The sequence below is a fragment of the Lissotriton helveticus genome, chromosome 4_1 (genome assembly GCF_964261635.1).
Source record: "Lissotriton helveticus chromosome 4_1, aLisHel1.1, whole genome shotgun sequence".
Lineage (NCBI taxonomy): Eukaryota > Metazoa > Chordata > Amphibia > Caudata > Salamandridae > Lissotriton > Lissotriton helveticus.
The window spans coordinates 1,383,207,743-1,383,351,921 of record NC_136063.1 but is presented as its reverse complement, the minus strand read 5'-3'; the positions used below and the strand labels follow the sequence as shown (position 1 = coordinate 1,383,351,921).

Sequence of the window (144,179 nt, the reverse complement as noted above, 5' to 3'; positions counted from 1 at the left end):
TGTTACATCGCAGTACATTACAATGCAAGAAGTTACATCGACTTGCTGTAGGGGGTGTGCTAACATGAGGAATAGTATAATTTACTATTCCAACACCTTACCTAATGTTGCGCACACTGGAGTTGGAATAGTAAATTATACTATTCCTAAATTAAGTTTGCCCCCTACAGCAAGTCGATGTAGCGACTTGCGTTGTAATGTACTGCGATGTAACAATTCGGTCGTTGTAATGACCACGTTGTAATCGCATGCGTTGTAAACGCATGCGATGTAAAGTGTCCTAGTCAAGGGCGATCCTCCTCCGTCGAATCAGATACCAGGCTGATATCCTTCACGGCCAAAACTGGGTCTATATTGGATGAAATCGAGGAAGATGTTTTTGAAGTGTTCCATAAGGAAAGAGCCAAAGATTAGATAAATTAGAGAACAAAGATTTTTCCACTAGTTTGAGAGCTCAAATAGTATCGAGAAAGATATGAGAAGAATGAGGTGATGCCAGAGAGCTCATTGTTAAAGCCACAAGCAAAGAGTTTGGAGACATGTGGCGGTGCTCTATCAAGAGACAAAGGACCACTATGGATGTTGAGGTATCAAGCCAACCCACTCCACGTGCTACAAGAAAAGCTGTTTGATAATAAAACCAATTTGGCAGGTCACATCCTCTCATTGAATGCAGTAGTCTAAGTGTTTCAAGATTCATTCTAGGCTTTTTATTTGACCCCAAAAAATGTGGTGCTAATTTATTTACAGTAGAGTTGAAATTTGGAGATAGCTCTGCAGCGAGCATCATGGCCAAGAAGTTCACAAGGGGCATAATCATCATTTTTTATCTTTCAAATCTCCTACACCATGATATAAATTTAGGGGACCAGGAAGATAACTGGTCTTTGATTTGATCTAAGATTTTCTGCTCATTAATGGCTATGGACTCTCTTAGGTCCCTAAAGAAGCATATGCTAAGATATTTTAACATTTTATGCTGCCAATGAAGGCCTGATTGACCAATACAGGAGGAATGACAGAGGACATTGAAGGGCATAGACTCCATCTTATCCCTTTATAAAGATTAACACAAACATTCTGCAAAGGATTGGATTAGAGAAAGAAATTTGGGAATAGTATTATCAGGTTCTCAGAAAAAATAAGGATATCATTTGCATAGGAGGTCTAGTAGTAATTGAAGTTCCTGAAGTTGCGGGCACTCTCATAAATTCTTAGGACCGTCAGACTTGGATGTTAAAGGATAATGGGCTTAGGGTTAGCTGGAGAAGAGCCCATATCCATTCTGTGCTGTCTACCTTCCTGAAATCTACCCATGGGCTGATTTTAGACTGTCTATTGGCAGAAATGTCCCCCCCATATGAACCTTTCCTAGCAATTGGGAAAAAAGACAAAATCTGTTAGGGCTCTGATTAAGGGTTGCCACAGGTTGACAGCTCTTGTTGAGCCACAATTAAAAGGTTACACATTGCACTGAGTTGTAACATAAAAAATAAGGTAATGGTGGCAGCTCCTAGGTTGGAATATAAAGCATCTATAAGGAATAGGAAATCAGAGATCAAGGAAAAAATTTGGGAAATTTTGGCAGGCATGCAAAGTGAAGGACTCTAGGAGATTTGGTGATATTGTAAATAAAGGGAACTTTAGTGCTATAACCACAGAGGGGCTATGATCTAATATTACCCCACAATGCTGGTAAGATCACTTTAGGCAAATGTATTCTTACGGAGATAGCCTGGGGAAGGTTAAGATGGTTGCTACTCATTATTTTCCTTCAAATATTGGATTTCTGCTCAAACAAGTGTTAGCGGCTATTAAGGATAGTCCGTTCAATAAGGATCCGGGCCCTGATGGGGTACCGCTGGACCACTATAAAGAGAATATTCCCTTGTCGGCACCCATTATCATTAATGTTCTTATTGCTGCTGTTCACCGGAAAATACCTTTCCCTGTGGAAAGAGCTTGCATAGTGCCTGTTTTTAAGAAAGATAAGAAACAGGAAGGATACCCAATGCTATAGGCCGATTTGTTTGTTCGATTCTTTGGTCAAGATAGTAGGGCATATTATTCTACATAGAATTGAGTGTTGAGCTCAAGAGAGCAATGTCCTCAGCTTTTTGCAATATGGCTTTTATGAAGGGCTAGGAACACAAGAGCGGTGTCTAAATCTACATCTCTTGATAGGAAAATATACAATTGCTAAAAAGGGTTCCTTGTACCTAGCTTTAAAGTATCTTAGCAGTGCCTATGATAAGGTACATTTTTATAAGCTCTGGGGTATTTTAAATAATGTTTGCCCCAACCATTAGTTACATTTTTACATGCCTTACATGAGGGGGGTGAGTGCATCAGTTAGGTATATTATGGTATGGAGGAGCAGTGTACAGAATCTTTTAATATTTTTAGGGGTCATCATCAGGAATGTGTTGTAGCCCCAATTTTATTTCTCCTATATATTAACGGGCATTATCCTTTTTTGGTTTCACAAGGGAAGGATCTTTTGGAAGTAAAAGCGAAGTATGTGCCAGCTCCGCTTTATGAATGCTTTCACGAGCACCAATGGTTTACGTAGTCTCATTGGCGCCATTGTCAAATACAGGGGTGACCTTGACTTAAAAGTCAATATATCTAAAACAAATTATATGGTGTGTGGCAAACTGCAGAGTAAAGCTGGGCACATGATGATAAAGGGCCAAATTATCAGATGGGTCAATGAGTTTTCTGATTTGGGGATATCCTTTTACTCAGGGGGCTGCTGGATGCCATGCTTTCAAACTGTTGCTCATAGTTTAATATCTCGGTGGGGCTTTTTGTAGATTGGCATCTAGAGACAAAAACGAATTTTGTTGCGCGCGCTGCATCACATTTAGCGATGCAGCACGCGCAACGAAATTCGTTTTATTTATTTTTCCTGTACTTACCTGAAATCGTCGTTTCCCGCATTTTACAACCACCCACCCTGCCTCTCCCCCGCCCTCGTCACCGCCCAGTGGCACGCCCGTCATGGGCCGTGCCTGCATTTATTGTTGTTTTGCTATTCATTACATACTGCCTATAAGAAATATTCTTCACCGAGTGTCCAAAGAGTAGATACTAAACTTGAATTTCTCTCCTTCAGGAGTTTCGTTGTTTTACATTTTCAGACCCGATATCCTGGGGGTTTACTGGGTTGCCATATTGTGCTCAGCCTTACTCTAATCACAGATGGTGTCACTAGTAGCTCTTTAGTCCCGAGAAGGTGCACACCAGGTACTCATAGGCAGATAGAAAATTAAATATATTAATGAAATATCAAAGGTAGTACTAAAATAGTCTTTTTATGAGCACAGAATCACTCATTGAATTCACAGAAACAGGTTTTTATTTGGTATGTGTAGGGGAAGGTTTTTTTCATGGGAGATATATATTTCACCATGGAGAAGAAAGGAAACCAAGTAAGTGTGTACAAGTGCACGATTTCTGCATGGACGTCGTTTAGGGGTTGCTGTGACCCCTGATAATCAGTTTGGGACCCTTTGCATGATTCCTGCACCCCCAGTATTTATGATGGCAAACCAAACATTATGGTTTAACAGACAGGAATGTTGGAACAGCTTGGGGACTCGGGTACCATTTTTTTAGGTCTCGCTTAGGCAGCGCATGTGCTGTCTCTCCGAGACATCAAGTAATCTGTATATTAGGTGAAACTCCGCCTACTGCTGGGTAATTTCTCCTGCCACATTTAATTTGTTTAACGTTGGCATAGCTCCTGTTAGTTGGCTTTTTACTGGCTATTAATTGGATACTGACTTCCGTTTAGTCCGGAAGCAGCAACGCCTAACTACTGATTTGTTGGCTTTTCCTTTATTATGTGTGTTTGACGGGAACTTTCTTTCACATACTCTCTTCTATACATAAGGAGTACGGAGCTCGTCACCAGTGCCCTTCGATTCACTGCATCATTTGTTTAAGTTTATTGCAAATGCTTGTTGTGCCTTTTTGGCTGATGGTGGCCAGGGATGAAAAAAAAAGACCAAGTCAGCAGCTCTGTTAATTGAGCCATATCTCTTACTCAAGTTTCTATTGTTGCAGTGAAGGGCGCATGTTCCATGCACCCTCCCCTTGCCCCCACTTTTGTTTTTGAGCTCATTGGAGACATGAGGATTTATGAAGCCTGTCACACAGCGGCGCTTCACTCTCACAGCACTCCTGGGCACCAAATGGGCTTTTGATGCAGCAGACGTGAGATCTTGAATCCATTACTGGACGGAAAGCATACACGCCGGACATCTGACCTAAGTATTAATCTAGAAACAGAAGCATATTGTTTGGCAAGAAAGAACAGGTGCTGCTAATGGACACGTCTCACCTCTGTCTTCACGCAAAACTAGAGGGTCCGGAATGCAATGGGAGGCATCACAGGCGGGGCACACAGCACTGGTCTGTGGGGGCGGGGATGGCTGATACATGGGTTCACAGGCAGAGGGCAGCAAGGGCTGCTTTCACCTGAGTGCGGGGGAGGTGCTGGAAGTGACCCCCCAGAGGTGAAAACTCTTATTGTTTTTCATTACAACCGAGGGGTCTCCTGCCCCTGCCCTTGAATAAATCTTTCACACCCTGCTCTGCTCCTTGTTGTGTGTGTCAGTTGTATGTAGCGCCAACTCGCCCGTAAGGCGTTGAAGCGATTTACCCGTTTACCGGTCACATTACACAAGGGCATATTCATTTTCAGTCATGGCATTAAGTCATGTGCCCAGAATCACTGGCTGCAGTGCCGAAGCCGAGACTCTGATCTGGCGCTCCAAAGTTTCCCGCTCTGGCCGGGCACCAAAGGGCTCTTGATGTAGCAGACTTGAAATCGTTAATCCATTACTGGATGGAAAGCATACACGCCAGACAGCTGAAGTAAATATTAATCTAGAAACAGAAGCATATTATTTGACAAGAAAGACCAGGCACGCAACGTCATCATCCTTCTCCTCTTATGTTTTCCATCCACACATTCTAAAAGAAACGTCAGTCTGCCTTGATAAGGATTGTCTCTATAGCTCTCTAGCTTCGAGAAAGAGCGGCTCTCAATTGTTCCTGTTTCATGTAGCCTTGAACAGTATTTTAAGTCTTGAATGATTTCTGAAAAAATATATATCTCCACTGATTTTCTTATGCAGGAACCACCTAAAAGCATATCGCAATTTATCTTAATGTAACTTGGCAGCTAATAAGATGCTGTATCAAAGTGAAACACAGCATTGGCAAAGCCAATATGACTGGCTTCAGTCCATGCATCCACTCATCCTTCCGTCCACACACCCAACCATTTTTCATCTATTCATCTTGTCGCTCAAATTGCACTGCTGCATCTATTTATCCACTCCTTTCTTGAATTTGTCCACTCGCCAATCTACAATACCACAAATGTACTAATCAAAATGAAAAGACTCAGGTGTGGCATGACAAGATGGATGTTTAGAAGTGCCCTGCATAAGCTCCCGCTTTTGAAACCAAATCCTCCTGAATCCTGCACTCCTACTTAAAACAACGGTCCCTAGTGGACTGAAATTTATAAGCAGCGATCCTGACTGAGCTCTAAATTGTTAGACGGCTGATGCGAGGTCTGGACAAAAGAAACAAGCATTTGCAATGCAACAGGTCTCACATGTACGCAAGTTTGAGCTATTGGCATTGTAAATGACAATGCCTTTTATTTATGTTACGGTTTTGGAAACATAAATGAAAGGCATTGCCATTTACAATGCCAATTGTTTAAAGTGGCGTAAATGCGAAACCTTTTGCATTTCAAATGATTGTTTATTTTGCGGTTAGCTAATTTTCTATCAAATATCTATCCAAATTCAAGGGAGGAGTCAGAAGCGCAAGCACTGACTGCTCATCACACATATTTATTTATGTGTATTTTTATAGCGTATACTTTATCTGAAGATGTCAGAGCACTTTACAATAGAACCAGTTACATTACATAAGGACTCCAGAGTACATGAAGTACATAGCAGATGCAAAATATATACATGCGTCTAAACACAAAAATAAAATGCTACCAAGGTGTGTACAAGAGATGTGCATTTTGAATTTACATCGTAGATATAATCAGCCAATATTGGTGGGAACTGAGCACAAAGAATATACAAATAGCATAATGGTATTATATAGCACAGCATTATGATATCAACAATAATATAATAAGACAGAGGACCGGGTAATACTGTGTCATGATTGTTAACTGCATTTCCCTTTTTGTTACCGTGTTCTTGCTGCTTCATTGCTGTAGGCCAGCCCCATGCACGGCAGGACTCCGTTCCCACTCAGCCCCAAAATGGCCGCCTCAGCCCTTGCATCCCCTGCCGTGGCAGGTCACAGGCATCTTGGTGACTGTTTACGTCAAAGCGTGAGTAATGTACAGCTCTTGCATTCGCACTGGCTTTGTCAAATTGAAGGCAGATAAAGAGAGTCATAGGGCACGCTGACACCTTTCATCGGATTCCTCATTTTCAGAGTACAGCCAAGTCAAAAGAAGCCTTGGTTCACATGTTTTTCCGCACTTGGTCTGCCAGTCTGCTGTGTAAATAGTAACACGAGGAAGAGCGGCAGGGACAGCAGCACAGGAATAAAACATGTATGAACAAACCGGCATACTTTAAATGTAAATTTGGGGCCTACCCAGGAGGGCAGGGGGGGGAAGCAACGACCACAGACAAGTGATACTGTGTGACAAAGGCCGCTTTATTTGAAGCAGGTGCATCCTAAATGAACTAACCTGGCCTGTGCTGAACAAAACTACACCTCACTAAATAAGAACTGCCTAACTAACCCCCCCACCCGCACCCCTAAATAATTTTCCTCATTTCAACATAACACAACACCCACCACATATCCACAGCATTCCACCTGAAACATGCCTCATTAACAAATAGGACATTCCTTGACCTCAGCGATCCCCACCCCTTATCAATCAAGCCCAGGACCCCTACCCTTAACACCCTTTTTACTCTAGGGAAAAAGCGCCACAAATCTTGTATTTGCACAGCAGCACCTGTTCCAGCGACACGATAACCACCACAATCTGAAACCTGATGCACCATGCCCCCAAGAAAACTCCTCTATTAAACAGGCCCCCCCCCGATCATAACAGACTGACACCCCTGGGCAAAAAACACGACAGACCAATGCGAAAACAGGGAGGGGGGGGGAAACTCGCTACCAGGGTCCACCCTCCGGCTGCTGGGTCACTGCCACTAAAATGGTGGTCAGTGACCCAAGATGGCTGTTCTTAAAACACCCCCAGCCCAAACAGCCCAAAGATAGCCCATGAAGAGCCCAATCCTCCCGACACCACCCCCACCAGCCCAAAAGGCTCAGACACCCCGTGGTCTTCTAATCTCTCCCCCCCCCTTCCCTCCAGGCCCCAAAGCCCCCCGGGGGTGGCAGGCCTCCCGGTGGCCGGCCGCCCCCCCCCCAAAACCCCATTGGGGCCTACCCAGGAGGGCAGGGGGGGAAGCAACGACCACAGACAAGTGATACTGTGTGACAAAGGCCGCTTTATTGAAAGCAGGTGCATCCTAAATGAACAAACCTGGCCTGTGCCGAACAAAACTACACCTCACTAAATAAGAACTGCCTAACCAACCCCCCACCCCCACCCCTAAATGATTTTCCCCATTTCAACATAACACAACACCCACCACATATCCACAGCATTCCACCTGAAACATGCCTCATTAACAAATAGGACATTCCTTGACCTCAGCGATCCCCACCCCTTATCAAACAAGCCCAGGATTCCTACCCTTAAACCCCTTTTTACTCTAGGGAAAAAGCGCCACTCGAAAGGCACTTAGTGACTTTCGACCCCCCATAGGAATACCCCCGATACCTACGCACCCCCAAAGCCAAATCCAGGGCCTCCTTCATCTGAACTATATACAGCTCCATCCCGTAACGAGATAAGTGGACCGCGTCCTCCCTGAAAAAATACACCGCCCGTACTTCAGCTCCGGGTGATCCATACGCCCTATCCCTTCTCTCGCACAAAAGTCTCTCATGTCCCTGTTGAATTTTCTCCGTGACTCATCTATAGCCCCTGGGCGCTCCGCTCCCCCCCAGACCCTCCTGGGGATGAGCTCCGACCAAATCACAGGACATCCCCCACTGCTTTTTAATCTCCAGGAGATCCCTTTTCATTTCTTTCACTAAGGCCAGTCCTTTGCTCACCACCAAGTCATTTTCCCCCACGTGGACCAATACCACATCCGGACACACACCCCCCGCACCACATTGTTCAACACCGGCATCAATTCGTGCCAACGCATCCCCCCTTTGCCCTGCCAATGACATCTAAACAATCTGTCGTCCAGCTCCAGATTCAGGTTCCGATGCCTGTCCCACTCAGCCCTCTCTGCTCTCTTAACAAATGAATGCCCCACAATGTAAATCTGCAGCGTCGCAGCAGCCGGTCCCGCCACAGCACCTGCAAAGACACACATGTAAAAGGGCGGAAAAACGTCCCTGTTACAGCGTCCCGCCTACCCCCCGCAACCGGACATACGACTTGTAACAATACGACTTCCATCTCCCCAGACGTTTAATGTCCTCCGCCCCCTATCCCTGACGCGCCGCCTCCGTTGCCGGCCCTATCCGAAAGGAATGCGTCCCGAACGCCTTGGGGTCCTCGCCCATGAACCGAAGGGCGTGCCGCAGAACCCACAACGCCTGACCCGCCGTCACCCGACCGTCCGTTCCGCGGCCAGAAACCTCCCCCCCCGACGTCCTCCGCCCAGCCGCCAAATGCTCACCCCTCGCCGCCGGGCACACCCCGTCCAGCCTCCCCAGCCCCATCACCACCCAGGTCCCCACCCTCGCTGATCCGTCTTGGAGCGCCGCAAATGTACCGCAACCTCCTTCGCCTCCACCTCAACATCTTCCCAGAGCACCCCCGTCCTCCTTTCAGGCCCACCAATTCTGAAATTCGAAAAGCCCCAAAGAACAGCCAGGACATGAGCGTAGCAAACAACACCGTCTCCCCCACATCGCGACACACCGACGGCAACGCCCGCAGGAGGCCCCCCAGCATCTCCTCTGTAATGGGCCTCCTCTGACTCACCTGAGCAGCTCTCTCACGCGCCCACCCCTCCAACAATCTCGCCCCCAACTCTCCTGCCGACGGAGGATACCCCCACCACAGCTTCCCCATCAACGCCACCGCCGACAACTTCCCCGCAATAGTCACCTTCGACAAACCCTTATCCATCATGGCCAGAATGAAACACACCACCTGCTCCTCCCACCGCCATCGGTCCCCCTGCCTTACCGCTCCAGACTGCTGAAATTCCTACCAGGCCTGAACATACGCCTTCCAAGTGGACGCCGCCACCGACACCCTCACCAATTGAACGACCCTGCATCTCCCACCGACCTCAGCTCCCCCGGCACCGGCGTCTTGGTCTCCTCTGCCTCCGTGGCTAGCCCATGGAATCTCTGCCACTGTGAACGAGACAAAGCATCTGCAATGTCATTGTCCACCCCCATCACATGTCGTGCCTGAAACAATATGTCATGCTCAAGACAGCGCAGAACAAACACCCTCAACAGCTTCAGCACCTGCGGGTCCCGCGCCGACTGCCTGTTGACCACCTGCACCACCGACATGCTGTCCACCCGGAACAGCACCTGCTTATGGGCCAGTTCCCGGGACCACACAGAAACCGCCACCACCAATGGGAACAATTCCAAAAAGGCAATGCTGCGGCCCTCCGCCTGCCACTGGGGCGGCCACTGTTCCGCGCACCAGCGGCCCGCCCAGTACAAACCGAAACCACCAACCCCCACTGCATCTGAATACATTCTGACGTCCCACTCCCAGTCCTCCGGGGGCACCATGGGCACCCCATTGAACCGCCGCAAAAAAGCCAGTCACATTCACAAGTCCTCCTTTGTCCCCGCCGACAGCCTCACGTGATGATGCGGCAATGCAAGTCCGGACAACGCCAAACCCAACCGCCGACAAAACGTCTGCCCTGCGCGCACCACCCGACACGCAAAATTCAGGTGACCCAACAAAACCTGCAACTCCCGCACCGTCACCTTCCGCCTGTCCAACATGCCGCTCACCAATGCCAACATCACCGCCCTTTTGTCATCCGGTAGGCGTGCTTCCATTGCTGCGGAGTCGAGTTCTATGCCTAGAAATGACAGCACCATACTCGGACCGTGCGTCTTCTCTGGCACCAGGGGAACCCCCAGGTAACCCATTAAGTCCTGAAAATTGTGCAGCAGGCGCTGACAATCCGTCGACCTGGGCCGTCCCACCAAAAAGAAATCATCCAAATAGTGCATCACCATCTCAGAGCCTGTGCGCCAGGAAAAAGCCCACTGCACGAAAGAGCTGAACCTTTCAAACAATGCACTTGAAATCGAGCACCCCATCGGCAGCGCATTGTCTACGAAGATGCTGCCGTCAAATTGGATTCCCAACAACTGGTAATCCTCGGGGTGCACCGGAAGCAACCTGAACGCCGATTTGACGTCACACTTCGCCATCAACGGCCCCGGTCCCACCGCCGCCACAATCTTCCGAGCCACATCCACCGACGAGTACGTGACCAACGCGAGATCTGCCGAAATGAAGTCGTTCACCGACGCACCCTCCGGCCACGACAAATGCTGTATCAGCCGAAACTGCCCCGGCTATTTCTTAGGGACCATCCCAATTGGGGAGATAATCAGATTCAGCATCGGCGGCTCCGCGAAAGGCTCGACCATCCGGCCCTCTCTCACCTCCTCGAACAGCTTCTCCCGCACCACACCTTTTTGCCAGTGCACCGACTTCAAATTCTCCGCTCAGCGCGCAATCTGAGGTCCCTCGTACCCCAACCGGAAACCCTCCCCGAAACCCCGTCACAGCACGGCCGCATCGTCCGCCCGCGGGTACGCTGCCAACAGCGGCTCGAGCCTGTCCAGTCTAACCGGGGTATGAGCCTTTTCCCACAGCCCCTGATCCCCCTACCTCCCCCCTTCCCCCTGCTTGGTTGCCCGCCGCTGCGTGCTGCTGTCCCGCTGCCGCATGTTGCTGTCCCGACAAGCCTCCAACTCCCCAGCAGCGCACCACCGGGTGCCGTTGTCCGCACTTAGAGCATTCGTGCCGAAAGCGGCACACTTGCCGGCCACATGCCCCCTTGTTGAAATCCCAACAAGCCCCGACTGAACTCTGCCCAGCGCTCTCCCCCTGCCCCACCCCTCCGGGTGGGGCGAGCCGAAAAGGGGGTCGGCACCAGAGGCAGACCGCTCGCCGTATATACCGTGCGGCGGAACTTCACCGCTCCCATCGTCTGCTGATACAAGTCGGAGTCGAGCTCTCCCTATTTCGCCTCCGGGTCCGCCGCCATACGCGCTCGGAACTCCTCACCATAGTGTGACCAAGCGTAACCGCCATAAGTCACCTGTGCCCTCCGGACCACGTCCATATATTTGAACAATGCTACGGACCTGTCTGGATACTTTTGGCAGTATACGCTAGCGTATATAAGGAACGCCACCGACCAACTGTCAATCATCAGCGGCACCCTAGGGCGCCTGGCCAACTCCTGCTCCTCGTCCTTAGACCCCTCCTTGGCCGTTAGCTCGCTGTGCAGGAGCTTCAACAACTCCACGTACTCCCCTTTCCATATCTTCTCCTTCGTCGCCACGGAGAGATGTGCCCCCAGCGGCTTGGTCACCCCATGTATGGGAGCTTACGCACCGTCACCACGCAACTCTCCTTCCCCCCGGCGTCCGCGCCCGTAGCCGCACTACCCGCCGTAGTGCTCCCCTTTCCACTCACTCCGGCGGCCGCCGACTCCGCTTCCGCCAATGGTGTTGCCCCGTCCGCGCCTACCCCCGCATCCGTCACATAGCGCCCTTACACCAACCGCACAGGGTCCTCCCCCCACGCCTCTGTCCCCACCGAGACCTGCGTGCTGCGCTTCCTGCCCAAACCACTCTCCGCTCCGTCTCCCATCTTACCTGGCGTCAAGGTTGGCATCCTCACCGGATCCGGCCGCCTAACCAGTGGATCTGAGGGGGCCGCCACCCTGGGCGCATCCAGCCGCGGTCGAACCTGCAACACACTGTCAACATCATTACTACCCCAGTCCCTAATCTCCCCCTCCTCCTCCGAATCTCCCCCTCCTTCACCACACCATTCCTGCTCACTCTCCGGGATCTCCACTCGACTCAACCCTCACCAGTTCGCCACGTGCACCCCGCCCCCCGGCGGCCATGGCGACCCTTCGGGGGTGGGCTGGCGGGGATCTCTCCCCCTGCCTCCTGCCGCGTTCTCCTGCCGGGTCCCACGTTGGAGCACGACCGCCCGTACAAGGCAGAGCCGGCCCATCCTCTCGGTGGACCGGAGCTGCAAGCTGCTCACCCGAGCACCTCTCCCATTGCTCCTGCCAAGGAAAGAACGTGGAGTCCAGCATGCCGGGGAAAAAGCACCCCCGCTGGCCCCCAACTTCTCCCCCTTCGCCCCTTCCCCTCCGCGGCCCCCTCCCCCAACCTGCCGAATGTCCTCCTCGCGTTGCCGGCCGGTCCTGCCACACCCCCCCAGGCCCCACCATCCTCCACCTTCCCCACTCCCCCCAGGGCGCCTGCCGTGGATCCCCTACCGCCCCCCACCCGGACCCTCCCAACTCGGCCCACCACCCCATGTCCCCCACCCCCACCGTGACTCGCTCCGGCCACTCAAAACCCCACCCTCTCCCCACCCCTCCCCCAGGCTACCTCCCACGCCCACCCCCGTCTCTCCTGGCCTCCCTACAACACCCCTCCCCCTCACGGACCTCCCCCCACCCCCCTCCTCTTCACTCCTCGCTCCCCCAACGGGGACGGCGGCCTGCTGGGGCCCACCATGTCCCCGTCCTCGCCGGAGGAAGACCCCCAGTCCAAAGCCGTGTCATCCCCGCCCTGCCCCCTTCCCCCTCCCCCTCCTCCTCTGATTCCTCAATCAGCCCAGGCGAAAAGCCATCCCCCTCGCCCCCTTGCACCCCACTCCCCTTCCCTGCCCTCCCCACTGCTCCTTGTCCTACTAGGCCTGGCCCCTCCCCCTGCCCCTGTCGCGCCACTTCCTTAGCCGCCTCTCCCCCTTGCCGCACCACCACCACCGCCTCCCCACCCGGTCCCCCTCCCTGCCCTCCCGCCTCCTCCACGAAGTCTGGGGCAGCCTTCCCCTTCCCGGCAGACCGTGCCTTCTCCGCAGTCCTTCCCCCGCCCCCCTCCTCCTCCCGCTCCGTCCCTGCCGCTCCCGGCCCCGCCGCCTGCCCTCCGCAATGCTCCCGCCCGTCCCACCAACCCCGCAAGCCCTCCGCGGCCGAGACCGCGGGGGCTCGCATGCCACAACAGCTGCCGCGGCGCCGTTGGCAGCGCGCCGCGGCGACCTTACCTGAACTTCCGGGCGCAGGCGGTCCAGCCGCCCCGCATCGCCGCGCAGCCTCACCGCGTCCAGCACTCGGGGGTCCTGCAATCTCGCCATACTGGCCTCCACAAACCGGTAAGCGACGGAACCGCTGCCCAAGCCTACGCGACGCACAAACCCAGACTCGTCAACGCTCCACAAATAAACTCGCGACCAGAGTCACAAAACTCGCTACCAGGGTCAAAAAACTCGCTACCAGGGTCCACCCTCCGGCTGCTGAGTCACTGCCACTAAAATGGTGGTCAGTGACCCAAGATGGCAGTTCTTAAAACCCCCCCAGCCCAAACAGCCCAAAGATAGCCCATGAAGAGCCCAATCCTCCCGACACCAGCCCAACCAGCCCAAAAGGCCCAGAAACCCCGTGGTCTCCTAATCTCCCCCTCTCTTCAGGCCCCAAAGCCCCCCGGGGGTGGCAGACCTCCCGGTGGTCGGCCGCCCCCCCAAAACCCCATTCCGAACTGTCTTTGAAATGGTTAGTGGGGTTGCAGGTGAGACGTGGGATGGCAAAGTGGTGGTGTGTGCAGCCTGCAAGAAATGCGTGCATGTCTTGGTATGTCTGAACCACACCAGTTTTAAGGGCTGCACTTTTAAAGCTGCCCGTGACTTCTGCTAACAAATAGCTATGGAAAAACTCATGCTGTTGAATTTGTATTTTGCATGCACTCTTCCGAAACTGAATGCACTCGGCTGGGTATAGATAGTTCAGACAGTGGCCATATGTATCCCCTGACAGTATTTGGGAAACTCACTGGTTTATTGACTTTAGGTTGAGCCTGGACAGATCATGCACTGCTCTGCGAGGCAATGCTGTATTCAGGTAGGAACTTGAAGGTCTGCCCACTCTTCACCCATATTTTTCATTGGCGTGTGTCATTGTCCACTGTAAACTGAGGCTGTTCATTGGTCAATAACCTCAGTAGTCCCTCCTTACTACCGCCTTGTTTCATTTTGTAACCTCCCATGGCAACACCCCTTGTTACGTGTGTTGTTGCTCTGTAGGTTTTTTAATTGCAGCCTCGGAGCACTATTTTCTCAAGTAGCTTTGTCCTGCCTGCTGTTGCAGGCAGGACACACTCTCTACTAACCCTTTTTAAAAAAGTTTATAGCACGGACGTCGAACGCATTTGCAATGCAATAGGTCTCGCATTTGCGAGAGTTTAAGCTATTGGCATTGTAAATGACAATGCCTTTTATTTATCTGTTATAGTAACAACACGTAAATAAAACGCATTGCCATTTACAATGCCAATAGCTCAAACTCTTGTAAATGTGAGACCTATTGCTTTGCAAATGTTTATTATACACTTGTATTAAAGCTGCTTTTTAATTCAAATAAAGATGAGATTGAGAAGGGTGAATATGTGAAAAAATGTGTAAGCAGACACTTTCATGAATTACATGCCAGTGCTCATGCATAAGGGATGGTTGCTGTTCCCATGGTCTAACATAATGCTAAGTTCTGCTTTGATCTTGTTTCTGAATGCAGTCACTTCATAAAATGAAGCAGAATTCGGTCTCACTCTAACCATTTCTGAAATTAAACAGAGCTCCTTGAACAGCAATAAGGCACTTTTTTGTTGCTTTAAATCCCATCAGGCCTTTCCATTTACATGCAATGCTGAAGTGGTATGTCCATCGTAATTAAATTAGCAGATTTATGCGGTTTGCTGTATTTCTGCTCTACCTAACGAATAGTTCCAGTGTTGATAGTGGGGCACTGTGTATTGTCCATTCAAATAGCTAAATAAAGTATTGCACAGAGAACATCTTCTAACCTGTCTGAGCATACAGGTACAGGCATCATTGTAGGATTTTGCAATTCCTAAATTGCGAAAATTAAGGAATCGCAATTTAGGAATTGCAAAATCCTATGCATCAAGAAATCGCAAAGATGTTTGCGATTTCTTAATATTCTTTATATGCGATTCCTTAATTGCGAATCGCAATTAAGGAATTGCATTACATTGATTCCTATGGGCCTAGAGGCCCATAGGAATCAATGGGAAGGCATTCTCATTTTGCGAATTCGCAATTAAGGAATCGCAAAATGAGAATGCAATTTCAAGGGTGCAGGGGGGGGTCCAAGGACCCACCCTGCACCCCTGAAATGTCATGTAAGTACATTTTACTCACACACATGTCCCAAGGGCAGGTGTGTGTGTAAAATATCAGTTTCAAAAATGCATTTATTTGCACTTTTGAAACATTTCGCAAATTACCATGAAGGTTTACTTCATGGTAATTTTTTCCTTATAAATTGCGAATTCGGAACAACATTGCTGCCTTCTAAGAACTCTGTGACAACCTATCCAACGTGTTCCAAAGCTAAATCGCAAACACCTACCGCAACTTTACACACCAACCCAACCCCAGAGAACCCATCGCTAAACTACCCAGCACCAATCAAGATAGCCATCTGACCCTCAGCTGAAACAACATACCAGCAATCATGAGGATCCTCCATTCAGGTGCCCCAACAGATCCATTCCCCCACCACATCTACAATCTGAGAACATCACCAATCAGTATCACCCTGACCCATATCATCAACACCTCCATCACATCCGCCACTTTGCTGGATGAATGGAAACTTGCAGAAATCAACGCTCTTCTCAAGAAGCCCATAGCCAACCTGAATCAAATGAGCAACTTCCAACCCATCTCCCTGCTCCCCTATCCTGTTAAAGTGATTGAGATTGATTAACAAGCAACTTGCAACCTACCTCGAATTTTACCATCTTCTGGATAACATATAATCAGGATTCCAAAAGAACCACCGCAGCGAAACAGGACTCATCCGGGCCACCGACAACATTGAAACATCCTGGACCAAAAAAACAGCAGCCCTCATCCTGCTCAACTTCTCTGCAGTCTACAACACAGTCTCCCACAACACCCTCATCAGAAGATTCCACAAGGTTGGTATACAAGGATCCAGTCTCAAATGGAACTGTTCCTTCCTCATGGGAAGAGCCCAAAAGCTCAGTCTGCCACCCTTCACATCGGAGACCAAGACGCTGATATGAGGTGTGCCACAACGGTCGTTGCTCAGCTCCACTCTTTTTGTCATATACATGATACCGCTAGTCAACATCATACGATCACAAGACATGACTGTCATCTCCAACGCAGATGACAGCCAACTCATCCTTTCACTGAGGGACAAGACAAACACCTCCAAAATCCACTTCACCAACTGCATGACCATGGTAGCAGATTGGATGCGAAGCAACTGCCTGAATCTCAACTACAACAAGATGGAAGTACTGGTCTTTAGGAACAAGACCTCTCCCATGGAATTCCACCTGGTCGGTGCTAGAAACAACACCCACAGACCATGCAAGAAATCTAGGGATCATCCTGGATGACAAGCTCAACATTGAGAGAAACAAGGACCCCCTGGACACTTATGACAGTGAACATCTTTTTCGCTGCTGTGACAGTGCGGCGGCCTTGCACGCTGCTGTTTTGGACTTTTGAAAGCACCACCCTGCTATCATTCGGTTCTTAAGCTCGCCATCATAAGAAATCTCCCAGGATAAGATATTGCCAAATACTTGGGAGTTATTTACAATTTGCAACCATTGAGTTGGATTGTACTAGCAGCTACATCGCTGAAAGAATCTCATCCTTGAAAATTCCGTTTCGTCATTGTTGACACTTCACAACATATAGTGGCAGATTTATGAAGGCCCTGTGCCGCCGGTGCGTCACTTTTTCCCATGTTAAAAGTGACGCACCGGCGGCGCAAGGGCTTCATAAATCTGCCCCATAGTGTATAGCAGTATGTGGGCCACAGACACAACAGGAAAACAACTGTTTGTGGCAATATAGATATAATTGGAATGCCCAGGAACTGATCGTTTGCGTCTGACATAAGTCAAACCTCTGAAGCAATAATATCGCTAATTCTTGTGACTCCTGAAAAAGGCGTTTTTACGCCGAAACGCGCGCTGAGTCTTACTCCGCATTTTTGTACTAATTAGTGACATGAATTTATAAATTGTATATCCTGAATATAATTGTATGATATTCATGCTTTTTAAGTCTCTGTTGTTTTGTATAATGATGGTTACACCATTTAGATGTAAGAGTTTTTAATTTGTTTTCATTAAAAATATGATCATTTTTAGCATTTTCCTTTTTCCATTGTAATTTTTTGCTTTCATTTTATAATACTTGTTTGCCATTTATGTTGACTGCCTAGGGTGTTTGCTCACACATGACAAGCTCAACATCACAGCTCAAGTCAACACAGTGTGCACCTCCTACTACCAAATCCTTCGAATGTTGCGAAAGATCTTTAAATGAACACCAGATGGACCATCACTCAAGCACTCATCACCAGCAGGTTGGACTACGGCAGCATTATTTATGGCAGAATCTCCAAACTACTACTACACAGACTCAGGACCATCCAGAATGCAGCCAAAAGACTCATACTCAACCTCTCAAGGCATACCAACATCACTTCACACCTCAGGATGCTTCACTGGCTCCCTAGTCACAAGTGCAGCCAATTTAAACTTCTCACAAACGTACAGAAAGCTCTACACAACACAGGGCCAGAATGCATTTTCACTAACCCACCAGACACCTATGACCTACCTCACTCTTACTCACACACACTTACCACATCAGTAAAAGCAAAACTGGAGGACGCTCATTCTCCTACATTGCACTCAAAACATGGAACAACGTCCCTCAATAGCTGAGAGCCTCCTCTTCACTTTTGAGTTCCACAAGAAGCTGAAGACCTGGCTCTTCATTTAAGCATCTCGGGGTACCTTGCCAAAATGCTTGGATACCCTTTTGCGTGATTAGTGCACTATACAAATCAACATAACAGAACACTGGATGGGGAACATTGAGGATATTTCTAAATCCCATTTTTTTCGTATGTCTGTGTTGAAACTGGCCCTTCTTGCAGGGTCATCCTCAAACTTTTTGCTTCTTCCCCCCTTATTTTTCCTGACCCGTGGCTGTTGGCAATAGGACTCTGCACACTTTACCACTGCTGATCAGTGCTAAAGTGCACATGCTCTCTATGTAAATTGTTATTCTGATTGGATATACATGTTTGGCATATTTGTATCACCATGAAGTCCCTAGTAAAGTGCACTGGGTGTGCCAGGGCTGGTGATGACAAATGCTACTAGTGGGCCTGCAGCACTGATTGTGCCACCCACATGAGTAGCCCTAAAATGGTGTCTCAGGCCTGCCACTGCAGTGCCTGTGTGCAGTTTAGAACTGCCATGTCCTCCTGGTCAGTGTCCCCACTGACCAGGCCTAACCCTTCCCTTTTTGTGCACATCAGCCACCCCTATGGAAGGCCCAAGGTACCCCCCTGGGCAGGGTGCAGTGTATGTGAAAGGTAGAGTATGTACTGGTGCAGGTAACATGTTCTGGTAGTGAATTACAGCCATTTTCGTTTTTCACTATTGTAAGGTTATCTTGCTCCATAGATTAACATGGGGGATGCTGGCTACAGTGGTTAACAGCATTTCTTCCCATAGGAACAAGATAGGACATAAGTATCTAGTATCCCTGAACTCAGAATTTAATAACACATCTTTTAGGAAAGGTTGTTTTTAAATCCTGGGTTTGAGAACAGCACTTTTAGGAAGTTGCTGTTCTCTTGTCTGACCCTTCTGTGTGCCTGGGCCTGTTTGTGTATTGACTGTCTGGTTTGTGAGTGACAGGGGCTGGGGAATTCCCCAGCAGGATGGATGAGTCAGCACTAGGCTGAATGACTGCATTTGCAACTGGAGTGGTGGGAGGAGTTAGCACCTGGGCTGAATAGGGCTGTGCCTGCCTTCCACAATGCTGGCTCCACCCCCCTGCTGGGCGGCTGAGGACCCTGCCCCTCACTCTGAAAGGAAATATGCAGCCAGCAAAACAAAGTGCTCAGGATCCACCCAGAACTGGTTCAGACCGGGCTCAGGGCCCACATGCACCAAGAGAACAAAGACTTTAGGGGTATAAGTACAGGACCCCTGACAACAGAAAATTAGATCATCCTGGAAATCAAGAAGGAACCTCTGCCAAGGAGAAAGCTGAAACTGAAGAAGGAAGATTGTCCTGCTGTTGCTCTGCTGGACTGACCTGCTGCTTTGCTGCCAAGGAGAGGGGAAGGACTTTGCTGTGTGCTGTGTCCCCTGTCTTGAAGGAATCTCCAAGGGCCTGAGAAGAGCTGGCTCCCTGTTTTGAAGTCCCAGGAACAAAAGGACTTCACCCCCAGCTTCCCTGAACTCTGCTGAGAGAGTTCTGTCCCTCCTAGAGTGCTTGATCCAGTTGTGGGACCTCTGGAGGTTGTACCTGTGCTGGGAAGCTTGAAACTAAGCTTGAGAGACTTTTTGAATCTGAAAAGTGTCGCATCGCTCGCTTGCGGAGCGCATCCCCGACAGTGCGAGAAGTTTCCCGCCGCTACGAAGGTCTAGATCGTCGCAGTGCCTGATGCCGCTGCCAGAGCCGTCGCATCCTTCGTTTGCGGGTCGCACCAGACCGGTGCGGGAGAATTGAACATCGCTGCAAGTATCGTCGCAGAGCCTGTCATCGCTGGGTGAAATCGCCGCACCACTTGCTTGCGGGTCGCATCACGTCGCTGCGAGTGTCGTCGCAGAATCAACGCATCGAGGAGCTGCGAGAGAGAGGATCCCCGCTGGACCGCGCATCGTCGCCCCGGAGATCGTCGCAGCCCCTACGAGATCGTCGCATCGTGCCTTTGCGAGAACAGACTTCCTACGGAACCTACGCACCGGAATCCATACAAGTGGCCTTCCTCCTCTTACAGACCGGATTCGTCGCAACACGCCCGCTGCTGCAGCGGGGCTGTCGGATCGCCTCCCCAGGGTCTCAGGAGCAACGCATCGCTTGTTTTCCACCGCACCAGCTTCTGCTTTTGGAACTTTGTTGCAACTAAAGGTACTGTGAGTAAACGTGACGCACTGTGAACTTTTCACGCATCTGTGGTTTATTTTACCGCAACTTGAAGAACTTTAACGCAACCTTAAGAACTCTTTTTGAAACCATATTCTTGAACTGTGTATGTTGGATTTTTGTCGTTTTGGTCTTGTGTAGTTTAGATTAAAAATACCTTTATTTTTCTAAACTGTTGTGGAGTCAGTTTGTGGTGTTTTCACTGTGTTACTGTGAGTGTTGGTACAAATACTTTACGCATTGCCTCTGGTTAGCCTAGACTGCTCGTGCCAAGCTACCTAGAGGGTGAGCAGGGGTTATCTCAGAGGGTTATCTCCTTGCCCTGACTAGAAGCAAGGGTCCCTATTTGGACAGTGGTACCTACCTCTGCCAACTAGAGACCCCCAGTTCTAACAGTCTGACTTTCAAGAGTGTTCAATAAACATACGTAGAGAGAAGGGTTCATATTTCTCTTTCCCTTAAAAGTAATTAAACTTTCTTAAAGTAGTCTCTTTTTAGCAGCCACTCAAAGTAAGTCAAATATAAACTTTTGAAAAATGACTTCGTCATCCTCGGACTGAAGCCTAGGGATGCCTCTAGTGAGGGCTTCATGAAGTGCAATGGCCGCTGATCAATGAAGGCCTTCAGTACCTGGCTCAATTCACAGAACCCTCATCAGCATCATCCCTCAATATTTACAATAAAAGCTCAAACTCTGCACATTAATTCAACCCCTGTGATTCACAGATGACATCACACTCTTGATGGCTTGTTTCTTTTGTAACTGACGAACCTTTATGAAACAAGGTCAAGTGCAGTGCTTAATTTGTAGAAGAAAATAAATAAATAAGTGCAGGGGGCCATCATTTTGTTTAGGAGCCAACCATTGGTGTTACAGAGTGCTGGAGTTGTAAATACAAATACTGGCTAGTCTTGAATGCAGCCCAAGCCTCTTTCTTCCACCGTCCTACACTACCCACTGTTTTATCTCACTTTGAGGGTTAATTTGGGTCCCTCCTTTTTCATTTTATCTCTGATTTCCATTGCAGCAGTTGGCTCACGTTATAGGACGATTAAAAAAAATATTATGTTGAAAGTGATACAAACCCTTGCCGCTAAAAGGCTTAATGAGTAGGGATGAATGCCATACTACAAGAACCCCAGAGAGTTTGGGGTTTGTGAGCAACTGGTTGTATACGATAGCAGGGCAAAGGAACAGATGTATAACATTTTGGATAGCGTTGCCTTTAGCTATATAAATCCTGTGCATGGCCGCCCTATCACTTTTATGGTGATCACTTACAACAGCAGCCCCCAGGATTATAACAATCCTTTTAATGATAGTTCCCCAAGTAACATTTTGAGAATTAAAAATCACTCATTTGCTAGACATTATTCTTGGGTTTTTAACCAGATTCCCTGAGCAGTGGTACATGATATTCAATTATTATTAGGCCACAAAGTCATCGATTTACTTTCTGGTTGTCACGTGTTTTGAAGACTCCGAAAACTGAAAATTGTATTCTGCATGAATAAACTACATGTACTGAGTTTTCCCACGTGAATCTATGTCCAAATACATTGGCAAATACGGCAAAATAAATCAACAACCATGCTTTCCTCCAGAGCTATATGTCCTGCTGTTCTCCATCTTACGTCTGAGATCATGAATCATTTGCACCTTCCACATTTGAGAATCTCTGACTCGGAGCTGCAATCCATTAATCACTTGATTACAACACAAAAATAGGTCACTGCAGTGGCTAATTGGCTTTGCGTATTATGTTCTTCGGGACCTTTGGTTAATCATTTGGATTTAAGGGGGGATGTTGATTTATCGAATACTCAGTTGTTTTGCCTATTAACATCAAACTGTGAATGAGACTAAATGGTCGATAAAATTGCTGTTTAGACATAATATAGATTTTTTTGCCCACTATCTAGGTCTCCAGCAGTCTTTAAAGGCTCCCTACCTAAGTGCAGTTCAGAACTATAACAAGGGACCTGGCTTTTAACAACCGTTATAAACCAAAGCAAAATGACTACCAATTTATTAGAACATTTCACCTATTTAGGGTAGAGTATTCTCAATTTAATAAGTAAAAAAAACAGTGAGAAGCAATGGAATGTTGAGGCAGAAGGTCTATATCAGACATTATTGTCCCTCAGCCACTCTAAAGTCTTCAATGTACCTCCCAACATTCTAGTGTTCTAATATAGCCCGCTGCCGAGGGCTATACCAGTTGTTGCAGGCCCTGAACCCAAGTTGTAGGCCTGAGCCACAGACAAGGGCCTATATTGAGGGAGAGGGGCTTTAACAACCGGTATAGCCTGAGGCAGAAGGGCTATAAGGCTGTTATAACATTCCACCCACTGATGGTAGAATGTTCTAAATTAAAAAGTGAAAAACATGAAGACAAACAGTGGAATGTTGGAGCCACAGGTTTACATCTTCCATCAAAAACCCAGAGCTCCTCATTGGCTTCAATGGCGCTACCAACATTCCAATGTTCTAACACTTGTTGGTGATCTGTAATGCAATGCATAGCTGGCACTGCTTTCAATTCAAGATAGCTTTTGCACACAAAAGTTGATCGACATTGCGTTGTGCACTGCTTTCCATCATAAAATAGTGCACATGGTTGCATGCACCCTGGCTCAAAATGTTAGCAAATCTGGGGGCATATTACCAACGATTGGCGATATTTATCGCTAATGAGGCTTAGCAACACATTTTTTAACGCTAAGCATCGCTGGAAATTATCGCAGAGATAACTTGCTATTAGCAAGGTTTATCTCAGAAGTGATAAAAATCCTCGCGCTAACTGCCAAATGAGAGATTATCGCTGGAAAACCAACGATAATCTCTCGAAGTTTGGCGTTAGCTTGATGATAGGGGCTCACAAACTTAGCCATGATATCCACCTTCCATAGGATACCATGGCTAAGTCAGGAAAATACCAGGTGTAAAAAAAGCAGCGCTAACTGCGGTTAGCGCTGCTTTTTTTATCACTAACAGGGTTAGCGAAATCCTTGATAATAGGAGAAATGTCGCTTAACAACATTTCTCCTATTATTTTTCTCTGGAACGCCCCCTTTGCATCTCATTAGAGATGCAAGGGGAAGCGTAGAGAAAAGGGTGCTAACATGCGAATTTGCGTGTTAGCACCCTGTTGCTGATAGGGAGATAATTTTATCTCCGCTTTCTTGTTTTTTAAAGCCAAAAAAGCGGAGATAAATCCCTTGATAATATGCCCCCTGGTCTTCTGTTTTCTTGTACCCATAGTGGAGATTTTATAGGTAGTAAGCGGTCTAAGAAGCTGTTTCCTATCACAATAGTTCCTATTCTAATCAACAATTCGAGAAAATACCAAAACATTTTGGTTTGGTTCCAGAGTCAAGGTTGAGCTGCAGATAAAACACCTTTGCAATGGCATTAAGAGAACTAGAATTACCTATTAGGCATTCTGTATCCTGGTTATAAGTAGCTTCATATTCATGGACATTTTACTGTATCCTCTGACTGCCCTTCAGTCAGTTTGTTCCATAAATGTATTCAGATCTCGCCACTTACACTGGTGATGAGAGCATGCACTGGGTTACACACATTCTAAATCACATAAACTGCTTCACAGTAAAACCACAGACAAATGCAATTTATGGCAATATTTTTATTCATCATGCTGCAAGAGTAGGCGTTGGATGACTGGCATTTAACAGCGCGTCAGAGAATATCCGCAGGCTTTTCTGCCCGTCACTCGAGCACAGGAATTGAAACATTGAAAACAGTTCTATGGAGTTGCATCCTTGCTATCAAAAGAATAAAAGCACTGTTGACCCAGATAAAAGTAAGCATTTTTCTATCACAGTGGCAAGGAATGCGTCTCTTCTTGAATAAAAAATGGCAATGTGACAAAATGCGCCTTCCATCAGCGATAGCGTTTCAGTGAATGATTGACAACCAGGGAGAAGGCTCAGCAGTTGCTGCCATGCATCAACGTACACTTCAAGAGTTTCAGGTAGTTGTCAATCTTGTGGGAATCTCTGCGAAGACAGTGCAAAAGATGGTAGAAGGCATAGAGGCGGGAATTTTCATCAGCCATCTGAAGCTCTGTTGGCCCTGTCCACCGCGAGTAGACTTCATTGCCCAGGTCGCCAGGATGAAACTAAGGCATATAAAGAGACAAAGCAATTGAGACAACATAGCAGGACCCACAGCACTTGACTTTAAGACCAAGTGGGATGCATTTAGGTCATGCAACACCACCTGATCTTTTCATAATACTAGTAAATATACGTGAAAAGCACAGATTTCTCCTTCATATCAGTTTGAGGATCCTCCCTCTGAACACCCTAGTGATAGGGCCCTTATTTAAGGAGATTAGGCGTAGGGCAGGTCAACAAGTCATCTTGCTGCACTGCCGTACGCCAAAGTGAAAGGCAGGATTGCACCATATTCCAGCAATACGGTGCATTCCTGTCCTTTCTCCCTGCGCTGGCACAGCTTCGGCTGCCTAGCACTTATGCAGGCACCCTTGCACTAAAGTGAGAGAGTGCCTGTATTGTGGCCAGGATTGCTTTTTAGCAGGAAGGGTCAACTTCCTGCACAGAAACAATCCTAAGATGTGTTTTCCTCTTTCTATGTGTGCTGCTGAATGCAGCATGCAGAGAAGAAGGAAATAACGAGGAGAATTAAAGAGATTTCTCCTCATTATGCCTTGCCTAGGGAGGCGAAAGGATTTTGCACTTCTCCAGGTTTACATGCTCATATAAATCTGAGGCAGTTTCAAACTCCATTGGTGTTGCATGAGAAAACCCACCTCAATGCCCATGGGACGCCTCCAGACCGTAGAGTAAGGAAAGACTGCGAATTGCGCTGCATTGCCTAACTCCATATCTATGAGACCATTCAAAGCCACGCATAATAGGTTTGTGTGGCCTCATAGATATAATTTTGTAATGTGCGCTGCCGGAGTGTCACAAAAAGTGATGCTCCGGTGGCGCAATGGGCTCATAAATAAGCCCCCTAGTGTATTTCTTGGGACACTGAAATTATCAAAGCTTTGACATTAGAGTTGATTCAAAAGTTTATCTGCACATTCATAACAGTGCCATAAAAGCGGGTCCATTATTCTTTCGGCAGGGCTTTTATCACCCAGAGAAATAAGTGATCGTATTTTTTTCTGCAAAATAAAACGCTTTGTTGATAGTTGTAGTACAAACTGAATTAAGATGTCTAGAGATTTTTTTTTCTGTACTTGACAAATCACAGCGATGTCTATTTCTGAGTATAATGTGACCTGTGCAGGGAACTTATTACTGAGTAAGGCGGATCTCATGCAGGATTCTAATGGGGGCAAAGGCTGAGGTGTTAAGAAGAGACTGTATGCAGTCATTTTGTTTCTTAATCTGTTGGGAAATACTGGGTGCAAGTGCTGAAAGAGAGCACTGACAAGTGTCTTCTGAAGGTTGTTGGAGGCTAATATGGCTCTTGGATTTAGCTGTGACCTCATTTGTGAAATGGATGTGGTTGCTTGTGCAGGCAGTATAGCCCTTGTTTCCAAAAGTAGGATACCGGGTCTAAAAGTGTCCTATATTTTAATTCCTCAAGTCATTTTATGAACTCATAGTTTTGTACTCCATGAAATATATAAAAAAAAATATCCTGCAAAAAAACTATTTACATGTTGTTTCGCAAAATAAGTGAAAAAATCCCAAGGTTACTTTTCTTGAAAAAGAGAAACTAGATAATTAGCAATTATCCTGCAAGACATTTTCTCGCCTCTTGATACTTGTACGAAAGTCTTTGCAAGCCCATTCAGTTTGTAAAGTTATTTCCATAATTTCTTGAAAGAGGCAAAATGTGTGCTATGCAAATGAACATAACATAACTATCAACATAACAAAACATAACATAGCATATCATAGCTTAACATAACATAAAATAGTTTAGTGAAATTTTGCACTTGCGTAGCCAGGTCAACCAGTACATGGACTCAGTCATCACACTGTTCGAATATTCAGCCAGTATGTATCACCTGAAAGTTTAATTTTATATGCGAAAGAAATAGAAATATGCAGTAGGTTCACCTTGATGTAGGACAATCCTAGAGTTCTCAGTTAACTTAGATTTTTTGCGAGATGGTCATTTGCCCAAAAATGTCAGATGGCCCATTTAGCAACCCCGTGGTTCCCTAATCCCATTTAGAAGTGGTGGAGCTGCTGCTTTTTTTATAGACGGAAATCCATGGCAAGTCTACCACTGGGTGTCCAGGTTAGAGACAGTGACTTTTGCCTGACCCTCATTGCGACACAACTTTTGACTTCCTAAAAATGATTCAATATAATATGATGTCAATTTTCGTAGTGTTTACAGCTTTAATAGTGTTGTAAATTTCTAATGCCTCATTTATGAGGCCTTGCGTCAGTTTTGCACTTCCGATGCGTCACTTTTTGTGACGCATCGGTGGCGTAAAACATGCCTCCTGTTGCGCTATATCTACAAAGTGACGCATCTAAGCAGAGGCGTCACTTTGTAAACCCCTGCGCTACATTATACCTGCGTCAGGTATAATGTATGCAGGGGGGGGCATTTCCCCGCAACAAGCTTCGTAGAAGTGACGCAGTGAAATCTATGAGATTTCATTGCGTCACTTCTAGGACGCCGTTGCGTCAAAATCTTGCGCCTGCCTCACAGCAGGCGAAAGACTGACGTAGGCCCTTTGACATGGGGCTTGCCCCATGTGAAAGGACGCATTGCTGGAGTTGCGTCACTTTTGTGACACACTCCAGCAATGCGTCACTTTTGCGCTTACAGATACGTCAGAAATACTGACGTATCTGTAACTCCTTGCGACATGATGCGTCATACATTAAATATGACGCATCAGGTATGTCGCACTGAGAAGTGACGCATCGCTGTTTTCACCCAGCGATGCGTCACTTCTCATAAATGAGGCCCCTAGTGTCTACAGCTTTAATAGTGGTGTAAATTTCACGTAAGTGCACACTTGTGGCATAAAGATGCCCGAACTTCCCTAAACCCACAACAATAAAGAAACATGCCTTACTGCTTCTGGTACTGTTACCTGCCTGACAGGTACCATAGCCAGATAAGTTGAGGGGGTGCCTCAATCAAAACTTGTCTGTTCCTTCCACACATAATTATCAAGTTGTGCCAAGCAATACGTAGCAAAGAGCCACAAAGAGTATACTAGGTTTAGTTTAGATACTGCTTCTACATAATGCTTGTAAAAAGGTATCAACCATTCATGTCATGAAAAAAAATGAGAAAACTGAAAGCAAACCACGAGGGCGGCTGCAGAAAACGATGTACGAGGGGTAAAAGATATAGACATGGGCTGAGAAGTACTCCATAGCCAGGAGACCTGGGGCCTGATTCACAAAGTGCCACAGCACTCGAGGCGAAGGCCCCGCAGTATTGGGGAAGTCTCCTTACTCGGGGGGAATCTCAGCAGTGAACATTCTCATTGTGGAGATTCAACCCAGAGTGCAAAGACTTTCCCAGGGCTGCAGGGCCTCCACAACAAGTGCAAAGGCCATTTGTGAATCAGGCACATGGAGGAGAACTCTGAATCAGAAACAGAAAGTGAGAGTGTCACAGCATCACTTTGGGCACGATTATGATATTGGGTGGAACGCCACTAACAGGCCATCAGTGGTGGTCCGTCTGACATCTCAGGCTGAGGTCTGACCGCTGCATGATGATGTGGTTAGTCAGAGTGCAGCATGTCGAGGGAAGGACCGACGTCTCTGACAGGCTCAAGGAATCCATCGGATCGTTGGTCGGAGCATAATCCCTACAATGGGGGCAGTGCCTGCAGAGGCACCACAGTAGGGATTACAATGACCCTCTTCCCTCTCTGCCTTTACTTGGTAGTCCGACCGCCATGTGAAGGCAAACGGGATGGGACTTTGGTAGCCATAGCAGGGCCCCCGCTATTGGCCCGGGGGGCACATGTGATGTCCCCCCAAACATCCATGCACCATGTGCCAGGCATCACTGGGTGCCTGCCACACGGTGCATGAATGTTTGAAAACTGCCCTTTTCAACTGAGCCCTTTTCTAGGGCCACAACACAAGCCGCAGGAAAAGAGCAGTTTTCTGACCACCTGCATGGCAGTTACATTGGAATCAGTGATATGGTTAAATACCTGCAATGGCTTTGTTTTATTACCATGGTACAGTGATTGATCTCTTTCAGAAAGAGAGTGGTTCAACAATGTTTCTAAATATTTTGTATCATTGACTGTCGACCCTATTTTATTTTTTAGATTGAGTGGTATTTTGGATGCTATTTTTATTTGTTTTGAAATGTGCTCCTTTGAATGCATTGTTGAACTTGAAACCCTATAAGAAGAGCATTACTCAGAATCCCCTCAAAAGGCATTTTACAGGAGTGCTGATTTCCAATCCATTCTGCTTCCAAGCAAGAACGTTTTCAGCGGGGAGACAGTGACAAGAGTTCATCGGTGTCCCTTGCAGCCCCGCTTTTATCTCTCACTGATATCATTTCAAAATGTACTGTGGTTGCGCTTATTTCATAAGCACCAGCACTTTTTTATTGAACCACTGTATGCCTGCAGGGCTTGAATCACTCCCAAGCAACTGAATGAAGAACAGTATAACATTGTTCTATTCAATCATTTAAACAACCATATAAGTCAGAGGTCACAGTATCCAGATGTTGTGAAGAGTGGTGTAACATATGCCACCGCAGTCCCGAGGTGCGAGTGCACCGAGCTTTCAGGTGGCCCGCTCAGCACAGAATCTTGGCATGAGAGCTCCTGACTGACTCTGGAATGGGGTCCCTCAATGTACTTTGCAGGGGACCCCTCTCAAGTTTCATTACGCCACTGTGAAGGTCCTAATTCTGAGTTGTACGGTACAGGGAATATTTTGACTGGATTTACTGTTTCCATTTGGCAAATTATTACTGGCCACTTTTGCGTATGTTTAGTCCTCGTTGTGGCCGTGATTCTTTGCAGCAGTGCTTAATTTGTAAAGAAAAAAATGTCAGACTCTCGTTAGGAGGCGACTGCAGCATGCTCAACACATTGCCCCTCCCAGTGCTGCCAATGAAAGTAACAACACAACTACTAATCATCTCACTCCTACAAGCATGACAATTCAGACTATTTCAGGCCCCCAAACCTATAAGAAAGGCTTCGGCGGCAGGAAGTAGTAATTTTTGTATGTAGATTGAATTATTAATTAACTTTTGTTGTGGTCATCTCTAAATTAGTCAGACAGTGCCACCTGGTGGCTGACTGTTAAGCGCCAGTGTTGACATTAAGTGCCGGTGCGGAGCATCGGAAACCACTGGCTCAAATTAAGCACTGATCTACACAGATGTTGCCTGCTTTTAGCAGGAGGAATTTGTTCACAGAAACATAGGGAGAGACACTGCGCCTATTTTGAGCCAGTGGTTGCAGGTGGGTCGTACAGCACTCAGTTTTGGACACCGGCACTTAACTTTCTTCATAAGAGTGAACCAGAACAAGAGAAAGGAAAACACAAAAAGAGGAATTACGGACAAAGAGGAAAACGGAAAACAGTGTGAAAGAGAGTAAGCAGAGAAGAAACAGAACCAGCATGAGTGAAATATAAGGGGCAGAGAGTGTGCTGTAGTGAAAGCAAGAGGCATGAGGTGGAATCAAGGCCAAACAGTATTGGTATTTGGCACCCCACCTTAACCTTTCATAGCACCAGTCACAGGTCTCTGAGATAAACTCAGGCCACCTGCACTCATTATTGTACAAATTAAGCCCTGGCTGCACCTGGTGAACAAGGCTGCTCTTTATCTCCCATGGACCCTTAGAGGTGAAAATTCAGGTCCCACAACTTTTTCTGTTTTGCCACAGGACTCAGTATGAGAGGTTGGGACAGTTGCTGCTCACTGGCATAATGAAAAGTGAGGGGGCCTCCCTGCACGGTAGGTAGAGGGGCCCCCTCCGAGCTCAATCAGGAGCTCTCCGGCCAGAGTGCAGTGCAGTGGGGGCCCCTTGGAGCTTGAGGCCCCCCGCACCGCGGGGGCTGCAGGGGCCTGTGTTACGCCCTGTTGCTACTGCTATATGTATCAACGACCTAGCTAGGAGTAAGGGGGAGGAGGAATGAGTCAAAGGTCTTATCATGTCGAATATAGGAAGCCAGTGGTTTTACGGCACAGAGACAAATCTTTCAGGGAACGGATGGACAGGGAAAATGAGAGCCAACCTTTTGCTTAGCTTATGCTGATAACCAGCTCTAACACTGTAGCAGTGTGAACCACACATAATGCCCCAATCCTCAGAAATATAATTATTTCTTGCACTAAAGCTGTAAATGTCATGGTGAGAGCGAAGGTGACCTGAGGATGTCTTAAACTGGAATAGCATAGCAAGGGTTTCTGGGATCAAAGGTGTTTTTGACTTGTAAGAAGATTAAAGAAAATGAATGAGCACATCTACTAATTGTGGTTGTGAGGCCACTGACCTGTCGCTCATTTCATGCAGCACACTGGTTTAGATATGGTACCATTCTAGCTGAGAAATGGTAGTACCATAGTTTGTGTAGACCCAGCTGGACATCATCATCCTCTGGGAGTCTTCTGGACCATGAGAGGGGCTTCTGTGACATAATATTGATGTCAAAAATATCACACTATACCAATATCACAGCATAAATATCATAGTGCTAAATATCGAGTTTACATGCTTAAAATGTACGCCGCAAAAATATTGTCTGCAAACTATTGTGGTACTAAATACCAACATTGTATAGGTATAAATATATATTTACCAGTACTTAATTTAAAAATAAATAAGTAACATAATATAAATTGAAAAATAAAAATGCTGTTTTGAAAAAATACTACCATATTTTAAAATTAATAAAAATAAATTAATGCATAATACACAATATATAAATATACATACTAATGTTTAAAACAAATTAAACACATATTATTAATAACTAAAAACACTATATATAATATACACATATAATAACAATTAGAAATACATATAAAACATAATTAGTCAATAATTTAAACTGCATTCTAAAACATATTATTAAAATCCATTTTAATCACAAATGACTAAACACAATCACAATTTATAAAAAGCCTAGAATTAAAAACTACAACAATTGATAAAAATAAATATGTCTGTAACAAAAAAGCAAGTATTTTAAAATCTAAATCCAAAGTAATAAACATAATACATTTAAAATAAATATCAAAACAATTAAACTCCATTAAAATAAACATTAAACTAAAAACATAAATAAAATAAAAATAGCATTCCAAATTAAACTAAAAAATTTAACTATTAATTCAATTTGAAGGAACAGAATTTACCACCCCCACTTGAACTAAAAAAGTGAAGGGAGCATGTTCCTCTTAAAAGCATATCATTTACTATTCACTCTCCAACGTAAGCTACAGAACAGAAAGTGTTAAACTTTGGAGGTGTCCGATTTACTATTCCAATTCAAACCTGACTAACAGTAGGGAAAATATTGGTTACTGGCGGGAGTTAGAATTAATATTCCTTCTCCAACCTAAGCAACAGTGATTAAAGTATTGGACTTTTGAGGCGTGAAATTTACTATTGCCACTTCAGCCAAAACAACAGCAGGGACAGCGCTGGACTATGAAGAGGTGACTTTCTCTATTCCCTCTCAAACCTAAGCAACAGTAGGGAGAGTGTTGAACATTAAGAGGTCAGATTTACCACTCTCACTTCATTGTAGGAAACAATGGGGAATCATTTAACTTTTGAAGGGCCAATTCTACTATTCCCTCACCAATCTAAGCAATATCGATGAATGTTTTGGACTTGGAAGGGGTCAGATTTACTATTTCCACTCCAACCTAAGCAACAGAGGGGAAAGCGTTGGACTTTGAAAGGGTCATATTTAATATTTCCACTCATGTGAGAAAAAGTAGTTAAAACATTGGATTTCTAAGGGATTACATTTACTATTCTACCCAAACCTAGCCAACAAATGGTGAAGCGTTGGACTTTGGAGAGGTCAGATTTACTTTTCCCACTTAGACATAATCAAAATTTGTGAAAGTATTGGAATTTGGGTGGTCAGATTTACTATTACCACTTACTATTCCCACTACAACATAATCAACACTGGTGAATATATTAGACTTTGGGAGTTCAGATTTACTATTCCTACTCCAAACTAAGGGCCGTATTTAGAGTTTTAAGGAAAGGCAAACGCAATAGTGATGTAGTACCCTCTCCGCCAAACCCTCTGTCCACCTGCCTGCATTATAGGCAGACGGACTTCAAGTATGTCAGACACAGAGCCAACTCTGGCTCTGTGACTGACATACTCCTCCGATAGCTTGACATAGTACGAGCCATCGGAGATTTACATAAAACACTGTTCGCTCAATTTAGAGTGGATGGTGTTAACCTGTGGTTAGGGACAGTAAAAAAAAAAGACCCCCTCCACACCATATGAAAGAACTGCTGCGGTTTGGGGCTCATTATTTTTTGCTTTTTTAAAGACAAAACACTGCTTTGGGATTTTGTTTTTATAAAAGCAAAAAGGTGAAAAAAAAATTGATGAGCGGCCATCATGTTTGACAGCGCCATCCAGCAAACTTTTAACATATTAACAGGAACCTCTGTAATGGCGGTTCCTGACCATGACTATAGATGTCCACAGGGCTGGCAGACATCTCTAAATGTTGAGTATTGAATCAAGGAGATAGAGTATTTTACTACATCGACCTGATTAGTGCAAACTGTGCTCCACAGTTTAAATCAATCCCTAGGCAACAGTAGGGAAAGCATTGTTGTATGGGTCATATTTATTATTACCATTAGAAACTAAGCAACCCTATGTTAAATATTGGACTTCAGAGGAATCAGATTTTCTATTCCCACTCAACCTCTGCAACAGTAGGGAAAACATTGGATTTTGGAGTGTGAGATTTATTATTCCTGCTTCAACCTTAGCAACAGTAGTATATTAGTAGCTTGAGGGGAATGTTCCCAGAGGTATAGGAAAGGGAGAAGAAAGCATTCAGCAAGAGCCAAGTTCAGATTTATTTTGAAGGTTGTCAGTATTGTTAGTTCCTCTGGTTCTGGTGTAGTGAATTAATAGTTTTGGACCCATGAGTGAGATGATTTTGCCTCCTTACATTATCTAGTTCTATTTTCTAGTGTAATCAAGTTACCTCTACTAGAGCTCAGATTCCCGTCATGAATGTTCTTCAGATTTATGAAGTCCTTAAAGTTAGTCTGCAAGAAAGATTTATTAAGAAATGTTTCCCGCCGTATTCGTTAGCAGTAACTGATTGAAAGTAGCTGTGGTGTTATCTAGCATCATTGGGCACTCAATGATTTTTAAATCCAGACAATCCATACTTAATATAATAAAGAGAGAGCCCAAACCTTTGAGGCGGGTAATCTCAAGAACCACAGCACCAATCACAACACCCAATACAGCGTTGGAAAGGGCAGTTGCAGCAGAAGGACATAGGCTATGCAGACGCCCACCATATACATTTAAAAGGTAAAAGAACCGTGCCAGCAAAGTAGTCCCTTGTGGGCGTGTCTGCATTGTGCTGTGGGCATGTGCTGGGGGCATGACAAAGGCTGGGGGCGTGTGGTACGTTCCGCCCTTCATGCCATGTCTCATATCATGTTCTGTGGGCGTGTGCTGGGGGCGTGGGCGTGTGTGGGGCGCGGGGTTACGGAAAAAAAAAGCGAGCGTTGTGCCCAATATTTCATTGTTTTTTTCTTCCCAGGTTCTGCACATTCCAGCTCCGGGTATCCACCCTGCTCCCTTTAAATACCCCTGCACCCCATAATCATAACCCACCCTTACTCCTTAAAATACCCCAACACCCTTAAACACTAACCCATCTTAACCCTATAAATATACCCTGTACCCCAAAACCCAAACCTATCCCTAAACCCTAAAAATACCCCTGTACCCCAAAACCCAAATTTAACCCTGAACCCTATAAATACCCCTGTACCCCAAAACCCAAACCTACCCCTGAACCCTAAAATACCCCTGTACCCCAAAACCCAAACCTAGCCCTGAAACCTTAAAATACCCCTGTACTCCAAAACCCAAACCTTCCCCTGAACCCTAAAAATACCCCTGTACCCCAAAACCCAAACTTAGCCCTGAACCATAAAAATAACCCTGTACCCCAAAACCCAAACCTACCCCTGAACCCTAAAATACCCCTGTACCCCAAAACCCAAACCCAGTCCTGAACCCTAAAAATACCCCTGTACCCCAAAACCCAAACCTAGCCCTGAACCCTTAAAATACCCCTGTACCCCAAAACCCAAACCTACCCCTGAACCCTAAAAATACCCCTATACCCCAAAACCCAAACCTAGCCCTGTACCGTAAAAATACCCCTGTACCCCAAAACCCATACCTATCCCTAAACCCTAAAACTACCCCTGTACCCCATAACCCAAAACTATATCTGATCCTGTAAAATACCCAAACACCCCAAAACATATACCTCAGTACCCCAAAACATACACCCCTATACCCATACTTACCGCATCCAAACATTTTTTTAAAAAACATGCTTTTACAATACATGCATTTACAACGAATTTCGTTGTAAATGTATGCGTGGTAAAAGTATATAAGATGTAATGCCATGCGTTATAATGGCATTGCGGAGTCATGGTACTTTCGTAATGAAAGTATGCGGAGTGATGGTATGCGGAGAGAAAGTTGCGAAATAATGGGTGTTTACCCTCCCCCGGTAAGTACATTGGTGGCACGGCGGCCCACATTTCCAGCAACATACTCATATTTTTTCACCACCGATTTGAAAAATGCACAGGTCTCTCTCATTGATGGCCAGCACCGACATACACTTTTAGACACACCTCCGGCCACAAGATCTAGAATTGCGAACTTTAGAGCTGGGGAGCTACGTTCGAATGTCGACATCAGCTCAACATCCTGTGATTCCAGGCAAATCGCGTTGTCTTCCCGTGCCTACCACAAATGAATGTGTTCTTCTGTAATGTAAATTGTGCTCATGCCATGTTGTCGAGTTCACGCTATATAATATTGCAAGGAAAAATAAAGTCGGGAAACTCGAGTTCACACACTACTGAACGCGCACTCTTAAGTGCATCAGCAGTGCACTGTGAATCGGAGCGTTTCACAGGCCTGTCACAGATAAAAAATGCTATCAAAACGAAATCCTACAAAACAATATATTACTAGCCGGCAGCAATTCATACCCGGACAACGTCGGGACAGGCTGCTAGTTATGTCATAAAGAGTAAGGTTGGTCTTGAATGTGGGCATGTGCCTTTTTTCAGCTGAAATCACGCTGCCTCCCTAGAATGAATGTGTGCCTCAATGAGTGAAGGAATACAAAAAAGGCACTAATCAATTCATTTTTTGATCTTTTCAGTTGTACTCTGCATTTCATGTACAAAAATGTTCCAACTAAGATGATTAATATTCTGTCAAATGTCATAACTCACGTGCACAGAAATGTAACTCAAGCAAATATTAATACAATGCATGCTGTGCTTACAGAAATAATTCTGGATTGTCTGCATAAAATGTATAAAACAGCATACAGATTGAAACGGTGAAAAGAGAAGAAGGGGTTTGATTTTGGTTCCATGTACACAGTGGGAGAGTGGTGTTGTGCCAGGAAGAAGTTTTCCCAAACATGATGTGTATCTTAAAATATGTGATGTGGGCAAGTGAAAGGATGGTGACATCAGTAACTGTGGACTCAAAGTTTATATATCTTGAAGATTTGTGGACTCGGAAGAAAATTAAGTGTGAGTGAGGTGTACAACAAAAGGCAAATTGTAGATAGCAAAGACCACTTATCATAGCAACAAATCCAGTTCTGTGACGGTTTTTTCATTTTTGTATATTTAGTGGAATATGTGGGAGCTGCCCAGACCAAGTCTGGACAACTATACATATTTGCAAACATTTTGCAGGGCCATTCTCAGTCCAGATTCACTAGTTAAGTTACTTGTAAAAGAGGTTGAAGTACATGAGGTTTCAGGGTAGGACTGGGAAAGAAACAGCCCCATATATGACATGAGAATGTGTGGGGAAAGGGGTTTCCCCAGAGGTAAACATGGTGTAAAAATGCTACTTTTACAACTACACCTTTCCTCCTGATTCTTTAATGTGGAAATGTAATTTAGTGCATGAGTAAATATTGACAAATGGATGAACTTCCATAAATGTACTGTTGTAGATTTCACAAATGACTCCTAGAGATGTTTGTGAATCTCAAACAATCGGAAACATATTCTACATATAGGAATAATCCAAAGAAAGAAGATGTAAAGAATTTAAAAGCAGGACATTGTGAAGTGGGCCCTTGAGATAGGGGTCAGGTCAGCCATTTATGATCTGCGTATCTAGTAGATAGTACTCCCTCTGAGATCTGTAAACTAAACCACATTGATTGACTGCAGGTAGTGGCATTCTATAATACAGAGGGATAAAGGTTGAAATCAAGGCTAATGGCAATATGGCGATCTGAAGATGAATGCCTTAATCTGTAATTGATGGAACGCTTGAATTCGTTCTCAGCCACTGAAACATTACTCAGGGCAGAATTTCGGTCTATATGCAAATCATCCTTGGGACTGCTGCAGTAGAACAGTCCAGCCTGAACTGACACGTCACATCTGGTCTGACTGCAAGTAACCTTAGACCATGTTTGGCCTTGTGGGGGCCGAGTGTTGTACATACCTGTTTCACTTAGGGTATTTCTAAGCGAAAACATATAAGTGTTGTATGAAAGTTCCTCAGGTCATCTTAGCCACTGATACTTACTTTAAGCTGCCATGAAGTCCATCTTTTTTTGTACAATGTGACAATGCAGAGAGGTACCTAACCCTATGTAAATCAGCCTTAGCCTGCTAGATAAGGAATATTGCAGCCTGTACTGCTTGAGCATGTCAACTCTAAATGTGAACATAAGAAACCTATGACTGGGCCTTGTTAGTGTGGCACATCTTTATTCTAAGGAAATAGCGAGCTATGCAGCCAACATCTGGGCTTGCCCATCATATGTGGAGCATCTTCTGGGAAAAACAAAAAGTGATGGGTGGAACACAAATTAATTTCAGCCACGGGTAATTCCTTCGACCTTCTTTTTAGTCCATCATTTTTCGCTTACTGAGTTCATGCAGATAGGGACAAGCATTATGCAAATCAGACTTAGTCCTTATGTAATGGAAATATTGTAGCCCAACTATCTGAAAAGTTCCCTCTCAATGGGTACAGACTTGCTTTTGCCTACTTGGGTTTTATCTGTGTAGTAGTTCAGATAGAACACTATGCCACAGTGAGCTACATATGTGTATACCGATAACACTGGGGGCCTCTCATTGAGAAAAGCAAAAATTGATCGATGAATCTCTTGAACTAGTCTTGTGCTATAATAATTACTCTAGCAGCATTCCAGTCCACCACTTTGTTTTTACTCAGTAAGGCACACAGAACAGGGGCGAGCCATATACATAGTCCATCGAGAACTGGAACAGAAGAATTCCAAGCCCAGTTTTTGGCTGTATTGGGTCTCATAAAAAATGTACAGCTTGTATCCTATGGTGAGATAGGGAACCTAAATCTGAGTATTTCTATCACACATATGGCTTTAAAATGAGAACAAAAAGTGATGGAAAAAATTATTATATAGTCTCTGCCACGTATAGTTACTCTGGGTCCGGTTCTAGAAATCTTTTTTTTACTGTGGCACTACAGACAGGGATGAGCTGTTTGAAACTCAGCCTTCACCCTGATCCGAAAACATATAGTCCTGCCTGATGTTAATGGCCAAGGCACAGCTGAACAGGAACACTTGTTACCCCAGACCAGTTTTCTCCTTAGTCTGCAATTGTACAGACTAGCGAAGAAACAAAGGACTGATATTCGGGCCAAGGTGGTAGGTAAGATTATTTCAAGCATTCTATCACTTTTTGTGGTTGGCAGGCTTCAGTCCACTGCCTACTGGTCCTAGGTACAGTAATATAACTTCTAGGTGCATAATGGTAGAGCTGGGCTTTTTCAAACAAATATTTGCCATAAATCCTTATACTATTGATTATTTCCAGAACATAGATTTCAAATGCTCAACTCACATTGTGACAACTGCAAGAAACTTTGCATTTTTCGCTTGGTGTGCGCTTATTTATGTCTTAAAATACTTTTCTACCTTTGTCCTGTGTCATTGATGTTTTAAACTAAGATTGGGCTATGTCTAAGAGCATTCAACTATAGAAATCAAATAGAAACAATCCAGAGTGAACATCATTTTCATGGGACAAAGCATCCAGTGCCCTCTGATCCCAATTGTCATGTCAGTGCCCATGATGCAATTTGGACTACTTGTCTCGTATTTTGGAATGTGTTGTCACTCCTTTGCTGCATCAGGAGTGATACAAAGGAAGATACAGACAAAGGTTTGGATTAAATGCTCTATATTGTCAAAATATTGTAGGCAAATTAGTAATTGGTACAGTGTGCTTCACATCATACAGATCCTATGCTAACTATCTCAAGAAAGCCCTAGTAATTCCTGTTCACTTCCTTTCCTGCAGGAGGGAGGCGGTGGCCATTAGTGCCCTCACCTGGTTACGTCAATTGGGCCCTAGAGTCACACTGCTACCCAACACCTCTATGCTTTTAAATAAGCAAGAAGGAAAAAGCCCCAGCTGCCCTAGTCCTCCTTTTTCTTGAAGAGATATTTCATCTCAACATCCTTATTGAGGAACCAGAACCCTATACGTTTTAGAAAACCTTGGAGGCATTGGGTTTTCTGACATATTCACTGGGTAATACGTTACGATCTTCATTTCAGGGAGTATATCAAACAGGACCATTTTATCTCTTGAATGCCAGTACATTTCATATGGTGATGTTCTCACCTGGTCATAAGACTGTGATCCTGCTCCTTTTTACAGCACTTTCTTTGAGATGTACATTTTAAATGGAATGTTAGATGTTTTCCTGCACTCTCTGCATACAAGCGCCCCCTATTGTGTTTTGCTGTTACTCCCCTTAGTTTCTCATAGTTTCTTAGTGTGCCTTTAGATTGGTTGTTTGGATTATCAGTCATGATTTATAGAAGTGTAGAATGTATAAAGTGATTCTTGGAAAGTGCACCCCTTGATGGCAAGTAATGGAGCAATGAACAATAGGGGAGATCCCAGAGTTTAGCCCCTTCGCCGCGGGGCTAATTCCCCCGCGGCACTGGGGGGAGGGGGGCCATGCTCAGCGCCACGGTGCTTGTGACGAGCTTGGCTCGTCACGCTGCACTGTGGCGCTGTGCTCATGACGAGCTGAGCTCGTCATGACCACGCCCGTTTCCACAGAACGTTCAGCACAGCAGGGGAATTATCCCTGTGTGTGAGCGCCATTGCGGTCATGACGAGCTCAGCTTGTCATGAGAACAGCACCCCCGTGCCTAATGACGAGCTGAGCTCGTCATGAGCACGCAAGGTGTTAATTCAAATCATCCACAATAAGGCAGAAAACAACTAAGTTCTACTATGTGTGGGTGGAGTAATGCGCCTTAACGTGATTTTTTTTGTTTCCTTTGTAATTGCAGAATGAATGAATTGTTTCTGATATCCACTGTGATATTGTCCTGACTTGGGGACACATCTAGAAAAATACTGCTTTCTGGGGTTATTTGTCTTGTACATCTTTTCTGTCTGTCAATATCCTGAGTCTTGTTGTGGCTCCGCCTGCCTGGGTCATTAGTTTCCTAGCAAAGTATGTTGAAGTATCCATTTCTGATGCCACTCCAGATGGTGTATCTTGTCCTGAAGACGATATGATACTAGAGGGGAAAACAATTCTCTTGAAGAGTGTATTGTCTCCATCCAGCTAGGAGAATACCATGGCTTGCGCTGTTGTTCTGAACTTGGCTTCTGGAAAAAAAAGGGTTTTACTTTCTTCAGGCAGGCAAACTTGCACCACTCTGTTTCACTTTCCTTGGTGGTGTGATGTTTGATATTGAGATCTGTGTTAATGGTGAAAGCAAGAGATATTACATTGTCTTTTAGCAGGGGTTATGTCATCTAGGTTTATGTCAGAGAGGTAGGATGGGTTTGTGGCTCTTTGGAGCTGTTAACAAAAGAGGAATTCAATATCCATCTGGTTGAGCTTCAAGTAGGTGCCTGATATGCAATTATTGATTAGCTTGAACCAGGGTTTGAACAACTAAGTGGCATTGGTTGAGGAGCTTTTGTTTTGCGGAATATATGGAACTTGATGCTGATGTCAGTGAGTAGGATCCGGGGAGGTCCATGTAGAGGAGGAAGATGGTGGGGAGAAGGATGGAACCCTGGATTACATTACAGGTGACAAGGAGTTTCTGGGATCTGTTAGTTCCTATTTGTGTGAGTAGGTGGTTGTTGACAAGCTATGGTTGATGGTCAGCTTTGTTGAAGGCTGTATGGAAGATTAGGAGACAGAGGTCATTTGGATAATTTATGAGGGGAGTAGCATTAACTACTTTTAGAGTAGCTGTCTCTCTCTTGACCCAACTGCCCCTGCATGTTTTCATTTTTGCACGCATATCAGGTGATTTAAAAATGGTAGTTACATCAGTTTCAGTCTCACTAGAGTTCAATAATAATCCGCCACAGCTGGTTGAGTATCCTCTATTTTTGGCAGGTGGCTGGTGAGCTAAGTAGTCCAATGAGTCTTTGCCCACTCTTTGTACTGTGGCATAACTAAACTCTTTCATGTAAATTATTCCCCTCCGAATTCTTGGTGGTATCTTTGCGTTTGAATTTTTTATATTTTAAGCAAGGCTTAGGTATTAGTGACTACAGTTATGCCTTTGCCAAATTGAAAGAGGTGGTGGTGTTGGCATTCCCCCAGGCACACCTTCTTCGGCAGTTAGTAGTCATACATCTTATCTGCCAGGTTTTGCATGGCATATGACTCAAAGTGGCACAATAAGCCCATTCCAATATGTGATTGAGCAAATAAGGACAGTGGGCTTGTATCTATGTTGATTCAATGACTAGGTGAGGGAACAAAATAAGCCAGATGACCCACATATGAGACTTCTCCTTTAATGGTATTAAACGCCTTCTCACAATCATACAACATCGGTACAGCTTTTTGAGGTCAAGTTTAAAAAAAAACGAAAGCTCCTTTGAGCTGTTCTTTTGTGTTATTTCTATATGGTCTAGGTTGTAACTTTTGGCCTACTAGCATTTGGGCTGCTATGTTTATGTATACAAATATCCCAGCATTTCCCTTCTGTCTTAGGGTAGGACCTCGCAACTGATGTGCAGCGCAAGTAATATTTTTTATCTTTACCTCGAATGCACCATGAAGTGATGTGGTTGAGCCATGGTTGGACTGCAAAATTGATGTACAACTTGACATGGAAATTATTCACTTTTTCTGGTTTGGTTTTGATAAAGGGCCTGCCCATGGAGCTGGCAGTTACCGCAGGCACCTACATGTATGAATCCGATTATATATTTGTTGGTCTGTTGTTTTTATTATGTTATCCTTTCATGAAGCAAATTAACAACCTCTATCAATGTTGCAGGAATTCAGAAGCTTATATTTGTTAATGAGCACATCATGTTATGCTGTACCATTTGGTAATGGTTTATGTGGAAGATTTGCTCATTATAAAACATGCCCACCACTCAAGGATAACCCTTATTCCAGTGTGATCCCGGATCCCAGCCATCTCCAGGATGCATGCCTAAGTGGTCTCATGGAGGTTATCACGTGGAGGCATTGTTTTGCATTTGTTTGGGAAATGTTTGAATGTTAGAACCGGGAGTCTCTAGTTGGCAGAGGTAAGTACCTTAGCCCAAGTAGAGACCCTCACCTCCAGTCAGGGTGACGGAATAACCCTCTGAGATAACCCCTGCTCACCCTCTAGGTAACATGGCGCGAGCAGTCTAGGCTAAACTCGGAGGCAATGTGGATAACCTTTGCACTTAACACAACAATAATCTCCAATCCACCACAAACTGAGACCACACAGGTAAGTATATTTTATAAAAAATATAACTTTATCTAGTTTCAGCAAGTAATTAAAGCAGTTGCATGATAAACACTTCTTTAGAAAGCTGTTGCATTTTTATCTTTACGGGCGGCACTTTAATCTTAATAATAGTGCTTGTACATAGGAAGTTCTTATGCAAAAAAAAATGTATAGTCTCAAGTTCCTTAAATCAGTAGTTAAAAGAAATATGGCCACTGATTCCTAATCAAGCGCTCTCCCAAGAGCAGGGTAAACAATGCCAGCGGTGAGCAAAAAGGGCCCCTACAACGAGCCCCTGGGGTCAGGGACTCTAAGCGCTTCCTGCGCGTCTCACCCGGATGCTGGGGGAAGGGGGACTCCTTTTCTGGCGTTCGGGGCTGCCACGTGCGCCGGATGGTATCAGGCGCTTTGCGCCCCGTAGAGCACACTCGCTCCCTGCCCCGGCCGGTCCCCTCGTGCTCTCCCGGCCGCTCTCGATAATCCAACGAGCGGCGGGGATGCAGCACACCTCAGGGGACGCCAGGCCCGGGGTAGGGAACACACGCGTACTCACTCCCTCGGCGAGGACGGGTCAGGCCGCTGCTCCGGCTGTCGGCTCCTCGCTGGGGGGGGTCACCGGCTCAAGGCTCCTTCGGCGGCTTGAAGGCTGCTCCACGCTTGGACCAATCAGGTCGCGGCCCTTCAGACGAGCCCCTTCAGTACCCGGGAGTCAGCCAATGGCAGAGCGGCTGCCGGGACTCGGCTCTGACGATGCGGGGCCGTCAACCAATCACGGCCCACCACCACTGATGACGCTGCGCCGCACGGGCCAATCCCGTCGCGGCGTTAGTGAGGGGGCTCGGCTCCCTCCACCAATGGGAGCGCGGCGCCTTCGTTCTTTGGCACCTCGGCTTCCCAAACGATCGGCGATCTTGGGGGGGTATTCCTGGACCCCGGGCCGCGGTGGTGATACAGCTCACAGTGGTGTTCAGTGCGCCTTGCACTGGGAAGGCCCACAAGTCTCCGGGCGGGCCCCACACACACGCGTGTCGATGAACACGCCGATCTTGGCCCCTCAGCAGGCTTGGTCAGCGCGGCGCTCTCGAGCAGATGAGAGAGAGCAGCCCACGCGCTAAGCAGGCAAACTGCAGGGTTTCACAATCTCCTCGCCACACAGCAGCTCCAGGGGGGGGCACAGCAGGATCTTGTAGTCCTCGGGCAACCTTTATGTCCCTGGGTTGCAGACAGGGGGCCAGCTCTTCTCAGGCCCTTGGAGATTCAAGATTGTAGACACAGCACACAGCAGAGTCTTGCAGTTTCAAGCAGGCAGGGTCACAGCACACAGCAAAGTCCCTTTCTCCTCCTCAGCTTCCAGGTAGACAGTAGAACAGGTCAGCCCTTAGAGCACACAGCAAGGCAATCTTCCTTTGGTTCTCTAGCCGTCCTCCTTCCAGCCGAGGTTCCTTCTTGGTTGCAGAATTTCAGAATCTAAACTTCTGTAGTCAGGGGTCCTTTCCTTATACCCCTCAATGTCTTTGAAGTCCTTTGAAGTCTTTGTGCATGGAGGCCCTTGGTCCAGTCTAAACCAGTTCTGGGGGTTGCGGAGCACTGAGGTGTCTCTGGTTTTCTTCTTCCTGTCAGCTTCAGGGCCAGAGGTGTCAGTTGACCACCAGGAGGGAGCTAACTTGGGGGAGGTAGGCCTTGGCACAGCCCAGTACTTATCAGGCATTCCTTCCTCCCACCTCCCAGGCAGGCAGATGTGCCCTTTCATCCCCGGGATGGCTCCGACCCTCTCCTCTGGGGCTCTGCAGCCCCCCCTGTCACATCCAGACCAGGCAGGCATTCCACAAACCCAGGCACACAGAAAGGTTTAGACAAGAGAACAACGACTTTCTAAAAGTGCTATTCTCCAACACAGGATTTAAAAACACCCTTCACTAAAAGATGTGTCATTAAGTTCTGAGTTCAGGGATATCTTTCACTTATGTCCCATCTTGTTCCTATGGGAAGATAGGCTGGTATCACATGGGCCCAGCCTCCTCCATGTTAATCTATGGAGCAAGATAGCCTTTCAGCAGTGAGCACATAAAATGGCTGCGGCCCACTACCAGAGCATATTACCTGCACTAGTACATGCTCTACCTTATCCATACACTGCACCCTGCCCAGGGGGGTACCTTGAGCCTTCCATAGGGGTGACTGGTGTGCACAGACAGGGAAGGGTTAGGCCTAGCCAGTGGGGACACTGGCCAGGCTGACATGGCAGTCACTGACTGCACACTGGCTCTGCGCTGGCAGGCCTGAGTCACCATTTTAAAGCTCTCATGTGGGTGGCGCAATCTGCGCTACAGGCCCACTAGTAGCATTTGTCATCACCAGCCCTGGCACACACAGTGCACTTTACTAGGGACTTCGTGGTGATACAAATATGCCAATCAACATCACAATTTACAGAGGGAGCACTTACACTCTGACACTGATCAGCAGTGGCAGAGTGCCCAAAGCATCTCAATCAGCAAAAACGAAATCCAGCACAGCATCAAAACACATGAGTCAGAGGCAAAACGATGGGGGAAGAACCACGCCAAAAGGTGTCAGGTCTAACACGTGTCCCCTCCAGCTGAAAGTGGGGAGAACTACCCAACCTCTTGGGAGTCCTCATCACTAAGGCGGAAGAATCTGGACAGACCGTCAGCATTGGCGTGTTCTGTACCAGGGCGGTGCTCCACCGTAAAGTGCATCCCCTGTAGGGAAATGGACCACCTCAACAATTTTGGATTTTCACCCCTCATCTGCATTAACCATCTGAGGGGCCTGTGGTCGGTCTGAACACGGAAGTGAGTCCCAAACAGGTAGGGCCTCAGCTTCTTCAGAGCCCAGACCACAGCAAAAGCTTCTCTTTCGATGGCACTCCATTTCTGCTCCCTGGGGATTAGCCTTCGGCTAATGAAAGCCACTGGTTGGTCTCCGCCCTCATCATTAATCTGTGAGAGCACTGCTCCCACGCCTTGCTCTGAAGCATCAGTTTGCACAATGAACTCACTGGAAAAGTCAGGTGCCTTAAGCACCGGTGCTGTGCACATGGCAGTTTTGAGGGTGTCAAAAGCAGTTTGACAGGCCTCCGTCCAATTCACTTTCCTGGGCTGATTTCTAGATGTCAGCTCTGTCAAAGGGGCCACGATGGTGCCATAGCCTTTGACAAACCGTCTGTAATACCCTGTGAGACCTAAAAAGGCTCTCACCTCAGTCTGGGTCTTGGGGGGTTCCCAAGCCAGAATGGTATCAATCTTCGCCTGTAGGGGCGCCACCTTGCCGCTCCCCACCTGGTGTCCCAAGTACACCACAGATCCCTGCCCTATCTGGCATTTACTGGCCTTGATAGTGAGGCCTGCCTTCTGCAGAGCCTTCAACACATCAGTGAGGTGTTGCAGGTGTTCCTCCCAAGTGGAGCTGAACACAGCAATGTCATCAAGGTAGGCTGCGCTGAATTGCTCCAGCCCTGCCAGTACCTGGTTGACCAATCTCTGAAATGTGGCGGGAGCATTTTTCAACCCAAAGGGCATGACACGGAACTGGAAGTGCCCCTCTGGTGTGGAAAATGCTGACCTCTCCTTTGCCCCGTCAGTTAAGGCAATCTGCCAGTACCCTGAAGTCAAATCAAAAGTACTCAGGTACTGGGCAGCTCCCAACCGATCCACCAGCTCATCAGCTCTGGGGATGGGGTGCGCGTCAGTCTTGGTGAGCGCATTGAGCCCACGGTAGTCCACACAGAACCGAAGTTCTGGGGTGCCACCGGGGGTAGCAGCTTTCTTAGGCACTAAGACCACTGGGCTAGCTCAGGGGCTGCTGGAGGGCTCAATAACCCCAAGCGCCAACATCTTGGAAACTTCTTCCTTGATGCTAGCTCTGACCTTGTCAGCCACCCTGTAAAACTTCTGTTTCACAGGCATGCTGTCTCCAGTGTCCACGTCGTGGACGCACCACTTGGTGACACCTGGGGTCAGGGAGAACAGTGGGGCGAACGGACCCAAGACTTGGCGACAGTCCTCCTGCTGTTCTGGGGTCAGGGTGGGGGAGAGGACCACACCATCCACTGACCCATCTTGCTCCTTGACTGCCAGGAGGTCAGGGAGAGGATCACTATCCTCCTCCCCTCCAGCATCTGTAGCCATGAGCATAGTCACCGCCGTCCTCTCAAAGTGGGGTTTGAGGCGGTTCACATGTAGCACTCTCAGGGGCTGCCTGGGAGTCTTCAGGTTAACCAAATAGGTAACCTCGCTCTTGCGCTCCACCACCTCATATGGCCCAGACCACTTGTCACGGAGCGCACAAGGCTCCACTGGCGCCATCACCCACACTTTCTGACCAGGTTGGAACTCAACCAGAGAAGTGTTCTGGTCATACCACCTCTTCATTTCCTCCTGACTAGCCTCCAGGTTCTCTTGAGCGAGCTTCCTGAAGCGCTTGGTCTGGTTGCGAATGGCCAGCACATAGCTGAACACATCCTGAGGGGTTTTCCCATGGGATTTCTCCCACCCCTCTTTCACCAGAGTCAGAGGCCCTCTGACAGGGTGGCCATACAGCAACTCAAAGGGACTGAACCCTAAGGATTTCTGAGGCACCTCCCTGTAGGCAAACAACAGGCATGGCAACAAGACATCCCATTTCCGCCTCATGGGCTCTTCCAGGCCCATAATCATGCCCTTCAATGTGCGGTTGAATCTCTCAACCAAACCATTTCCTTGAGGGTGGTAAGGTGTGGTGAATTTGTAGGTCACCCCACACTCACTCCACAGGGACTTTATATACTTAGAAATGAAGTTTGTCCCGCGGTCCGAAACGACCTCCCTGGGAAATCCCACCCGGAAAAAGATCCCCATCAGGGCACGGCCCACCACTGGGGCGGTGACTGTCCTGAGCGGAAGGGCTTCCGGGTACCGAGTGGCATGGTCCACCAAGACCAGGATAAACCTGTTGCCTAGGGCTGTCTTGGGATCCAGGGGCCCCACGATGTCAATGCCCACCCGCTCAAAAGGGGTGCTCACCACGGGAAAGGGTTGGAGGGGGGCCACGCGATTCCCTCCACTCTTGCCACTGGCCTGACAAGTCTGGCAAGATTTACAAAAGGCAGAGACGTGCGTCTTCATCTGGGGCCAGTAGAAATGGGTGACAAGCCTGTGATAGGTCTTGTCTTGCCCCAGATGTCCTGCGAGAGGCACGTCATGAGCCAGACCCAGTAGGAAGTTCCTGAAGCGCTCCGGTACCACCAGCACACGGGCTGCACCGGGCTCAGCGAACTTAGGCTCACTATACAGTAAGTCATCCTCCCAGTAGATCAAATGCTCCTTGGACCCCAGGCCTGCGGCCTGGTCGGCAGCCTGCTGCCGCACACCAATGAGAGAAGGGCACTCCTTCTGAGCCTTGCAGAATTCCTCCCTGGAGGGACCACCCTCTTGCTGCCACTGGGACAGCTCAGGTAATTCCCCATGTTCGGCCACCTGCTCCCCTGTAGGTTCCAGGGCATCCCCTTCCGGGTCTGCCTCCTCCTGGACCGTGGGAACAGTGGGGGTCGGTTTCCCGCGCCCTCTACCCCTTCCTCTCTTGGCAGGTCCCTGGGCCATTGTTCCAGGCTCCAGTTCTGCTGGACCGCCCTCTCTGGCTGTCATTGCACGGGTGGACACACAGATTCACGCAGGCAAACCCAACATCTCCAAGTGAGTCCTGTGCTCCACCTCCTTCCATGGGGAGCTCTCCAGGTCATTACCTAATAGACAATCTACAGGCAAGGCATCACTTACAACAATCTCCAAAATACCGGAGACTCCTCCCCATTCAAATGGAACTTTTGCCAACTTGCAGTAGCGCACTGAACTGTCAGCTGCCACCACAGGCCGGAGTACCTGGGGAATAATTTGCTCTTCAGACACCCACCGACACCTAACAGATGTCACGCTGGCCCCTGTGTCTCTCAGAGCCTCCACCTCCTGTCCATTGATGGTCACCTTCTGCCCGTATTTCTTAGTGTTTTGGGGCAGCAAGGTTTCCTGGGCCATCTCTTGGTCTCCTAGAGAGACAAGGGTCATCAATGCTAACCCCTTCTCCCCACTAGAAATCAAATCCCCTCCCAAAGGTACACTGGCTAACGCCGGAGCTGGAGCTGGAGCACCAGCGGGTGCTGATTTCTTCTTTGGACAGCTGGGGGCAATGTGCCCCACCTCCCTACATGAATAGCAAGTAGGCGGGGTCTTTTTGTCCTGCGTGCCTTTATGGGGCCAGGACTACTTAGGCTTGGGGGGTTGAGACACCTTCTCCTGGGAACTACTTTGGGGCCCTTTAGAAGACTCCTTTTGATTACCCGTTTCCCCCCCACTCTTCTGCTGGGGACCCTGTCCACCTTTGGCTGGGGTACTTACCACCCCCTTGTGGACGCTGGTGCTCGTCCACCGGTCCGCCTCTTTAGCAAGCTCACTGGGATCAGTTAACTTGCTATCCAAAAGATGCTGGCGCAGCTCTGGGACACATAAACTACTTAAGTGCTCCCTACTAATCAAGTGACACAACCCCACATAATCAGTAACTTTGCTGCCCTTCATCCAACCTTCCAGTGCACGCGTGTACATACTCACACACTCCACCCAAGTACTTGAATCAACCTTCTTGAAGTTCCTAAACTTCTGGCGGTACTGTTCAGCAGTGAGCCCATACCTGAGGCACAAAGCCTCCTTCATGGCGGAGTAGGATAAAGCATCCTTTGCTTCCAAGGGTGCCAAAACATCCCTCCCAGAGGCCTCAAAATGCTTCCACAATCCTGCTCCCCAATTCTTCTCAGGCACCTCATTCATCTTTAAGGCAAGTTCATACTCTCTGAACCACGCATAAATATCCTCACCCCTCTGATAATTCTGTACCAGATCCTTTGGTATGTATACCTTACCCGCCTGTACTGGTTGTGCGCTGCCACCATTAGAACTGGACACCCTCTCTTTATATTTGATGTCCAACTCCTTCATGCTCCTCTCATGAGCCAATTGGAGCTTCTTCTCCTCCAAAGCGAGCGCATGTCTTCTCTCCTGCGCCGCTCTCTCCTGCGCCTCTTTCTCAACTGCCAGGCGCAGTCTCTTCTCATCGGCTTCCGCTCTGAGCTTCAAAAGCTCAATCTCATGGGCCCTAACTCGCTGATTCTCCTCTATTTCCTCTGGAGACATAACCCTACTGGAGTGGTCGCTGCCGGTCCTAGACCCTGGCTTCCTCACTGGCAATTCACTGGGCAAAAACCCGTTCTCCGGTGTGTCTCCCTCTCCAGTAGCAGCTTCCGGGTCACCATGTTTGGCCTCCCACCAGGCCCTCAGAGCTGTCCGTAGCTCTTCCTTATTTGCGCCGCCCCTCACTGGGCATTCAAGCTGTTTGCAGACTTTTCTCAGTTGCTCCTTGTTATAGGTTAACAACTCCTGGATTTCAAATTCCACTTCCACGTCTCCATTCACGCTTGGCGCTTTCCGAGACATGATGCTTCCTAACCTTTTCAACTACAAAGGTTTCACCAAAAAGAAAAAAAATCTCGTGCAACCTGTGCCGCTAAACTAGACTAGTGATGTACAAGAGATCACTGCCAGTCAAGTGCAATTATTAGTTCAAAATCCGCACCGCGAGCCACCAATGTTAGAACCGGGAGTCTCTAGTTGGCAGAGGTAAGTACCTTAGCCCAAGTAGAGACCCTCACCTCCAGTCAGGGTGACGGAATAACCCTCTGAGATAACCCCTGCTCACCCTCTAGGTAGCATGGCGCGAGCAGTCTAGGCTAAACTCTGAGGCAATGTGGATAACCTTAGCACTTAACACAACAATAATCCCCAATCCACCACAAACTGAGACCACACAGGTAAGTATATTTTATAAAAATATATAACTTTATCTAGTTTCAGCAAGTAATTAAAGCAGTTGCATGATAAACACTTCTTTAGAAAGCTGTTGCATTTTTATCTTTACGGGCGGCACTTTAATCTTAATAATGGTGCTTGTACATAGGAAGTTCTTATGCAAAAAAAACATGTATAGTCTCAAGTTCCTTAAATCAGTAGTTAAAAGAAATATGGCCACTGATTACTAATCAAGCGCTCTCCCAAGAGCAGGGTAAACAATGCCAGCGGTGAGCAAAATGGGCCCCTACAACGAGCCCCTGGGGTCAGGGACTCTAAGCGCTTCCTGCGCGTCTCACCCGGATGCTGGGGGAAGGGGGACTCCTTTTCTGGCGTTCGGGGCTGCCACGTGCGCCGGATGGTCTCAGGCGCTTCGCGCCCCGTAGAGCACACTCGCTCCTTGCCCCGGCCGGTCCCCTCGTGCTCTCCCGCCTGCTCTCGACAATCCAACGAGCGGCGGGGATGCAGCACACCTCAGGGGACGCCAGGCCCGGGGTAGGGAACACACGCGTACTCACTCCCTCGGCGAGGACGGGTCAGGCCGCTGCTCCGGCTGTCGGCTCCTCGCTGGGGGGGTCACCGGCTCACGGCTCCTTCGGCGGCTTGAAGGCTGCTCCACGCTTGGACCAATCAGGTCGCGGCCCTTCAGACGAGCCCCTTCAGTACCCGGGAGTCAGCCAATGGCAGAGCGGCTCCCGGGACTCGGCTCTGACGATGCGGGGCCGTCAACCAATCACGGCCCACCACCACTGATGACGCTGCGCCGCACGGGCCAATCCCGTCGCGGCGTTAGTGAGGGGGCTCGGCTCCCTCCACCAATGGGAGCGCGGCGCCTTCGTTCTTTGGCACCTCGGCTTCCCAAACGATCGGCGATCTTGGGGGGGGTATTCCTGGACCCCGGGCCGCGGTGGTGATACAGCTCACAGTGGTGTTCAGTGCGCCTTGCACTGGGAAGGCCCACAAGTCTCCGGGCGGCCCCCACACACACGCGTGTCGATGAACACGCCGATCTTGGCCCCTCAGCAGGTTGGGTCAGCGCGGCGCTCTCGAGCAGATGAGAGAGAGCAGCCCACGCGCTAAGCAGGCAAACTGCAGGGTTTCACGATCTCCTCGCCACACAGCAGCTCCAGGGGGGGGCACAGCAGGATCTTGTAGTCCTCGGGCAACCTTTATGTCCCTGGGTTGCAGACAGGGGGCCAGCTCTTCTCAGGCCCTTGGAGATTCAAGATTGTAGACACAGCACACAGCAGAGTCTTGCAGTTTCAAGCAGGCAGGGTCACAGCACACAGCAAAGTCCCTTTCTCCTCCTCAGCTTCCAGGTAGACAGTAGAACAGGTCAGCCCTTAGACCACACAGCAAGGCAATCTTCCTTTGGTTCTCTAGCCGTCCTCCTTCCAGCCGAGGTTCCTTCTTGGTTGCAGAATTTCAGAATCTAAACTTCTGTAGTCAGGGGTCCTTTCCTTATACCCCTCAATGTCTTTGAAGTCCTTTGAAGTCTTTGTGCATTTAGGCCCTTGGTCCAGTCTAAACCAGTTCTGGGGGTTGCGGAGCACTGAGGTGTCTCTGGTTTTCTTCTTCCTGTCAGCTTCAGGGCCAGAGGTGTCAGTTGACCACCAGGAGGGAGCTAACTTGGGGGAGGTAGGCCTTGGCACAGCCCAGTACTTATCAGGCATTCCTTCCTCCCACCTCCCAGGCAGGCAGATGTGCCCTTTCATCCCCGGGATGGCTCCGACCCTCTCCTCTGGGGCTCTGCAGCCCCCCCTGTCACATCCAGACCAGGCAGGCATTCCACAAACCCAGGCACACAGAAAGGTTTAGACAAGAGAACAACCACTTTCTAAAAGTGCTATTCTCCAACACAGGATTTAAAAACACCCTTCACTAAAAGATGTGTCATTAAGTTCTGAGTTCAGGGATATCTTTCACTTATGTCCCATCTTGTTCCTATGGGAAGATAGGCTGGTATCACATGGGCCCAGCCTCCTCCATGTTAATCCATGGAGCAAGATAGCCTTTCAGCAGTGAGCACATAAAATGGCTGCGGCCCTCTACCAGAGCATATTACCTGCACTAGTACATGCTCTACCTTATCCATACACTGCACCCTGCCCAGGGGGGTACCTTGAGCCTTCCATAGGGGTGACTGGTGTGCACAGACAGGGAAGGGTTAGGCCTAGCCAGTGGGGACACTGGCCAGGCTGACATGGCAGTCACTGACTGCACACAGGCTCTGCGCTGGCAGGCCTGAGTCACCATTTTAAAGCTACTCATGTGGGTGGCGCAATCTGCGCTGCAGGCCCACTAGTAGCATTTGTCATCACCAGCCCTGGCACACACAGTGCACTTTACTAGGGACTTCGTGGTGATACAAATATGCCAATCAACATCACAATTTACAGAGGGAGCACTTACACTCTGACACTGATCAGCAGTGGCAGAGTGCCCAAACCATCTCAATCAGCAAAAACGAAATCCAGCACAGCATCAAAACACATGAGTCAGAGGCAAAACGATGGGGGAAGAACCACGCCAAAAGGTGTCAGGTCTAACAATTTGGTAATGGTTTATGTGGAAGATTTGCTCATTATAAAACATGCCCACCACTCAAGGATAACCCTTATTCCAGTGTGATCCCGGATCCCAGCCATCTCCAGGATGCATGCCTAAGTGGTCTCATGGAGGTTATCACGTGGAGGGATTGTTTTGAATTTGTTTGGGAAATGTTTGCAATTTTCTGATTTACTGAACGACTCAGATTGCATGTTCCGGAATCCCTGCTAGAATTATGCAGTGCTTTGAAAATAGAGTATGATCTCTCATGCCTTCACACTTCCTAGGAGATAAAAATAGAAGTATACTTGAAGCCAGAAGTCAGCACTGGGTCATTCACACAGAAATTAAGATAATAAGTTAAAATTAAAAATAGGTGGTGCATGGAAGATACGACAGTCGGACCAGGAGAAGGCATAACTAAGTCGTGGTGTGAAAGTGAAGGAATGGAAACTGGGAGACATTTTTGTTTGCACTATCCATGAAACAGAAATAGAGAAAATACTATCAATGAAAAAAGCAAAGGGAATACTTGCATTATACTAAGAACCCTCAAAGAAGGGTGATATATCTGTCTGATATGTTGCATCCTGTCACAAGGCTAAATACCAATCTCAAATCGGTCTAATCAACAGCCTTAATAATAACCTGTTTTACATAGTGCTTAATACTGCAATGTGGCTGTCAAATTGTCAAGCTTTTGGATTGCAACAACCCAGATCACAAAATGGCAGCAGCGTTTAATTGCTTTCTGTGCAGAGAAGCTTTCCTTGACTTCGGCGTTGTGTGCTGTGGCTTTATTGAAGTTTGTAATTTGGTGAGAGTTGGATCTTATGAAGTATATTCCATGGTGCACCAGGATAATAGGAGTCGATTGGATTGCTGCCTGGCTCTCGTTTACAGGTAGTTTTAAGGGTATGCTTCTAACATATGACACCACACCGAGCTCTCACGCATGTCTCATTTTCCTTACTTCGGAATTCCATAAGTGTTATTGATCTGAATTATATAGGGGTGTTTGACCTTTTAGGGGAACACCTCCGAGTTCTGCCTGGATTAGCAATACCTAAATTGGAAAATTCGTATATATCTAAGGCGCAATCTCTGTGAATGTTTGCGGTTGTCATATGATTCTGGGTTATCCGTCACAAAGGATATCATTGGGGCTTCTGCTAGGCATATTTCTGCAGAGCAGGGTAGAAAGTTGGCTTAGGATAGATGCTATGGCTGCCTCACCTGTTGTAGCTCTGCCTTTCTCTGCCACAGTCTACTGTTTTCTAGCAGGGACTGAAATCTGATTGTGAAATATTGTGGAACACACCCTTTGTCATTCTCCCTTCTATATTTCTCATATCACCCACGTATTGTGTTGTTTTTCGCAATTAGTTATTTTTGAGGTTCCACTCTGAGGATTGCAAAGTGTTTTTTTAATAGGATTGTTAAATCTTTCTGAAGAATCCATGAATCTATGAAACCTAAACGAGTAAATTTGATGATTTTGCACTGTTCAATGAAATTCTCTAATATATACATGTTTACAAACAACCTGCCATACATAACATTCAGACTCATTTATTGTGTGATAAAGAATATTCTATGCTGAGATGTTTGTATTTCATGTAAGTGATATATATATATATATATATACATATGGTTTTACTAGGCCTGTGCATTTGCAAATCTTTACTAGGGTTAGAAAGTCCCCTATGGAGCATTAACATTTTTGAGTCTTCCTTGTGAAAATATAAGTTTTGCTGAAAACACAGAGGCTCACGTGAGGAGAGAGGAGGAGCAGTGGAAGGGGTTTGCTGATGGAAAGACAGACTGCTTGTCAGAGCTGTTAGACCTCAAAAATATTCATCCTACTTCTTAGTGGAGGCGACAAGAGTAACTTACTGGAGTACCAAAGCAATAGACGTAGTGTTGTGTTATGTTAGAAGATGTATCGCGTTAGAAACAGGGAGACATCTGTGGGGAATTGTGAGACTGTGACACATTTGGATGCCTGAAGAACGTCACTCATTTACGAGAAAAAAAGCTCCACCAACAGATATACATTGGTGGAGCCAGACGTTATTCCAGTGATTGTCAGAAGTGCCCACAGAACTTACAACCTGAACCAAGCAAACCTCCTAAGATGCCTAAGATAATTGAAATTCATATCATAGCATGCATTACATTAGAAGACAAGGAAGTAAACAGAGTAATTTTCCCAATGTAGTAATGCAAAGCTAACTATATGTTTATTTTAAATCTGCATAGAGTTTCCCTTAGAATTTGAAAATGGAAAAATGTATTCAGCAAATCAGACATTGCAAGACTAGAGTGCTTTTCATTATAACAGTATGATGGTAGTTATAGCATCAAAGGCTGCTCCCCACCTAAGAAACTTTAGAACATTAAGGGGCTTATTTACAGTTGCGGCTCGCGCAGAACAGGGGTTGTGGGTTTTGTGGGGGAGGGTTGAGGATTAAACAAAAATAAAAAATAAAAAACGTACCTTCTCTGCCGCAAGCCTCTCCTCCTCTGCTGGAAGTACCGGAAGCACTCAGGCTTCCAGGATCTCCTACAGCATCGTGATTGGCCTGAGCATCCTGTCTGGACGCCCAAGCCGTGCCTGGGGAGGCTGGGCATGTTCTCCACAGGGCTGTGCAACACAGCCCAATGGGGAACATGCCAAGTGCGCATGATGGTTTGGCAGGCTCTAGAGGGCTGGCCAAACTGTCTGGTGTACTTAGAGGAGTGCAAACTATTCCTCCCCTGCTCTGGCGTCAGAGAGCGAGCCCCGCCCGACTCCCAATTGGAAAAAGGAAATAATATTAATGTCTTGCTATTATCATTTTTATTTTCTTTTTTTCACTGCTGCAATAGCAGTGGGGCGATGCTGCTCTGCCTTAGCGGAGGAGCCGCCACTGATTATTTACAAGCCCCTTGCGCCACAGGTGAGTCAGTTTTAATATAGGAGAAAGTGAGGGACCGGCGGTGCAAAGGGCTTGTAAATAAGCACCTATGTGATAACGAAACACAGCCAATTCCAGCAACAGCTCAGTAGCAAAGAAGGTTTTTTGTGAAATCATTTAATTAACATGGTCTGATACTTTTAGCAACAGCAAAGGTTTCCCTTCCTGCACTTAAACAATCTTTAAATGGTTTTTTGAAACTTCTATGTGTGCTGCTTAATGCAGCACACATAGAAGTTGCAAAGCTTCATTTTTTTAAAAATTATTGTTTATGTGCCAGGAGGGCCACCTTCCTCCAGCACAAAGGTAAAGAGGCACAGATTTACAATATTTTTGATTCAGGTTTAAATAATGTTTTCAAACAGACTTGACGCAAAATCCAGGTTTGTAATGTCAAGCAAAAAGCTGCCTTGCATTACTTTGCATCAAGGAGGCGTTCCATGGGTGACATGGGCGTATCCGTGCATCCACCAATAGATTTTGATGCAAGTTCATATCTTGAAAAACTTGTAGCCATGAATTTGCACCAAAATCTTGCCGGTCTGTGAGGCTGACCTAATGACGGGAAACATTTATATTTCTCCTCGTTTCACCCTCTTTGCAAGAGTGCTGTACTGTGTAGCACACATTCAAAGAGAAGATTACCTTTTAGCATAGCTTTTATACAGGAAGCTGACATAACGATGCACAGCAACTTTGCTTGGCACCCTGCCATGTGCCAAATCTATGTAAATCTGGGCCTGACTACGCATAAGGAATATGGACTCAAGATACATTTGCATAACACTGTTCGCACAAACTTTAGTGCTCACCCTTCCAACGATTTTCTCCATCCCTTCAAGGAGTCGTTTGGTTTGCTCTTCAATCTCCGCTGCCTTCCACAGGATGGTGTCTGGAGCTTCTTTGATACCCTGCACCTCTGTGACGATGTGGCCCAAGGGGTCATTCCAGGAACGTAGCACCCTGAGCACCAGATTCAGCAGATCGTCGTGCTGCAAATGAACAAGCATGACATGCAGTAAGAACACGTGATCCACAGGAAAATGTCAGCCGCGGCCCGTGCACGTAAGAGCGGTGGGACCGGGTGGGAGGATTTCGACAGGCGGTGCCGAAGGAAAATTAAATAAATAATTAATTTCCCCTCATCGGTTTACCTGCACGGGCCGCGGCTGGAAAATTGACTCTTGGCGAATTCATGGGGCTAAGTCGCGCATGTGTAAATCCCACCTCATTCATTCATGAGGTGGATGGACAATGGCATGGCATTCCAAAGCAAATTATCACCATAGTGAGAAAGCTTTTTTTGAAAGCATTGAAAATCATAACACAAATGATTGATCTCCATGCTCTATTAGCCTCATGCTTCATTTTCAGACTTCCTGAAGCCATACAAATACCAAAGAGAATATTAGCTTTTTAAGTCTTGATAGTGACTCTTCTCATATTTCATAAATGTTATGGGCCTATCAATATTTATTCATTTTACAGTAACACTCATGTGATTTATTCAATAGGGTATATGGTGAAGGGGTTCATTAAATAGTACCAAATGCGACTTGGCACAAGTTGTTCCAAAATTAGCTTTGCCTAAAATTGAATTTAAGCCCATTTGGCTAAATGGAAGCACAAGAGAAATACATCTAATTTGCTACAACTAATCATGATTTTAAAAAGTTTTCATTCTTAACTTACAAAATGAATTCTTAAGAACAATGCTTTACAAACAAGCATTAGGAAGGCATTAGGGTTCGGTTTGTTTGAGTTTAAGATAATGGCATTGTATATGGTAATGTGCACTGACAGCTGCTGATGATTGTGCCAATTGAAAGAGTGGCTGGTGTACTGTCAGCTGTTGGTGTGTGTGTGTGTTTAGTGAAAGTTGCAGTGACATTGTTTGTTGTGTGCGTGGGTGTTTAGCGGCACGGATGCATGGTGGAGTTTTTTTTGGGTGAAAGCGTACATTGGTGGTTGTTGGTGTTTGTGCATGGCGAAAGCATTCATTGACGGCTGGGGGTGTGGTGTTGTGTGTGTTGTTTTCTGTGTACTGGTGAGTGTGTGGTGGTGAGTCTGTGGGGGTGAGCCTGGGGAGAAAGTGTGGTGGTGAGTGTGTTGTGGTGAGTGGTGACGAGTGTGTGGTGTTCAGAGAGTGAGGTGTGTGGTTTGTGTGTGTGCTATGTGTGTGTGGTGTATGTGTGTGTGGTGTGGGTATGGTATGTGTGTGTGGTGTATGTGTGTGTAGTGTTTTCTGCACACTCACACACTGCCCCTACACATTCACACACTGCTCACCCACACACTCCCAATGTCACCCTGCATAGTCACACACTATTTATACTGCACACTCGTTCTGCACACTCACACAATGTGCACCCTGCACCCTTACACACGGTCTCTGCAGTCACTCTGCACTCACTGTCACTCTACATGCACTCTGCACTCATTCACTCTGAATCTGCACCCTGCACTCTGAATTCTGCACTCACTGCACTCTGAATCTGTACTCTGAATCTGCACTCTGAATCTGCACTCTGAATCTGCACTCTGAAACTGCACTCTGCATTCTCAATCTGCACTCTGCATTCTCAATCTGCACTCTGCACTCTCAATCTGCATTCTGCACTCTGAATCTGCACTCTGAAACTGCACTCTGAATCTGCACTCTGAATCTGCACTCTGAATCTGCACTCTGATTGTGCACTCTGAAACTGCATTCTGAATCTGCACTCAGAAACTGCACTCAGAATCTGCACTCAGAATCCGCACTCTGATTCTGCACTCTGAATCTGCACTCTGAATCTGCACTCTGAATCTGCACTCTGAAACTGCACTCTGATTCTGCACTCTGAATCTGCACTCTGAATCTGCACTCTGAATCTGCGCTCTGAATCTGCACTCTGAAACTGAACTCTGCACTCTGATTCTGCACTCTGCACTCTGAATCTGCACTCTGAATCTGCACTCTGCATTCTCAATCTGCACTCTGCATTCTCATTCTGCACTCTGCATTCTCAATCTGCATTCTGCACTCTGAATCTGCATCCTGCACTCTGAATCTGCACTCTGAATCTGCACTCTGAATCTGCACTCTGAATCTGCACGCTGAAACTGCACTCTGATTCTGCACTCTGATTCTGCACTCTGATTCTGCACTCTGATTCTGCACTCAGATTCTGCACTCTGAATCTGCACTCTGAATCAGCACTCTGAATCTGCACTCTGAATCTGCACTCTGAATCTGCACTCTGCATTCTCAATCTTCACTCTGCATTCTCAATCTGCACTCTGAATCTGCACTCTGATTCTGCACTCTGCATTCTCAATCTGCACTCTGCACTCTCAATCTGCACTCTGCACTCGCACTCTGTACTCTGAATCTGCACTCTGCATTCTCAATCTGCACTCTGCACTCTGAATCTCAACTCTGAATCTCCACTCTGAATCTGCACTCTGAATCTTCACTCTGCATTCTCAATCTGCACTCTGCATTCTCAATCTGCACTCTGCACTCTCAATCTGCATTCTGCACTCACAATCTGCACTCTGAATCTGCAGTATGCATTCTCAATCTGCACTCTGCATTCTCAATCTGCACTCTGCACTCACAATCTGCACTCTGAATCTGCACTCTGAATCTGCAGTCGGAATCTGCACTCTGAATCTGCACTCTGAATCTGCACTCTGCATTCTCAATCTGCACTCTGCACTCTCAATCTGCACTCTGAATCTGCACTCTGCATTCTAAATCTGCACTCTGCACTCTCAATCTGCACTCTGCACTCGCACTCTGCACTCTGAATCTGCACTCTGAATCTGCACTCTCCACTCTGCACTCTGCATCTGCACTCACAATCTGCACTCTGCACTCACAATCTGCACTCTGAATCTGCACTCTGCACTCTGCACTCTGAATCTGCACTCTCCACTCTGCACTCTGAAACTGCACTCACAATCTGCACTCTGCACTCACAAACTGCACTCTGAATCTGCACTCTGCATTCTCAATCTGCACTCTGCACTCTCAATCTGCACTCTGCACTCGCACTCTGTACTCTGAAACTGCACTCTGAATCTGCACTCTCCACTCTGAATCTGCACTCACAATCTGCACTCTGCACTCACAATCTGCACTCTGAATCTGCACTCTGCACTCTGCACTCTGAATCTGCACTCTCCACTCTGCACTCTGAATCTGCACTCTGAATCTGCACTCTGCATTCTGAATCTGCACTCTGCACTCTCAATCTGCACTCTGCACTCGCACTCTGCACTCTGAAACTGCACTCTCCACTCTGAATCTGCACTCACAATCTGCACTCTGCACTCACAATCTGCACTCTGAATCTGCACTCTGCACTCTGCACTCTGAATCTGCACTCTCCACTCTGCACTCTGAATCTGCACTCTGCATTCTCAATCTGCACTCTGCACTCTCAATCTGCACTCTGCACTCGCACTCTGCACTCTGAATCTGCACTCTGAATCTGCACTCTCCACTCTGAATCTGCACTCACAATCTGCACTCTGCACTCACAATCTGCACTCTGAATCTGCAATCACAATCTGGAATTAAAGCCTCCTGCTATACATATTCATGAAGGGGAGGGGAGGGCGGACATCTGCACGCTGTGTCCCATCATAGAGGAATGTGCCATGTAACATGGGCTGTACCAATGCAAGGGGAGCTCCCTGGCTACCAGATCCGCACTTACAGTGAGCTAATTAGCCCCATAGTAGTTACTATCGTGACACCCAGTTCCTTTTCTTTCGACCATGTCCGCGCGGAAGTCGCAATTGCGTCCTCAACCGTTGACATAAAGTCTGGAAAACTGCATTGTGGGAGCTGTAGTATAGTCGCACTTCCATTAGACCGATTCCGCGGAAGGCAATGATCTGTAGTGGAAAATCCCCGGCCTAGACACGCTGCTCCCAAATCCTGTCTAACAGAGCTTGCCACAGCAGAGCGCCTCAATACGGTTTAGTGTAGGCGCTTGACAAACACATTAAACTCTACATTGGAGTGGCTGTGCCAGATTCTTTTGTACTGATAGGGAGTTTGCAGACCGGCATCTCTCGCGCCTTTATATGACAGCCCACTCATCCCAGGTTAGCAGAGGGCACGACAAGGTCTTCAGTCCTTGCTAGGGCATGTGGAAATGTTTATTTTATTCGTGTTTGCTGATTGGAAGAGAAGAACGCGCGCACACAATGGCCACGTGACGACTTTGTGGTGGTTGGTGACACAAGGCCGGGTGGCTAGAAGCGCTGTTAGCTGCATGTGGCGCTTTACACAGACAACGGGATACACACTAACTAGTGCTTGTTTGGGAGAGTGCCAACAGCAGCACATGGTGGCTGCTATATTGCGTGTGAAATTCGATTTCCTTGCACACCCCGAAAATATTTGCGGGGTGTTCTCTACCTAGCATTCCCATCGAGTGCAGAAGGGAGGCGTCTGGGCTGAATTTGTATGAAACATCCGACAATGTTAGTGACAAGCCCGGGGCTGCTTTAAATGACACTTCGCTGAGAGCTTCCACTGGCCCTTCTTTTCTATTTTATTTTAAATGCACGGTGTTGTGTAAATAAAGTTGACCGTGTGTCTCCATCGCTGGACACGTAATTTACAGATGGGCGTTTCATACAGAGGTAATTTTTAACTAAAATGCACATTTCTGCCGAGTGACCGCAAAGTCCAGATGTCCTTCATATGCCCTTGTAAAAGCTTTGCTTTAATCAACTTGTAAATGTCCACGGATAAACAAAAAAATAGAAGAATAAAGAAACATTTACGTTTATAAACACCATATTTGCTGGTTTCTCGCACGCGCCCGCAAAACTCACTGCTGAATGGTGAACGCACCCCGGCCATCTGGATTCACTTACCGAGGCACCCTGACAGCTCCTAATTGATATTTATGGACTGCCGCGCTCGTAACCGCAGACAAAATGCAGGAAATGCCCAACTGGAAATATATATGGCCTATTGCGTTAAGGATATTACAAACACGGCACCGCGAGGACCAATCACCATAAAGATGGTAACATAAAGCACTGAAAATGCTCGCGCACTGATGAATTTTTCAAGCACGATCCAGAAACCCCTTAACAATACGGCTCGCAGCTCCGCCCCACTTCTGACGAAGTGGTGACGTCGCCGAGCCCTAAAAAAGGATGGCTTATTAAAACAAATCGTGCATTGGGGTTCTAAAATTGAAAACAGGCATGTAACCTATCTGAAGTGAGGCTAAGCAGGACATTTCATACTGTTTGCTCTAATTATTATTAACAAGGATAAGACGTTTAGTATGTGTATACTATATATGGACAGTTTTTTTATTATTGTTACAGTTATTATTAATTTTCTCAATTTATTTCCAACCTCCAGCTGACACATTCATCACAGGCCGTTGTCGGTCTACCAGACTCTCCTGTGGGCTCTGCACCATAGCAATGAGAGACAGCCATAATATAGCCCCAACAGCAGTGCTTAATTTGAGCCGGTAGTTTCAGGTGGGGGCAAGTGGCACTCATTTATGGGGACCAGCACTTATTTTTCCTTACCAAACTTATATCTAGAGTAAGAGAGAGAAAAACACACAAGGCAGAAGGAATGACGAAGAGAAAGATGGAAAAACCATGACAAAGGGTGGAAGCAGGGATGAAAAAAAGCTGCAAAAGTGCGATAAAGGGACTCAGAGTATCTGGTGGTAGATTACAGAGGCATGAGGTGGGCTTATTAATAGGCAGCATTTGTATTCAGCACCTCGACCTTTGATAGCTCTGGCTGAGGGCTTCTGAGCAAAAGTCTGGGCCCTGGCATTATTATTTTACAAATTAAGCACCTCCCAGCAGAATATCCCAGCAGCAGATGTGAGTAGGAGGTGTGGTGCTGTTACACTGTAGCAAGGCCATTGGGCAAAATTATTTCGGGGCCCCCTTTTCGGAACAGCTTCGAATTTGTGATCCTATTTCAGCTCTTTCATGCCCTTTTTGGCCAGGTCACTGACAGCGCACATGCACACTCTTCCAAATTCTAAATGTGTTTGCATACAGTATTTAGGGATAGTGACTTGTGTTTTCAATATTGTAACACAACAGCAGCTCACTAATATTACTTTAAGTAATCTCTGGGACACCCTCCCATTTCTCATATGTGATGTCCTGTTTTGATCTAATAGATTTTTTTTATGGATGTTGCATGAAACATAAACACATTTCTCGGCACAATTTCTGTAATAGATTCTATCTAACACATCACACACATAAAAAATATATTAAATTAAAATGGTATTTAAAACAATCTGTTTAAGAATTATGCAAGGCAAGACTCTGCAGAACGTACCCGGCTTTTCATGGGGGCCTCTGAAAGGCTGGGGCTTTGGGCCAGAGGCCTCTTTGCCCATGCCTTAAAACGTCTCTGCACTGTAGGTACATCAAAGCAAAGTGTGTCTGCATCCATCCACACCAGACAATCACTGAATGCTGACCTCGTAAAGAGTCGGATTAAATCAGACCCTAGTGTCAGCAAGTTTCCCTCGTAGAAATAGATAAACTCGTTGACTTCGGTTCACCTAAAAATAGTATGTTGTCTCTTGCCATAAAAACATGAAAAGTAGAAAATCCATACTATCCGGAGCCACTCCCTTTTTGACACAATAACCAATTGTCTCACTGGTACTGCGTAGTGCAGAAAAAAATCAATAGCACATTTAATATAAATGTTTGCTGTACAATAAATAATAAATACACCATCATGGCTGTGATATTTCTAATATAATTTGATCTTTTCTATCTAACAGAGATTCGACTTTCTCCAAAACATGTTCAGGCACTTAGACTTTTTTGTTCTAATGATTTATATAGGTTTATGGTAAGATGAAAGACACAAAAAGAAAGCAGAGTTGCTGTCATCTCATGATATTGAAGTGGTCAGCATATGCATCATTACTAGACAGTCTCTCAGGGCTATTTTTACTAAGATGTAGCGCTGTGTTTGTGTCACAAAAGTGAAGCAAATCGACGCAAAAATATTTGTTTACTAATTTACTTTCCAGAGCTAAACTTGTTTAGTGCTGGAAAACCCTTGAACGATGCTCACAGGAGCACACAGTGCTGCTTTGCGTTACTTAGCCCAAGGGGGAAGGGGTGGGGGTACCATGGGTGGTACATGAGTGTTGAATTTGAATTTAAAAACATTTATTGAGCGCACTTATACTCAGCGGTTTCATGGCGCTTTAAGGACTACGACTAGCGGCAACAGCAGACGGACAGACTAGGCAGCGAAGGCTCTGGAGAATAAGAATGTTTTCAAATTTTTCCGGAACTCCAAATAGGAGGATGAGGTTCTGAGTGTCATAGGGAGGGAGTTCCAGAAAACAGGTGCAAGGGCCGCGAATTTCGCCCCGCCAGCTTTCTTTTTCTTGAAACGGGGTGTAGCCAGGAGTGCCATATGGGTAGAGCGGAGTTCTCTGCCTGGCAAATAGGGCCTGATGGCTGAGCAAATAAACTCAGGGGCAGTGCCCATCCTGGCCTGAAAAGTGAGGCAACCTGGCTTGAATAGGGCCCGCTCTCTCACAGGCAGCCAGTGCAGCGACTTCAGCAGTGGGGTAACCCGGTGGGATTTGGGCAGCCCATGGATCAGGCGGGCAGCCTGATTTTGCACTAGTTGCAGGCGGTGTATAGCGTAGGCCGGCGCGCCATTATAGATTATGTTCCCATAATCGAGGCGCGAGAGCACCATTGCCATTACAATTATCTTACGTGCAGGGAGGGAGAAGAAGCGGGATATTTTCCTAATTGTCCGGAGGGAGAAGAATCAGGAGGATACCACCGAGCTGACCTGGGGGTGTACAGAGAGTTGAGAATTGAGGAAGATCCCAAGGGTTTTAACTTTAGGAACCGGGAGTGGGGGGACACCAAGTGAAGGGGGCCAAAAGGAGGGGGACCAGGGGCTGCAACCACCTCCTGTCAAGACCAACTCTGTCTTGTCAGGGTTGAGTTTGAGGTGGTTGCAGTTCATCCAGTCCTGAATGAATAACATAACGGTTTGAAAATTCTGGGCAGAGGAAGGGGAATGGGAAAGATTGAAAATTAGCTGGAGGTCATCGGCGTAGTTGAACACCGTGACTTCGAGCTGCTGCAACATAGAAATGAGGGGATAGATGTATAAATTAAACAAAAGAGGGGATAAAGAAGAGCCCTGGGGGACGCCGCACTCCACCTTTCGAGAAGAGGCAGCGAAGCCAGCGAGATGGACGGCCTGTGCCCTGTCGCACAGGAAAGATTTAAGCCAAGAGAGGGCTGAGCCCTCTATGCCCGCCGCCTTGACACGGGTGAGGAGGATGGAGTGATCCACCGTGTCAAAAGCGGCGGACAGGTCCAGCAGGACATGGGCTTGCGAAAGGTTGGTGTCAATACCCTCGCGGAGTCCGTCCATCACTGAGATCACTACCTTCTCCGTGGAGTGCAGAGGTCGAAAGCCCGCCTGACAGGGAGAGCGGCAATGGTTTGCCTCCACATAGGTGCTCAAAGTGCTGGTGACATGTGTTTCTAGGACCTTTCCCAAATAGGGCAAAAGGGAAATGGGGCGGTAATTGGATGGGGATAGGGGATCAGCGCCAGCTTTTTTTAGAATCGGGATAATGACCGCTGATTTGTGAGAGCTAGGGACAACACCGTTACTTAATGAATCATTGAGGAAGGTGAGGGGGGGGTAGGGCAAGCCGAGAAAATCTCTCTTAGGACGTGGGCGGGACCAAAATCCAGGGGGGAACCTGACTTCACCCGTCGGAGCAGAGGAAGAAGTGAGTCCTTGGTCAGCAGGGGGATACTAGCCAAATTAGAGGTAATTGATGGAGGGTAAGTATTGACAAATGTTGACGAAGGAGGTGGTATGTTAATTTTGATCTGCGCAACCTTCTCAATGAAAAACTCATTGAGCGAGTTGCACAGATGTTGGGAGGGGGGAGTCTTAGCCGTTGCTCTGTCGGATGCTGCCAGTTCATGAACGGTAGCAAAGATCTCTTTGGACTGGGACTCCGCCGCTAGTATCCTGCCTGAGTAGTATTCTGTCTTAGCCTCGAGGATGCCTTTTTTATAAGTCTGTAGGACAGAGAGGTATACAGATTTTAGTGAAGGACAATAGGCTCTCCTCCAGGCTCGCTCAGCTCTCCGTGCAGCTAATTTTTTCACCTTGAGGTCAGAGTTGAACCACCTGTTAGCTGCATGGGCCCGTTTGACCGTGATCCGTCTCAGGGGGGCGAATTCATCGCCCGTTTGAGTCAGTCAGTTATTGATGGTTACCAGTTGAGCTGGGGCAGCAAGACCTGAGAGGTCAGGACTGGTCTTGGACAAGGACGAGCAGAGGGACGGCAAGTCGGTTTTGCCCCATTTCCTGATCCAGGTGTTCTTGGGGAGCAAGGGATTAATTTCGGGGGCTAGGGCAAGGGAAAATGAGATAAGTGAGTGGTCCGACCAGGGGCAGGGAGAGATTATGGGGGGCGTTGTGGGGACATTTAGAGCCCAAATTTGGTCCAACGCATGACCGTGAATGTGGGTGGGGCTATGAATATGAGGTACAAAATTGAGGCTGGTCATGAGATCAGTAAACTCCTTAGAATGGGAGCTTCCAGCAGGATCGTTTGGCCAGAAATTGAGGTCCCCTAAGACTAGAACTGACGAATTGTTTATCGCCAGTGTAGCCAGGTGCTCTTGGAAGCTGGGAATGAAAGATGGGGTGGGTCGTGGGGGACGGTAGATGAGAACGCAGGTCATGGTGTTCCCATGCAATCACCGACAGTATCTGACACTAAACCCTAGTTGCTAAATAAAGTAGACATGGTTTAGTGTGCAAAAATAGTGCCCATGTCAACCAGGAGCTAAGAAGGAGAAATGTTTTCATTTCTCCTTTCTTTTCTGACTTTGTATGTGTGCTGCACTGTACAGCACACATACAAAGTGGAAAAGGTTTCTAGTTAGTCTAAGCATGGTATTTTGCACTTGAAGGCTTCCCTTCCGGTACAAATCCTATGCTAGACTCACAGAGACACCCTTGCACTATGTTGCAAAGGTGTGTCTGTGGTGCAAGACAGCATATTTCTGCACCAGCGCTAGGAAGAGGGGAGGAGAGTGCCATATTTCTGTAAGTGTGGTGCTCTCCTATTCTCTCCTTCTCCCACAATGCAGCATTTGTGGCTGCTGCACTGCGCTTGTGAGAATTTAATAAATCTGCCCCTGACTGTGAGTTAAAGTTTGTTGTTAGCTTTTGAAGGATGTTGACCCCGTTCAATGTATTCTTCTTATTTGATATCCTTTGCCAACTCTCTGTTCAAGCTGATGATACTATTCGCTTAAATTCTTCTCATAAAAAAACAGAACTCCTACACTGTCAAATGGTCTTGGATGAATTTGCAGCTCTACATTCGAATTTATTAACTCATCTGCTGGCCCATTAATCAGGCCACTTTTCTAACCTTTTTTCTCAATGAGTTCACTAATTCTGCTGTTGTTTTGGGCTTGCTATTTAGGTCAGCACATTTTTTAATACTGGTATGTATAAATAGCTAAATGTCAAAAGAATATCATCAGATGGATGCATCAGTAAGACCAATTCCTATTCTATAAGCGCATATGATAATCATTGCAAATCAAGTAGATGAACAGTACCAACATGCTGTATTGTGATTGATTCTGATGAAGCACAATTAAAAATGACACATTTATTGATTGAAGAAACAAAAATCTGAATGTACACTTTGCAAACGTTAAACACAGTGACATATGAAGACTGAGACAAGTGTAGTAGAAGCACCGTAAAAGCGTGCTTTTAAAAATTAGATAGAGAAACCATACATACAAAGTAATGCTAATACATGGAGTTGCTTTGTGTCAGAGTGCACCATTTAGAAAAGTCGGTGTAAAAACGTGTAGAAATTGTGCAAGTAAGGTATTTCTAACATTAGCTATTTACATGTACTAACGTTGGTGGAAGTTCTATATATGCTCTATTTTGAATTGATTTTATTACATTATAGTTGATGTTGGTTTAGAATTATTTCATTTAAACGTGTAACACCAACTTAAAGGCTGCTTGGAAAATGCTTTTCTGTAATGCTGACCTTTCCCTTAAATAATACAATACCCTATTTACATTCAGTGTAATGTTACTTTATTTGTCCTGTACATGTATCAATTTTGACATTCCTGAATGTTTCTTCGACGTTCACCGTGAATCATGTCTGTGGGAATAGGGCTTCAGCTATGATATGGATGGTTACTTTGCATCTCCATACAATGATGTTAGGCCTATTAGGGACTTCCAAATCTTTCATTCTCATGACCAGCATGGGAAAGCATCTCACTGTTGCAAGTGTCCTGGGTGACATTATGTGAATCTGAACATACAATAGTCTTTCGATGGTGGTGTGATGCTGTATCACTGGGACAATTGTTGAAACTTTATAAAAGAAGAAACACCAAAGGAGGGGCATCACCATATTTTTGTTATCCCCTTGCGAGAGGATGCTATGCTGATCGATTTTTGAGAACTATCTCTTTACTTAGACTGATTTGCTGAGGCTACTGTCAGTAGGTGATGGACTGAACATTCTTCGTGTAACCATTCCAAATTTCCTTTTCTTTTCTTTACCTTTGGTCTGTGCTAATGGACTCGCCGTTAGTAGCATTTACATTGGAATCTTTTACCTTTCTTCGTAGGATTTGAGCTGTTAGAGCACAAACTATCTTTCTGCCTAAATGGTGGTGGGACTCTATAACTCTGAAGTTTGATATTATAATACACATCCGATAAAGCCTGCTTAAGTGTTTGGTGCTTTTATATGAGCTGTGTTATTCTTAACTGAATTTCTCAAACGACTGCTTGTTGCAATGAATTTTGAACCTTTAATAACAACAACCAAATTAATCTAAAAATCTGTCTGAGTCTATTTATGAGTCCTGTTCTTCTTAAATTTAAACTGTGCTGTTTACTAATGACTTAAATATGTTGTATAGAGAAAGAGGAAACTGTCAGAACATTAGCTGTTACTTCTTTTGAGTTACATTGCAATTGAATAGCTTTTGGTTTAAATAATCATAACCCATTTAATTTTCCTGTTTCTATTCTTTATTTCCACATTATTGCCAAAGGAATCTATGATTATTTCTTCTGTAGTGGGAGGACAGAAATGTCAGCGTCCTATAAACCTGATTGATTCAAGTACTCCAGGCACTTTGACTGACCCGTTACTAGTGGACATGTTGTGCCCCTTTATAAGTCTGGGTTTCAGATAAATATGGTTCACAATTTGACTGTACCTACTGGAGAAAATACAGTCCAGGGAAGTTCATCAGACTTGAAAACAAGATCATTGCTTCATGCACCCATGGTTAAGATTCAAACTAATAAATAATGCTGCAGCTCTGAATGCTGTTACAATCAGACAGAATTTGATCAGACACAAGGAATGGTATAGAGGTTTCCACCTTTATAATGCCCCCAACCAAGAGAACATCCTGAAATGAATTACTGTGCTTCTGACATGACTGTGCCAAAGGGTTTTCAGTTCCAGATTCATCCGTACAAATTATGCAACCTGGAACATGTGTAAATTGGAATGACAGGAGTTTAAATTTAAATAATATAAGAGAGCCATCTGGGTTTACTCCTCAAGAATTCGAAGAAGGGCTTGAAGGATTCAGAACCCCTAAAATCAGAATTCAGTAATGGTTCCAGCATCAGCTCCGATTTCAATTATGAATTCAAATTCACTGTACACTTAAGTTTCTAGTACTCCACCTTCTTCGATTTTGGTTACGCGTTCAAATTCAGTCTAAACTTCAGTTCAGGAAAATAAAGCGAAGTAGAATTAGAAGAAATGATTCAAGGAACACTTATCCCTTCAAGATTAGATATTTGTCAGGAGGAGAACTATTGTCATACAATGAGCAACTTTGACCTATGAGAGATTGGTTGAATTGGCTCAAAATCTGGTATAGACATTCGAAATTCAAAGATTTCGTAAACATCCTAAAGGCTAGATTTTACTGACAAAGATATTGAGAATATGAGGGCACCAGAAAAGAAATCGCAGATAAAAGAGCTAATGCTTTTAAGATGGGAGGAAAAAGAAAAATGGGAAGGCTGATGGTCGAAAAAGAAGGAAACAAAGCGAGTTAGAGTGCCATCATCACCTGATGTTTTTGGTGGTAGTGTAGGAGAAGTAAAAATACTCCCTATGAGAGAAGTACCTGGATAAAGTTATGTTCATATGCCATGGACAAAACAAGACATTTTGTCAATTACAAATGATTTCCCTAAATTGAGAGAACATCCTTCAGAATGGTACAGAAAAGTTGAAAGATTTGTGAGGATTCCACATGTTTTGTGGATTGATTTGAATACTGTTTGAGGTCGTGGCTCCAGGAGATTTGTAAGCTGAATGTAAAGTGACTGTGGCATAGGATTGAGGCTGAACGCAATGTAGACACGGACCGACACGCTGCTCTATGTCAGGCACGAGATCTCATATGGTCCTGATTTAAATACTGGCACCGCTTTGAGACTACGCATCGAACTTAGTCTCCATTTTGAAAGCTGGACTCATATTGAAGATTGTTGTGCCACACGATTGCACAAAGCAACACAGTCAGCGGATTTTCATTACCCACACCGACATACAAGGTCTGATTCCCTAGGTCAGCTGTAAAGTGGTTATATTCTCAGACCGCCTTCTCTGACCACGACGCTTATTCACAAAGCGGTTCATCATACACAAGTACTATTGTGGTGCAGCAACCTGTGCTCCTTCCATTTAAATAGCCTGATACTTAGTCCAGTACTCTTTGAAATTTATCGTGGCTCTTCCTGAAGAAGGCGCTTGTACGCCAAAATGTACAAAGAAGAATTTACAACTATACTACATCTCAGCCACCTGTGATTTTTTTCATTGGAACTGTTTTTTATTCTTGTCTTTAAGTAATTGATTGTTTTATGTTTGTGCTAGGTAATCAATACACTATTTGTACATCATGCCATGCACAGTTATTATTATGTAGGTTTATGTCACCATTTTTAACTTTTATATGAATAAAATGACAACATTTTATCTGTCTTTTGTCTGGTACACTGAACTTATGTGGCTATCATTTCGCCATGTATAGGACTTGATTCTGAATAAGTCCAGAGTTTCCTAGGAAAGTTATTTGTATTATAGCCTGAGTCAGAACCAGAAAGGAATCTTAGAACAGGAGAACCATTTCCAGTGGTAATGAGGAAATACCAGCAGGAAATAAATCACCAGAAGACTCCTTTTTCCCATAAAAAGATTAATGTTTGCAGATTGACAAGACAATTCAAGTACTGAAAGAATTAGTACATGCCATTTATGAAAGATTAGTGCAGGGTTTTAAACAGTATAGTGGACCAGACACGATTACAGACTGGGATGTGGGACATTTTGTTTACAGGTTTGTGTTCGGTATGAGACCTGAGATTTCCAACATGATTCAACAGCAAATACTTTACTGGTAGAGTAAGTCTGTGCACGAAATATTGTGTCATGCAAAATATTGTGGCAACGAGATTGAGATGAGGCACAAGAAGCTCAAGGAGAAATTGATGATTGCCCAGATAAAAGTGATGCAGAAAGGTTAAAACCAGATGGGTTATAATCAAGCTCTGGCGATGCAGGGTGTTAATGGTTTTCAGCAGCAGAATTTTCTGTCCCAAAGTAGAGTTCATTGCAATTTTGTAGATCCTAAAACTGGTATTGATGTGTCGATTTTGAAAAAGATAATACCATGTCATGCTTGCAGGAGATTTGGACATTGGAGTCGTGAGTGTAGGTCTTTTATGAATAATGCAGGAAATCAGATTCAGAATGTGGAGTATACACAGTCTCAAGGAATTAACACAGGACAGACTCAGCAAATGCAAGCGCCAAAAAATCCCATGTCACAACAGAATGTTCAGGTACAAAGATTTAATGCAAATCAAAATCAACGGATGAATAGAAATTCTTTCCAAAATCAGAATGGAACACAGCAGTATTTGATCCAATTGGATTACAGTGATCAGGGCCCATTCGAATGACTTTGCCTCAGCAAGGAGGAAAATTGCATGCTTGGGGCACCCTTAGAGGAAGGCCAGAGTGGTCCCTATGTGGATAGAGAAATGGATGGGAATCATGTCTCATTCCTTGTCGACACTGGTGCTACTCGCTCTACTGTAAAAACAGGAAAGGTTCCAAACCTACCACTCTTGGGAGAAAGTATCCAAGTTTTAGAAGTTACTAATAAAAGTTGTGGCAGCCTACAATAAACAAACAGCCCCCTCTCTACAGTTCCAGGACTGTATGAGAGAAGTTGACAGATGGATGGGACTACATTGCCTGAAGCTCCACTCTGAAAAGACCGAGTTTATTATTTTTGGTTATCTAAAATCTACATGGGATAACCTGTGGTGGCCAGCTGAGTTAGGCGAAGTACCCAAACCTGTGAAAAAGGCAAACAAATTGTATGTATGGATTGATAATAAATTAGCATTATCCGACCAGACTAATGCTACTGTCTCCGCATCCCATTATATGATTAAAAAACTTAGGAAAATGTTCCCTTATATTCCTACTGACACTAGAAAGTTGGTAGGTACTGCACTGGTCCAGGCTAAACTGGATTACTGTAATAGCCTATATCTGGGCTTATGCAAGCAGTCTCTTAAACAACTCCAGTATGTTCAAAATATGGATCACTGACATAATATCGATTACACAAATATAGAAATACCAAAATATCGAAGAAAAAATATAGAATGCAAAAATATCGAATTCATATCTCCAAACAGGTAAGTACATAAATATCTAATCAAAAATATCGTTGCAAAAAATATAGTTATCGAAACATTTTTATGTCTTAAAAGTAATTCAAAATTAATGAAATAATAAATATAATTAACTTAAACATACTTACAATACTTAAATAACCTTAAAATTAATAAATAATTAATGTAAGTTACAAAAAAACAATTTAATTTTTTAATACATATATATATATATATATATATATATATATATATATATAACGTAATATTAATAAAAAATATACAATATTTTTACCATACGATAGCGGGAGAGTAAAATTTACTATTACAACTCTAATGAGTGCAACAGTAGGGAAAGCGTTGGATAGCATAGGGGTAAAAATAACTATTCCCACTCCAGTGAGTGCAACAGTAGGGAAAGCGTTGGATAGCGGGAGGGTAAAAATTACTATTCCCACTCCAGTGAGTGCAACAGTAGGGAAAGCGTTGGATAGCGTAGGGGTAAACATTACTATTGCCAAACCAGAGAGTGCAACAGTAGGGAAAGCATTGGATAGTAGGGGTAAAAAATACTATTCCCACTCCAGAGAGTGCAGCAGTAGGGAAAGCGTTGGATAGCGGGAGGGTAAAAATTACTATTCCCACTCCAGTGAGTGCAACAGTAGGGAAAGCGTTGGATAGGGGGAGGGTAAGAATTACTATTCCCACTCCAAAGAGTGCAACAGTAGCGAAAACATTGGATAGCGTAGAGGTAAAAATTACTATTCCCACTGCAGAGAGTGAAACAGTAGGGAAAGCGTTGGATAGCGGGAGGGTAATAATTACTATTCCCACTCCACAGAGTGCAACAGTAGGGAAAGCGTTGGATAGGGGAGGGTAAGAATTACTATTCCCACTCCAGTGAGTGCAACAGTAGGGAAAGCGTTGGATAGGGGGAGGGTCAGAATTACTATTCCCACTCCAGAGAGTGCAACAGTAGGGATAGTGTTGGATAGCGTAGGGGTAAAAATTACTATTCCCACTCCAATGAATGCAACAGTAGGGAAAGCGTTGGATAGTGTAGGGGTAAAATTTACTATTCCCACTCCAGTGAGTGCAACAGTAGGGAAAGTGTTGGATAGGGGAGGGTCAGAATTACTATTCCCACTCCAGAGAGTCCAACAGTAGAGAAAGCGGTGGATAGTGGGATGGTAAAAATTACTATTCCCATTCCAGTGAGTGCAACAGTAGGGAAAACGTTGGTTAGTGGGAGGGTAAAAATTACTATTCCCACTCCATTGAGAGTGGGAAAGCGTTGGATAGCTTAGGGGAAAAATGTACTATTCCCACTTCACAGAGAGCAACAGTAGGGAAAGCATTGGATAGTGTAGGGGTAAAATGTACTATTCCCACTCCAGTGAGTGCAACAGTAGGGAAAGCGTTGGATAGGGGAGGGTAAGAATTACTATTCCCACTCCAGTGAGTGCAACAGTAGGGAAAGCGTTGGATAGGGGGAGGGTCAGAATTACTATTCCCACTCCAGAGAGTGCAACAGTAGGGATAGTGTTGGATAGCGTAGGGGTAAAAATTACTATTCCCACTCCAATGAATGCAACAGTAGGGAAAGCGTTGGATAGTGTAGGGGTAAAATGTACTATTCCCACTCCAGTGAGTGCAACAGTAGGGAAAGTGTTGGATAGGGGGAGGGTCAGAATTACTATTCCCACTCCAGAGAGTCCAACAGTAGAGAAAGCGGTGGATAGTGGGATGGTAAAAATTACTATTCCCATTCCAGTGAGTGCAACAGTAGGGAAAACGTTGGTTAGTGGGAGGGTAAAAATTACTATTCCCACTCCATTGAGAGTGGGAAGGCGTTGGATAGCTTAGGGGAAAAATTTACTATTCCCACTTCACAGAGAGCAACAGTAGGGAAAGCATTGGATAGTGTAGGGGTAAAATGTACTATTCCCACTCCAGTGAGTGCAACAGTAGGGAAAGCGTTGGATAGCGGGAGGGTAAAAATTACTATTCCCTCTCCAGAAAGTGCAACAGTAGGGAAAGCGTTGGATAGGGTAGGGGTAACAAATTTATTCCCACTCCAGTGACTTAAACAGTAGGGAAAGTAAGGATTTCATATATGAATAAAAATAAATTAAATATCAATACCAATAACACATTAATTAAAATTAATTACCAATTTAGTATTATGTAATAATTAATTAATTGGAAATACAAATAAATATTAGTTATTAAAAATCAATTACCTATTCATCATTAATTAAAAACGAATTAATTTTCAATAACAAAAACAAATTATTAATACAAAATATTACCCCCTAATAATGAATTAACAGTAAATTAATTATGAATATACAAAAAGTATTTTTAATATGCAATTATTACAATTACATTATTTCCCACCCTATTCCCCTATAAACCCACAACCTGCTACAGAAAATAAATTAATACAATTATCATAATTATCAAAGAATTAATTAATAAAAACGAATTAACAATTAATAAAAATGAATTAATTACCAATTAAAAAGTAATTAACAATAAATTCAAAATAAATACCAATAAATAAATACAAATATTTAATTAATTACAATTAAATTACTTCCCATCCTATTTCCTATAAACCCACAACCCACTACAGAACTAAAAAGCAAAATTAAATTAAAAATGATGAATAATTGTTAAAAATGTATATTTAATTTAATATATTTCAATTACTTCCCACCCTATTCCCCGATAAACCCACAACCCGCTACAGAATAAAATTTCGCAAAAATTAAATAAAAACATACATTACAAAAATAATATACACTTTTCACACATATACTAACATACAAAACACTTGAAAAAATGTATATACTTCGATATTTTAAACTTCAATATTTTAAACTTCGATATTTTGACAAACAATATTACTTAACTTCAATTCAATATTTTTAACAACTATAATATGTCCATTCGATATTTTGGCAATTCTATATTTTTACTTCGATATTATGTCTTAATACCTCAAAATACAACTGCCCGAATGCTGGGCAACCTCCAGAAATATGATTATGTCTCCAAGGAAATTCGCAGTCTCCACTGGCTTCCAGTGGCCAAACAAATTGAATTTAAAACCCTCTGCTTAGCATTTAAGGTTTTGAATAATACAGGACCGCGATAGCTCAAAAGGTTTTTTGCCTGGTACCACCCATCCAGACAGTTACGGTCCTCAGGTACGAGATTGATGAAAGTACCTAGAATACGCACCACGACTTGGGGCGGCAGGAGTCTTTCTTATGGTACCGTAATGCTGTGAAACACACTACCAGCCGAGCTGAGAGGAGCAACCTCCCTCACCATTTTTAGGAAAAAGCGAATAAATGTGGCTTTTTCATAACTGAGGAACTTGGAGAAATTACTGCAGTCAGTAGCGCCAAGACACCCCCGTGTATTGGTGCGTTTAATAAGTTACATTAACATTAACATCAACTAAGTTACTGTTTTGCAAAACTGAAGTCCTGAACTTAGGACATCACATTGAGAAAGGAGAGAGTAAAGTGTCACAAAACTCTCAGAGATTCTTAACATGAATCTTCCACCTACCCAAAAATAAGTGCGCGTGTTCTTAGGAATGGTGGGCTATTGCAGACAGTGGATGGGAATCATGTCTCATTCCTTGTCGACACTGGTGCTACTCGCTCTACTGTAAAAACAGGAAAGGTTCCCAACCTACCACTCTTGGGAGAAAGTATCCAAGTTGTAGAAGTTACTAATAAAAGTTGTGGCAGCCTACAATAAACAAACAGCCCTCTATAGAATGCAAAAATATCGAATTCCTATCTCCAAACAGGTAAGTACATAATATCGAATCAACAGCGAAACCTCTTCAGAAGTTGACATTCAAAGACGTGTCTGATCAGGTATCCCAGGGTGAGAGTTGCATGACTGCCTTCACGGAGCTGTGAGAATGCCATTGCGGGCACCAGCTTTGGAAATGCCTGATTACAATAAGTGCTTTGTGTTATTTTGCAGTGAAAGAGAAGGCTGCTCTCTTTCAGTGTTGACACAAATGCATGGAAGCATTCACAGGCCTATAGCCTACTTTTCGCTGACCCTTGATAATGTTCCGGCAGCACTGCCTGGATGTCCGAAAGCGGTTGCCTTTACATGTGTGAGTCTTGAGCAATGCAAAAGTATTGATATGGGTCATCCACTGCCAGTATTTGTGCTCCATTTAGTGGAGATACTGTTTACTCACACACAAACACAGTACCTGAACAATAGTTGTTTGACTAAGTACGAGCAAATATTTTTGGGTGCAGAGAACATGACGCTTAAGAGGTGTACTATGTTTAATACAGCTGTTTTTATGCCATTGCCTGGAAATGAAAACTTGTCTGATCAACTGGTGTATAATTGCACGGATGTAAATGAGTTGGGTATGCAGCTGTGTCCTGATATTCGTGACGAGCCATTACCTGAATCTGATCATGTGTTGTTTGTTGAAGGTTCATGTTTGGGAGACAATGAAGGAAATCTGAAAGCTGCTTATGCAGTGTGTTTAGCTGTAGATGTTAAGTTTCGGGGTTATAAGGAGTGTTTTCTGTGCAATTTACAGAGCCCAGAGCTCTGATACAAGCATTATAATTGCAGAACAGCTCAGAGTTACAATTTATACCCATAGTGAGTTTGGCTTTGGAGTCGTAAATTACTTTGGGCAATTGTGGTCACAGCGTGGGTTCATGACATCCTCTTGTTCTCCCATTAGGAATGGAGAGTGTGTGAGGAGCCTTTTGCAGTCCCTAAAATTTCCTGTCCAAATTGCTGTTGTGAAATGTGTCGCTCATCGACAAGGCACTGATTATGTTACAGTAGGCAACTGTTATGCTGATGAAATGGCACGTTATTGTGCCTTGAGTGCACATACAATTAAAGAGGAAATATTGAAAGACACATCTACCATGACAGATTGTAATTTGATGTTGTCAGCCTAAGATATGTGGGAGGAGGTGAGAAAACTGCAAGATGAGGTGAGAACAGTAGGGTTGGGTGCGAACAGATTGCATCAAGAGGGACGGTTACATGTGTTTTTTCATTTATGGCAGACCAGTGTTGCCTGATAGCTTATTGTCACCAGTGGCCAATAATGTGTCTTTTCCAACATTTGTGGTACAATCATAGATTTAGAGTAACTGCAGAGACATTATGCCATTGTTGTGTAGTGTGTCAACAACAAAACCCAGGAAGGTTGTCAAGAGTCATATTGGTAAATCTGCAGATCCTTTCAACTTTCAAGATGCTGGAGAAGTTTTAGAATCATTCACTTTCTTTGCATAGGAAGCCTGAATATGTATGTGAAAATGATGTCAGCTATTGTTATTCTCCTACTTGCAGTTGTCTTGCCTTTCAGCCCTTGTGGTCCAGTATCATGGCTAGATGCCCACTTTTCATCCCAAAAGAAGGGGTTTGGGGCATTAACCTGTGGTGCTCTCTGGGCCAGTATGCAAAAAGTGTGGTACTGGGTGCCCGTTGAATTGGTGTTCAATGTAGTTCTGCACATTGTGTAGTCTTCTTCACTGAACATCACCATCAATCCTTTGAATTAGGACTATAATAGGGTGATCTGCCTGTAATTGGAATGCCGTTTTACTGACATCTTAAGAAATTATATCAAAGCTAATATTTTATCTAGTAGGACATTTTTTGAAGTAGCTCATTCTTTACACTGTATGTATGCAATGAGCATCTTTGTAATCTCAGGGCCTGATTCACAGAACTAACTTAAGACAAAATCCTAAACTTCATACCATTTTGGTATTCACAGAAGGCACTTACTCATTTTGGTATTCACAGAAGGCACTCATGGGCATATGTAGGAAATTCACATTTTGCGATTCTCAAATAGCGATTTTTAAGGAATCGCTATTTGAGATTTGCAAAATGGAATGTAGGTAAAAAATCGCAATTTTTTTGCGAATCTCTAAAATTCCTTAATTGCGATTAGTAAATTGCGAATCGCAATTGAGGACGGAGCATCCCATTCATTCCTATGGGCCAAGAGGCCCATAGGAATGAATGGGGATACATTCTCAAGTTGCGATTTTCTATGAGAAAATCGCAATTTGCGAATCGCAATTCCAAGGGTGCCAGGGTGTCCAAAGGACACCTGTTGCACCCCTGGAATGTGCCTGTAAGTACATGTGGCGCACATACATGCCCTAAGGGCATGTCTGTGCGCCACATGGCACTTTGAATTTTTTTTTAAAATGCATTGTGACAGGAAATAGCAAAATACATCTACTTGGAGTAGGTGGTATTTTGCGATTCCTTAGGCCAAAATCGCAATGTCTAAGGTACCCCTACATAGCATTTAAGGAATCGCAAAATTGCGATTCCTTAAATGCTTGAGCAAAATAAGGAATCGCAATTTTATTTTGATATGTGGCACCTACATACCAAAAGGCCATTTGTGATTCACAAACGCCGGAATTCTGCGAATTCCGGCGTTTGCGAATCGCAAACGCCTTCCTACATATGCCCCTTAGTCATTTTGGTATTCACAGAAGGCACTTACTCATTTGGGTATTCACAGAAGTTAAGAGTCCTAACTTTAGGACTCCTAAATGCCTTCTGTGAATACCAAAAGTCTTAAGTTAGGATTTTTCTCAGTTTAGCTGTCCTAAAGTGAGGAGTTCTAACTTTACTATTCCTAAACTGAGAAAAATCCTAACTTTAAGACTTTCGGTATTCACAGAAGGCATTTAGGAGTCCTAAAGTTAGGAGTCCTAACTTTACTACTCCTAAACGGAGAAAAATCCTAACTTTAAGACTTTCGGTATTCACAGAAGGAATTTAGGAGTCCTAAAGTTAGGAGGCCTATCTTTACGACTCCTAAACTGAGAAAAATCCTAACTTTAAGACTTTCGGTATTCACAGAAGGCATTTAGGAGTCTTAACCCGTTTGCGTCAGCCGCGATTCCGCGCTAGTGCGGCACTTCCGCAAAACGGGCGGGGCTGCGTCGGCCGTTGGACGTGCGCAGCACTACGAAGGTAGTGCTTGCGACGTCCAACAGCCGACGTCAGCACTTAAGGGGTTAAAGTTAGGACTCCTAACTTCTATGAATACCGAAATGAGTAAGTGCCTTCTGTGTATATCAAAAAGAGTAAGTGCCTTCTGTGAATACCAAAATGGTAGTAGGTTTAGGATTTTGTCTTAAGTTAGTTCTGTGGATTCTATATTGTTCATGATACTTGTATTGGTCTTTTGCATTGACTGCAGCCAGGATTGTCTCTCTGTCTTATTTGTCTTCAGTTTGAACAATAGGAACATGCACCGCTCGCCCTTTGTGATTTGCTTTCCTCTATAGAGACATGGCACTTTAGAACTCATCAACACATAGCAGTCATCATTCTGAATATGGGCAAATAGTTTATAGGTATAAAACACAACAAAATATATTAAATTGATCCCTTCCATACTAACTAGCATGTTATTCGATTACATCATTTTTGTGCTCGGTGAAAACATTTTAAATTCTCAACCAGTATAGCATTCACAGCCTTCTCAATTAACTGTTGTGGGTATTTTAAACTCTGCATCTCCATATCCTTCATGGTACCCTTCAATTTTTCAATTTTTCATTCCTCTTGTATAGTTTGGACAATTTTTTTTATGTAGTCATGGATCACTCAATCGTGTTCAGCACATTGAGCAATTTGTGTGTTATTTAAAGTTTGGCAGATGGGATACTATGCAACAACTATAGTGGCTAACCTGTTTAGTTAATTACAAGTGCCATAGGCTATAATGCACTTGTCATAATGCAGACTGGATGTTGGCCACGTGTGTGAAGGTGTACCCTAGTTGCCAAACTCTATATAGGACCCTGGCAGTGCAGAAGGCCTAGAAGTTGGGTGGTCAAGACATTTCAGTGTTTGTCAAGAATACATTGGGCAAAGAAGTGTGTGTCCTTTTCATTTGTCCTATGTAGTGTAGGGTTTTTTGCATAACAGCATTTTGATGTATTTTTTTATCATTGGCATCACCATTTAAAAATAAGCTTCTGGACCAGGAGCACAAAAAGTCTCCCAACTGGCAGAGATAATTCAACATATCCACTATGTGCTTTTGAGGCCTCCCCTTTGCAACCTCTAAACACCCATCCTCATTCACCTTTGTCTTTATCCATTTCTGAGAGTTCCCTTCACCTTTCAATTGTCCTTGCTGACATTGAGAAATTGTAGTAACCTGTTTTTTGCCCTTCCCACTAGTTAACCTACCTGCTAAGCAGAAGTATCCTGCAAACACAGTTCATTCACCTGTACTCATAACTCCAGCAATATCATTCAGAAGCACTTTTATAAAAAGGATGATCCAGTTGCCCTCAAGGGCATTCTCTCCACCAGTCCACTCAAAGGACCCTCCACCACTCCTAAACACCTGTTGCTGTAGGACGCAACATGAAATGTTTACTTCATGTTGCCATAATGACCGAATATCTCCAAGGACACTTGGCACAGAGAGGGATCATTGTAACCAACAAGCCACTCATCGTCCTGGAGGATGCTGTATTAAAAAAACAAAATGGTACCTATGTGCTTCGTAGTGTACCAGGGATCAGTTAGTGATTATCATAACAACTTTCAGATGCATTACTGGTAAAGATAAAAATGACAGTGGCAGCACTAAAAACTCAGGTAACTCTAACAATCTTTAAAAAGAAATTGGAGGAAGTCAATAAAAAGTTAACAGAGTTTTAAGAATTTATGACAGAGTCTAAAATATCAACATTTCAAAAAGACCTGCAATAATTTTCATTCGAAGGCAGATTCCCATACTCAGAACCTGATTTTCAATCTTGAAAACAGATAATTATGACAGTTCCTCCAAAGAGAGTCATTCCTACAAATCTGATTGCAGGTACAATGGTCCCTCGCAGGATAGGCAGGGTGGATAAATGTAAATAGGTAAATGTCCAGTATTTGTAAAGCAAAAGCACATGCCTGAGGGCGTTAAGGCACTGGGGGCCGTCGGGAAGATTAAGCAAGCTATTGCCCAGAGTAACATGGTGCTGGGCTGATCTGCCGCCGGCGCCTGAACCGTGAGCCCCTGGGTTCCGGAATCAGCCGCACTAGCTGCTGCACCACACCTCTTCCACCTCTTGGGTAGACAACCCTGTAGAAGTCACCAACGGTTCCATCAACAGTATGGACCACCACAATACAGCCCCACTCCGCACTATGTCGATGGAATGCATTTATGAAACAACCGCAACACACACTCACAACTTCAAATGGTTTCACCCTACCAAACCTTTTTTAAGTGGAGGAAGAGGAAGGTGGAGCAGAAAAAGTGCAGACTGATAATACAGTGAGATCAGATAACCTAACAACAAGAGAAGGAGAGTGAAAAACAGCCAAGAATGAGCAAACACTAGTTTGGGGGTTAAGCTAAGCAATCACTCTTTCTCTGGCACTCAGATACAGCTACTTGACAACTGTCTGGGATTTACCCCTACCACATAGGCAGATATATTTTATATTCACGAACAATTTTCAGAGTTCTTCCAAAAAAAAACCGAATTGAAAGCCTTCGTTGTGAACAGTGTCCCTCAAGTAGGGGTCAATTACACCAATGCAGATCAGAGAAACAAATCCTGGTTTAACCCCCTAATGATCTAGCATGCACATGAACTATTGGCATTTAAATAGGTAGTCTCACACTATACTGATCTCTGGAACAAGGAGAGAAGGAATGTGTTTCATACCTTAACCAAAGTAGAGCAAGAAGCACTAACCAAAATGTCTTCCCTTGATTTTATGTTAATAAACCATCAAAGTGTGAGCATTCATGACAACATCATCGGGATAACACTAGAAGTTTGAAAGGTCAGGAAGACCTATATTTATATACTGGCAAAAGTACACAGGAGAGACATTCCCCTACAGGAGGCCTTTATATCAGGAGTTGGGTTAGCTTTAGTGCCTCTGTTGAAGTTCACAGGCTAGTTCTTGAGATCATTGGTCTTGAAGATGCTGTTATATATCAAGGACATCAAAGACATCTTAAACACCCTAAAGGGGATGCATTTTAATCCACTTCTTGAGTTACTTGTGGCAATAAATATAGAGGCATTGTAAACAAGCATCTCACAGGAGGAATCACTAAGGGTACTAATAACGACTCTCAAATACACAATGAGAATTTTTCACCTGTGTTAAGTTTGTGCTAGACAGCACACACATGGCTGTAACACAAAATTACTTAAAATAGGAGGATGACTTCTTTTTACAGGTGCATGGCAAGTCTATGGACAGTACAATTGCACCAAGCAGTGAATGCCTGAATGTCCACAATTTTGAGGGCACAGAAAAACAGGACCTTAAGTTCACTAACTAGTTGAACAACAGAACCACTTATCTTATGTTTTCCATGTCTATGAGCAGGACAGATACATCATTCTTTGAATTAATAATTAAGGCACAGAATGAAACGGTGAAATGCAATCTTTTGTATAAGCCAACAAATAGAGACAACCTGGTCAGATACAACAGCTTCCATCGTAAGTCATTAAAAGAGAACTTAATAGCAGGGCAGTATTTTCTGACTTCATAGAAATTGCATATATAAAATTAGCTATAAAAGCATGCAAGTAAATTAGCTGAGAAATTGAGTGAGAAGGAATATCATCATAAGATAGTGCAGAAGGCCTGGAACGGGCTCAGAACAAACCCGAGGAACAGCTAGACCACACCTTCAACATAACTGAAGTTGATCACTGATTTTATTACAGTGTATTAGATCCACTCCAACTGTTTGAAAAAAAACATCAACAAGCAAAGGCAGGGATTCATTACATCAGGGGCACAGAAGTATGAGAAACCTGTTTTTCTTTTAGCACAAGATCACTGGTTCGTTTGAGACCATGGACAGCTACACCTAGATATACTATAAGAACTCTTTGATACCTTCCTCTTTGGTGCCTTCCTCCTTTGGCACTTTCCATTTGGACACTGACGTATCTGTCCTCTTACAAGAAGGACAAAGCAACAAGATCTAGACCTGAACTCACCTCTGATTTTAAAGAATCATACAAACTGTGATACAAGCAATGATCAGTATATTGGAATGATGACGGCATGAGCAGGACTCGTATAAAGGAGCATAGGAGCATATTCAGATGCAAAAAATCGATAACCAAACTCAGGAGGCTTTTCTTGGAGAAAGGTCACTTGGAGAATGACCTTGATTGGTACATGATTGAGAGACTAGATCAAAATAAGTCCAACATGAAGTCTAAATTGTTTCACTTTTAAGAGTGTTGGATTCATCACTTCAAAACACAAGGAAGGGACTGAATGCTGAAGATGGCTTGGACCCAGTTATACCCAGATGACTATAGCGTGAGGACATTTTATAACAGACATCCGCAATAACCCATGGCATAGAAATGAGTTTATGAGAGGCATTGGAAAGAGAAAAAATAATAATGTAATAATCCGGTAGTAAGGATGGCAGTTCAGAATTTTACCTTTCATATCAGACATAAAAACTTCTTTTAATATTCTTCGAGAGACGTTGAAAATCATAAAATTAATAGGTTATATATGGAAGGAGCAATGACACATAGTAGCGCACACACTTAATCTAAACATGGTAAGGCTTGACAATGACAACTGCAAGAAACTACATTTCCCAGAAAGCTTGGGTGGTGAATGGGCATCCTGTAACATGACCAACTGATGTTTTGCCCTCACACACGCGTGAGGCAACAACCCAGAGGGCAGAGAATGACTCCTTGATAAACTCTTGTCTGAATTGGGGGCCTAGTTGGTGAAGGCCTGTAGGGAAAAACACAAGGCCTTAAATGTAATCCACTCATCCACTGGGAGACAATTATAGTCAGAGAGATGGGCCAAAACAAACTGGATTTTCAGGGTATGGAGCAGCAGACGGGCTGCTGCTTTTTGAATGATTTGCAGTCATTTAAAGGAGGTCTGCAAAATACCTAGATACATGACTTTCCCAAAGGTCAGGTGAGAAGTCATCCACTATAGTTTTTTAGTATGGTCAGCAAGAGTTCAGATTATCTTTTACGGCTTCTGAGGAGCCTGAAACAACAGCCGGACAGCTTTTTGATCTAGAGGTCCATAGTGAGACTGGTGTCTATCGTGATACCCAGGTTTTTAACTGTTGACTTTGGAACAGGACAAGGGTCCAGCCAGGTCATCAGGCCACCAGACAGGTGTCCAGAGACAGGGCCCATTCTCTACAATCAAGACTTCTGTATTTCGACAACTGAGTGTCAAGACATTCCGGCCCATCTAACTAGCTACTACTGAGAGGAAATTACAAAAGATTTTTCCTTTTATGGTGATGATAAAAATACCAACTGGGTGGCATAAGCATATGAGAGCAGGGTGAAGTGATCTGCCAGAGGATGAACATAGGTAATACAACAAATTGGACTCAGTAAGACCCTGAGGTACCCCACAAGAGATTGGTAGAATGCCAGAGAAGAAGGGTTTATCATGGACTTGAAAGCTCCGGTCCCCCAGCCCAATTGTCTCCTAAGCAGTATGCAATGTGATTGTACATCGAACGCAGAACTCAGGTTGAGCTGAATGACAGCCACTGATCTGATGCAATCAAGAATCCATCTGAGTTTTCCCGACAATGCAAGTAAAGTAGACTCAGAACTGTGGAGCGGGCCGAAGCCAGACTGGGATTCAAAGACCAGGTAGAGGAATTTTAAGAAAGCAGAAAGCTGTCAATTCATGTGTTTTTACAGCAACTTCCCAGGAAAAGGCTTGCAAAAGTATGGGTCAGTAGTTCTCAGTTCTGGTATCATCTAGCAAAGGTTTTGTTTTTTAGCAATTGGACAACTACTGCATGTTTCCAAGCAGGAGGAGCCCATAGCAGTGGTGATGTACACGTTTTCATAGAACTGAAAAAGGCCAATGAAGCAGCTTTTAAAACATGAGGTCAGGCAGAGTCCAGTGGGGAGACGAATTTAATAATTCTAGCTAAGGCCATAATATCCTCATGAAGGATTCCAGAGAAATACAGACCCATAGGGGTTGGTAGCTCACTACCGGATGATGTGTGGTCCTATTCAGAGTATCCGTCAGAAAAGCAGGATAATGTCCCCAATTTTTTAAAGAAAAAGCAAGTCAAGTCATTACAACTAAGGAAGATAGGTGCAGCCCCAGGAGCTTTGGAACAAAGGTTGAGGAATGTTTTAACAAGTGAGAAGATCTCCTTGGTAGAGTTCAAGGTTCGATCCATTTTGTCAGCAACAAATGTAGAACGGGCGGACCTGACAGCTTTGTGGTAAGTATTGATTACCTCTATAAGTTTTCTTTGGGTTGGATCATAGTTCCTATGCAACACCACTAATGTAATAAAAATTGTCTCAAATAAAGGATGCTTACATATATGCATATATATATAGGTGTGCTGGTCAGCCCTCTTCATTCATTGGACTGTTTAACTAATCTAATTTACTTTCTGCTTCCACCCACCATGGCATAAGCGCTGGGTAATAGGGCAATCCACTTGATCCATTGACTCTCTTGGACTGCGGATGACTGCATTTCTCCTGATCACATGTACATATTAATTTAACAGTAAGTGCACTTTAGTGCCAGGCCTGGTGAGCCAATTCTTTGTATTCTCAAACTTTTTTTTAGATTTACATTTTGTATTAATGTTCTACCTTTTTTATTTTTCATTGTTTAAGAGTTTGTAATTACAGTAATCCAAAGGTATTAGTCTTAAGGTGATGGATTTAGAGGTAGATCTAAATTGCCCACAATGTCATACTTTCAGCACAGACTATATGTATGTGGCTTGATTTTGCCCACCTATTGCATGGCAGTGGGTCCAAGTGTTTGAGATCCTTTAATAAATAATACACATAGAAATACTTCCTTACCACCTCATAGCTCTACTAGGTTTTGTCAAGAAGATACCATAGGGAGTGAGAAAATACACAGCCATGGTGTATCTATTAGCAAAACAGAGGGTAGCACTAAAATGGTGGAAGGGGGCAACTGCAAACATTAAGGAATGGATTGGCTATTTAATTTATTGTAACAATAAAGCAGATACCTACTCTGCCACGCAACCAATCATTTCTAAGGGTATTTGAAGACCCCTCAAAAACTATTTAGTAACAGAGAAAACAAGAGTAAATTAAAGAGCCTTACTATGGGAATCCTAGATGTGCCCAAGAATGATGGAATGATAACAGGATTGTGGTGGGCACTCTGACTTAATAAGATAAGAGCACTATGTTATATAATGATCTTGTTGGAGGGGGAGGGTCTGTGGGACTATACTTCTGATTGATTCATTGTTCATATTACATATGGGACTGAGGGTGTGCTTGAGCTAATTGATGCCTATTTGGATCTTGAATGTTTAACTAATTAAGCGATATTTTGCTCTGGCTCTAATGGATGAAATTTGTTTGATTGACCTTTATTTCTGAGGCTCTCTGTGGTAAACCTGTAGAGGATGAAACACTCCTTGAAATTTAATTAGGCTACAATACGATATTATTTCAGGTTGTTGTATGTACTAGGTATAAGTATAGTTATATGTAAATGTAAGAAAACCTAAAAATAAAGTTTTAAAATGTGATGCAAAGTGCAATAAATTCTCTTTTTCTGAGCTTCTATAAGTATCATATTTTACTGATGTACATTAATACTAAAGAGGTTTGTATATCTGATCTTAATACACCTGACTGCTAGAAAGCACTCTTACTGTGGTTTTAAAAAACCTATGCTTAAAAAAAATGTTATGTTGCAAGCTATGACTGCTAAAGTTAGATAGTGTTAGACCTACAGCTTTTGGTGCTGTCTTACCCCAAACGTTTTGCCTTTCTTCCTTATCTCCTGTTTGCTGAAATAGAATTTTGTTGGCTTTAGCACACTGTAAACTCCCTTTACTATAACTCCCTAGTAAAGTGGTACCCAGCGCATGTACACTAAATGCTACTAGCGGGTCTTCACCACCTATTGCGCCACCCACTGAAGTAGTTCTTTAAAACATGTCTCAGGCCTGCTATTGGAACTTGTATGCAGTTTTATACTGCCAATTCTACCTGGTAAAATACACATTTTACCAGGCCTTTTAATACTAATAAGCTATGCCTAAAGTAGGCCCTAAACAACCCATAGGGCAGTGTGCAGTGTACTTAAAAAGTAGGACATCTACTTTAAAATTTGATATGTCCTAGTAGTGAACAGCTCCCAAATCTATGTTTCACTACTGTGAGGCCCACCTCTCCCATAGGAGGACATTGGGGTACCATATTTCATGTAATCAGTGCTAATTTTTGATTGGGATTTTAAGCCACAATTCTGAAAATGCCACATTTAGAAAATTGATTTTTTTGTCCAAACCATTTGGTGCCTGCAGCCTATGTCCTGGCTCACGTGACTGGAAACAGATTTGCAGGGTATTCCTCTCAGACAGTGAGACAAAGGGGGACTGGATTTTGGCATGGTGGTCCTTCCTGCAAGGATTGGAGGGGGGGACTGCCTTCAGCACACTCAGTACTTGACACCAGTCATTTGTCACCCTAGACCTCTTGGAGTCTGGGCAGGGGAGGAAGGAAATTTCCAGAACCAGATGTGGGGGGACGTCTGAATGTTTCTCCCACATCAAAATGTGGCACAAGGTATAAACATTGGACCCTCAGACTAACTCTTCAGTTCACTCCTGGACCTGCGGAGGACGCCCAGAAGGACTGGCTTGTACTTCAGTAGACTGCTCTGCTGCTTGAGGCCTGCCTTGTACCCTCGGAGAACTGTTCTGATGCTTGAGGCAAAAAACTGTAACATAGGACTTAGAACATTATCCACCAAAAACTGGCTTGAGAATTGACAGGACACTTAGACCTGCCGGCATGCCGATTCAACCAAGGTGCATCGCCGGTTGGCCTGACATTATGGTAGCTTCTGCTACATTCTTTTTTACAGCAGCAAATCCTGTTCAGTTCCAGCTCTCAGAAGGTAAGAGGTATCCGACCTCAAGGAGCCCTAATCAGCTACTGCCTGCAACTGTATTTGCTTCAGATTTTCGACATCCAAAAAAGTGACAACGGTCAAACATAGAATTCTTCACTGCGACTTCGTTCAGTGGTTCCCTGACAATGATGCTGTAGCGTTGGAACATTATTCCTTCGACCCCATTTTCTTAGGTTATCATTAGTTACTCTATAAAACAGCATGGTTGCCAATTTCACTCTCTTCAGTTGGAGTTGCAAACCGCTGGAGCGAAAGCTGCAATTCCATGGGCTCATTTGAAAGGAATGAAGAAGCCAGGAAGGAGATGATGTTGCGTTGGAACATTAGTCCCTCCACCATCTCTACCCCAGGTTTTTAGGTTATCTTCAGATACTCTGAAAAACAACATGTTATGATTACATTTCTTATGGCGTTGGGGTTCTGCATTCCTTCTCCATGGTTGCCAACTTCACTCTCTTCAGATGGAGTTGGGAACCACTGGAGAGATAGCTGCAGGACGTGGACGCCTTCTCCCCAGACACCGCTGGCTGCCTTGCTGAACTTTACCTTCTCAGACATTTTTCTTCAAAATGTCTTTTAAGTCTGAAGGTAAGCCATGACCAGGCCCAAACCACGGTGTGTATCCAAATAGTGCACTATCACAGTCAGCCATAACTTTTGACTTTGTCCTGGTCTTGCGTGACTAGATGCCAGGGGTTTTAAAGTATACAAAAAAGTGATAGATGGAATGCTGGAATTGGTCTCAGTCACCGGTATTTACTCGGGCTGCATCCCAAACCATTTGTTTTTTTGCACACCATGTCACCTCGATTTGGATCCAGCTGTATTGAAATCAGTCTTAACCCTGCTCCATTCAAAACAGTCCAGCCCGATCTGCCAAGCCAGGTCCTCCCTTAACTAGAATGCAAGCAACGTAGGACCGGTGTCGCCCTAGTTATGGGCTCATCAGTCGGGTACAGCTTGTTTTCAGTGGCACAGTGTGCACGGGATCTACGTCTAGGTCTTCATGTGACCCACTAAAGTATACAAAAAGTGATTGATGGAGTGCTTGAAATGATCATAGCCACTGGTAATTACTAGGGGCCATATCTAAAATCAATAATTATGTAGCCCACCATGTCACTTAAGTTTGGACCCAACTATATGCAAATCAGTCTCGACCATCCTCCATTCAGAACAGTCCAGCCTGAACTGCTAAGTCAGGTCCTCCCTGAACCAGAACACAAGCAATCCAGGATCAGTTTTGCCCTAGTTGTGAGCTCATTAGCTGGGTACAGCGTGGTTTCACAGTGCACCCGAGATCCATAGCTGGGCATACCACAATAAAGAATATCACCAAGGTTGTTTTGTTTGATTTGATGGTAGGCATGCTCAGAATAAGTGCTAGTTGGGGCAATTGTGGATGTATTATAGGGGTCTGTGAAGACCCAAAGTATTTGGAATACAACTTTAGATGGCAAACGTGCATATAGCATGTGCTAGTCGGGACAGTTGTGGGTCTATGAAGTAGCACATTATTTCTCTAGCCAAGTTATTATCATTTTCGAAAATTCTAATATCACCTGTAATTTCAGAACTTTTCTGCTTGAGGGGGTTTTCACGTTAAATGCGAGAGCGTCTAGTCCTTTTTGAGTTGTTTTGACAAAAAAACAGATTGACAACATTCTTCATATTTCAAAGTCCTCAGGCAAACGATTTTAATGTTAATTTGAGAGAAAACAGCACATTTTGTCACTCATGAGAAAATATTGCCAGAAACCTCTGTTAACTTTGGGGACAAAAAAACTCAATCTCTAGAGAAGACTTTGATCACCTAACATAAATTTCAAATAACCTAATTGCCTCAATCGTAGTTGTTCATTATTCCATCAAATGCGTCTCATAGAGAACCTATTGCTATGCCTATGACGGCACAGCTTATGCACGACACTGCACATTTTTACAGACCTGCCCATTAGCAATGCGAGAGTGCATGGATTCTTCTGTGTTGCCTTCTCAGAGATAATAAGGACACTTTCAGTCTTGTTACTTGTAAGCAACTGACACATTTAATAGCATTACCTTCCACCTCTGCAGCTTCTTGGGAAAAATAACCCCCCTGTGGAACTCCCAGGGTGGACATGGCAGCAGCATAATTGGAATAATATTGTGAAACGCATGCTTTTTATGTATTCTGAATACTTTTACTAGAGTTATTGGTAGGTCATTTCGAATGTTCGCTTGCACATAACTACAGGCACTGCTGTTCCTATGCTTGCCATTTGTACACTCCTTCCAGGACCATCTTTTCACATTGAAAAGCTTGAATCTTGTTACTGATACACCCACGCATGCTACTCCTACACAAGCTAAGTCAAAGTAGCCTAATTTGATCAATCTTATAAATGTCACGTGGAATGGTATTCGCGTCATATGCTATGCACATGAGTGCAATTTGACTATACAGTGTCAATCACTCAATCAATCAACTCATTTATAAGGGCACACACTAAGAGGCGGTTTAAGGCATGTGCGAAGTATGTCACTTTCTCTATCTCGCCTCCATTTCTATATTTCGATAACTCTGCTCCTTTCTACTTACTTCTAGCTCTGACTCTGTCTCTCTTTTCCCAGCGTCAGCTTAAGGATTTCGGGGCCCCTGAAAATCCATATTTCCACTGTGTTTGTGATCACATTTTTAAACGTTATTTGGTATGATGAGGGCTTGAATAAGCAGGAAATGGTTAATAACATTCAAAGTTATTCCGAAAGGAGGACCCCAAATTTTGTAGTGTTGTGTGTCCCAAAACTCCTTGAGATGATACTACTTAATAAACATCTCTCGGCATTGGCATGAAAAGGGGTGACCTTGGTTAGTGCCACAGTAAGTGAATATCCCTCACCGAACAATGACGGATAAAAGCATATGGTTCAGATAGAGTTAATGCACTAGCAACTATGGGGCATATTAGCAAGAACCTCGTTAAAATTATTGCCGTTTTAGCGGCATGGCTTGCTAATATGCGTTAAAGAATTCCAATAGAAGCCTAGGTTAGATGTCCTGCATATCTAACCTAGGCTTCTATTGGAATTCTATAACGCATATTAGCAGGCCCAATATCGCCGTTTTAGTGGCAGTTTCCTGCCGCTAAAACGGCGATAATTTTAACGAGGTTCTTGCTAATATGCCCCTATGTTCCCATGATTTCATCTATATTCCTGTGCACAAGCAGACACCCAAAAACTCATCCCTGCATGCAAATGGATGCTATTGATGTTGACACTCTACATACCAACATGGCAAGACATTGCCCATTCTTCATCAATACATAATTGATGGATTTACCATCATATGTTCAGACCTCAAGTTGACGACTATCTTGCGATCAGTGCTGTCCTCTCCTTTCAGTGGGTGACATCAAGAAGCTATGTTCAAAGATTATCATAGTTTGAATCCAGAAGCTGAGCTCATTGTTATATGGTTACACATATTTCTGTTGATATTCTTTGTGGAGTCCGGGCCTGGTGGCTTAGTGGACTAATGCGTCCACTGTAGGGCCTGTGTTTGACCTCATGTTCACAGTTTCAAACCCTGGCCGGTCCATTCAGCCTTTCATCCTTCTGAGGTTGATAAAACGAGTACCTTTGAGTTGGCAACAATAAACATCTGTTATTCAGCCCCATGATTCCCTACAGGGTGAACATGCACTTTACAAATACCCATGGTATGTTATGAATTACTGTGAACAATGATGTAGCTAATTTGGAAAACACGAGGCTAAAGTAACTCTAATGCGATGGAGACAAAATTGAATGAGGAGGTCCTAAAGCACTGCTCCAACAGAGGCACACACATATAGAATCATCAATGAAGTGAATAAGAACAAAGTTTAAGGTCATAATAACCCAAATATGGAAAAGCTACTTCACCTCTACTACACCATAAGCATGTAAGAAAGCAGGGGAGTCTGGGTAGCCCCCTATCAAGTAATCATTAGTGCATGTTTCAATTTGTCCCATCAATTAGTAATTCTTAGTCTTTCAACTTGAAAGCTTTTTCACATTTGCAACCAGAAATCATGCATGTCAGTCCAGATTTGCACCATTTCTTGGAAAATGTGGCTTCATGGGCACATTTGAACCATCAGCCATTAATTCAAGTACATATTCAGATTTGCAGCATCACTCAGTAATCATAAGAGCATGTTGAGATTTTTATAAACACTCACTGATTTTCAGAACATACCCATATTTTCAACATCACTCCCCCATATTGGCACAGTCCATTTACAAACATCAACACAAACATATTTGCCACTATTAGAAAAATATATGTTCATATGTAAATGTTAGAGGTCCTCATTTAGAGGGTGGCAGTCAAGTCCACTAGGGGTGAGAAGGCTACAACTTCTTGCAACTTGACGAAGGTCCACCCACTAGATTTACAGATCCCACCACACACCTGTGGTAATTTGTGAGCCTTTAAAGAAACTGTGGCGGTGTCAGTGGCTCTGAGGTTGAAGAGACTGCCAAGTGGGTGACCCATTTTATGAACCCATTTGGCAAACTTATTTTGCTTTTCAAGAATAAACACCAAAAGCGGGCATTTGTTCCTTAAAGACAAAAAAAAATCAATGAACCTTATTAGCGGGGAGTTTTCTTCCTTCATGGGTCTTGGACTACCATGACTTTATTGGCTCTCCAGGGGAGTGAAGGCTGGTGACAGGTGTACCAGCCTAACTGGGCTGAGGTGACCGCCACTATTACATGGTGGTCCAGTGGCAGAAGTAGAGAAAGAGAACACACCTCCATTTTGAAACAACAGACTGCATCAAATCTATAACGAAGTAATGAAGTAAATATTAAGAGCATCATCGTATGCACTAAGGAAATCAGATGTTATTTCTAGGATGCTGTTAATACTGATACCTCAGGGAACATTAATTACTGGGTGTACTGTGCCCACCTGATTCAGTATTTTTCAAAGAGAATGAGACATAGTGTGAAAATGATGTTGCACCAAATGTTCTGTTCTATATTTTTCAGGCCACCTTAAAAAGTTATTTGCACGAGGATCAGGGGTTTCCTTAATGAATGGTGTCCTAATCTTTAAGAAAGAGAATCAAGAGTTGAGGAGCAGGATGATGACCCATACAAATCCCCAAAAAGTCAGGTCAGATACAATACACACTGCTGCAAAGTCACCAAGCCAAGAAAGTTAGTCTATTAGCAAAAAAAGAAAAAATAGACCTCTCAGGAGAGAAAACTAAAGTGAACCGAACTTACCCTGAACTGACTGAGATATTTTTTGTATAGATGAAAAGTGCAAGATAGAGTATGAAGGCTATCCATATATCATGCAAGGTCATCACTTTCCATACTTTTTCCTCTGGGGCTGTATGCTTGGGATACACAAGGTTTCCTGCCAAACTAGACTGTCTGAGGCTACCCTTTAATAAGGTGGAATATGGCCACCTGTGGGGGCATTACATTCTGGCCCTGACCCTGGTCTGTGGTATCTAAACTCCTGTCCAGAAACAGGGAAACAGATCCAATCAAAGTGATTAGAAATTGCAAGATGGCTAACTTGTAATTGGCAGTATGCTTCTACGCATCGGCCTTAAAACTGTTATTAAAGTTGGTGCCCCACTTTAATACTTGAAAGAAATTCATCTTAGCTAGACCTGCAAGGATCCTCCTATGGCATCTTTATGAACCGAGAGCCGAGTGCTGCTCATTTTCACTAAACTGCCACTTTTCTGGAGCCCTACCGTTGCAGTACTTGTCACCCATGTGCTGGTGCTTTCTATGTCTTTTTCACAGATCAAGGTGACAGTACACCAACTCTACAAATGTGATGACTATACCTGGCCAGCAGAGCTCCATGCTTCAGCATTTTCTTATGTTACCTTTGTGGGACCTCCCAATTTACCTAATCATTATCTCAATACCCATTAATCTATGCCCAGTATGTCCTGAAAACAGGGTCTTCTCAAAAGCTGTGGTGGCAAGGTGCTAAAGAAATATCACCTGATCCTGCAGCCCAGTGCAGTGTTCCAGCAAGTGGCTGCCTTGCTTGGTAGTTGAATCATGAGCCCAAAAACAGTATTCGCTGGTGAGCTTTCAAACTGGTGCTGAGTAACTAACTACCTCTAATAGGACATAGAAAGCAAGCAAGCAAAGCCAGCAAGCCTGCCTTCTTGAAGTTGGTGTAGGAGACTTCTTGCCAATGCTTATTCAACAGATAGGCACAATCATATGAAGAACACACTCAATATGCCAAGATGGGTATCATAACCTTAGCCAGACTATCATCCACAAAGTTGCAATATAACATGAAGTATGAGCACCAAGTCCCCATAGCACATTCACCCAGCCTAACATCAGCTACTGAGGTATACAAGTATCGACAGCAAGCACACATCTTTATTCACATTTTGATCTTTAATTGTCACTGTCCTTTTTCATGTTATTAGTTTTTTTTCTTTTGGTATTTTGTTCTTTGTTTCTTACTTTTTTTCTCATCCTTTTCCATTTTATCTCTCTTTTCCCTATCATCTCATTTTGTCTTCCTTATTCCTGGTTCCATCATTCTTTTAATTCTTCCTCTTAATTTCTATCCTTTTTTACTCCCTTTTTACTTTCCTTCCTTCCCTCCTGCTGCTTCAATCCATGTATCTTCTTTTCTTTACTCCTCCATTCCTCCTTTCCTGTCTCTGCACCTCTCTCTCCTTCCATCATTATTCCCTATGATTCCACTTTGTTCCCTCAAAGCCTTATTTCCTTTTTTCTTTAAATCCATTCTCTCCCATTCCTCCTTTTCATCTGTCCTCCCTTTCTTAAGTTTTCCTCCTTTCAGACCTTCCTCTTCAGTTGGGCTAATTCTTCAAACAATTAGGAGGCCACAAGTGAAAATTCCATGATATCCTTCATTATTTACACACAGCTTTCATTGACTGCCCTTTAGGTAAAACAATTGTAAATATGAAGTAAATAATAACTCATTAGAAATAGTGATCATATCCTCAGACTAGGAACTTTGTAGGTCAGAAATCATTAGCAAAAATACCTTCTGACAGACCTATTGTGCCCTTAATATCGCTGACCAAAATATTGTCCCATTGGAGGTGGATTTTCTGTTGTAAACTCCAAGGGAGCACACTTTTTGCAAATAATATTCAGACACAAATACTTCCATCAATCGCATTTCTGATTATGATACTATGGTATCACACCTGAAAGGATGAAAAGTTGTACCAGTCCTACTCAGATTTGAACCTTAGACCACAAAGATAGAACAAATATACAAGGCAAGCACTTAGGGCTTTGCTAACTCCTCTATTATTTGTTTAAAAATTTTTCTTCTGTCCTCTCACTAAGAGTTGCATCAAATACTGTGTCATTTCTTCTCTTTTCCCTCCTGCAACAATAGCAATTACTCTTGCACTCTGTCCATACAAAATATCTACCTGGGCAGTAGGCCCGTCTGATAGTTCTGCAGCGCACTAAGTTAGTGTAGAGCTTTATTTATTCTGATTTGTCATAGCAAAATTGGCAGCACCTGTCCAAAAGCCCTCTGTGGGTGTTAAGGAGAACCCTGATTTTCCAAATACTGTTTTTGCCTGAGTCCCGCTAATAAGGTGGCTGAGGTAGTCTAAACCTCAACCACTTGGCTTTTTAGAGTGGACCGTCGACCAGAGATGATGGGTTCCTTGGGAAACTTGCCCTTTCTGCGTGGTCACACTATATTTTTCACCTTTTGCGGGACCCTATTTTTTTGCTGGCTGTAAACTGTGCACTTTACCACTGCTAACCAGTGATAAAGTGCCTTTGCTTCCTTTTCAACAAGGTCATATCCCAGATTGACATATTTAACTTGCCCATAAGTCCCTAGTATAAGGTACAAACTATACACAGGGCCTTTCGTTTACATATCACTAGTGGACTGTAGCACCCTTCTTCCTACTAACTACAGTGACAGTACAGGCCTTCTATTTGTTGCCTAGCTGTTGCAGTTTTAAACTGCAAATTCACACTATCAAGATAGTCCCTTCTGACAGGTCCTAAAACGTTCCTTTTAAATATTTATAAATCACCCCTACATAGGCCTTATTGCCAGGAGGCAGGGTGGATGGTGTTTAAAAGTAGGACATGTAGGAATTTAAAGTTACACATGTCCTTAAAGCATGATCTCCCTATGCACAAGCCTTCTGCAGGGTATGCTTACATTTGGCAGAGGTTGCCATCTGATTTCCTGGTTATTTGAGACAATGATCGCCATGCACCTCAATGGCTTACCCCACAGTAGAAAAGCATTACAGGCTAACAGTTGCAAAAGAAGAAATGGGAAATCACTTTAGAATGTACCTATCTCTATCCAGGAACACCTCTTTTAAATGTTCCCATTTCACCTACCAGCACACCACATATCTTACCCCTCACAAATTGAACATCATGCTGCACACCAGTGCACTGGACTGCACCCGATTTGTCATGGTTGATGCAGACTATGTGCACATGGTCTTGAGGTGGACATAGTTTTGGACTAACACAGCAGACATAAAAGAGCATTTGACAGGCAGAGACTCCACACTGCGGAGATTTACCTACTGGACCTATGTAGAAGAAGAGTATCTTGTAAAGTCGAAAGTAAGTTCCTAGACTCTGACCTGGGCAAAGCCCACAGAAACATTGCACTACACTGGAAGTCACATTCAGCAGAAAGCAGAGGTGGAGAACTGGACACTAGAGGGAAGTTCCCTGCAATTGGAAGAGTACAAGGGTACATGGAGGAACGCTTGGTGGAACAATGGAGGGATGTGGTGGCAAGTTTCACTGAACCAGAGGCACCTAGCCACTAGAGACAGGCCTAAGGATGTAGTGTGTACACTGTGACCCTGACATTCAGAAGTTAGATGAGAGAGGGAACTAACTGCCTCCCCCATAAGAATTACATACTTCCAGTGGTCACTAAATTGTTCATGCTATTGTCGCTTTCACTCCACACTATAAATAGATATACACATGATAACCAAGACCCATTACCCACGGCCATGATTGGCATTGTTAGTTATATACAGTTCTTATTAATAATACTTCAATTGAGCAACTTGATTGAACACTTACGCTTGTAACACCCTGTCTTATCTATAACTGTGCAATGTGAATAAGAGTCAAGTATGCTTCTGCCTTCAATATCACATTGCTAAATAAAAAAGCTCAATAACAATCTTTAGAGTGAAAAAGCCCCAAAAGCTATTTTCAAAGTAGTTAGCAGAAAACCATTTTAAAGTAGATTTCTGATTAATATTATTCATTCAAAAATCTTTATTTCGATCGTTGAGATCATAAAAGATATGCAAGTAAACAACATTAAATCATTAAAAAAAAATTAAAATGGATTCAGAAATTTTAAAATTCGAGAAATCAAAGTTCATGGTTACACAATACATTTTTAGATTAGATTAAGAACTTGTGGATCGTGCCGCATTGGAGTCCCTTATGATTCTTGCCCGTGATCTCCACATTGCCGCCAAGAATTTCGCCATTACAAACACAGTTGGGGCTGCAAGGTCAGTTTTGAGCACTCTATAGGCTGAGGCGTAAGTCCGAAAGCCCAGGTTCCTTAGATAGGGAACCAGCCAATAGCTCCTGATTTTGCTATAAGCTTTGCAAAACAAGACCACATGTAGGTCACTTTCCAGCTTGTAATTACATGCAGGACAATTGCTCGAGTCTAGATTCCCGTTCCAGGTTTTAGTGAAGGACCTCAAGGGAAGAGAGCCGTATCTCCACTGCAGGAAGATCTTCCTTACGTACACTGGGGACATAGCGTCTAAAACATATTCAGGTCTGTAGGAGTCTTTTACTTTAATAAAACTGTCAGTTAGAGAGCCTTCCCGGATTAGACTCAAAGATCTTTGTAGCATGAAGCTATAGAACAATTTGGAGAGTTCTTTCCTCGGGAGCCTTGCGGACATTAGTTCTGGATTGCACCATAGCTCTGGAACTCCAAGGGTCGTGCACATGTCCCTGATGTACTTGAGCCATGGAATTTTGGACACTTGAATTAATCTAAGGAGCTCCTGTAGTTCGCTTCTATAATGGCCCAAATCCTGGCTGCTCCACAGCCGCCTCCAATAAGTCAGAGGTTTAAGGCTTAGTTCTTCGGTGATAGGACGCATTGCTAAGTCCATTCTCAAAAGGAGCAAAGGTGTACTCAGAGGAAGGGCCGCCAATTGTCTAATAAAATTGTTCTCTGCGACCTGTATAGACTGTAGCGGTGTATGTCCCCAAAGCTCAGCCCCATAGGTGATGCCTCCTCGTGCTTGGGCTTTATAAATGTTTATTGCAGGTGCCAGTGGACGAAGGGAGGATTTTTTTGCAATTCTTGTGATAGCGCCAGCCCTCTGAATTAGTTTTGTGGTTGCCTTGGTTTTGTGTGGCAACCAGGTTAGGTTTTGATTGAGGGTTATGCCTAGGTACTCGATCACTTCAACTCTCTCTAGGGGTGTAGATCCCAAGCGGGGATTTGGGCTATTTTTGGGCTTTTGACTAAGGATCATGAATTTAGTCTTCGAGGGGTTTATTTCTAATCCCCTTTCATTACAGAACTCCAAAAATCCGTCCAAAACCCTCTGTAGCCCCATTGGTGTTTTTGACAACAGCAGGGTGTCATCTGCAAACATAATCGCTGGCACCCTGCTGCTGTTCAATTGCGGGGCATCGATGTTAGGGATTCTACATAAGTGTTCTATCACCCCGTTCGTGAATAGACAGAACAGGGTCGGCGCCAACACACAGCCCTGCCTTACCCCGCGTTGGACAGGAAACCTATCTGTCAGCCTACCGCCCTTTCCATATCTTACACGGGTGTAATTATCTGTGTGTAGCCTGATAAGAATCTGGAGGATGTCTCCAGGGACGCCCATGTCCCCCAGTACCGCCCACAGCTTGGCCCGTGGGACCAAGTCGAAGGCGGCACGGAGATCCACGAAGACAGCATACAGTGACCCCCCTTCCAGCAGAGCTGTCTTCCAGTATAAGATATTTAGTCTGAGTATTTGATCCACGGTTGACACTCCCTTCCTAAAACCTGCCTGGAGAGGGCTTAAAATATCAGTTTCGTCCATCCAGCGCTGGAGCCTATCGAGGATTAATCTTCCAAACAACTTTTGGGTTACATCAATGAGGCTGATTGGGCGATAGTTGGCGGGGAGCAGGGGCGGCCCCTTTTTGTATATCGGGACCACCTCTGCTCCCAGCCAAGTATCTGGAATTGTCATTCCCCCCAGCACTGCATTGAATAAAACCATCAAGTAGGGTGCCAAAATCCCAGGTTCCTGCCTAAAAAGATCACCCGGCACCCCATCCAAACCCGGGGCCTTTCCAGAAGCAAGACCCGTTATGGCCGCCTTAACATCTTTTAGAGTGAAAGGGGGAGATGTGTATGTGGTGAGGCTATTGGAAGTTGGTGTTGCTAACTCATCGTGTACAGGGGCATATAGTTGTTGGAAAAGATCCTGCCAAACATTGGCCGCTATGTTGGGTTCGATTGCAGAGGGGAGATCCCCGCTCCCATGGTTGATTATTCTCCAGAATCTGCGGGAGTCCCTTTTAGCTAGGGACTCCGATAGATTCTCCCAGTGCTGTACGTCCCACTCTATTCTAGCGTTAGCTATGAGCGATTTGTACGCACTTCTTTTAGAGCGGATCTCCTCCCTAGTACCTCCTTCTTTTATGGTGAGTAGGAGGTCTCGTTTTGCCAGGCGACAGGTACTATTATACCAGGTGTTCTTGGTTTGTCCCTGTGCTCTAGGTCGGCCTGTGCTGAAAAGATCAGTTTCAAGCTTCTTTATTAAATGAGCATGTACTTGCGCTATGTCCTCACCTCTATCTGTTGGAGAGTCTGGATTCCACAGGTCAAAAGCCTCTTCAAGGATTGGAGTAATCCCAGCATAGAGTGAGGCAAGCTTTTCCCCACTAGAGGCGAGTTTTTCCCATTTTATCCGCCTCCTATTGTTCTCCAGTAGATGTCCTCCTTTCCAGTTCTCCTCGCCTGTCACAGTCACCCAAGGGATGGTATACTCTAGTTCCAGGGCATTGTGGTCACTATCGTGCCTGGGTATTATTTTAAAATCCACCACCCTTTTCCATGCCTGCAATTGTACCAGGAAGTAGTCTGTTCTGGATTGCCTCCCTGCTTTATTGAATGTGCATTTGGACGGGATGTCGGACCTAGTGCGGCAGTTACAGGCTTTCAAACCATAGGTAAGGTTTAGAGTGTTTATCTGTATGGCAAGGGGTGTCCATGCTCTGGGAGGGGGTGCTTCAGTCTGAGGAACCTGCCAACTTGAATCCTCCTCTAGGGAGGGTCCATCAAGTAGTCCAGGTAGTGGCTCAAAGTGTGAGTTGAAGTCCCCCCCTATTAGATAAGACATCTCCGGAGGGATGGTTTCCAGAAGGGTTGACAGAGTTTCTATAGTTTTGGAGGTGGACGCTATTTTGACCGGCCTAGAGTAGATGTTTATAACCAAAAGTTTAATAGGACCCGGCCATTCAAGTAGGACGGCCAGTATATCTACCGAGTCTACTGGATATCTTGAAGCTCGGCATCCTAAGTCCGTAGCGACCCAGGTTGCTAAGCCTCCGGAAGGTCTGCCTTTCCCACTCCAGACAGCGGGGATAGAATATGTCTGGAAGCCCCCAAAGGAAGACTCTTCTCTTGTCCAGGTCTCTTGGAAGAGACAGACGCTTGTTGGTTGCGTTAGATCGGCCCATGTGTCCGTATCTATTTTGTTAGTTAGGCCAGCCACATTCGAGGAAAGAATTTTTAAGGTTTGTGGGGTATTTTGGGTGTCAAATTGTTTGGCCGTGGGTCTTATGTTTTCAAGCTGTGGGGCACTATCCATTTGCCCCTCATCCAGTGGTGGGCCTTCTAGGGCAATTTCCCTTTTATGTGGCTCCTGGGACAGGTCTAAAGACCCAGTAGTGGATTTCTCCTGCCTACCGGTCGGGGGTGCATAGTAACCGCTTTCATACCCTGCTGATTGCGTTTGTGCCCCTTTTATGGAGGCCAATTGTCAGTCCACCATTTCAAGACACTCATAATGATTAAACAGTGGTAAGAATGGTGGCTGAAGAAATCTCGGGGGCCATGGTTCCTCTCTTTCAAATCCACCCCTTCCCATCCCTCTTCTATGAACAGTTTCCCATCCCTGGGAATCGCCGTATGTGTTTGGGCGGAAGGGGGGTATTCGTGATTGGTTGTAGGGGATTCTCCTCCTTCCCGGGTTGCCCTCCCAATTATCATGTGAGTTCTGATAATGTCCTCTGCTCTGGGCATTTGTTGCATGGTCGTTAGGTGGATAGAAGAATGAAAGGGGGACAGGATGAATAGCGCTCCCTTCATCTTCCAGAGCTGGGCTGCATATGAAAGAGACAGTTCTTGGTTCTCTAAAACTCACTAACTCACTAATAAGCAATCGCCACTGATTGTTTTGGGTCTCTTGCCTACCCACGAGACTCTTCTTACCATGCGAATGTCGCTGGTCATGCCTCTGGGGAGGGGTCTATGTGCTGAGAGCCAGTTAATGACTTTGTTTTTCAGAGACTCCCCTGTTTCATATGAGTCTGATTTTAATTCGGGTACCCCAATTAAGATAACAGTATATGGCGCCACGTCAGGTGGAAGATTGACTGTAAGTGTTCTTGGTGGGTTTGCCTTTGAATGATTCGAATCACGTGTATCTTGGTTGGTGATCAAGGGGGGTATAGGGGAACTCTTATGTTGTGTATTCAACTGGACGTTATCATTAACTAAATTTAAACGCTGCTGCGTAATAGGGAATTGTTTGGTGGAGCCAGAAGTCGCTGGCGTTGCTGAGATGGGTTTTAATTTGGGTGGTTGGTTACTGTGTGGTTTGATATTTTTGTCACGCGCTGTATTTGCTATCACTACCTCTTTAGCTTTTACAGGTTTTGGAGAAACCGAGTTACAGTTATGTTTTGGGTCAGTGTTGGGTAGCGTGGGGCGGGAAGCCCCCGGTTTCCAACAGTCCATAATCTGTAGGGCGGTTTTCTCGATTTTAATTAATCTCGCCTCCATTTTCATCAGGCGTGCTTCTAGCGGACTTATGATCGTTTTCAAAAGGTGGCCTATATCAGCTAATGATATGTCCTCTTCTGCTATCTCAGGATTGTGTTCCATGTTGGGAGGTGGCTGGTCAGTGAGGGTATCACTGGGCAATTGCTGGGAGGGATCAAATGCTATCACCGCTGTCACTGGTGGAGTTCTTTCCTGGTTAGTATGGTCAGGACTAGCTGTGTTGTGGATTTTCCCTGTTTTTCCCTTTGCTTTTTTGGACTTCCTTTCCTTAGTGCTTTGTTTCCCCGCTATCCTTTTTTGGATGGCACCCTCCCTTATCCCCCGATTGGCACTAGGTGACCCTACTAAATTTGGGGTATCAGTTGTTGTGGCCGATTCTTCCCTAAGTAAGATGGGGCATTGAATGGTTAAATCAGTATCCTCCCCCGTATTTGTTAGGTTGAGTGGTTGGGTGATTTGTGTTAGAGGCAATGAGAGAAGACTCATGTCCTCTGAATCACTTATTGTTCCCTCAGAAAGATCTATACTCGTAGGCCGTTGTGCCCCACCACATGCACCCAGTTGTGAGCTATCTATAACCCGCCTATCTTCGGGAGTTTTTGCCATCGCTATTACACCCATCGATGACCTCCTGACCCACTCTATTTCTTGCGAGATTCGTCTTTCTAGAAGGGTGATATCATCTATCAAGAGGGAACCTGCTTTCAGAAAATAGTTGTCTATTTTGCCTTGGTTTGAGGTGGCTGTTGTGGGGCCGTTGGCTAACAGGTTGGCTTTGCTCCTGGTCTCCATTTTGCTCATAGTGGGCAATATGGCTCAGGGGCGACAGAATAGAGGACGGTGATATAAGTTTTGCCAAGATGTGGATTTAGGCAGTAGTACCTGATGTAAATAGGGTGGCCCAGTCCAGTCTCTAACGTTCTCGAACGGCCTCAAACGGCCCGCTCTTTGCCCGGTCTTCGCCCCGAGCTGCGTCCCGCGCACGTCCCGCGTCGCGGTGGTAAACAGGCCAGTAATATACGAGGAGGTTGGGGGCTTGGCCGCCGGGGGAAGAGGCACGAGCTGTGTGAAGCTGAGGATGCTGGTCCTCGCAGTCCCCCGGTAGGCTCCACGCACTGGACACACGCTTGGAGGCTCAAACCTGTGCCGTCCTCAGCTGGGAGCGCGTGTGCTCTCCGCCGACTGCGGAGCCGCTCACACCAGCAAGGACTGGCCACAGGGAGCAGCTGAGCGGCACCCGCGAAGCGGGTGTCGCGAAAGGTAGAGGGCGAACTGGAAGGGCAGGCAGGCAACAGCAGAAGTCTTTGGCAGCCCTCACGGCAGAAGGAAAATCCGGTATGAGTCACCCACACAGCCAATGTTCTCAGCGCTGTTATTTGCTGGAAGCTGGGGGCGTGGCCACTGGGGGAAGAGGCACCGGCTGTGTGAAGCTGAGGATGCTGGTCCTCGCAGTCCCCCGGTAGGCTCCACGCACTGGACACACGCTTGGAGGCTCAAACCTGTGCCGTCCTCAGCTGGGAGCGCGTGTGCTCTCCGCCGACTGCGGAGCCGCTCACACCAGCAAGGACTGGCCACAGGGAGCAGCTGAGCGGCACCCGCGAAGCGGGTGTCGCGAAAGGTAGAGGGCGAACTGGAAGGGCAGGCAGGCAACAGCAGAAGTCTTTGGCAGCCCTCACGGCAGAAGGAAAATCCGGTATGAGTCACCCACACAGCCAATGTTCTCAGCGCTGTTATTTGCTGGAAGCTGGGGGCGTGGCCGCCGGGGGAAGAGGCACCAGCTGTGTGAAGCTGAGGATGCTGGTCCTCGCAGTCCCCCGGTAGGCTCCACTCACTGTACACACGCTTGGAGGCTCAAACCTGTGCCGTCCTCAGCTGGGAGCGCGTGTGCTCTCCGCCGACTGCGGAGCCGCTCACACCAGCAAGGACTGGCCACAGGGAGCAGCTGAGCGGCACCCGCGAAGCGGGTGTCGCGAAAGGTAGAGGGCGAACTGGAAGGGCAGGCAGGCAACAGCAGAAGTCTTTGGCAGCCCTCACGGCAGAAGGAAAATCCGGTATGAGTCACCCACACAGCCAATGTTCTCAGCGCTGTTATTTGCTGGAAGCTGGGGGCGTGGCCGCCGGGGGAAGAGGCACCAGCTGTGTGAAGCTGAGGATGCTGGTCCTCGCAGTCCCCCGGTAGGCTCCACGCACTGGACACACGCTTGGAGGCTCAAACCTGTGCCGTCCTCAGCTGGGAGCGTGTGTGCTCTCCGCCGACTGCGGAGCCGCTCACACCAGCAAGGACTGGCCACAGGGAGCAGCTGAGCGGCACCCGCGAAGCGGGTGTCGCGAAAGGTAGAGGGCGAACTGGAAGGGCAGGCAGGCAACAGCAGAAGTCTTTGGCAGCCCTCACGGCAGAAGGAAAATCCGGTATGAGTCACCTGTGATTGGTGATCCTCCTCTAGCCAATCACTAGCCACGGTTGGCGGTTTCCACTGTGGTCAGCCACTGGGCTATACAAGCGCACTCTCCACCTGCCTCGGTACCTTCCCATCGGCTCAGTTGAAGCCCGAGGTACCGACAGACAGGTGGGTTGAATGGCGCTCGGTTAAGAAGCTACTTAGCCCTCTGCAGCATCTTGTTAGAGTGATGGCCTGTTCTTCTGGAGCACTGTTCCGACCTGCTTTCCTGGGCTGGCATATCTTGCTCAGTAACTTTAGGTTGGGCAGTTCATTTTCTTTTTCTTGCTCCATCTCTTGCTCTACTATCAGCTGTTGCATTTGGTGCTTTTACCTCTTTTTAGAGAACGCTAGACAAGTGTCATCTGTCAGCTTTGTCTGGTCCATGGACCACATCCTCTGTCCACTGTTTTATGTTTAAGTAGGTAGTTTGAGGGAGATTCATAACGAACATAGAATTAATAAATCATTGATCTGTTATTTGAAAAAGAATCATTTGAAAATGGATATTTCGCTACCTTTTCTATTTCCTCAGAGCGGGGCCTCTATTGACCTGAGTGAGTGCCAGACGAGGTGAGGCCTTTCCCCATAAATTCCTTGGGTGAGTTTTAACAATCAAGTATTTGTTCCAAATGGGATCAAAGGCCAATATATGTGATGTTCATTGTATACATTGCTGTTTTTCACATCTTTTACAAGATCTTTCCTCTATGGGCCTCGGCCTAAAAAACGCACAGGCGACTCACGACAAAGGACAGCTACTCGATCCCATATTCACTAACATCCAAGATCTGAGCACTCGCCCCCACGTCCCCCTCCCTTGGACCGACCACTTCCTGGTCCCCTTCGAATGGCACATTAACATCCCTCCACCTCAACCTCCTAAATTCAGAACCCTTATTAGACGCTGGCATAAACTGGTCCCAGAGGAATGGGCAGCTAAACTAAGTGAAGATACCCCTCCCCCCTCTCAAGACACTATCACTGCTGACACCAAATTTAACACATGGATCTCCCAATCTCTGGACGACATCCTCCTGAAATCCAGCACCCTCAAACGTACCAAGAGAGTCACCCCTTCCCCCTGGTACACCCCCGAATTAAACTTACTACGGAAGGAATGTAAGAGGAACGAACGCTTATGGAGGAAAGATAAAAAGGCAGACAAAAAAGATATATTTCGGGCCTCTTTAAAATCCTATAAAATGGAACTCCTCAATACTAAAAGCGCCTTCTACGAAGATAGAATTAAAAACGCCTCCTGCTCGGCACATGAAACCTTTGCCGTCCTTAAGGAACTCCTCCAGGCCCCAGACCCCCCAGTAAAACCTCTGGACCCCAAAGCAGCGGAAAGCAAATGCATTAAACTTTCCACCTTCTTCGACGAGAAAATCCAAAAAATTCTCGCGGACCTACCCCCAATCACGGCTGACAACCTGGGCGGGGATCCTTCTAAATCTCCCATTTACTGCCCTCACTCCCCTGATGGCAACCTACCCTTTCTGGACACCTTTGGCCCAGTGTCTACGGAAGAGGTAGCTGCGACATTGGCTACAATTAAAAGTGGCTCTCCTCGCGATCCCGCCCCCCTCCGTTTTCTGAAAAAAGTGTCTAGCACCATCCTCCCCCCCCTCACGTCCCTCATTAATTCCTCCCTCTCGCAGGGTCTAGTCCCTCCTAGCTGGAAGGTGGCAGTGGTCAAAGGCCTTTTAAAGAAACCCTCTCTAGACCCCCTGGACCTAGCCAACTACAGACCTATCTCCCTCCTCCCAGGAAATAGCAAGATCACGGAGAAGCTAGTGAATAAAAAACTATCACTATTCCTTGAGAGCAACAACCTACTCGGGACCTCCCAGACAGGGTTTCGTCCAGGACAGGGCACTGACACAGCCCTCCTGGCAGCAGTGGAGAAGGCCAGAAGCATTCTGGACACGGGAGGATCAGTGGCAGTGATCCTCCTGGACCTCAGTGCGGCCTTCGACACTGTGAGCCACCACACCCTAATCCAACGACTGGGAGACATCGGAGTAAGGGGCACGGCCTTGAAGTGGCTAAAATCTTTCCTAGACGGACGCTCCTTCCAAGTCTGGGAGAATGACAGCCACTCCCCCGCAATCCCCCTCCGTTGTGGAGTACCGCAGGGCTCATCTCTCAGCCCTACGTTATTTAACGTGTATATGTCCCGGCTGGAGAAACTGGTCAACCCGTTCGGCGTCTCGATTATCAACTACGCCGACGACACCCAGCTGGTGGTAACCCTCTCACACCCGCACCAATCCCCACCCGACCTTCACAGCTGTCTCTCGGAAATTCATAACTGGATGAACTCCTCGGCACTGAAACTGAACGGGTCCAAGACCGAGATCCTGCTGCTCGGACATAAAGAGCCCTCCCTGCCGCCTGACATCTGGCCTGTCTGTCTAGGTGACCCCCCTACACCGAAGGAGGAGGTCAAGAGCCTGGGCGTATGGCTCGAAAAGGACCTGAGCTTCAGATCACAGGCCAAAAAAACGGCAGGAATCTGCTTTGGACTCCTTAGGGCCTGCAGAAAGGTCTTCCCCCTGCTCCCCGCTACCTCCAAGAAACTCCTGATTCAGGGCCTCATTATGGCGAGGCTGGACTACTGCAACGCAATCTACCTGGGTGCCCCCGAAGCCACCCTCAATACCCTGCAGAAAGTCCAAAACGCCGCGGCCCGCCTACTTACCGACACCCCCGCCAGATCCTCGGCAAAGCCAGCCTTGAAGCTCCTGCATTGGCTCCCAGTCAGAGAAAGGGTGGCTTTCAAGGGGATTGGTGTCAGTATAACGCGTTGTATTACAACGTATTCCGTTACAACGCAGATTTTACAACGCGGGATCCATTACAACGGATGTCATTACAATGCATGGCATTACATCGTAGATGCTATTACAACGCATGGCATTACATCGTAAGTATAGGTAAGTTGAATTTTTTGTTAAAAATGTTATTTGGTTTATTGTAAATAATTTTTTTTAAATAATTTAATTAAAAGACATTTAAAAATTGTCATTAATTTAATTTAATAAAATAATATCTATTTAATAAATGTAAATATAATAAAAATTGTAATTAATTTAATTTAATTAAAAAAAGTAATTAGTTTAATGTACATATTTTTTATAATGAAATTAAATTAAATTAATAATATTAATTTATTTAATTTAATTAATTTAATAAAAAATGTTATTAATGTAAAATAATTAATTTAATTTATTAAATATATTTCAATTAATTTTAAACTGGTAAATATAATTTAATTATCCCTAAACCCAAACCCTGCCCTAAAACCTAAAAACACCCCTGTACCCCAAACCCCAAACCCTACCCTAAAACCTAAAAACACCCCTGTACCCCAAAACCCAAATCCTGCCCTAAAACCTAAAAACACCCTTGTACCCCAAAACCCAAACCCTGCCCTAAAACCTAAAAACACCCCTGTACCCCAAAACCCAAACCCTGCCCTAAAACCTAAAAACACCCCTGTACCCCAAAACCCAAACCCTACCCTAAAACCTAAAAACACCCCTGTACCCCAAAACCCAAACCCTGCCCTAAAACCTAAAAACACCCCTGTACCCCAAAACCCAAACCCTGCCCTAAAACCTAAAAACACCCCTGTACCCCAAAACCCAAACCCTGCCCTAAAACCTAAACACACCCCTGTACCCCAAAACCCAAACCCTACCCTAAAACCTAAAAACACCCCTGTACCTCAAAACCCAAACCCTGCCCTAAAACCTAAAAGCACCCCTGTACCCCAAAACCCAAACCCTGCCCTAAAACCTAAAAACACCCCTGTACCCCAAAACCCAAACCCTGCCCTAAAACCTAAAAACACCCCTGTATCCCAAAACCCAAACCCTGCCCTAAAACCTAAAAACACCCCTGTACCCCAAAACCCAAAACCTACCCTAAAACCTAAAAACACCCCTGTACCCCAAAACCCAAACCCTACCCTAAAACTTAAAAACATCCCTGTACCCCAAAACCCAAACCCTGCCCTAAAACCTATAAATACCCAAACACCCCAAAACATATACCTCAGTACCCCAAAACATATACTCCTATACTCATACTTATTTAAAAAATCACTTAAATTAATATATTTAATTTATAATATTTAAAAACAAAAATAAATATTTTTTTTATAATTAATAATAATTAAATCAATTAAATAATATTAAATGAAATAAAAAAAAATTAAATACTTACCAATACTTACGATGTAATAGTATGCGTTGTAATAGCATCTGCGATGTAATGCCATGCATTGTAATGACATACGATGTAATGGATCCCGCGTTGTAAAATCTGCGTTGTAACGAAATGCTACGTAAAAGTTGCGTTGTAGGTGTAACATACCCTTTCAAGGCCCTCTGTCTGGCCCATAAGACCCTCCATGACAAAGGCCCACCCATCCTCAAGGATTTCATCATCCCTTACAATGCGAGTAGGGTCCTCCGCTCAGGTGGAGAGAACTTCATCACTGTTCCCAGAGTCAAAAAGGCCCGGTCCGGAGGACGCCGCTTCTCGGTCCACACGGCCAAACACTGGAACAACCTTCCTCGGAGACTGAGAACTGAACCTAATCTTCTCCAATTCAGGAAGGCCTTGAAAACCTTTCTCTTTCCTTAAATCCCCCCCCTTCGATTCTGACCTCTCCTGAGTTCTGGTTCTAGCGCTGGGATGCTCTAGGGTTACTACGCGCTCTATAAAACCTTAAAATAAATAAATAAATAATGTCTCGTGTCTGTTGTTTCAATTTTTCACACAGGTGAGAATCCACTGACCTACTACGTGGTATACGGTAGGCATCCACATAGTTGGTGTTTTTTTTGACAAGTGATAGATAACTTGTATAGTATTTGTTGCAGTAGTACTTTACATCATAGGTCCTGAAGAAAGCCTTTACAGGCTGAAACATGTCGACCAGATCCATTTGATTGATAGTAATATTTGTTTAATACTATCCACATACTGTTGCTTTTAATATTACCTCTGTGATGACCCCCCTAATAAAGTACGTTGCTTTGGCATCACACTAGGTAATTTTAACTCACTTTTTTTCTTTCTTTCACACTTTCTTTCACTGCAACCTCTCCCATCCAGCCATGTCATATATACATCTTTTCCGTCACTGGAGGATCTGTTTCTAGGGCTCCTCACAATATCATCAGGTGAGAGACCTAACAGATACCAGTTCTTGTACATAAAATCCCAGATGACGAGTTTCCGCCAAGTGGTGGGCTGATGGGATTATTTTTGTCTTGTTCTCACACTCTATCTCTTCTTTGTTCAGACAACTGTTCATACATGCACCACTTTGGAATTGGCATAGAATATTGAGCCCATTGTAGACCTCCAGTATCCCTTGTGTTTTTGTTAACAGTTAGATTGGGGATAGGATACTTTGTAGGTCTTTAATTTTGTTTCCCCTATAGACCCTCTCACACAGTTGTTCCTTGTTAGTAAAGTGACTGCCCCAAACTTGATTTTAGTGCTAGAAGTGGAAGGACACCAGGATTGGCATTCTAAACTCCCCACACACACACCTACAGGCCTCCAAGCACAAGTTTAGAGTGGGCGAATACTTCCACCATACTCGAAATACCCAAAGTGGGTAGGGTTGGACCCAGTAACTTTTGCCCTAATGATTAGGGCATGCCCAGCAGTCATTCACACACACTACCGTGTGCCAGGCATAAATGTGTCATGTCCAGGCACCCACTTCAGAACACTTGTGGACCTAAGGAAGAGCTGAAGCGGATTGAATCTGCTTTCCACAACCTGAGAAGTGCACTGAAAAGACTGGACCTGCTCTGTCTTGTTACAAGGACAAAGACTCAGACTTCAAAGGTCATAAGTCTGACCTCATGTTAAAGCTCCAAGGACAAAACGAAGTACAAGAGGCTTTTCCCATCAACTAGGGGATTGGGATAGTTTATAGGGCTAGGGCAGGTAGAATACACTGCATGATGGCCGATATTGAGGGCTCGGGCAGGGTATGATCTTTACAACACATGTCCCTTTACCAATCATGTCTTCACCACAAAATTGCATGGTACAGGCATACGTGGTGAAAGCATGCATGGTAAAGACGCAGTCCTGATTGAGACTGTGTGGTTCAGCCATGCGTTGTTGAGGAATGCTTTGTTCCATCACACAACCATCCACTATACTTTAAATAACACCCTTTCTGTCTTGCAAACAAAATAGGAACTGTCAGAAAGAAAGCAGAAGTAGCTACTGATTGGGTAAGGAGCTTCATCAACACACATAGTTCAATAATACCATCTCATATTTTGGGGCACTGCCAGGTAAGAACTAGAAGTATTGTGCTATATGGTGCCTGATACTCTGGACCATCAACGCACATCAACACAATGGGAACAATCCAGCAAACAGTCTAGATCCAACAGTAACCCTTAGCCTTTCATTGATCATTCGTGAAGGAAATCTGTTGAATAGCAACCACTGAAGCAACTATCATAAACAAGAGCTTCACCATACAACAGAAAAACATTTCATAGATAACATTTACCAGAATATGCGGAGAGAACAAAACAATCTGGTCAGTAAACTGCTATAATAAAGAAGGGATGAAATTAGGAACCCCTCAAAAAATAAAATACTCTAGGAGTTACATCAACCAAGAGGATCAAGGAGATTTTTGATGAGAAAGTTAAACAATTCATTCAAGCAGACTGTGGGCATGTCAAGGCATTTAAATGAAAACACAACAATGGATTTGAACATTATGGCCAATTCGATTGTCGGATACTGTGGAACGGAGACAAAATGTTGTCATAATTTAGTCAGAAGTGAAAATATTGTTGATGTTCATGTCCGCGATCATCAGCCTAAAATCGCATTAAAAATTGCATCTGATCATATTAGTTCTACGAATGCTAATTCAAAGACACTGAATGAACTGCAAACAAATGGAAAGAGTTTACCTACCTAGACCTCACTGCCCTCACACACATACATCTCTTAATACTTCTGTTATGGAACATTCAGGCTTTCCTTCTATTTACAGTGCCCTAATTCTAAACCCTTTTATAGGGTGCATATTCATTAATATCCAAATTTCCAAGCAGAGTTTGATTTTTATTGCATACTATGCAATTGTGCACTAAGCGTTTTTCTAATACATGGTATTCTGCAATCACTGTATAAAAACCCACCAAGTTGCAGAATATAAAGAAATTAAATTACAGATCTCTCCTACACAGACTCCAGACCATCCAAAATGCCACAGCCAGACTCGTCCTCGGGACCCCATGCCACAAGCACATGACCTAACACCTTCGAGACCTCCACTGGCTCCCGGTTGAGAAGAGGGTCACCTTCAAACTCCTCACCCACGCCTACAAAGCCCTCAACAACATCGGACCCAAATACCTCAATGATAGACTCTCCTTCCAAGTACCCAAGAGGAACCTCCGCTCTGGCGACCTCGCCCTGACAGAGGTCCCCCGCATCCACAGGAACAGAATAGGTGGCAGAGCTTTCTCCTATATTGCAGCCAAGACCTGGAACAAGCTCCCCATCAACATCAGATGCTCAGAAACCCTTCACACCTTCAGGAAGAACCTCACGACCTGGATCTTCGACTAATCCGGAGCCCCCCCCCCTTCCCCAGCGCCTTGAGACCCTCATGGGTGAGTACCGCGCTTTATAAACCCCTGATTGATTGATTGATTGACATCAGAACACAACTGTAACCAGTTATTACAGTTGGGTTTTAACATCACAATGCCTGCAGATAGAGCCATCAGCAAAGAGGACAAGGCAGGTCAGGACACGAAGCATAATTAAAGCAGATGTTTGAAGAACGGAAGACGGAAACCGAAAAATCGCTTTTCTTTTTTTGTTGTTTTTTCTAGCTGTACATTAACAAGAAGAAACATGTTTAATTTTTGCTCTCTTTGAGAAAAGCTAGAATCTTTCTTTAACACAACTAACTTGTATTAAACTACTACTGAAATCTTTCTTCAACAAATTTCTGACAGCTTTTTTGATCTTTTTAATTTTGCTCTAGAATTTCTATTTTTATTCTTTATGTTTGTAAACATGCTTACTGTTTTATATGAAAGAGCTACACACCAAAGGTTTACGTGGTCTGTGAGCAAGGTGATGGTGTGACCATGTATTATAAGGAATAAAGTACCACCTGCTGTACACGATAAGAATCTTGTAAGCCTCCTCAGAATTCCATAACGTTATTCCTCCATATGGTCATGGAACTCCTCGGTGACTTCAATATCCTTATGATGTAGGGCAATAGTTATTTTATCCTACATATATACTTCTTTGTGTTCCATTTAACAACAGTGCACAGTAGAATTGAAATTACCTTGATCCTTTTTTAATTGAATTTGTCACAGAAATTTGACAAGAAAATTTAAAACAAACACATTTCAAGATAATGATTTTTCACTAAATGAGGTAATATCATATTTCTTACACCCCGGCTCAGATTAAGTGAACTTTAGCATGACGGTCACACAAAAGAAAACAGTGCTATAATGACACATAGCGGAGCAGATGGCAGTGTCAATCAACGTTCTCTTGCACAAGGATTTTTTTAGCAAAGGTTAACGAGGGTGTTGCACTGAAAAAAGTACTCCATCTCGTATTGTGAAAACCCAAATAAGAGCAATATATGTAGCACAATATGTGAAACTGGCCATAATTGGGTAGCTACACCAAAAACATCCTTAGAATTAAACATAAAAACAGATCAACTAAAGTAGCTAGATCGGGCTTTAAACAGAATTATAGTACCAAATGAAACCCAACCTTAACAATTAGCAAGCTGATTATAACATGATAGTTCTACACTGAATGCCTGATTCAAAAATGTAAATTTACACTTTTGTGTAAGTTTATGATTATTTACTACGTCCTATCTTTTAATGTGCAGAGACTCTGCTGTCGTAAAGATACTTCTAGTTAGATAATACTAGTAAAAGCAAGTGTGTAAGTTTACCTTTGTGAATCAGGCCCTAGTGTGTAATTTTTGTGAAATTGTGCATTGTATGCAATTTACCCTTGGGTAGCTGTAGATGTGTAAAAATATGTACAGGAAATGTCTGTCTCCACTGCAAATTATTTGCAAGACACCTCTCACTTGCCTTTGTGCCATGGTACAACACTTTAGCATCACATTAAAATGAGCATGGCCTGCAACATTAAGTAAATATGAAGCTACACAATTTTCTCACATTTGGACACTGTGGTATTTGGTATTTTCAATCTTTATATACAGGAAGGCAAAATAAGACAGTGCCGTGGTTATCCAGTCGTCATTTAAATAGTTTTGGACACCGATTCTTAACAACAGTTTCCCCATTGAGGCTGCCCTGTAAGGATCTACTGCCCCATGAATCAGAGAAAAGTCTTGTTATCCCCTTCTGCTTTTTTATTCCCTTAATGGAAGCAGTGAAATTGATTGATAAAAGGACCAATGACTGATCCTGCAAGAAGACCGAGAAATGTCCTGCGGGGCCACACTCCAACACACTCCAACCTGTCAGATGCAGCCTGGTGGGTAGACTTTACAGATTGCTCTAGGCTAGGAGACTTGACATCTATTCCTTGCTTTACCTCATTGTAAAAAGATACTGGAAGACAGCACTGTCTTAACAAGCATTTGCAATGCAATAGGTCTCGTATTTACGAGAGTTTGAGCTATTTGCATTGTAAATGACAATTCCTTTTATTTATGTGTTGGTTTTAAAACAGATAAATAAAAAGCATTGTCATTTACAATGTCAATAGCTTAAACTCTTGCAAATGTGAGACCTATTTCATTGCAAATGTCAGCACCCGTGCTATACATTTTTTTTAAAAAGCATTAGGAGTGAGCGGGGAACAGCGTTTTACAATAAAGTGCCTTTACGACGCTACCATTACAACGCAACTTTTACAACGACTTGCGCTGGGGGGCGCTCTAGGATAGGGAATAGTTTTAATTTACTATCCAACACCTTCCCTACTATCCACGGGGACTGGAGTTGGAATAGTAAATTAAACTAGTCACTATCCAGCACCCCCACAGCAAGTCGTTGTAACGACTTGCGTTCTAAAACCTGCGTCGTAAAGGCATGCGTTGTAATAGCATGCGATGTAACAACATACATCCGGAGTGAGCGTGTCCTGCCTGCAACAGCATGCAAGATAAAGATATTTGAGAAAATAGTGCTCGAGGCTGTAATTAAAGTCCATCGAGTAACAACACAATAAATAGGGGGTGTGGCAAGTGGAGGTTACAAAATGAGACAAGGCGGTACTGAGGGGGGACTTGCAAGCCTTTTCACCAATGAACAGCCACAGTTTACAGTGGACAATGACACAATCCAATGGGAAATATGGGGGTAGAGTGGGCGGAGAGTGGGTGGAGCTTCAAGTCCGTACCTGAATACAGAATGCCTTGCAGAGCAGTGCATGTGCTGCCCAGGCTCGACTTAAAAAACCGGACATGCACTCCCGACATAGAGTCATTTACCTGAGGAAGGCAGCCCAAAGGCATCACTATTGGAACCAACCCTGCCTCAAGTGTGCAGTGAGCAAGCTGAAAACTATGGAGCTAGAAGACATGGATTTTAGTCCTGGCTTGTCAATGCAATCAAATTGAGTGCTTTTCTAAAATCACTCTCTGAACATATTCCTCTGCTCCTGTTTTTTCGCAATTATGATTACTTAAAATCAGGCTAATCTATAGTAGTATGTGTCTCTGGTAGTATGTGAATAGTAGCAAAACTCGACTGGAACCAATGACACATTAAATTACTCCCTGGGGGAGAGGTGGTGGGATAAAGCACCTAGTTTCATAGTCTACTAAGTTGTACCATAACGCAAAAGTTACAGACCATGTAGTAAGCGTTTTTTCTCTGCATCATTGGTTCGCCTTCTTGACCAATCTGTTTGACCTTTGTTTGATTGTTACTATGTGAGAACGTTGAAACAAGCTCTTAAACTGGAAATGAGAACCACTGACACTTTCCCATGACATTCTTTCCAGTGTCCTATAAATGCTTTCATGATGGTCATTTTATCATAATATCAGTGTTAAATGGAGGAAAGGTGGCAGGTAGGAACTACCACTGTCCCAGATGATCAAAGACAAATCATAACACACTAGTTAGAGGGCAAGATGGCTCAGTGAGATGAACGCTCACCACTGACGAATCCAGTGATCAGAAGGTGACGAGCTTGAACACCACCAATCAATCAATCAATCATAGGCATTTATAACGCGCACTACTCACCCGGAGGGTCTCAAGGCGCTGGGGGGGGGGGGGGGGGGGGGGGGGGTTCCGCTACTGCTCGAACAGCCAGGTCTTGAGCTTCTTCCTGAAGGAGAGGTGGTCTTGGGTCAGGCGTAGGTCGGGAGGGAGGGAGTTCCAAGTCTTGGCGGCCAGGTGGGAGAAGGACCTTCCTCCTGTTGTCGCTCTTCGGATGCGGGGGACGGCGGCGAGGGCGCGACTGGCCGAGCGGAGGTGGCGTTTGGGAGCGTAGAAGTTGAGGCGGCTGTTGAGGTAAGTCGGACCTTGGTTGTGTAGGGCTTTGTGTGCGTGGGTGAGGAGCCGGAAGGTTATTCTTTTGTTGATCGGGAGCCAGTGCAGGTCTCTCAGGTGTCTGGAGATGTGGCTTCGTCTGGGGACGTTGAGGATGAGTCTCGCCGAGCCGTTCTGGATACGCTGGAGTCTCTTCTGGAGCTTGGCGGTGGTTCCGGCGTAGAGGGCATTGCCGTAGTCCAGACGGCTGGTGACGAGGGCCTGGGTGACCGTCTTCCTGGTCACGGTGGGGATCCACCGGAAGATCTTACGTAGCATGCGCAGGATGTTGAAACAGGACGAGGAGACGGCGTTGACTTGTCTGGTCATGGAGAGGGAGGAGTCCAGGATGAAGCCCAGGTTGCGTGCGTGGTCTGTCGGTTTGGGTGTGTTGCCCAGGGCGGGGGGCCACCAGGAGTCATCCCAGGCGGAGGGTGAGGAGCCCAGGATGAGGACTTCCGTCTTGTCTGTGTTCAGTTTCAGGCGGCTGGTCGTCATCCACTCGGCCACGTCTTTCATCCCTTCGTGTAGGTTGGCTCTGGCGGCGGCGGGGTCGTTGGTCAGGGAGAGGATCAGCTGGGTGTCATCGGCGTAGGAGATGATGTTCAGGTTGTGTTGGCGTGCGATGGCCGCAAGGGGGCACATGTAGACATTGAAGAGGGTGGGGCTGAGCGAGGAGCCCTGAGGGACGCCGCAGATGACTTCCGTGGCTTCTGATCTGAACGGGGGCAGGCGGACTCTCTGTGTCCTTCCGGCGAGGAAGGAGATGATCCATTCCAGTGCCTTCTCCTTGATTCCGACGTTGCCGAGGCGCTGTACTAGGGTGCGGTGGCAGACAGTGTTGAATGCCGAGGAGAGGTCCAGGAGGATGAGGGCCGCTGTTTCTCCGTTGTCCAGCAGGGTTCGGATGTCGTCAGTGGCAGCGATGAGGGCGGTCTCGGTGCTGTGGTTGGCCCGGAAGCCTGACTGAGATGGGTCGAGGGATCCAGTCGCCTCGAGGAAGGCTGCCAGTTGCTTGTTGACGGTCTTCTCGATGACTTTGGCTGGAAACGGGAGGAGCGAGATGGGGCGGTAGTTCTTGAGTTCGGTGGGGTCCGCCGTTGGTTTCTTTAGTAGAGCGCTCAGTTTGGCGTGCTTCCAGCTCTCAGGGAAGGTGGCGGTGTCGAAGGAGGTGTTGATGATGTCCCGCAGGTGGGGTGCGATGACACCAAGACAAACTCAGCCTTCCATTATTCAGAGGTCCATAATTTGAGGGTCAATCTTTGCTTAATAATATCAGGGTATATTATCAAGGGCCTCACCTCCGCTTTTTTGGCTTTAAAAGCCAAAAAAGCGGAGATAATTTGTTTGCTCTATTTACAAGGCAGTGCTAACATGCATTAGCGCATGTTCGCAGCCTTTTTCCCGATGCCTCGCTTTGCATCTCTAATGAGATGCAAAGTGGGCGTCACTGGGCGTATCGTCACTGATTTAAATAGAAATTATTGCCATGAGTACATCGCGATATTTACAATGCGACCCACAAATAGGTTAGCGATTTTAAAAAACGCGCTACCTGTGCTTTTCTCCCAAAACTAACGTCTGGTAAAATACTGACTAACCCTCTTTGTCCTATGACAGGGGGATCATGCGGCCGAGGGCACCTTTGCCTATTTACAAGGTTTACGCCATCTCTGTGGTAGTATCGCTGGATTTCCAGCGATATTCCCCTCACAATGCCGCTATCGTTGGAAATATTATCGCCCTGGTGATAGGTATCGTTAATAACGCGCTATCTCAGCGATAACACCCAGGGATAGACGGCGATAAATAAAAGCGCCTTAAGTGCGCTTGCGATATTGATCGCCGTCCGTTGGTAATATGCCCAATCATTCGTTATTTACAGCGCTTAGCAACTGTGTAAAATCTTATATTATGTTTCTAGGTGACTAAAACGCTGCCTGTGCTCTTACATAATGATCATTATAGAACTTTGTGGAGTTTTCCAACTTTCAGCACATCCCTTAGTGACAGACTTTGGATTACTGAAGTCACAAAGTTGTATTTTGAGTCCCTGGAGTGGCCATTAACTTAATGAGACTACTGTAAAGTTTTAGGGAAGTCCCCTGTTAGTTCAGAATTTCTTCACTGGTGGTGTTGGCATTCCCATTAGTATATTCAAAGTTAAACATGTTTGACTCTTTTTCATAGGATACATTGAAGCATTCAGTGAGGACTTTTAGGTAATATTAGGTGTTGGTTGTGATCAGTTGTCATTGCTTTTAGATCTATTTAGCAGAGTAATTTTTCTTAATGAAATGTTTGATGTCCTTACCTTTTTATAATATGCATATTGTTTCAACTATGTGATTTGAGCATATAAACCTATATGTTGCATCGAAAAGATTTCCTTCTGTGAAGATTGCTATTTGGAAAAATTAGTAATCTAATCAATTTTAAGAAAAAGTGTATTAGGGCAGGGACCAAAGCTAATTAATACCGTCGTTAATGGCATCATTGGTTCTTGCCTTTACACTTCGGTATTTTCAAGGAGCTCTGCGCTGCCTAGTTTTTAGAAAATTCTGGCATGAATGCATACTACATTCACTGAGAAAAAAAATCCATTTAGGCGGAATGATTAATAAAAAAGCAAAAAAATGACTGTCTTCTTTCTCAGTGAGTGCATATCTTTGCGTTGCATGTATACATAACGACATCTACACCGCAACAATGATTTAAAAAAAAGGCATAGTTTCTCCTCAAACATTACACAAACAATGCAATAAATACACTGGTCAACCGAACTACTTCCCCGCGCGACAGTTAGGTTGTCTCACAACAAGGGACGTTAGCTTAATTGGGCGTTGCGTCAATGCCCATAGCGCCGTTCCTGAGTGAATAGCTCGATCGGGGGAGACTCTGAGGCGAGGAGGAGTATTTTTAAAGGTGTTAGACCTTAATCTGGAGGCCACAGCTCCGGAAAACAGTGTGCCGCCTGCCCAGGGGAATTAATTAGAAAGTGTGAGTGTAGAGTTTTTCAAGTGTGGAAAGAAAGAGCGAAATGAAAGGCAATAACACTGTAATGCCTCTTCCGAAGGCTGGGAGGCATACCGTTATATTTATTATTCATGGGGTTTTGTGAGCAGGAACGTTTGTGTCTGGTGTGCAGTGGCCCTCTCTCTAAGCAGTCTGCTTGGATTCGTTCATCGATTGTAATAAATGAACTTCAATTAAGTAATTAAAAAATAGCACACCGTTAAAGTGTGTTGTTGCATTTACCAACAGCTCTGCTACAAAAAATAGTCAGTATACAACCTCTCAAAAAATACAAGCAGCAGACAGCCTTTAATGTTCATGCACATTACACTTTTGTTTATAAAAGATATCAAAACTATTGGCTAACTACACGGAGATTTTCTATGACATAATCTTAGACCACTATTGGCTTACACATAAATTAAAGATGCAAACCAGTAGTAGTCGTGGAATTATTTAGTACAGCAGAAGTACTGCAATATTCAGGCGCATCTACTCATAGCAAAATCTTCCTGAATCAGGCCCTATATATTGAAAAAGAATGCAACTGAAAAGTATTCGATACCTAATAATGAGGCAGCTCTCCTTTCTTGCCTTGCCTTTCTTTCTCTCAATCACATTTTCAATAGTCACTCTAATTTACATCCTCTTCTCTTTTTCTTCTTTTGTTCCCTCTATCTCATGCCTTCATTCATCCTTACTCATATTTTCTCTACCTAAGCCTTTGTTGCCCACCATCTCTTTTCTTCATCCTATCTTAATCTTACATTTTCCACGCATACCAGTATATCAGTATGGCTTCAGCTATTCTCACTTATTCCCACAGCTCTACCTTTCTTCCTCCTTGATTCTACCTTTAATGTGTATGGCCTTCTCTTCATCTATTTCTCGTCCTCTAATAGTCAGTCCTATTTGTATTCCCTTTGCCTTTTTATTCCCGCTATTACCTTTTCTTCAAGTCGTTCCTTCATTGTTTCATCCCTCTTTCTGTGCTTGTACTGTCTCTGCTCACCTGTTTCTTCCTGATCATTACCTTCATTCCTTCTTTGTGTCTTTCACTACACAGATTTCTCTTGTTCCTTCTTACTGCAGATTTTTCGTCCTCAGTCTTCCCCGCGTTTTCTCTTTTCCTCATTTGCATTTTCTTCACCTTCCTTTCTTCCACCATTTTCGCACACAATTTAATTTCCCTCCTTAACAAAATACATGCCTTCTTGTTCAAAATCCTACCTTCTTTCTGGTAGTTCTCAAACTCTTGCCCGATCTTATTTTACTCACTTGTTCTCTTTAATCATAACATTCCAGTCGATTCCTTTTGTCACTCTAGCTGTTCTCCTTTCTGTACTTGTTTCGGCAATTTCGGCTTTTTCCGGCTGAATCTTCCTCTGCCCATGCCTCTCTTTCTCTTTTTAGTAATCCCTCCTACCTTCATATTCTCTAGATTTATTGAAGTTTTCCGCTTTCTTCCTTTCATCCTCTATCTCTCCTAATCCCACCCTGTCTCCCTCTGCTTTTCTCTATCTCTGTTCTTTTTTTCCCCTCATTCAACCTTCATTTGCCTCATCTTAATATCTCTCAGTTTATTCTTACCTCAACAGGCTACACTCACTTAACCATTCCAACTTCCCCTTTCTCCTTCACTCACATCTTCTCCTCCTCGGCTTTTCTCCCTTCCATTTTTCCCTCATGTTTCCTCTCGCCTTCATTCTTCCCCTCTCCTTCCTTTTCACTTTAGTTTCACGCTCTTCGCCAGTTTACAAGCCCATGGGCCAAGTAGGAGCGCAGCAGGAGGGCGCGCGACTCACATGAATCTGCTGGGCCTGCTCCTTGTCTTCCGGAGTGTTGAGCGAGGAAGTGTGGCAGGTATCGATGGACTTCATTATGAACCCCCGGCCTTGGGCGTACTGTTCGTCCTAGAGATAGACAAGCAGATCCATCAACAAAAAGCGCCAGAGATGTTGTCATTAAAATGGCGGCTTTGAACCTGACTGGGCCCATCATGGATACCTCTATGGGTCCTTCTGATTGAGAAACAGTGCAGATGGCGAGTGCCCTGGCTGTCAACATCTGTCATTTTGCTAGTTGTTCCAATATGTCGCTGAACGTGTTTACATGCACTTCATCATTTGCCTGGGCTGCATCACATAAATCTTGCATAATTATGTCACCCGCGGACAACATAATGTATGTGACTTTTGACCTCCTACGTTTGTACAGAAGGGGTGTTTGGGGTCACTGCCTGTTCATTAATCATGACAGGAAGCTGGGGGAATATGAATTTAGCTTGTAAAGGGACCATCCAACATTATGGAGCAAAGGGGCTCCTGCAGCAGCAATGAGTAGACCTTCAACAGCGTATTTGTTCCTGGCATTGCTGAACTTCCTGTCTTGCTTTACTTAGACCTGGACCAAACAATCCTGTGTTCCTGAGTACATAACTATTATATTAAAAAGATTACACATGATTAGTGTTTTTAAGGTGTTTGGCAGGTGCTGGAAACGAGAGAGGCCGCAAGTTTAAGCTGCAAATATCTTTCACAGCGCCTGCACCTTATTGTATTGTATTGTAATTGCATTTATATAGCGCTTACTACCCCTGACGAGGCGTCGAAGCGCTTATATACATTTTTAGGCCTTTTTCCCCAATAATCTTATGGAAAATTTTAGTCACTAGAAAGACGTTGCATTTATAGCTGGCCTATTTTTAAATCACCTTTGAAAAACATTGGCCTTTCGTCAGTCCACAAGTCGTTTTTTTTTTTTAGAGAAAGGTAAGTCTGGAAAATTGTAGTTTCAGCAGCACTTGCATCACAGAATACTTATGAGCACACTATTGATTTCAGAACTATTTACCCAATACTACAAATGCTAATTCACCACATTGTGAATCCGCTGGTGATGGATCACGTTTCTTCTCTTCCTAATACACTTGAAGCCCCTGTGACCAGTCACTCATAAGGCCTGGCTCTAGTGAAACACTCATTTTTATTTCATTCAAGGTTCATCATAGGAGATGCTGACAGAGGAAACAGAACGATTCTGCCGAATCCTGTTAGGTTCAAGGGAGAATTAGTGAGCATCTCCTCATGCATGCAATTGGGCATAGGGGCAAAGTGCTGTACAAACTGAGGGAAAATGGGTTGGTAGGGAAAAAAAGTATGGTTATAGAAAGTCAATTGTTGACATGTTTGAGTGGAATGACGTGGAGGAGATGCTATGTATGTTTAGGATGGCTCATCAACCCAATTGTTGTCATCAGTGTGTAAGGATCACGCAATGAGCTGAACATGGGATCTAAGGACCTATGCACTTTCAATGATATATACAAATATTTGTGTGTGTGTGTGTATTTCTAGTCATGCTATTTTTTGTGGATTTTCTGGATATATTTAGAGGGAGCTATAATGTAAACTCAGCCAGAGCTAGGCATAATCAGTGTGATATCATGGAGTTCTACTAAGTGTTTTCCAACTTGGGCACGGTGGAATGTCTGTTAGTTGGGCAATGACTGGGTTGGATTTCAGAAGTACGTAATCTCTGCCATGGGAATCTTTTAATGCATTAAACACCTTAATTGTCGTCTTTGAACCATGATGCGCCCTCCCACCCCAAGACCTCAAGTGTCTGATGCACCACTGGTGGCTAAGGGCTCAATAGAGGGGGGGGGACGCCACCTTTCCCTGAGCTACTGGAGAATAGCACCCTGGTGAAGTGTGCCCTCCTAAATATCGTAACCACAATATCAATTGGACACAACATTGAGGACAGAATATCGAAAATAAAATATTGACAGGTAAGTAAGTCTACATTTTCTAATAACAAAACAAATCATCCTTTGGTCTACCTAATACTGAAAACCACTCTCAATCATGAGAGTGGTGTTCAGTATTAGGTAGACCAAAGGAAGATTTGTTTTTTTATTTGTAATTAGAACCCTATTCCTTTGGTTGATAAGGGGTCCCTCTCTGTGTTTTCCGAGTCTAAATATTCTATACATACCTTCCCATATGTGTACCTACAAGCTACATATATCTTCAAGGAACATAGATTTGGAGTTAGGAATAGTAAATGTATACCTCCATGTATGCCCTTACCTTTGGATATTTTGTCCCTCAATATTCTACCCTCAGTATTCTTGTGCCATGACATTGTTGGTGTCGATATTCTGTAGTACATTTTTCTGGTGAGGGCCTGGTCGAAACCTGTTATATGGTCAAAGGGGAGTCTAAGTCCTAGGCAGTCAAAAAGTGTGGGAGGAGGAAGCAGCAGCACAATAAATGATCCTCCATTTAGAAGTAGCAAACCTGTGAACAATTATAACAATGGTACTGACGTGGTAGCCACACAGGAATAATGTGTTGGTGGATAATGGGCTGATGTGACTGGCAATCCATCTTTAACTCCAGGTATAATTTTGGGACTAAGCATTTCTAGATCCCTCTCTGTCTTGTGACCTACAATCCTCAGCTTCTGTGTAGGTAAGGTTGTATCACTAAGAACAGAGCCTTACTAGAGACGTGGTTGAATCACAGTGAGACACCCACAAACCCCAGCCTCTACTGTATTGTGTTTTGAAGCCAATTTCCCTGTTCATAGAGTGGAGTGCTACAAGGGAAGAAACGGCTAACAAAAAGTTCCCCTTAAATTTGAGTGTTTGACTGCATAGTGGTCTTAAGGCATGACTCAAGTTTACTCAAGTGGAATAAATCTATCTGAAGTGAAACTCTTTTCATCTGGTTGATGTGACCTTCACCTACCTGACCTATGACAAACTACCTTGTTAGTCTATATACGGAGGATTTTCTTAGATATAGGAGTTTGTTTGTTCTCTAAAGACAATGGAGGCTCTTTAAGGTTTGTGTTTCTTTCTGAAAGATCTTCTAGCTTCCCAGGACTGCACAACTCAGGCATAGACTTAGAAACGTCTGTATTTTTTGCTCTACAAGCTGGACCCTCCTCGGATTTTCTTCTATAGGAAGGGAAATATGACAATCCTACCAATTAGCTTTTCTACTTAACTACAGGAGTTCAGTTTCACTAATTGTCTTATACAGTATAAAGCACCTTATCCAATAATATGATTGTGTTTGCAATGTGTTGCCTTCATTTAAAAATGTAAAATGTAATAAAACAAAAAGAGTGGAATGTATATAATAGTATACTCATGTTTTTTATTTGCAGAGTTGAATCAGAGGTATGTTTCTTTAGCAGGGGGAACATCTAGGTTGAAGGTTTTTCTTTCTTTTTTTTTTTTTTGAGATACACATGACATATTTATTTTACTTCAGTTGTATAGCAGTACAAGCAGGCAGAGAAGTGCTCTCGAATTGAAATCATTGTAATGGACAAATGTACAGTGTAACGTACGTGTATTTTGGTTTAATGGGAAGAGCAGAAGCCATGAGTTGTGTAGAACAGGTAAAGCTATTAGAACATGAAAAAAAGGTGATTCTGAATTAGTGGTGGAGGGTCAGCATCACATTGTTGTCTGATACCAATAGCAACATTTAAAGCTAGACAAAAATAAATGGAAGTGCAGAAAGTGGTTGTTCCAGCAGTCAAAGGGCCTATGTGACACAGAGAAGTATCAGTCATGATTGAAGTGCTGTGGATGCAACATCATTGAGCTTTGAATATGTGTGTGTATGCGGAAAAAAAGGATCTTCTGCTTCTCAATATGTGAGTGAGAAGCCAAGATTGGTCCACATGATAAAACATATGCCGTAAAAACATTAAATAAATGTATGGATACATTTCTTATGTAGTGAGAGTAATTGTAGACATGGCGTTTATTGCTCCATTTTACTACACCTACCTTATTTACTTTAAGTAAATATATGTCCAGAGGCTTGAGGAAATATTTTATAGTATTTGCTAAATTAGGAAGAGATTGTAACTTAAAACTAAACTGGGAAATGTTTTTAGGCGAATCAGTGGTCTCTCATATTTAGGGCAGTGATCTCACAAGTCAGATTGACTTTTTCTATAGGGTGGTAGTTTTAAGTCAAAATATTGATTAGAGGAATGTCGTGCTACTATTATCTCTACTAAAGTATGTGTACTTACCACCTCGTTGTTTTGGTCATCGTTATTTTTCTACTATATTGTTGTAGCACAATCTTTAAAACTCAATATTCCAACACCATGTTACTGTAGTACAGTTCAAAAACACAATTTAATAAAGTTTACTCTAAAATAAATCTTGCATTGCACTAATATTAATTTTTTTACATGTTGCTGTTCATACATGCACCCACTATTTCATGGAATAATAACTTTGCGTCACGTCTATCATAAGGGATAAGCTCATCCACTCTTCTGCTCCCACTACCCTGCTCATCCTCAATTGGTATAAATTTATTTTGACATCATCCATTTACAATGCTTTGTTGTATTTCTGATATCTTAATGGGTATTTCTAAAAATATAGCGTCAATCCCACAAAAATAACAACATTGGAAAATGCTGAATACTTACAAATTCATTGAACATTTCAGAGGAAAGGGAGTGGATGTAGTGTGAGAGTTTCACTGCACGGTCAAAGAGATCACTTGTAGAGATTTGGCAATTAACAGCACCGTTAGGGCAAATTGGTGAAGAAGTGACACCAATCCTTGTCAGAAACATATTAGATCCCAGGGTCATCACTAGCAGCACACCTGTTCAGGCACAAACACAGAGAAACCAAAATAAGGGATTTAGTGATTTTTCAAAAGATCTGAATATTTTGTTGAATGTTATTTGCAAATGAGTCTATACTTTTAAGTGGACCATCTTGAACTCTTACAACATGAGATATGTCTACAGTTGCCTGCATCAAAGCCTTCTCAAGAATGAGAAGACACGTTTTGATGAATAGAATACAACAATACAGTGATGTAACAAGTGGAATTGAATGTAGAGACAATTGGACAAGAGTATGTACTGTTTAATACAGAACTATCATTTCACAACAGAACAAGGGAACACATTAAGGATAATGAAGATGAGGAGTCAATATTGATTCAGTGGAGTGGTAGAAAAACAGTGCCAGGGTTTGGTCTGTCTGACATTGCCAAGACACTATGATTCCAATATCGGACTCGTTATTATCTGGCGAGTCCTTTTGAGTCAACTAAATCAAACAAAAACTAGCACTCCCATGATACATTTATGGGTTCTATAAAACTGCTAGGCCGGAATTATTTTAACTTCTGACTTGGACTGACCGGAAAAGTCAATATTAGCATATATTCAGTGGTTCACAAAGAAGACATCCAGATATAAAATAGACAAAAATTGGTGTGGTAGCAGGGAAAGGCACCCAAAAGTAAGCGCTGACATAGAGAGAAATAAAAGGAAAACCAAGTTATAGAATAAATAAAAAGCAGATTATAGAGATGCAGAAGAAGTTATGTGCCGCAACAAGCCAACAGTACCTTAACTAATCACACAACTCAGAATGACAGCAACAGAATGTGTGCATGTGATACCTTAAGGCATGGGTACACACAAACATTTTCCTGGGGCCAATAGGTTTGGTCTTTGGTGTGGAAGAGGGCCGCTCTAATGCCAGCAGGGTGTTGTAGAGGGGTGGAGAAAGTGTTAAGTGGGTGTAGTGGAAGCCAAGCAAGTACATCTAGTGGCTGAACTGAATTGCACAATTTGGAACCGGACAACCTGGGGTGCAGTACACCCTAGTTACTTCCTTTCTTTAATTGAAATGAACCTTTAAATAAACGCTTTCTGTTTATTTAACATTTTTGTAATGTTAGTGCTGATTTCAGTGAACAGCAACCCAATGCTGCTGTTCCCCAGGGACCACATGGGAAGGTCAGAAGGGCTGCATGCGGCCCCTGGCCCGTACTTTGAGTATCACTGCCATAAGGAGTACAGATGAAGTTTGCACTTACATAAGCAATATCTCTATTTATGTTTTATTGTGACACATTCACCATCCTCCTTACTTATAGTGTTCCCTTAGTTATCCACCCAAACTGTCAATGACCTGTGTACCACAAATATATGTTGTCTCTGTATAACATTCTTGTCAAGTAGCTGTTCTGTGCACCGTAAGTGTTTCTCTAAACCAAAAGCTGGATGATGACAATTCCATATAAGGTCATGCAGGGAGATATATATATGCAGAGAGGAAGTAGGTAACCATGAGAGGGCCCTGAATATAGGTGGAGAGCAGCTGCTTTATCATAGACCACTCTACAACACTACAGACACTCTAAATCTGCTCATCTCAAATGCCTAGTTCTAGCAGAATTATTAAGCATATGAAAAGGCCTATGCCACCACACCGACCTATAAAAGTGGTCCAGCCTTTAGCAATTTTTGGCAGTGTCTTTGAGCACAGAATTAGCAAGTGTTATTGATGCAAACCCAGAATGTAAAATGCATTTTAACATTCTACGCACAGTTCCACAGGTTTGAATTGATAAAATACCATACAAGTCAACCTGGAATATGCCGCTGACCGCGCGACCCGCAGGGGAGCATGGGCGGGACAGCGCCTTAGTCCCACACGACGGGCGAGCAAAGATCATATCGCGCCCCTCCCTGAGCCCACCTCCTTATCACTAGCCAATGGGGAGGGCTCACCTGGGAGGAGGGGCGCCCCTTCCGGTATTTAGCACTGCAGCGCCAGTGCTCGGCCTCTCTCTCCCGCCAGGATTCTCCCTCGGCTCTGCGCTGTTCGTCGGATCACTCTATTGAGGTATGTTGCTTCCGACTTGCCTCCCCCGGCCCCGTCCCTGGGCATGACCAGGTCGTATGGGGCCCTGTGGTATCGGCCATGGGGAGTTAGTGGTGGCTGATCGCGTTTAGTTAGAGAATCGGGTATGCGGGAGAATCTTAAGATCGCGGGTAGTTAGAGAATCGGGTTTTCGGGAGAATCTTGTCTTAACGCATGAACAGCTGTCCTAACAGGACGGGAACAGTGAGCAGAGGTTGCTCACCGTTTCTGGGGTTTGCCCTATCCACTTTATGCATTAACGGAGAAATCCAGAGTTCTATGTATGCACAGTATACACAGTGAATGCATAAAAAGTTGCTCGGCTGTGCCCGAGCCAGCTTGCCTGTGCATGAGAAGGCCCCAGCACTTAATCTTAAGAACGCGCCTTTTGTGGTGTGCTTGCATAATAAATGGGGAATGTGCTGCACTGTTCTGCAGGGCAGTGGTTTAATTAGAAACAGGAACATAGAGCCGCTTGTTTGGTGAACCTAAGGGAAACCAGTAACGAATACCACTTTTAAAGCAGAGCTGGGATGCGACGAGTAAGGCAGGCTTGCCTTTAAAGCTGTTCGTACCCTTGAGTAGATATCAGCTGAGTGTAGCGTTGTATATGTTGTACATAATTTGTTTTCAGATCGCGGGTAGTTAGAGAATCGGGTATTCGGGAGAATCTTGTCTTAACGCATGAACAGCTGGCCTAACAGGACGGGAACAGTGAGCAGAGGTTGCTCTCCGTTTCTGGGGTTTGCCCTATCCACTTTATGCATTAACGGAGAAATCCAGCTGAGTGTAGCGTTGCATATGTTGTACATAATTTGTTTTCCTCCGGTGGGAGGAAGATAAAGTGTAAAATGATGTCCCTGCGCTGTGACCTATCTCCAAACGTGCCGATTGGTAATCTAGAGGGAGCGCTCGACAGCGAGGACTGCGAGGCGTCTTTAACAGCATCATGTAGCCCACTTAGTTCACCCTTAGTTGGCGCCATATCCGGCCGCCATTACCCGCCATGCGGCATTGCCGGTCCTTTGTTAACTCTTTAGACAACAGATGGTTTATCACGGTGACCTATCTCCGAAGGTTATGATGGTAATTTGATGGAGCGCTCGACAGCGATGACCGCGAGGCGGCTTTAACAGTGTCAGGCAGCCCAATTTTGCGCACTCTTGGTTGGTCCCAGATCCGGCCGCCATTATCGGCCATGCGGCATTACCAGTCCTTTGCATAATGCGCAGTTAGCGATGGGGCTGGGTTGGCGCCATATTCGGCTGGCTTTCCCTTCGATACAGGGTTCTCCCTCCATTGTGTTGTGCATTCGGGGATTTGTAGTTCTGGGGCTCCGACTACGCGCGCGAAACGGGGACTGGATGGAATGTTGCCGGAGTGCCATGAGCACGCTGAGAGCGGCTCTTTTACAGCCAGTATCGGCGGCCTAACATGTGTGGAATTCTGTAAGGTACGGGAATCCTCAATGGTTTTAGTAGGGCTCTGTGGTGGTGCACAATAATATTAATAAAATTGAGAATCGTGGGCTTAGAGCTCCTTTGATGTATACCTGTAAATTGTATCAGAACAATATCTTTTAGGACAAATTTCGACCTGTTAAATAAAACGGGAAGGGATAGAAGAACAGGTCCCGCTTTTAGGAGGGGAAATAAGCCGAGTAAAGATTCGAAGTAGGCTCATGGTGACAGGCTCGAAGCCTAGTGGGTCCACTTTTCCATTTATCAGTCAGAGATCGGACAAACATAGTGCATTGAGTAGGGTAATTGCAAACGTCTGTTATTTAAGTTAACGCCAAGACACCCGAAGCTGAGCATGCGCCTTATGTTATAACACAGCCTGCTACCAGCCTATTTAACTTTCATTTGGAACTGGAACTAAGCACGTCCTTTTGTAATATAACGGGTCCTATTGTGAAGCGCTCTGACACCTGCGGGTAAAAGTTCACGCTATTTCATAGACTAATGCACAATGCTGCAGCCTAACATGTCACAAGTCCCGTGTAGCCAGGCTTTATGGTTCTTAGTAACTGCTCTCCAAGTTGATGTCGTAGCACGTTGAGTGCTGCTTCCTGAAATATAACAACATTCGGATCAGGCGATCACGGTTTTTCACGGAGGTTGGTCAAAAAAGAAAACAAGAGTTTCTCGCGTAACCCGTAGTCGGGGATCATCGACACAAACGAGGTGATCGTTAATAGCAATAGAAACAGAAGCCATACCATGCAACCTTTCCATGCTACCGATTTGATAGCTAGTGTAATAGGGATGGGGGAGGTTATTATTAATTTGGTTTTAATCAGCGCTTTTCCCCCACGAAATATAGGTTACAGTTATTCATGGGTCAGGGAATTATAACAATTGGCAAATCGAAGAGTGCTACTCTCATTGTTAAAAGAGAGTTTAGAGCTGCTCCGTGTAAACAATCTCTGGAATGATTGTCACTGGTGATCGTGGACAGGCGCTTTATGGGTTTTCCACTTGGAATCTTGTAAATCTGAGAATGTCCTTGATGAAAAGGAGACTCGGAAAATGTTAGCACTGCGCCCCTGCTCCAATTGATCCACAAAGGAAATTCACCGGCATTGGGAGCATCTAATAAAAATAAAACCATCAGACCGTTCCGCTTGGTGGACCAGATCTAGACAATTAAGGGGGTGGCATTTAATCAAGTGGGCAGTTGTTAACTAAGTTTAATTCCTTGAGCCCCTCCCACCCGTGAGAATGTATCAGATTCATACGATTAGGATTCTGCGAATCCTACCATTTTGTAAGATTGTCTGAGTCTTCATCCTCCTGGCCATGGCAACTCATTCAATCCCCATCCACAGACATAACCGCGAAGTGCTCTCGAGGTATATTGCAGTAGTTAAATGAGTATGGCGGGTCTATTGTCCCTGACCAAGACGCTGCAGGCAAGACGTAATAATGACACATATTACTATCCAATGATAATCACAATTTGATTTGTTTTTAGGGAGTGCCCCATGTTTCACCCCTGCCGAATTTAAGTGCGGTAAGTATGGCCTGATGTCGCAGTTGGTAATTTACAAACCTCAGATGGCTAGAGGTGCCTGAGGTAGAATCAGTCAGGTTACTTTGTAACAAAAGTGACGAACATCCAATACACCTTATTGTAAGTCATCTAGGATATAATACGTTGGTAATAGGAGCGAATGTATGTGTGTCATATTTGGGAAGGGGTAATCCATCCACGAAGCTCAACTCGGGCACTAAGTGTAAGTCGCTAGTGACATGTGGAACACTGCATGGCGCAAAGGGTATACAACCAACCCAGTGGGCCATGCACAGGGCCAATTTGCCATTATATACATAAACATTGCGATTCACGAATATCCTGCAGGACATACACACTCCAAAGCGCAGGCCAGGACATCTCTCTCAATGGAAAGTAATTCAGTTCAGGTTGGGATTGAGTTTGCAACGCGAAGGCTATAGTAACCTCTTCACCTGATTTAATTTGACTAACAACATCTTCCTTGTCACATTAAGATGTAGCTCCATTCCCAAGAATAATGCTTGGATGTGCAGCTGTTCCAGTAACTGTGTGCACTCAAGGCGGGTAAAGTTTGCACAACTCTAAGGATTACCATAACTGATCTTGTTCCTTGGCACACTCGCTCTATGCATGGCCTCTAATAAGTTATCAATAAAGAAAAAATACTGTTTCACGTAATCTTGTGACCCTAATATGCTAATTCACTAGACTAAAATGCCCACTTCTCTAACTGACTTGGAGGGATGGCATTGAACAACGATATGTTATTAACATTGGTTGCTTCAAAACTTGGAAAGGCCTCTAGCAATTATGCCATATTTACAACATGAAACTGGAAGGACAATTTGACTGTAAATCCATTGTCATAATTACTACTGATGCTGTGCTCACACAGCAAGAAAACTATTCTGACTACAGGATAACTTTCACATTCCCATCACTTTTGCTTCCTGGGACAAATATCGCTGGTTCCATTGGCATCAAATAAAATCATGCAAATAGTCACTCGCCTATCCCCTGTATCCTATTTCCGAGGGAAAACAGCTACCTTATTGCATATTAAGCGAAACAAGGAAAGGTGAAAAAACTATGATAAGTTGAAGTAACCTCCTTTCAAGTTTACTGAGCGAGGAAGAGTTAAGTAATCAGACTTCAGGCGAGCAGAGAAATAACTTCTGGAGAAGAGCCAGAAAGCGAATGTCTGAGTGTTAAATTTCGAACTGGGGTAACCGTAAATACTTATAACCCCTGGAGTTGACAGTACCCCTATTATTTTGGGGGCAGGCGAAGGGAGTGCAGGTTAAGAGTTACCCAAACACGCAAAGGTGATAGGAGGAATGCTAGCAATTTGACTACCCACTGGCAGTCGCTCGGGGTAGTAGTCCAAGCTATAGGCTTTCTGACCACCATGCCACTTTAGATTAGACCCGGGCAGCGTCTTAAAATGACCAAAGAGGTGTCTGGGAAATGACCCTGGCTTACAGGTTTGAGCCATTTGCATAGTAACTTTGGAAGCTATTGCAGAATAATTTTAGATAAGATATCTTGAAAGAAGAAGAATTAGGACATAGAGTAGGCTATGATTTTAATTTAAAGGGAGACCCAAGAAAAGATAAGACACATGCGTAGAAGGTGGTAACCGAAATTCCATTGATGGCAGTAAGCAGCAAGTGGGAGCCACTGAACTGCTTTGGTCAGAAATGGTGTCCCTCGCTGGGTCTGGAGGGGAGCGAGATCGCCGGACGCGACAGAGCGGTCCCGCAGGAGGGTCAACAGATCCATGCAGAAGTTTATAGAAAAGAGAGGCCTGGGTGTCCTTAGACATGCACTACAAGAAAAGCTGAAGGGTATCATGCAGGAGGCCTTGGTAGCGATGGGCAACAGGTTTGGAGCGGGCGAGCTCCTGTGGTCTGAGGGTGGCACTCGCAGGGCTAGATCACCGGTAGCTGTAGAACATTCCGCGGGATGGTCAACAGATCCATGCAGAAGTACATGGGAAGAGAGGCCTGGGTTTCATTAGGCGAGTACCAATACAAGAGAGAACTGAAGGGTACTACGACAAAGACAGGGTACACTTGTCTAGATTGGGAGTGGAGGGGTGGTCCTCCCAATATCCCCCTATTTCACCTGGGAGGGAATGATCTGGTCACGCTGGGGAGGCGGGGTCGGCCAGGCAAGGAAGCTTTATGGTAGCCGATCCAGGTTATGCAACAGAGAAGCATGGACCAAGCGAGGATGTGTGGCTCCTCTTGTAGATATTAACAGGTAATGCCAAACAGCTTAATTCAAACTGCAGGGTTCACAGGAGGTGGAGGGCCCTGGGCGAAGTACACTATTAAGCGGGCGCCCTGAGTCAGTGAATTAGGGGTTATTCAGGTCCTAAGGTCGCAAGATCCATGTTGTTGGTAACTAGTTCTGTGAGAGTGAGACCTGCCCTTGTAGCATGATCAAGTGCATGCTGTTTCAGATGGGGCGTTACCATGCGATAACCGTGGTATCCATTATGTAATAAAGCAATTTGAGGCTCAAACTAGAACAGCACCCTGCGTACGGGGGGCCCCCACACAATACCGCCACCTTTCATCTGGGAACGGGTGGGGAGCGGGCGAGCTCCTGTGGTCTGAGGTTCCTCGCAGGGCCAGATCACCGGTAGCGGTAAAACATTCCCGCAAGAGGGTCGTCAGATCCATGCAGAAGTTCATGGGAAGAGAGGCCTGTGTTTCATTGGGCAGGTACCAGTACGAAGAGAAAACGGAAGGGTACTATGATAAAGGTGCACTAAACAGCGACCGAAAGTAGCTAGGTGGGTGGGGGGCTCTGTCATCGACGGGGGCCTCCTCCAGAGCTGTGGCGGAGTACAGGGCGATCTGGAAGCAGATGGACAGTAAGGGTACCTCTGCGGCAGAAGGGTACAGTAAGGGAACCTCTGCCTGGCACAGTAAGGGTGCCTGAGCCAAGGACCTGGAGCCGAAGGAGGTTCCGGGAAACCGCGACGGCGGGGGGCCTGAACCGACCGGGGGTGTGCCCCACCGCTCCGCCCTGACAGGGGGGGCGGGAGTATAACGAAATGGTAATGTGCTGCACCGTCAGAGCATCGTCTCGCCGTGCAAGATGGCTCCTTAGGCATGCGGGTCAGCGAGGGGCTGCCTGCTTTGGATCGCCTGTAAGATGACCCACCATAACGTCGTACCTGTGTTGTATGAAATAAACCTGCAGCAGTTCTTTCCCACAAATATGTCTCCTGAGTTTCTTTGGGAAGTGTAAGTGTGTAATTGGCAAGCGGGGCGAACGCATGGCGGTGTGGGCACTAAGTAAAAGTAGCATGACACGTGTTTCACTCTTATAAGAGCTAGCCAGAGAAACATAGCATTGTTCAGAGACAAGGTAGCACCCAATATATGTCCAAACAAAGCACTTTCAGGCTGAGAGTGCTGCATAAATTATGCAAAAACAAAGTAAGAAAATACTAAAACCCTGGGTAGTCCACAGGGTTTAGGTGGGGTACTGTTCCATTTTATGGCGCACTTGAAAAACACTGAAGTTTTACATTTGGTCACCACAAATGTCTGTTTTTCTAGCACAAACATTAAGCATAGGATAAGCCCAGTGCTATCCACACCAAGCTTAAAAAGTAACTAAGCCTTTTGCCATTTTTTTAATGCCTTTAAGCACATCATTAGCAAGTGTTATCCAAGCTTAGCCTAAATTACAACCAAGGATTTCAGATAGAGTTTTTCATCTTTAGATTGATAAAACTCCATATGAGGTAACCTTGAATCTCTAAAACAGTATCTCCACAGAGCATAACTAAAAGTACACCCAGGTTGATTATGTCATACAATACACAGCCAGTAAATGGTGAAGATACAGGATGAATTTGCAGACTGTTTCATAACTGTGTCGTTTGTCATGGTCTGATCAATAGACAATGTGAGCAGCGAATGTCTCTCAGAAAATAGCATAGCTGATAATGAGACACCCCCTTACTCCAGATGAACTGGATGTGGAAATGGGCTTGTAGAGTTGAATTCAGATGTTATTGCAGGATTATTGATCCATGGCATGTTATCAGTTAAAGTGCAGATATATGTTAAGTTATTTTTTTCTGCCAATTGCAATGATAGTGAACTGTAGTGAGTTTACATCAGTCAGTCAGTCGGGAGGAGTTGAATCAAATTATTATATATATATATATATCATGCTCAAAAATGTCACCCAGGACCCTGCACTCATGAGTGGGTGCTCCAAAACGTGAGGATGATATTGCAGTAAATCTGCACACTTCTTTGTAATGGCCAGCAGTTGTGGCAAAGATCTATCTATCTATCTATATGTAGCTATCTATCTATCTATCTATCTATCTATCTATCTATCTATCTATCTATCTATCTATCTATATATATATATATATATATATATATATATATATATATATATATATATATATATATATATATATATATATATATATATATATATATATATATATATCATTAGGGTAAATATGCATGAGAAGACATATACTAAATCCATACCTACTCATATATGCTTACCTTCAAGATATTTTGGGAGTCAATATTCTGGCTATGATATTAAGGAATCAAAACATTTAAAACTTGATAATCTGGTAATATACCTAATAACATACTGACTATTGATCCGGGTTGTGGCTGTTTTACAAAATAGCTGAATGTATCACTGTGTGAATACGGATTCCTCTGCCATATGTGTGGCGCTTTTGAGGAAGCAGTATTAAAGAGGTAGATAACGTGACTGTGATGCAAATCGGAATTGTCACTATGGACAAGTCAAGCACCAAAGGACCAGGCACCCCAATTCCCCAAAATGATCGGAAGGTCTGACTACTTCTTCCTGAGCCCAAAAGTGTTTAATATTAACTTCAACAAGGTATATCCATGTATGTATGCATGTAGATAATTTGTAGAGCGCAGCAATCACCCCCGCAGGGGTATCACCGCACTGTAGAAGAGAGTCAGACAAGCCCGAGCCACCACAACTAGATTTTAAATAATTCCGTCTTCAGGAGTTTCCTGAAGCGAGTGAGACTGGGGCATTTGCATAGGTCCTCATGTAAGGAGTTCCAGTATTTTGGAGACAGATAAGCAATAGTTTTGCCACCTGATCGAATTTTCTTAAAGCGGGGCACCACTAGCAGCCCCTTTCCTTCCAATCTGAGACGTTGATTTGGGCAGTAGACAGTGAACTTGTCTGCCAGATAGCTCGGGCTCTTCCCATAGAGTGTTTTATGGGCGAGACAGCAGGGCTTGAATTTTATTCTTTGGTGAATTGGGAGCCAGTGGAGGAATTTCAACAATGGCCATGGGGAGGTGCAATGAGGTTTCTTGAGAGCCAGGTGTGCGGCCACATTCTGGACAATTTGCAGTCTGCTAAGCAGTGATTCGTTTGCAGATGCCAACGAATCATTACAAGAGTCCAGTCTGACAAAGATTAAGGCCTGAATCAAGGTTCTGCGTACATAGAGGGGCAGCCACATGAACACTCTGCATAGAACGTGTAGCGAATGGAAGCAGGTCCCTGCAGTGGCCAAGATATGATTCTTCATAGATAGCTGTGTGTCCAGCCGAACCCCTAGATTTTTAAACAGGGGATGGAGAGGGAGCAGGGCCCAACCCTGGCGGCCACCACTCGGGGAACCAAGACGTTTGTGCAGCACCAAACAGCAGGATCTCTGTCTTTGTCGCATTTAGCTGCAGGAAGTGTTCTGTCGTCTATGCAAACATTCTCTTTTGAAAGGTTCTAGATACAAAGAAATGAGCAGAAACATCCATCCACAGCAGCACTGTCTAACATTGGGTGCCTATTGCCTTATTTCCCAACAGGCATAGAGCAAAACAGCCAGTTAGTATTACATTACTCTATTATAGGCCATAGCATATATTAACACTCAAATCAGCGAGCAATATTACTAAAGTAATTACAAGTTTTTAATGCGGTGCAGTTTTGAGCCAGATCTATAAAGTAGCTGTGTTGCAAAGAGCCTTCGGTTTTGTTAGTGAACTTTCTGACATTCCCCTCTTTACTTTAGTCTTTGCCAGTAGAATGATTTTCTCTCGTTAGCGATTTCGTTTTTACTGCATAACAACTACTCGTGTCAAACTTGGCCAAACAAAAAAAAATGCATAATTTTTCTTTGCCAAATACCTTCTTTAAGAGCGTTTCCATGAACAATGGCACATATGTGCAGTCTTTTTATTTGCAAGTTTACCTTTTAATGACCTTTCCCTACACACTCGGATTGCACAGGAGAAGAACACAAAGGACCTCAGTTCGAGTGTCTTTGTAATTTGAGTTTGAGTGCAAATAGTTGTTTACTCCATTGACGGGGTAACAAGTAGTGCAGATTTACTGCATTGCTGAGTTGTTTTTGACAAGTAACCATTGCCAAAAAAATAATAAAATGTATATATGGGAAAGATGTCAGAACTTTGCAAAAGGCAGATGCCACGTGTTATGCCTCGATTTGACTTCTCCAACTCAGTCAGCTTGAAATTCCCAACTGAGAGAAATACCACAATAACAGTAACATTATTTTCCAAGGGTTATTGGACTACAAAACGAAAAAAAAGAACTTTGCAACCTTAGTCACCCTTAGCATTAAGATGCAAGGAAACCTCAACTCTTTGTGGTGCAACTAGGCAAGATTAAAAGAGTCACATTGAATGTGTCAGGCTAAGGTGGTGCAAAACCGAGAAAAGGTTAAGCACCTTTAATAACTGATATGCCCACCACAAATTCACCCAGAAATATTAGGTCTGCCTTCATAGCAAAAATAACTTTGCAAACTTTATCACCCCTAGTATCGAGATGCATGGAATCCTCAACTCTTTGTAGTGCAACTAGATAAGATTAAAGGAGTCACATTGAATGTTTCAAGCTAAGGTGGTGCAAAACCGAGAAAAAGTTAAGCACCTTTAATAGCTGATATGCCCACCACAAATGCACCCAGAAACATTAGGCCTTCCTTGATAGCACCCTAGTACATCGCCATCTCTAGCACTGCATGATATCTCTACTGAGAGCAGAATGCATGATGGAATGCCCTCACTCCCACTATGATAGGAATTAAGGGGCATATTTATGAAAGGGTTGTGTCCCTCTTGCACTACACAATTGGGCACAAGAGTGACACAACTTCTAAGTTTGGTTTGTCAAGCTACGCAAAGGCACCTTTCATGGCCTTCCGTAAATTGATGCGTTGCATTACTCTGCCCCAGAGACGTGTTCCATAGATGGAGCATTGGTGCTCTCATGCATCCACCAATGGATTTTGGTGCATTCCTAGATTTACCGTTACTGGTAGACCTGGGAACGCGTCAAAAAGCTACACCTACACAGGAGCGGCGTGACGAGGAGTTATATCTTTATTTCTCCTTGTTACTTCTTCTTTCTATGTGTGCTGCAAAAATGCTTCAGAGAATAGTTGTTGTGCAGTAAGGTGTCCCTTCCTGCACAAAAACAAACCTGCATGCAATGCAGGCACCCTTGCACCATATTGCCAGGGTGCCTGGGTTGATGCTAGGCAGCACATTGTGCGCCAGCACAGGGAAAAGACAGCAATGCGCCATATTATGCTACTTTGTGCTCGCTCTTGTCTTTTCCCTATCACTCAGAGCAGCAAGGGGACTTGATGTGTTGCGTGATTTTTTCATAAATATCCCCCTGGGTCTGCAGAGATTTATGCCTCTCAGTGTTTCTTGTTTGCAGTGTCCTATGTTGAAGAAAGGCTTCTCTGTTTTACCAAGTTGTCTGATTCTGGCAAAATTGGTTCATGCCCCAGGATTTCTTCCTATGTTTTCCAACCAGAAACTGCTTATATACTGACTTAGGCACTCATTACGAGTGGCTGGGATGATTCCGATATGTGGTGTAACTACTGTTACCGCGCAAATCAAATTTATGAGTTTGATGGCTAACATTTTGTAACATATGAGTGTTATAATGCCTTTTTAATTACCAATGAATCGTTTTGGCCACCACAAGTGTGGAAGGGTATGCTCAGATGTGAGTCCCTTGCTCACTGCACCATCAGGATTCAAGCAAGCCGGGCCGAAGACGGCTGTAATGCCAGAAACCGGTCCCCGGAAGCTTGTTTCCTTTCCAGTAAAGAATTGGCTTGGTAGTTTGGTCTGCCCTGTTCCCATGGTGCACTGGGCCAGGGTCAGACTAATTTGCATGTAGCCAGGTTCTGAGCTGGGATTGTGCAGTGAGCTAAAAAACGGTGCCGGATCAAGCCCTGATCTTTTGACTGGGTAGGAGTGTTCTGCTTAATTCAGATACTCTGTCCATCACCACCCCCTTTATGAATCGTTTTGGCCACCACAAGTGTGGAAGGGTATGCTCAGATGTGAGTCCCTTGCTCACTGCACCATCAGGATTCAAGCAAGCCGGGCCGAACACGGCTGTAAAGCCAGAAACCGGTCCCCGGAAGCTTGTTTCCTTTCCGGTAAAGAATTGGCTTGGTAGTTTGGTCTGCCCTGTTCCCATGATGCACTGGGCCAGGGTCAGACTAATTTGCATGTAGCCAGGTTCTGAGCTGGGATGGTGCAGTGAGCCTAAAAAACGGTGCTGGATCAAGCCCTGATCTTTTGACTGGGTAGGAGTGTTCTGCTTAATTCAGATACTCTGTCCATCACCACCCCCTTTATGAATCGTTTTGGCCACCACAAGTGTGGAAGGGTATGCTCAGATGTGAGTCCCTTGCTCACTGCACCATCAGGATTCAAGCAAGCCGGGCTGAAGACGGCTGTAATGCCAGAAACCGGTCCCCGGAAGCTTGTTTCCTTTCCAGTAAAGAATTGGCTTGCTAGTTTGGTCTGCCCTGTTCCCATGATGCACTGGGCCAGGGTCAGACTAATTTGCATGTAGCCAGGTTCTGAGCTGGGATGGTGCAGTGAGCTAAAAAACGGTGCTGGATCAAGCCCTGATCTTTTGACTGGGTAGGAGTGTTCTGCTTAATTCAGATACTCTGTCCATCACCACCCCCTTTATGAATCGTTTTGGCCACCACAAGTGTGGAAGGGTATGCTCAGATGTGAGTCCCTTGCTCACTGCACCATCAGGATTCAAGCAAGGCAGGCCGAAAACGGCTGTAATGCCAGAAACCGGTCCCCGGAAGCTTGTTTCCTTTCCAGTAAAGAATTGGCTTGGTAGTTTGGTCTGCCCTGTTCCCATGATGCACTGGGCCAGGGTCAGACTAATTTGCATGTAGACAGGTTCTGAGCTGGGATGGTGCAGTGAGCTAAAAAACGGTGCTGGATCAAGCCCTGATCTTTTGACTGGGTAGGAGTGTTCTGCTTAATTCAGATACTCTGTCCATCACCACCCCCTTTATGAATCGTTTTGGCCACCACAAGTGTGGAAGGGTATGCTCAGATGTGAGTCCCTTGCTCACTGCACCATCAGTATTCAAGCAAGCCGGGCCGAAGACGGCTGTAATGCCAGAAACCGGTCCCCGGAAGCTTGTTTCCTTTCTAGTAAAGAATTGGCTTGGTAGTTTGGTCTGCCCTGTTCCCATGATGCACTGGGCCAGGGTCAGACTAATTTGCATGTAGCCAGGTTCTGAGCTGGGATGGTGTAGTGAGCTAAAAAACGGTGCTGGATCAAGCCCTGATCTTTTGACTGGGTAGGAGTGTTCTGCTTAATTCAGATACTCTGTCCATCACCACCGCCTTTATGAATCGTTTTTAATTACCAAGCCATGGGGATTAGGTGTGGTAAGCACCAAAGTATGCATGTTATTCCCTATTATTAAGGGGCGGGGACAAACTCATAATTGAGTGCTATTCATTGCACCCAATGAAATTCAACCCCTGCAGTTGGATTGCATCAGGTGCAATAAATGTCGGCTCATTCTCTGTGTCACTCACAGTGAGGGCCTTACTCTGATAATGCCATATGAAAAACTGCACAATCAGATTTGCAAAGAAGCGGCATCTAGAGGGCAGGTAGTTCCTCGGCCTGAAATAGTAGTCTAATGGTTTCATTAGAATCTCTGCTTTACTATTCTTAATTCCATTTATACCATCCTGATAATGATAGCATGGGTGGAGTTAATAGTAGTAAATACATATTTCCCTTACATTATAGTGGTTGATCGATGTAGTGGATGAAACATTATCACAGGTCGAGATTAATAACCTCACCAAAGGCCTCAGTTAGAAGTAGATTATTAATTCTGATGGGCAAGGTAACTCATAAGAATTAAGAGTTGTGGTGTTTCACACATAGATTTCAGCTGCTGAAACCAACCCAAAGCAAAAATAGGGGAAAACATATGGGGATTGGTGCGGATACAGATTCCTGCATTTTACTTCCCATAAACTTGAAGTCTCCCATTATTTCCCCGTCCCTGGAATTACTGGGACTCTAGGAATGATTTCACAGTATGCAAACTCTAGGTCATTGTGTCACACATTATTTAGTAAAAATGAATTGATGGTTTGAAACCAACAGTAGATGCAGTAACTTTGAGCTCTTTCTCCAGTCTCTCATTTGATGGTCTGTCAAGTCACTTAGGGCCTCATTTATGGGTTGTTTGCCGTAGGACAGTGCAGCAGGCCTTGCTGCTGCACTGCCCTAGGGCAAAAAAAAAGGGCAGGAATGCACCGTATCTATTAGATACAGTGCATTTCTGTCCTTTTCCCCAGCACCGGTGCACAATTGGCTCCCGTGCACCAACGCAGGCCCCTTTGCACGATGGTGCAAGGGTGCCTGTGTTAAGCGGATGAGAACGCAGCACATGTAGAAAGAGGAAACATGAGGAGAAATAAGGATATTTCTCCTCGTTGTGCCTCCCTTACGCCACCCCTTTGGAGGCTTAAGTTTTTGGCACTGCCTCAGACTTACAATTTCTCGTAAATTTGGGACAGTGTCAAAGAGCCAAGGATGTGGCTGGGAACACCGCCAGCAACATCCATGGAATGCCCTTTTCAGGTAGTTTACTGCATGAAAGGGGCACGTATTTATAAGGCCATGAAAAGCCAGGTAACGTGGCTTTATGTGGCCTTAAAAATATGCCAGTGGCACATTGCGCCACCGGAACGTTCCAGCGGCGCAATAGTGCTCCCTCAAACAAATTTGAGAGATGCAAGTGATTTTCCTGCTAAAGGAAGGAAATTCAGGTTGAAAGGTCGTACTACATGTTGCATTTTCACACGCTGTAGTAGTTTCTTTGGGTGATGCCTGGTAAAATTTTGTGAAACTCTGGCATCTGAGATCCCTTCGTACCATCACTGCTCGATATTAAAGCTCTAGGCGGATAGTCGGCTGCAGGTGATAGAATAATTCGGTAGTTTTAATATTACAAAATCAATTAATAATAAGTTTCTGCATTCAGCTGCTTTGTCGGTGAACATGCAGGCACAATCGTAAAACCAACATTTTTGGCCGAGGTCGTTGTCTTTAAGTTGAATTCCAGCATGCACATACAAAAAAATAGGCTAAAACAAATCATCTTACAACTGTGTAGTTCTCTTACATAATTCTATTCTCCAAGTGCTTGATAGCAAAGACAAATACGTATTAGCTCTTTGCAAACGAATTTATTTTAGTGTCTCCATTCTATAGCTCTTTTATTCGCTTTCAGAAATATATGCGTGTGAGTTTTTTATACTTTAAAAGTATGCATTTATAATCCTGTCTGACGTTTGTGTGCACCACCTCACAAAGTCCTCCTCCCTAATTTACGTTCAAACCTTCAATTCAGTGTTTCACAACCTTAGCCTAAAAAGCCACAGGTTCGCATACTTGCTAATCCTATTTTCTCTCACAACATCAACTGCCATTCAGAGAACCCAGCAAGAGCAGGAGAAAATAATGGAGTAAAATACTTACCCTTTAACGTCTGCCTTTTTATGTCCATGGTACTTGTCATGGCTGCCAGAGTAGCACGCTGTGTTGGAAGCAAAGCCTTTGTACATTTTCTCTCCTATTCACAACTTTATATATACTTTGAGGTCCATGATTTCAATATTCAGGGATCCGTCCAGACCTAAACTACTCACATAGTCATTGCCGATATAGTGTGTGCCTAATTATAAACATCAAATGGTCACCTTGCCATTCATATTCAAGACCATATTGGGACAAAGTGGGAAATGTTTGTCCGCAGGAAAAGATGGTTAATTAATGTTTTTTTTTTTTTTTAATTAAACAGGAGGGCTTTGGAAGACCTGAAAGGGTTAGGTGGAATATTTAAGGCAACAAAAAGAACGTCATGAGTGTAAAATGGACATAATCCGAACAAAAATATATAATTCAGACATGTCTATATTAGTACCACCAACAGCAAAAGTAATCAGTGGGTTGGAATTGTATTTAAAAAGGATTGCCTAAGATTCCTATTGCAGTTCATGTATGTTCGTGATCATGTATGTTCGTGATTCAGTGCTGAGGTTTGGATCGTACAAGTGGGAGAACCAAGTTCAAAGTCCACGTAAGACTTGTGCTTCGCAGCCAACACGGCGCAGGTGTGCTATAGTAATCACAACATTGACCCACTAGGAGCCTCTTTAATATTCCCTTGTATATATGATTAGGCATCTAATAAGAATTAATGGCCACATCAGAAATATGAGATATACAGCAACTCTGTGGATCTGTTTATTTCACTCAGAGATTCAACTTGCTAATGCTA

At 44.6% G+C, this 144,179-nt stretch overlaps 1 protein-coding gene across 1 annotated transcript; it reads right to left on the bottom strand.

Moving 5' to 3' along the window:
- Positions 1-24,023: 24,023 nt before the first annotated feature.
- PRL (prolactin) lies at positions 24,024-143,409 on the bottom strand. The gene is made up of 5 exons (XM_078685797.1): positions 143,378-143,409; positions 126,241-126,422; positions 121,569-121,676; positions 56,610-56,789; positions 24,024-24,522 (listed from the first exon to the last, which is right to left on the bottom strand). The coding sequence occupies exons 1-5, from the start codon at positions 143,403-143,405 to the stop codon at positions 24,331-24,333; spliced, it is 690 nt and encodes a 229-aa protein (XP_078541923.1). The 5' UTR covers positions 143,406-143,409; the 3' UTR covers positions 24,024-24,330.
- Between the last annotated feature and the right edge of the window lie 770 nt (positions 143,410-144,179).

Bases quoted from the DNA above. Each gene is read 5' to 3' on its own strand.
- PRL (XM_078685797.1), bottom strand. From the start codon at position 143,405: ATGGACATAAAAAGGCAGACGTTAAAGG. The intron at 121,677-126,240 runs GTAAGTATTCAG...GTCTATCTCTAG, and splicing joins CTGAAATGTTCAATGAATTT to GACGAACAGTACGCCCAAGG. The intron at 56,790-121,568 runs GTGAGTCGCGCG...GTTCATTTGCAG, and splicing joins AGCAGGCCCAGCAGATTCAT to CACGACGATCTGCTGAATCT.